The sequence below is a fragment of the Suncus etruscus genome, chromosome 3 (genome assembly GCF_024139225.1).
Source record: "Suncus etruscus isolate mSunEtr1 chromosome 3, mSunEtr1.pri.cur, whole genome shotgun sequence".
Lineage (NCBI taxonomy): Eukaryota > Metazoa > Chordata > Mammalia > Eulipotyphla > Soricidae > Suncus > Suncus etruscus.
The window spans coordinates 1,961,086-2,105,264 of NC_064850.1; the positions used below are offsets into that span (position 1 = coordinate 1,961,086).

The 144,179-nt window shown below is 39.8% G+C and overlaps 2 protein-coding genes across 2 annotated transcripts; one reads left to right on the forward strand and one right to left on the reverse strand.

The window, feature by feature from the left end:
* Window positions 1-19,308: 19,308 nt before the first annotated feature.
* On the reverse strand, window positions 19,309-69,175 carry EXOC5 (exocyst complex component 5). Its single transcript, XM_049770369.1, has 18 exons — window positions 69,071-69,175; window positions 49,045-49,139; window positions 47,382-47,529; window positions 46,238-46,432; window positions 43,448-43,512; window positions 41,641-41,669; window positions 38,523-38,632; window positions 36,701-36,745; window positions 36,451-36,591; window positions 33,900-33,982; window positions 32,459-32,668; window positions 30,655-30,802; window positions 28,152-28,260; window positions 26,841-26,961; window positions 24,879-24,965; window positions 21,646-21,754; window positions 21,278-21,493; window positions 19,309-19,981 (listed from the first exon to the last, which is right to left on the reverse strand). The coding sequence occupies exons 1-18, from the start codon at window positions 69,095-69,097 to the stop codon at window positions 19,793-19,795; spliced, it is 2,127 nt and encodes a 708-aa protein (XP_049626326.1). The 5' UTR covers window positions 69,098-69,175; the 3' UTR covers window positions 19,309-19,792.
* A 322-nt stretch (window positions 69,176-69,497) lies between these two features.
* On the forward strand, window positions 69,498-85,431 carry AP5M1 (adaptor related protein complex 5 subunit mu 1). The gene is made up of 8 exons (XM_049770403.1): window positions 69,498-69,583; window positions 70,368-71,013; window positions 73,303-73,530; window positions 75,431-75,570; window positions 77,319-77,404; window positions 77,488-77,606; window positions 81,426-81,522; window positions 85,240-85,431. Exons 1-8 carry the CDS (start codon window positions 69,510-69,512, stop codon window positions 85,320-85,322), a joined length of 1,473 nt encoding a protein of 490 aa, XP_049626360.1. The 5' UTR covers window positions 69,498-69,509; the 3' UTR covers window positions 85,323-85,431.
* The last annotated feature ends 58,748 nt before the right edge of the window (window positions 85,432-144,179 follow it).

A 144,179-nucleotide genomic window follows, 5' to 3' on the forward strand; every position in this document is an offset into this window, starting at 1 on the left:
TTTTTACTATAGATATGTGCCTTAAGACAGAGAGGTGGTATGTGTGGTCAATTCCTATTTGACACCTCATGTTTTCCTGAGCACTGCCTAGAGTCACCCCCAGGAGAAGGTTCCCAAAGTGTGCTTAAGGCCCTCCCCTCAGCCAGCCTTACCCCCTCCTCCATAAAAAATAAAATAAGTGCATTGCTTTCAAATTTAAAACTGCTATCCCCCTGAAAGGTTTTTGGAGTAAATTGAAATATCTTTCAAATTTAAATAAATTGAAGAGTAATTCTGCTGACCCTAAATAGCAAACACCTACCTAATATCACCGAAGGACACACACAAAATGAAAGATGGAGAAGCATAACTTTTCAGGAAAAAGAACTTACCATTATTATAGAAAAGAATGGCATAATTATCCCTAAAATAACTTCCCAGAGCAAAGCATCATCATTAGAATATCAATAGATAGGGCAGATAGGCAAGCATATCTTCTCTGCTAATACACACATTTAAACTTCACTTTAAAAATGTTTTCAAGGGGCCAGCATGGTGAAACTAAAGGGAAGGTGTCTGCCTTGCCAGCGCTAGCCTAGGACGGACCACGGTTCGATCCCCCAGTGTCCCATATAGTCCCCCAAGCCAGAAGCGACTTCTGAGCGCATAGCCAGGAGTAACCCCTGAGCATCACCAGGTGTGGCCCAAAAACCAAAAAAAAAATAAATAAATAAAAAATGTTTTCAAAATATCTTAAGTTCATATACAGGATTACTAAAATTTTTATGAATGGGCTGGGAAGAGCCAGAGCAATAGCACATCAATAGGGTGTTTGCCTTCCACATGGCCTACCTGGATTTAATCCCTCCATCACATATGGTCCCCTGAGCCTGACAAGAATAATAATCTATTAGTGCAGAGCCAGGAGTAATCCCTGAGCACTGCTGGTATGGCCCCTCAAGGAAAAAAAAGATTGGAGAACAATATGCAGCCATCAGAAGAAATGAAGTCGTAAAATTTTTCTATACATGGATGGACATGGAAACTATTATGCTGATGAAATGAGTCAGAGGGAAAGACAGACACAGAATAGTCTCACTCATCTGTGGAATTTAGGAAAAAAAAAAAAGACAGTATGGTAATAATACCCAGAGACAACAGAGATGAGGACCAGAAGGACCGGCCCACAAGATAAGCTTACCACAAAGAGTGGTGACTCCAGTGCAGAAATAACTACTCTGACAACTCTCATGACAATGGTAGCGAGTGAGAAAAATAGAATGCCTATCTTGAATATAGGCAGGGGATGGTAGAGGAGGGAGATGGGAGCATTGGCAGCAAGAAGGTTGCACAGGTAAAAAGGGGTGTTTTTATGTCTGAAACCCATCTACAAACATGTTTGTAATCATGGTGCTTAAATAAAGATCTTATTAATATAAAAAAAAAGATTGGGCTGGGAAATAGATCAGGTGGAAAAACAGTCTCTGAGTTCCATCCCTGGCATGGCATGGTCACCCAAATACCACTGGATCTAGCTCTGGACACCTTCCTGGACACCACTGCCCAGAACACTGAGCTGTCAGGCCTACTCTGCTATGCTGAACAATTTCCACAGATTTCCTAAGCATTGCTAGATATGATACATAACACACACACACACACACACACACACACACACACACACACACACAAGAAACAACAGAATGTCATGATAAAATCAGCAGAGCATTAAACAAAGTGTAGGCCCCTAAACAGGTTGTTCACAAAACAAGCAGACCTTGTCTTCATCATGGTTAGCACATTTTTAAGTAGAAATGCTTCCTGCCCTTTTTTCCTGCCCTCGATACTCTGATCTGTCATCTCCCCTAAAGCACTGACCACTTTCTGGTGGTTTGTAAAACTTAACATTGATTGCCTTACGTTGCTAGCTTCATAACATTTGAGTCTTTGTTCTATTTTTATGTAGTCCACATATCTTGCATGTATTCCTAAAATAATTCTGCGCCACATTGTTGGTCAGTAAATATTTATTCAATTGAGCAGATCAAAAAAAATCTTTACATGCTAATAGGGTCTCTGTCCTAGACTTATAAAACTCTAAGGGAGAGTTTTATGGTGACTCCTCACTGGAAAGGTACTTCTTTAACCTTTGAAATTCGGGTGCCCTTCCATGAGAAGCTTCTAAAGAAGACATCATGAACTCTTACACTCACACACACTTGTGATCCTTTTATTTTTTTTTAAAACTTTCTGGTTTAGTAGTGCAATCTTAAAGTAGATGCAAGCTATCTGCATTGCCCTCCCTGGACATGGGACCAGGGTTTGAGACTGGTCTAGACCAATATTTAACTAGCATTATTCTTCCCTGGCCTATGAGTTATTTATCCACTCTAACGAAAGGAAAGATTCACCTCCAAACTCCTCAGGTGTGTTCAGATATAATCTCTGCTCTTGCTATGTAGGGTGACAACAAGTCTTAATTTTCGGCATACATAAGTATAAAAATATGAATTTAATAACAGTTTGGCAAGCTAAACTTTTCAAAGTTCCTTGCATGGTCTTTACTAGAGCTGAGTTCTGAAGGGAAAGATTATTAGAACTTTTCACTTTTTAAATGTTGTAGTGTGTTTTGGGAAATAATCTGACCTTGGAGCTTGTGAGATGGTTTGACTTCTTGGTAGTAGATAAAACCATTCTATTCATCCTTGATAGTTTCCTTTGTTGTTTCAATAGTTAATCAGATGAAACATATCACAGAAATACAAATCCTGATGTCATAATCAGAGCAACTAATTTTTCAAGAAATAAAGAATGGTATTTAACCATGTATTATTGCCCACATTCAATCCTGGTTCTATCTTTCTACTCTGGGTGGGCTACATTAGATGTCTCTATAACTTTGATCCTTCTATGGATAAAACATTGATGATAATATCCTTCAAGGATATCCAGGATAATAAAATTCTTCACTGACTTGTTTGATAAATATATATATAATCATTAAAATAGCTTTATCACAAAATAATGCTCCACGACTGTTAATTACCATCATTAGAGAGTGAAGACTGTGTTGATTTCTTAAAGCCTTGGAGAAATTATTTTCTATGTAGGTAGATAGGACTCTCTTGTTCATGTTATTAAAATGAACCATATTGGGCATTGAGAAATCTGTGGCTAGCTTTCTAGTAGCTCTTCCAATCAACTTAAAGCAGAAAAAAAAGGATGGGACTTAGAATCAGGGTGTGAGAGATAGGAAAGAAAAAGTGTCTTTGAGTGGACATGAAGCATGAAAGTTTCTAGAGAGGTTTGTTGGTGAGCATTAAATTGGCCTCAACATCTGGAAGTCTGATAGAAACTCCACAGGGTCCCTGATAGTTGTATTTGAGAAAACTCACTGCTAATAGCAGAGCAAATCACTTTTGAGGCTGTTCTTTGGTTATCAGCCAACATGCCATTATTAACCACTATGACCTTAGGTTTGGGGGAAACTCAAGGGCTTGAATTGGAGTTGTTAGAATTTTAATATTTTAAGAATTTTTAAATTGTAGATTAAGCAGCAAACAGGAAGATACTTTATATTTATGGGAATACTACATTGTATATTTTTAAAATGTTTGGAGTATTTGTAGTTTGCATTCTATAAATTACTTTATAAAAAAGAGAAAAACATACAGATAAGTAGTTTAATCCATTTACACAAGAATAACTGAGCAGTTATAGTCTTAGATGAGATGACGCTACTCAACAAACATGTCTGGATTGTAGACTTAGAAAATTCTAGGAAATATGAGTCTGATTTCTTTATTATTATTTTCTTTGTTTTTAGGCCACACTTGGCAGTGGTCAGGGGTTACTCTTGGCTCGGCACTGAGGAATTATTCCTCGTAGGCTTAGGGGTTATGGGATGCCAGAGATCAAACCCAGGTTGATGATGCACAAGGCAAGAATCCTACCTACTGTGTCATCACTCCAGCCACCTGGAGTGATTATATTATTTTTAAATAGGCCATTAAAGACTATGAATACAAACTTTTAATTGTTTTCAAAATAAACTATTAGAATATAACTAAATTCATAATAATGCACATGATTAAAGAACTTTCTATGAATTATTACCTTTATAGAAAAATAATTTATATACAATTATGTAAACTGTGTTCATACTAAGAAATAAAACTCCCAGAAGTTACTCTCTTATCACATAACCCTCTTTAGAGACTGCCTTTCTTTTTTTACTTTTCAAAGGGAAATTGAAAATTGCTGTGCATGTTGACACAAGAGCGATAGCGCAGTAGGTAGGGCATTTGCCTTACCTGTGGTTAATTTGGGTTCAATCCCTTTCATCCTAAATGGTCCTCTGACCCTTCAGGAGTAATTTCTGAGTGCAGAATCAGGAGCAATCCCTGAGCACCACCAGGTGTGACCTAAAAACAATCAAAAATGCTGGGAGTGCAAATGCAGTAAAAAATAACAAAGAGTTATCAAAATAATTTTAAATATCTTCTTTTGTGGATTTTTCAAATAATTTGCCCATTTTTCTATTGGAATACAAAACAAAGATATTTTTGTCTATCCCATCTTGAAGAGAAATGCCATGATCTAGAGCCTCATCTTTCGCATTAAAGTGTATAAATTCATTTTTGTGTATGAAACCAAATAGAGGAGCAACAATACAAGTATATATGATATAATATGAATACTATATATTTAAATATTTTTCTTGACACCATTTCTATCTTAACTAAAAAATTCACTACCAGTCAATTTCAAATCTTCTATTCTGGACCTGGAGCAATAGCACAGTGAGTAGGGCATTTGCTTTGCACAGGTTCGACACCCAGCATCCCAAATGGTCCCCCAAGACTGACAGTAATGATTCCTGAGTGCAGAGCCTTGTGTCACCCCTGAGCACCACAAGGTGTGGCCCCAAATCCTCACCTCCCCCAAAACTATTCTGCTCCATTGGTATATTTTCTATCCTTTCAATACTTTCAATAAATTGTAACTAAAATAAATATTCATATCTAGGGTTAGAGATAGCACAATGAGTTGAGCACAAGAATTGAATTTGATTTCTGACATTGCCTGGTTCCTTAAATCCTGACAATATCAACTCTATAATCACCAACCAGCATGGACCAAAAGCCATAAATAAATATTGGTATCTATTTTGTGAAGATTCATCAACTTCTTCACTAAGAATATCCTGGGACCCAAAAAGATAGTGTCAGCGCTAAGCTTTTGCCTTGCATCAATCCTAGGCATCACATATAAACTACTGAGCTCTGTCAAGTGTTCTCTGCCTCTTATGCCAACATAATATTTTGTCCATTACTGGATGTTTATGTTTCCTCATGACTATCATAAATTCTAAACATCTAAATTCTAAATTCCCAACTAACTACTAGAGATTTTGAATACAATTTCATCTGACCTGTACATCATTTTGCAAAGAATAGATATCTAACACCAAGTCTTCTGGGTCACAAATATAGCCATTGACTTTCCTTAATTCAACATTTAATTTTTGTTTTTGTTTTGGCCACACATGTCAATGCTTAGAGTTACTCCTCATCCGTCTGTTGGACAGAGTTGGGTGTGACATTGGGTTGTTGTAGGGGAATCTGTTGCTGAAAGGGGAATCTGCCCAGTCCCACCCTCCCTCCCAAGACCCCTTTTCTGAGAATACTAGAGAGGTATCAGCCTAGACTGGGCTCCTAATTTGCTTCATACAATAGGTTATTCCCAATCTCTGAGGCATTTAGTCAGATATTCTAGGTTTCTTGAAAAAGCTATATTTTCAGACTTTACAGTAGCTTGGGTAGTTTGGTAGACTAAAATAAAAAGGTTGTGAAAGAACTACCTATTTTCTACAAGTATTTGAAAAGAAAAAATATATATAGCTAAACCTCTTAGCATTGTTTTTGATCAGTGTAGAATAATACATAATTTAGACACATACTCATAGTAGTCTCAAAAGACTGTCATGTATATAAGAATATTACATAATATACTGGTTTTTGTTTTTTGTTTTTTTTTGGTGCCAGGGCTGGGACCCATGTTTTATGCACGCAGAACCAGGAGCAACCCTGCTTTAACTAAGAACTTCCCTGACCGTTCATATACTTTCTTAAGAAGAAATTTGGTGTTATCTGCCTTTATTCTAGTAAAGAGTTCTGAGTTGTTTGTCTTTCTCTCTTCAGGCTTACGAATTTTAAGATTGTTTTCTCCCTCAAGTAGGAGCTTTTTAAAGTAACAATGGCAATGGCTGACACCCTCTGGAATCCCAACTATTTCACCAAGTCGGAAAATTTTTGTATCTTGAAAATAAAAATTTATAAGCAACAGTATCATATAGAAGCTAGATCTACGTTCTGTAACCTCACAATCTTACTTTCGAAAGCAGATAGATGAGCCGGAGCAATAGCACAGCGATAAGGCAGTCGCCTTGCACATGGCCAAGCCCAAATGGGCTTTGCTTTAATTCCTGGCATCCTATATGGTCCCCTGAGCCTGCCAGGAGTGATTTCTGAGCACAGAGCCAGGAACAATTTGAGAGCTGCTGGGTGTGACCCCAAAAAATCCCTCCCCAAAAGCAGGTAGAAAGTATATTATTGGGGCCGGGAAGGTGGCGCTAGAGTTAAGGTGTCTGCCTTGCAAGCGCTAGCGTAGGACGGACCGCAGTTCGATCCCCCGGTGTCCCATATGGTCCCCCCAAGCCAGGAGCGATTTCTGAGCGCATAGCCAGGAGTAACCCCTGAGCGTCAAACGGGTGTGGCCCAAAAATCAAAAAAAAAAAAAAAAAAAAAGAAAGTATATTATTAATGACTTACTCATTATATTGGTAAGTAACTCATACACTAATAACTTAGATATTTTGGCTCTTTCTGACTCTATTGTTTTTAGGTAAATACCATGATTTAGAATGCCAATTGATTCAAGAATTTACTAGTGCTCAAAGAAGTGAAATCTCCAGAATGAGAGAAGTAGTAGCAGTTTTATTTCACTTTAAGATCAATAGTATAGTGTAAAATTAAAGATTGACTAGTCTTGGCATATGTGTTAACTGGTATCAGGGTACCATTTGGGACACCAGGATTGAATTTAGGTCAATTGAGTGCAAGGCAAGCACCCAACCCACCAAGCAGTTAATTTTTTGTTTTGTTTTTCTTTTTTGGGGGGCCACACCCGGCGGTGCTCAGGGGTTACTCCTGGCTATGAACTCAGAAATCGCTCCCGGTGGTGCAAGTGGTAAGGCATCTGCCTTGCACGTGCTGACCTAGGACAGACTGCAGTCCATCCCCAGGCATCCCATATGGTCTCTCAAGCCAGGAGCAATTTCTGAGTGCATAGCCAGGAATAACCCCTGAGCATCATCAGGTGTGGCCTCTAACAAACAAACAAACAAACAAACAAAAGAAATTGCTCCTGGGAAACCATCTGGAAATACGGGATGCTGGGGAACGAACCGTGGCCCGTTCTAGATCAGCCACATGCAAGGCAAACATCCTACCATTGCACCAACGCTCCGGCCCTGAGTAGTTAATTTTTAATAGAAGAGCACAGAATATGAAATGGAATAAAGACAGAATCTTCAACAAGTGGTGTCAGGAAAACTGGGTAACTACATGTAAGAAATTAAAGCTGGATTCATATCTCACAGCTTGCACAAAAGTCAATTGGAAGTAGGTCAAAGATCTTGAGTTCCCACACGAAACTACAAGGTACACTGAGAAAAAAGATAGTCAAAATGCTCCAAAACTTCAATGATCTGATATTGCTGGCAAAGACAACTAAGTAAAAAAACAAGTGGGACTACATCAAATTAGTTTCTGTGTGGCAAAAGAAACACAAGCTAAAAATAAACAACAGCTAACAACGGGGAAAATGTTCACATTCACATCAGATAAAGGTTTGATATACAAGCTATTTAAAGTATTCATGAAGATCAATAACAAAAAATATTCACAAACCCTATCAAAAAATGGGGATAGAAAATGGACAGAACTTTTCCAGAAGGCGACAAGCAAATAGTCAATAGGCACATGAAAAAAAATGTCACTTATCATTAGAAAAATCAAAGTGAGATGACAATGAGATTTATCACACCAGTGAGAATGGTACACATCAAATATATAAGAATAATCTGTTCTGGACCTGGAGAGATAGCACAGCGGCGTTTGCCTTGCAAACAGTCGATCCAGGACCAAAGGTGGTTGGTTCGAATCCCGGTATCCCATATGGTCCCCTGTGCCTGCCAGGAGCTATTTCTGAGCAGACAGCCAGGAGTAACCCCTGAGCACTGCCAGATGTGGCCCAAAAACAAAAAACAAAAAAACAAAAACAAAAACAAACAAACAAAAAAGAATAATCTGTTCTGGGGCCGGAGAGGTGGCACTAGAGGTAAGGTGTCTGCCTTGCAAGCACTAGCCAAGGAAGGACTGCAGTTCGATCCCCCAGCGTCCCATATGGTCCCCCCAAGCCAGGGGCAATTTCTGAGTGTTTAGCCAGGAGTAACCCCTGAGCATCAAACGGGTGTGGCCCAAAAAAACAAACAAAAAAAGAATAATCTATTCTTATATGTTCTTGCTGGCAGGTTATATAGTAAAAAAGGAACTCTTTTTTTTTTTTTTTTTTTTTTTTTTTTTGTTTTTGGGCCACACCCGGTGACGCTCAGGGGTTACTCCTGGCTATGCGCTCAGAAGTCGCTCCTGGCTTGGGGGACCATATGGGACGCCGGGGGATCGAACCGCGGTCCGTCTCCTAGGCTAGCGCAGGTAAGGCAGGCACCTTACCTCCAGCGCCACCGCCCGGCCCCAAAAAAAAAAAAGGAACTCTTAATCCACTTCTAGTGAGAATGTTATTTGGTTCAACCCCTGTAGAAAACAATAGGCAAGGGACCAGAGAGATATCATGGAGGTAAGGCATTTGCCTTGTGTGCAGAAGGACGTTGGTTCAAATCGCGGCATCCCATATGGTCCCCCGAGCCTGCCAGGAAGATTTCTGAGCATAGAGCCAGAATGAATGCTGCTGGGTGTGACGAGAGAGAGAGAAAAAGGAAGGAAGGAAGGAAGGAAGGAAGGAAGGAAGGAAGGAAGGAAGGAAGGAAGGAAGGAAGGAAGGAAGGAAGGAAGGAAGGAAGGAAGGAAGGAAGGAAGGAAGGAAGGAAGGAGGGAGGGAGGGAGGGAGGGAGGGAGGGAGGGAGGGAGGGAGGGAGGGAGGGGAGGGAGGGAGGGAGGGAGGGAGGGAAGGGAGGGAGGGAGGGAGGGAGGGAGGAAGAGAGGAAGGAAGGAAGGAAGGAAGGAAGGAAGGAAGGAAGGAAGGAAGGAAGGAAGGAAGGAAGGAAGGAGACAGTAAGTAGAGTCCTGGGTAAACTGAGAATTAAATTGCCATAGGATCCAGCAATTTCACTCACTCTAGGGTGGGGGTGGGGGGAGACTCTACACCCAAGTACTTAAAAACATCCATTTAAATGGATGGATGCATACCATTACTCATTGCTGCAATTAGTACAATAGCCAAGATACGGAATCAACCTAGGTGTCCAAGAACAGAGTAGTAGATTATAAAAATGTGGTGTATATATATATACACACATATAATGGAATACTATGCAGCTGCAAGAAGTGATAAATGATGCAATTTGCTGCAACCTGGTTGGAACTGGAAGATATGCTGAGTGAAGCAAGCCAAAAGTAGACAAATACAAGATCTCGCTCTGTGCTATATAAAAATAACAGGACGAGGAAATGCAATGTAATAAAGGTGGGGGTTGCCTAGGTCAGCCTTGACCTCAAAGCTTACGGAGGACAGAGAAGGAAAGAAATCAAGAGACCAAGGAAGATGAGAAAGGGAGGTGAGGTTGACAGTGGTGGATTTGCTGTCACCTTTGTTTTTGTTTTTGTTTGTTTTGGGGACACAGCTGGCAATGCTCTGGTTCTGCACTCAGAAATTTCTCCTTGCAGTGCTCAGTGGGCTATGTGGGTGCTGGTGATTGAACCTGGGCTGGCTGTTTGCAAGGAAATGCTATCCTCACTGTACTATCTCTCTGTCCCCTGGCGGTGGGATTGATGGTAAATGATTCCTGAGTGCAGAGCCAGGAATAAGCCCTGAGCACCACTGAATGTGGCTCAAAAACCAAAAGAAAAATAAAAAGCAGATTGAAATGAGGAAGAAAAACAATGACAAGTATCCTCTCTCCTTACATTGTAAAACTTGGTAGATACAGGTCACAAAATTTGTGACAAAGTCACACTTGCCATTTGATTTAAGAGTCCTGACTATTAAATAAAATAGCATAGTTTATGGATTCTGTTAGAGAAGTGCTTGGTTTTTGGTTTTTGTTTTTGTGCCACACCCGACACTCAGGGGTTACTCCTGGCTCTACGCTCAGAAATCGCCCCTGGCTCGGAGGACCATATGGGATTCAGGGGATCGAACCTAGGTCTGTCTTGGGTTAGCCACGTGCAAGGCAAACGCCCTAACACTTTACTATCACTCCAGCCTCAGAAGTGCATGCTTTTAGGTATTTTTTTCTTAGTATAGAATTTTATTTATTGTTACACAATGAAAGATAGAGATCTGTCAGGCTCTAACCTTTTCTTTTTTTTTTAATCTTTATTTAAACACTGTGACTACAAAGATGATTGTAGTTGTATGATTACAGTCATGTAAAGAACACCCCCCTTAAAAAAAAAAAGAACAGCCCCCTTCACCAATGCAAGATTCCCATCACCAATTTCCCAGATCTCCCTCCTCCCCATCCTGCCCACACCTGTACTTGAGACAGGTTTTCTACTTCCCTCATTCATTCACATTGTTAGGATAGTTCTCAGTGTAGTTATTTCTCTAACTACACTCATCACTCTATGTGGTGAGCTTCATGTCATGAGCTGCACCTTCCAGCCCTCATCTCTCTAGTCTCTGAGAATTATTGCAAAAATGTCTTTCATTTTTCTTAAAACCCATAGATGAGTGAAACTATTCTGTCTATCTCTCTCCCTCTGACTTATTTCACTCAGCATAATAGATTCCATGTATAGGAAAATTTCATGACTTCATCTCTCCTGATGGCATAATATTCCATTGTGTATATGTAACACAGTTTCTTTAGCCATTCGTCTGTTGAAGGGCATCTTGGTTGTTTCCAGAGTCTGGCTATTATAAACAGTGCTGCAATGAATATAGGTGAGAGGAAGGAATTTTTGTATTGTATTTTTGTGTTTCTCAGGTATATCCCTAGGAGTGGTATAGCTGGGTCGTATGGGAGCTCAATTTCCAGTTTGTGGAGGAATCTTCATATAGCTTTCCATAAAGGTTGGACTAGATGGCATTCCCACCAGCAGTGAAAAAGAAAACAACCCATTCACATTAGTGCCATACAAAATCAAATATCTTGGAGTCAACCTGACTAAAGATGTGAAGGATCTATACAAAGAAAACTATAAAACACTGCTCAAAGAAATAAGAGAGAACACGCGGAAATGGAAACACATGATTCTGCTCATTGATTGGCAGGATCAACATGATTAAAATGGCAATACTTCCAAAAGCATTGTACAGATTTAACGCAATTCCTCTAAAGATACCCATGACATTCTTCAAAGAAGTGGATCAAACACTTATAAAATTCATTTGGGGGGCCGGTGAGGTGGTGCTAGAGGTAAGGTGCCTGCCTTGCAAGCGCTAGCCAAGGATCAGGACCACAGTTCGATCCCCCGGCGTACCATATAGTCCCCCCAAGCCAGGGGCAATTTCTGAGCGCTTAGCCAGGAGTAACCCCTGAGCATCAAACGGGTGTGGCCCGAAAAACCAAAAAAAAAAAATTCATTTGGAACAATAAACACCCTCCAATAGCTAAAGCACTCTTTGAGAAAAGGAATATGGGAGGCATTACTTTTCCCAATTTTAAGCTGTATTACAAAGCAATGCTTATCAAAACAGCATGGTATTGGAATAAAGACAGACCCTCAGATCAGTGGAATAGGCTTGAGTACTCAGAGAATGTTCCCCAGACATATACCACCTAGTTTTTGATAAAGGAACAAGAAATCCAAAATGGAGCAAAGAAAGCCTCTTCAACCAAGTGGTGTTGGCACAACTGATTTGCCACTTGCAAAACAGTGAACTTTGACCCCTAGCTAACACCATGTATGAAGGTAAAATCCAAATGGATTAAAGACCTTGATATCAGATCTGAAACTATAAGGTATACAGAACAACATGTAGGTAAAACACTCCATGACACTGAAACTAAAGGCATCTTTAAAGAGGAAACACCACTCTCCAAACAAGTGGAAGCAGAGATAAACAGTTGAAACTATATTAAGCTGAGAAGCTTCTGCACCTCCAAGGAGATAGTGCCCAGAATACAAAAGCCACCCACTGAGTGGGAGAAATTATTCACCCAATACCCATCAGATAAAGGACTAATATCCAAATTTTACAAGGTACTGACAGAACTATACAAGAAAAAATCATCTAACCCCATCAAAAAAATGGGGAGAAGCAATGAACACTTTGTAAAAGAAGAAATGCAAATGGCCAAAAGGCACATGAAAAGATGCTCAACATCACTAAGTCAGGGAAATGCAAATCAAAACAACTATGAGGTACCACCTCACGCCACTGAGATTGGCACACATCACAAAGAAGGAAAACAAGCAGTGCTGGCGGGGATGTGGAGAGAAAGGAACTCTTTTTCACTGCTGGTGAGAATACCGTCTAGTTTGTAGGTATTTTCAATTGGGTTCAGACTTGATCTTGACTTTTTTGAGCAAATCTATTTCTGAAAATAAATAAGCATTAGTCCTAATAGTGGTTTTGGACATCCAAGGATGAGTTCAGTATTTGTCCACATAGAGTCTTATTCAAAGTTCATTGTGTATTAAGTTCAATTCAGATAAACTCCATTTTCACATAAAATTGACCTTAAATATATGTTTTCTGCCCTACGAAAACAGGAATTTTGTGACTATTTTTCATTTCAACTTTATCAGGAAAAGCACCCAGTTATATTGTCTATTATACTAGATTTCCATTCATACAATGTTTCTCTGCTGTACACATTAGCTATTTAAAAGAGGAAGATGTATCATAGAAAAATATATGGTATGTAGCTCAAGATTAATTCCTTTAAAATATAGTTCTGTATTTTGGACAAATGCGTGACTCAATTCAGTCCTGAATTTGCTCACTACAGTAAAAGAAAACACACCAAAATAGAAAATAGAATTGCTCCTGTGTACTAAAATTATTTAATTTAAATTAAAAATTATTTACATGTTACATGTAATGACCATTTTCATTCCTAACATTTTTATCCTAATGACAAGTATTTGGTGACTAACGAAGTCCTCCTGAATAAGGGGGCAGCATCGAACAGGGGGTGTCAGGTAAAAATAATTTTAAAATAATGTTTAATAATTGTGTGCCCATTTTGACATAGCTTAGTGGGCTGTGCTCATTGTTGGTTTGTGGGAGATCCAGGTTTAATTCTCAGCACCACATGGTCTCCAGAGCAATGTAGGAACAGTACCTGAGCACTGGCCAGCTGTGAACCCAAAGGCAATAGATAGACACCTCCCCCACCAGCTGTGTTCCCTGATGAGAATGAGGGCGTGGTCCTTTTGGACAAGAACTGGGTGCTAAAAGGCAGCCAAGTGATATGTAGGATACCCTCTCGGCAAAAGCGAATTACTGCATTATTCGTTAGCATTATTGCAAACCACAGTGCCTACAAGAAAAACGTCCCTGCCGGAGGGATAGGCTGGAGGGCAGGAGGGAATTGGGGCAATGGTGGCAGGGAGGGGACACTTCTGAAGGGATTGGCGCTTGAACACAGAATGCCCGAATCTCGATCATGAATAACTGTAATTCTGGCGAGTCCATTAAAAGAAAAGAAGGATGAATATAGAAAACCATTTAAGATTCTTATTAAATATTCGATAAAGAAGTTCAATAAGAATAGTTCTCTAAAAACTTGGTTTTCTAAAAACTTTTTACGTTGAATATTGTGTCCATATGTTAAAGCTGGTTTAATTTTGTTATTAATTACCCCCATGAATTTACTCACACAACTTTCAGAGCCTTTAAGCACTTCTATGAGTCAGGGGAGCAACGTGCTCATAGGCATTGTTCTCTTGTAGAGTTAATTGTTTTCAAAATAAAAATGTAGATATTGCTCTAAAAATAACTTCTCCCTCTTGTGGCAAGAAATTGAAAATACACTCCAGTGGAGAGGCACTTGGTAGAATTTATTTTTGGTTTTTGGGCCACACCTGGCAAAGTTCAGGGGTCACTTACTCTTGGCTCTGCACTCAGGAATAACTCCTGGTGTTGTTCAAGGGACTGTATGACATGTTGGGGACTGAACCTGGGTCAGCCACAAGCAAGTCAGATTTAACAGAATAGCCAAACACCAGAGTACATATTAATCAAGAAAACAGATTCCCAGAGTATAGAGTAAAATTATATGCAAGCAAAGGACAGCCGCATTCAAGGAACCTGCCTACTTAGGTTTCAGCCAGGCTTCCTCTCAAAGGTTCATCTGAAAAGTTCTGGTTCTGTTCAAACCAAGACTTAGTTTTATTAATAGGGAGGAAAGGGGAAAAATTAATCGAGATTGCTCTTGGTGAAAAGATCCCATACTGACCTGAAGACAAATAAAACATTAACTTGTTTCCTATTCTTTATTTTTTTTTTTAATTTGGTGCCACACTCAGCGGTGCTCAGAAATTACTCCTGGCAGTATAGCGGACCATATGGGATGCGGGGATGGAAGGAACCCTGGTCATCTAGGTGCAAGGCGAACATCCTACCGGCTGTGCTATTGCTCTAGCCCATTTCCCATTCTTAGACCTGACATATTCTGTCAAATTAGTAACTGGTCAGTGATGATTCTATATTTTGCTGACCTTCCATTGACCATAAAGCAATTAAGTTTTGAAAGTGAACTTAACTCCTGTCTGAGACTTTGAAAGTGGCCCAGTTGGATACTGTCTCTTAAACACAGTAATATAAATATTAGCATCTGGGTTCAAATGAATTATTGACAATACAAATGCGTGCTGCACAGTACATATTAATACAGAAAATACATGTTATCAGCAGTATAATGTTGACAGTGCTCTAATCCATTCCACCTGCTCAAATATTGGTGCAAATAATTATATATTTGTAATGCACCACTGCTGTCTCGCACAAATCTATGTCGTCTGAATAAATGACTTTTCTCTGAGGCTGTCTGCTATTTGGGGTATGATGTGATACATTCATATTTAAATTGGCTTTGGATGGTGAGGTAGACTGCAACCTTCTAAACCACTTAGAAAATGATCAAGGGGGCCCAGAGAGATAGCACAGCGGTGTTTGCCTTGCAAGCAGCCGATCCAGGACCTAAGGTGGTTGGTTCGAATCCCGGTGTCCCATAAGGTCCCCCTTGCCTGCCACGATCTATTTCTGAGCAGATAGCCAGGAGTCACCCTTGAGCACCGCCAGGTGTGGCCCAAAAACCAAAAAAAAATAAAAAAATAAAAAAATAAAAGATCAAGGGTACTTCCCCATTTTTCTCTCCAAGAGTCGGTATTAATCACAAGATCTAAATTTTACAAGTCTTCCTAAACAACAGTAGTAAGTATAAAGTGTAACTAAAAATAAGGATTGTTAAGCCCAGCGTTATTCTAGTTGCTCCATTGGACCAACTGAAAATGCTTTTCTCTGATGTACCAGGCATTTCTTCTGCAAAAATGAGTACCTGTTCCACTAAATTTAAAAAGATGAAGGAAATATCAGGGGTGAGAATAGAAAGCCGAAGCATTTTTGAAAAACATGTGTCTGATTACATGTAAATGACCTGAGTTACGGGGTCAATCTGTCTTCTCTACATTTTCAATCTAGCAATAGTCATTCAAAACCATTAAAGGATTAAGAATAAAAGTGACAAAGTGTGGCATTTATAATAAAGTTTTTGAAGGCAGGAATACTGATTTCTGATCTGCCAATGGACAGAAGTCCTTTACTTCCATGTTACAAAAAGGGGCAAAAGAGATGAAATATCGCTAATGTAAGAACTAAAAAAGTAGAATATTATATGAAATAAAACTTTCCTGATAGAAAGATTAGGCGCAAACTTAACACTCAATAAAACTTCAGGATCACTCATAAACTTTTAAAAACCAAATTGAAAACGTACCACTACAGATGGCACGCACACAACTAGATACTAACTCTGGAATCTAACCATTAGAATGAGAATCAAACACTTGGGAAATTAGCTTTCCAAACGAAAGAATCATTTAATATTCTATAAAGACACAGAACATTAAAGTGAGCAAGAAAATATGGGTTTTAACCTAAGCTTTTAACCTAAGCCTTTAACTGTTAATCATGAGTAAGTCTATGCAACTATTTGTATCTTCAGGTTTTTCATTTGTTAAATGAAGATACTACAAGCAATTAGGGTTGCTTTGGAATCAAATAATATATGCAACAGGCTTACAACAGTACGTGGGGCTTACGTAAATATATTGGGGCAATTATCTTTATTTTACATATAGCAAATTTGTGCTTGTTCTTGGGCCACACCTCGCTGTGCTCTGGGGTTACTTCTGGTTTTATCCTCAGGAATTACTCCTGGTAAATTTGAGGGACCATCTGGGATGCCAGGGACTGAATCTGGGTCAACTGCATCAAGAAGTAAAGCATTGGACACTGCTGGGTGTGACAGCCAAACAACAACAAAAATATAAATTAGTCTTTTCTTCCAAAGTACATGTTTCAAGACCAAGTTACTCAAATAAGTAATACAAAAATAACGACATTAAATGGATGAGAGCAAAGCGTTGTTAAATCTCCATTAAAAATCAGGAACAAGATCCAGAGTGATAGATAGCACAGTGGAGGGACTCAGGTTTGATCCCCAGCATCCATATGGTCCTGAGCTTGCCAGGCACGATTCCTGAGTGCAGAGCCAGGAGTAATCTGAGCTCTACCAGGTGTGGCCCAAAAACCAAAATAAAATAAAATAGTTTTAGGGCCAAAGTGGTTGCACAGTGGTAGGGCGTTGCCTTGCAAGCAGCTGACCTAGGGCAGATCTCAGTTCGATCCCTGATGTTCCATAAGGTCCCCCAAGCCAGGAGCAATTTCTGAGCGCATAGCCAGAAGTAATCCCTGAATGTCACAGGGTGTGGCCCCAAAACCAAAAAAAGAAAAAAAATTAGCTACAGTTAATTCTTCATAGTGTTTCATTATCAGTACCAAAGATTTTACCACGTGTATGAAATTTTTGCTTACACACACACATATTTCTTTTTTGAGCCACACCCAGGGACACTCGGGGGTTGGTTGCTCCTGGCTCTGCGCTCAGAAATCACTCCTGGCAGACTCGGGGGACATTGAATGCTGGGATTTGCACCACCATCCGTCCTGGGTTGGCTGCATGCAAGCAAATGCCCTACCGCTGTGCTATCTCCAGCCCCCACTTATAAAATTTTGAGCCTTAAATTTTGAGCAAAAGTCTGTGGTCAGAAACATGAAAAGTACTTAAAAAAAAAAGAATACAAAGAATACAGTTGTTTTATAAATAAGATTTTATTATATTCTTTATTGTCATGTAGCCAGTGCCGTCGCGCATGGCCCAGCAAGACCAGGTGCTCGAAGACCACCAGGAGCGTCTACCAGGGGAGCAGGCGTTCCAGAGTTTGAGCGCTACCACTTGAGCCACACGCCCCCAGGCCTCAGGACACCAGCATGGAAGACAGAGACACTGATTTGAGCTACGTTCTTCATCTTGGTTATATAGTCAAGTACTTTTCTGCAAAAATTGGAACTGAGAATAGTTCTAACTCTGCAAAAGGAACGTCTTAAAATTTTAAATAAGATATAGTTTATAAAAATTAACACAAATGTTCTTAAAATGAACTGAAATAAAAAACAATCGCAGGGAATTTATTTATAGAGCAGTGTTTCAACACTTCTAAGTTTTTACTCATGAATTTTGTTGCTGCTCCGTCAAGGAACATAATAGAGACTATTGCACAGGTTCAAGCATGGAAAAATTAACAGTATCTAAGCAACAAGTAAGTACTTTGCATGTGAAAGATTAATCAAACAAAATAATTTGAATCGCTTCTGATTTTGAGGTTGAAAGTGTCCTCTCATATTTTATTTGAGTTTTTTTCTTTTTCTTTTATTTTTTTTATACAAATTGACACTGTGTACAAAGAATTCAAATGGCCAGTAAAACTACTGCCTAAAAACTGTTGGCTTTAAGTAACAGAGGTATACTTTGAATTCACATCAGAGCTTTCTAGAATAACGAAAGTACAAGCATATACTTTTTCTTAGTATCCAAAACTTGTCCGGCTTTCCCTTTGCTAAGGAACAGAAAAGGAGACAAGCTCTACAGCTGCCACAATCTCCACAAATGCTTTGATAAAAGTTGGCATACTTTATTTCTCTTGCTGACCTTGATAACACTGGCCTAGACAGAAAAATGAAGAATATTCAGTCAATAATAAGTTCAAGAGTAGCTAGCTCTGGGTTGGAACTTTTAGAAAAGTTGATGTCCATTCAATAACATACCCCAGCCTACTTTAAGGGAAAAAAATAACTGATTTCACGTGTTTAGTTGTAGAAGACTTTGAACACCACCAAGGAATTTGCAATATAGCGTATTAAGAATGCATTCTTGCCGAGCCAAATTTATAGTGTGGTAGACTTTCTGAATCTCCACAATGCTTAACTTTGATGTGATTTATATTATAAACACGCTATGTTAAATAGACTCAGTAGGAATAACTTCAGAAGTGTCTTAGAAAAATGACAGATCATAGTTTTGAAAAGTAATTAGTCTTAGCAAAGCTCATTTCATATTTTGAATATATAATGTGCCTCTCGAAATAGAAGACTACCTGCATGTGGAGCAATTCCATCAGATTCAAGTTTAGCGATGAGAAAAATGTTTAAAGAATTGTATTGTGGCTAATCATTATCAATATTTTCATAGGCACCATTTAGATTATACTTCAACTTTCCACTTCCTTTACAGTATTAAAAACAGTGAATAAGTACGGTCCTTTAGTTAAGGTTTTCCACCTACTCTTAAATGAAAAATAAGGTAGTTTCATTAATTTCTTGCTAGCACTGGTTTAAAATCTGTTTACTAAATAATAAACTTTCTCATTTTTTCCCCAGAAATCAGGTCTATTCTGATCTCCTAATAGCTACGTAAAAGTTTTTAAATTAATTTTAGTTTAGTTGACAACATTTTTCTTGGAATATCATTATTATAATTCAGAAATATCCAACCAACCAATTACAGAAATGATGAACTGTTAAAACAATCTTCTGAAAAAAAGGCAACTGTCCTCCAGGAAAATCTAAAATAACTTGACTAGCAATGGCCAGTGCTGAAAAGGATATTTAAATTGATAAATAATGAAAACAATTTTGCTGTACCTTAGCATTAACGCATAAAACAGGGTAGTGAAATTTCCCAATGGAACATGTTGGAGGAAGAACTTGAAACACTGGCAACTTCCCCATTTTCCCGAAGGATGCAGTCAAATGGACTTTCACAGAACGTGGAGTTTTTAAGTTCAGAGTGGAATTAAAATTTAACGTAAGCGCAAAAAAAGCAAAAATATGGCTAGTAGTGTCCAAATGTCAAATAAATACTCGACGTCAAGTATGGCTGCTGTTTTTCAAAACAGTCCTCCCACCCCCATACACGCTGGCCGTGTCCTAAGGAATCTCCTGTGCTTTCCGCCATCCAAGGCCTGTAATACGGCTCGTGATCCCGGTAAATTCACCCTCAGCTGAAATGTCGAGCGAGGCGGGCGGACCTATAGTCAGCACGAAGTTGTACAAAGGAGTGAAGAATGTTCTTGTCCAGGTTGGCAAGTTGTTCTCCTGAACAGACTTGCTTCAAATTATCTGGGGCAACTACCAGAAGATTGCAAAGTGCATGCAGAGTATCAAAAAGTTGTAATACCAGTGGAATCTGAATTGACAAAAGAGAAAGAAAAAAAGGACATTGAAACAAAGTCATTTCTAGTCTTATAATCAGTCTACAAAATTATCCTGCTATGTCAGGACTAATTTACAGGAGTTCAACATATTTGATATATATATATATTTTTAGGAGTCAGCCAGTTTTATTTCACGGTCCTATCCGCCATGTGCATTTCCTCACATGCTTCTATGTTAACTTTTCAAACAGCATCTCTCTGCTGCTTCTCCTCTATCTGCCTGTTATTTTCTCTACTTATTTGATATTTTTAAAGTTCCTTAGTATTAATTCAAATATTCCAGATGTTATATACGCTTGCCACAAACTTGAAGATTCATGCCTGTAAATAACTTTACTTTTATAGTCTAGAACTAGTTAACACCATTTTAGCACATTAATTTAGTATTTAAGAATAAACAATTTAAACCTTAAGGAAAACTTAGAGTGTACATTAGGAAGAACATACCTATTGTGACAAATAATTTAAAGAATCGGCAAGGTTAAAGTTTTATTTGAGAATTCTGAGGAAGAGAATGGGGAGAGGGGGAGAGAGGGAGAGGGGAAGAGAGGGGGGAGGGAGGGGAAGAGAGAGAGAGAGAGAGAGAGAGAGAGAGAGAGAGAGAGAGAGAGAGAGAGAGAGAGAGAGAGAGAGAGACCGCACGCGAGAGAGAAGGAGAGATAGGAGAGGGAGAGAGGGGAGGAGAGAGAAGTGGAAGAGGGAGAGGGAAAGAAGGGTGTGTGCGTGTGTGTGTCTTTTTCCAAAGCAAAGAGCCAAGGTACACAACCCAGCATGAAAATAGTAAACTATGGGGCTGGAGTCATACAGCACAGTGGTAGAGCGTTTGCCTTGCACACAGCTGACCGAGGACCAACACAGGTTTGATCCTGGGCAGCCCATATGATCCCCGGAGCCTGCCAGGCCCGGTTTTTGAGCACAGAGCCAGGAGTAACTCCGAAGCACCACAGGGTGTGAAACCCACCCCCCCCCCCAAAAAAAAAGGAAAGAAAATAGTAAAGCATGAAAGTCCTTCTCTGAAGAGGGGAAATACAGGTGACGTGTGTTCAGCACCAGGTGTGGACACATGGACCAATGAAGAACATGCGTGCTTCCCCTTAGTCACGCAGTTTCTGAAGGAAGAAATGTTAGCTCCATCTCACTACACTATCAACCAAAATACAACGACTAGGCTATATTTCCAGTAAGGATTAGGTTACCACAAGTTTTTCAGTGGTCTAACATTCTCTTTGGATTATTCATGATACGAATGCCCAAACACACACTCGTACCTTGAAGTCTTTGGCACACCTCCTATATTCAGCGACATCGCAAATGGCCAACATGCCACCCATACAGCTGTAGGAATATTGTTGAAGATGCTCAAAAATAAGTCGATGAAAACGAACTCCAAGTTCCATCAGAACGGTGTCCACATTCTTTCCATCCATGGAATTTTTAATCTTTTCCACTTGCTTTCTTACACAAGAACAGACTTTAACACAGGCCTGCAAAAGTATTTCTTCACTTATTACACAGAAATGTGCGTGAGCTTAAATTACACAATTATTCAGCAGCCAGCAAGATGCATTCGTGAAAACATTAAATGTAGTAGAAACACATCAGATATTCTTCTGACACGCTGAATCGTTTTACTTACATTAGTGCATTGAATGAGAACACTGTTTTCATCTTCTGGCTTAAAGTCCGTTTTCTTTTGTTCTGCAGCTAAGATATGCTTCATCTGTCCAATCATACAATTTAAAGTTCTAGAGAATGGAGAATACAATATTCTTGATCCACTCAGTCTGTTGACTTTTATTTATACTACTTGTATTATATATTAGGTTTAAGCTATTTTGTTATTTGTAGGCCTTAGATTTTAGAAAAAGGTACATTCTAAGGTCCTGCTGTCAAACTATTCTTGGTTTTATTAGGTTTCCATTCAAAATCACAAGGCAAAGGTTAATTTGTTTAATGACTGATTTAAGTTGTTAAATAAGGCAATCTTATTAATACAAATAAGCAATAATTCCCAAGCTAACCAATACTATTAACAATTGAATTATGGAAATTTATTAGTGACAATAAAATCTTCCAGTAATTTGTTTCTTAAAATCCAAGAACGCACTTCATTCAAGAGTCACCAGGATCAAAAAATAAATAAATAAAAGTTACCAGAATCAGAGGTGAGGGTATGTAATTTTTCTTCTTTTATATTTGGGACCCTCTCTCTTTCTTGCTCCTCACTCAGGTTTCCAAAATAAAACAATTCACTTCACACAAACACAAAAAAACTTTAAGAAATGCAAACAGTAGAGGAGGGGCTGGCTTGAAGTGTGAAAAGGAAAGGAAAGGGAGATTAGAGAGGTGACACAGAACTGGGGTAAAGGGTCCTGGCAAATTTGGTGGTGTTGAGATGTGGTGATTTTTACACCAAAACCATTAACAACACTGTTGCCATTTATCTAAACTATGATAAAAATTTCCTTAACAAAAACAGAAAACTACACAGAATACTTAAAAAGGACTTAAGAAAAAATGCCAGGGCCGGAGAGATAGCATGGAGGTAAGGTGTTTGCCTTTCATGCAGGAGGTCATCGGTTTGAATCCTGGCGTCCCATATGGTCCCCCATGCCTGCCAGGAGCAATTTCTGAGCCTGGAGCCAGGAATAACCCTGAGCACTGCCGGGTGTGACCCAAAAACCAAAAAAAAAAAAAAGCCAAGATTTGGAGTAGCAAAGGGGTTTCCTAAGTTTAAGTCTCATGACTATGCAAATCACACGGATTTCATGCAAGCCAGCCAGCTGCACCCATTACCCACAATCTCTGTTAACCATCGCCCGGCTTCACCCCTCATGTTTGGCTCTCTGCAGATACCAATCTGACCAAAATCCCAGGTATGCATTTGGGCTGACAATACCAGGATTTTTTTTTTTTTTTTTGAGTGTGTCCAGGCACTCTCTCCCACTCTACCCTCCCCACCTCTTGTCCTTCTAGAAGGCCTAGCAACCAAAACCACAAACACGCCCCAAAAAGCTGTGGCATCAGCAACAGTACTTGAAATATCTAGACTGCAAAGCTTGGCCGCACCTCTAATTTTTTAAAATACTGTCAACCCCTTAGGAACATAACATTTAGATACCAATGTATCTGAAGCAGCTAATATTAGAAATCAAATAACAGAATGATCAATTAGCAACAAGATCTTAATAAACGTTCTGACAATGACTTAATAACCTCACTGCGAGATATAATAATCTTCACAGATTTTCTTGTTACTGTACTTTTCTTCCCTTTCTTTTTTTTTGAAATTTTAATAATTTGCTCTTAACTAGAAAAAAAGATGTATTATAAACTAGGTGATACACGGTCTTTAAATAAACAAGTTTATATATTTTAAAAATTTATTGGATTCCCAAAATATTCTTACAGTGGTACTTTAAACAATATACAGCTTAATGTATTTTTTTGAATAGAATCATATTAAAGACAAAGCCAAACCAAGTAGCACGAATTTTAGAATTAGACTCCGGCCTACCACATTCAAATATTGATGCTGAACAAACTATCTTCTGTTCTCCATCTGTAAAAGAGAAATAACTGCTTCCTTCCTATCTAAAATGTAAAACAATACTGCTAAAGGTCCTTGCACTGTACCTGGCAACTAGGTTATTTGATAAATAGTAGCTGTTATAATCATCAATAAATATGTTCCTACCACTGGTTCAAAAAAAATGAATGCTGGTACTGGAGCAGATAGGCACTTGCCTTTCAGGCGGCCAGCTGGGTTCTATCTATGGCATCCCAGGTGGTCCCGAGTCTGCCAGGAGCAATTCCTGAGCACAGAGCCAGGAGTTAACTCCAGAGCACTATCAAGTGTGGTCAAAAAATAAAAACAAAAACAAAGTAACCCTGCATTCTGTAATAACACAAAATTAATAGAAAACTTAAAATTTTTCACTGTAGAATTTACAAATTCACTCATTACAGTTACTTTAAAAAGATTTGGTAGGGGCTGGAGAGACAGCCTGGAGGTAAGGCGTTTGCCTTGCACACAGAAGGACAGTAGTTCGAGTCCAGGCAACCCACATGGTCCCCTGAGGCTGCCAGGAGCAATTTCTGAGTGTAGAGCCAGGAGTAACCACCCCTGAGCGCTGCCGGGTGTGACCCAAAACCTAAAAAGACTTGGTATATTTAGGGGCCAGAGCGATAGCACAGCGGTAGGTTATTTGCCTTGCACATGGCTGCCTGTGGCAGACAGGGACTCAACTTCCGGCATCCCATAGGGTCCCGAGCCCACCAGGAGCAATTTTTGAGCATAGAACCTGGAGTAATCCCTGAGCACCACCAGGTGTGACCCGAAAGAAGAAAAAGACTTTGCATATTTATTTACAAAATTTTATACACAAATCTGAAAATTATAAATAAAAGTACAGATCTTTATGTTACATCATATTTATTATTTTTGGGTCACATGTGGCAGTGCTCAGGAAATAAAAGGGGTGCCACGACTGAAGCCAGGTCAGCTACATGCAAGGCAAGCACCCAGCTCACTGTGTTATCTCTCTGGCCCCTATATTAGCGTTAAGAGTTGTGTGTATGCAAGCATATGTAAAGAAAACTAACGAAGGCATGGTTATAAATTAAATCAGTGTTTTACAGTAAATCTAAGTATAATGACTTCCAAAAATAACAAATTAAGAAATCCAATAAAACAATGTTCAAATATGGATGAAAACAATATATATTTATATATAATATATAAAAATAAAATCTAATGTTATATACAGGATGGCAGAATTAGGTATTTTGTTCTCTGAGAGTAATTTCTATGCTTTTATTGGTGTTTCCATAGTTAAAAAAATATGTAAGGATATATATAAAACTTGCCTATCAATGCCAGTATCCAGTTTCATCTCCATTTGTTCAATTATTTCTTTTTTCTTCTGAAGGCATTCAGATAATTTTGGAGAAGAGCTATCAAATGTTTAAAGTGGAAAAATCATATTAATAACCAAACAATTCTGTTTTCCCAATACACAGGCTCATTTATATTTACTTACAATTTATCAATTTTCTCATAAACCCAAGCAGCACATAATTGGTAATTCGTTAGTATTCACTGTCCAAATCATTAAAACTACAGTATTGCTAAGAAAAATTTAGTAGTTAAAAGATTTCGATTTGTTTGCATTTCTCAGGAGACACCCGTAAGACTATAAACATGATTTAAGATTTTTGGAATTTGAGAATTTGAAATTTTGAAGTTATTATTAGTTTGTACTGTTTGTTTTGGGGCCACATCTAGCTGCGCACAGAGGTTACTCCTGGCTCAGGAATCATTTCCAGAGGGAAACTGTATAGTCGCATGCAAGACAAATGCCCTATTGATTGTGCTACACTTTAGCCCTTGAAATTAAGTATGTGATATAAAGAAAAGGGACAATGCAAAGCCAGATTATTAAGAATATAGTTCTTCTTATAACATTTTTTAAATTTCAAGACTAAGAGTAATGCAATTATACTTAGTTTACCTATTAAATTATATTTAGTTTACCTCTTAAAGTAACAAATTTGTCAATACATTTATCTCCTAAATATTATCTGCTAAAACAGTAAAATATTAAGGAATGTGCAATGCAAATAAATGCAAACTCTTTATTTTCTCATTACTGCTCTTAAAATCCCCAGGGCTCAGGTCAACTCCATTGTAAAAGCAGAGGTGAACAAGCATGTGTGAGCTCCATCCAAAGTGCTGTCCTATCCCCTCACCCCCCAAAGCACTGAGGATTGTCCTGGTAGCCCAGTTATTTGGGATTCCTGACACTCCAGTAGTGGATGGCATCTAGCGCACCGATGTATATGAAACAAACAAAAAAAAAAAATAATTCCAGAAAGCTCGACAACTAAAGACAGGCAAGCATGGCAACACGTGCTATTGCTAGAGACTACTAGACTATGACAACCAGATGTGCGGAGCAGCAGTGCAATTAGGAGGTACGCTGCCCTTGCAGCACTTGGGGTTGAGTGTGTCAGCAACTGAGTGTATGCGCAGCCAGCAGAGGGAAGCATTGAAAAAAGACAGAAGGTTTCTCTTTCAATTCAAGGACCACAAGCAATTACCCTTGAGAATGTTTCCGGACTCACTTATTTTTAATTTTTGTTTAGTTTTGAGATTGCACCAGCAATGCTGAAGGTTTACGTCTGGCTCTCCTTTGGTATGAATCACTCCTGGCAAGGCTGGGAGGACCATAGACAATGAATGCAGAAAACTGATCTTTGGTTAACTGCATGTGGGGCAAGGATGCTACCCATTTCACTATAGTTCTCTAGTCCTTTGGACAAATTTCTTAACACACCAGTGTTTATTTAAAAAGTCTCCACTTTCATTTTTTATAGAAAAAATTTTCCTTTCAGTAATATTACATACAAAACTTTATAAAATGTTCATGGTACAATATTTTATTTAATCTTTACATGCTTTAAAGTCACCACCATAAATTGGCATGAGACAATCGGGTAAACCTTAATGTCTCATCCAAATCTGTTCCATGTAACTTTTATCATCTTTATACTGTAACAGTGGGTAAAAGTAAGAATGCCTACTTTTGAAAGAGATCAAATCTTCTGACTGTCCTAAGTGTCCCTCTTTGACAGATTTCGGCTCAAAAAAGATTTAGCCTTTACAAATCAAATTAATACTACAGTAGAAAGAGAAAGATGAAGATGTAAAATTACTTCTACTGCTATTTCATACCGTCCTGCTTTTTTATACATATTTACTTTTAAAATAAGATATGTAGGTTATTATAATATTAATGAAAGTACCAATGGAAACCACGTGTGACTGACCTTATTAGTGGCATGAGGTGATCATTAAACTGCTTGTCAAAAAGATGAAAAATTGTATTGGCCTGTTGCACAACATCCAAAAAATATAGATTTGCATTCTTAGAATCTGAAGAAGGAATTCCTAAAATATAAATAAGAATTATACTTTAAATAATCAATACTTTTTGTGGACAAGAGATCATACTTATGCTTTTTAAAGATAGTAAAAATATACCCAAAATTATTTGGGGGGCTGAGGAGATATTACAAACAATAAGGTCCTTATGTGCATGTCACTGATGCAGGTTTGGTCCCCAGCACCCCACATGGTCCCTCAAGCCCCACTAGGAGTGGTCCTTGAGTGCAGAGCCATGAGTAAAACCCTGAGCATGGTCAGCCGTGGTTTAAGCTATGGCACTACTGGATGTGTGGCCCATAAACAAACCAAAAAATTTTGCTGCCCAATTTTCACTATGTCTTCATTATTTGAGATAAATTGGAAAAAAAAGCAATAAAAGAATCATTTTAGACTATATCTTTTCCATCTCTTTCCTACTCTCATTCCCCAAAATCCAAACCAAAACCAAATTATGTTTCTAGATAGTCTGTTGTTTTCCTTAAGAATAGGAAGCCACTGAAGGGTTTTCATGAACTGTGACCAATCTATTTTGTGCAGGAAGTTATAGAAAAAGAAATGCACAAAGGAAAATAAGATATAGATGGATAGATAATTGTGTTTAATTAGGATGGCATCGGTAGATTAAAAAGAAGATGAATGAGTTTTATTTGGAAATACACTAACAGGATTTGCTGAAATCAGGTTTAGGTGAAAGATGCAAGTTTTATTTTGAATGTCAACTTTAAAAATGTATACTGATGGATAGATAAGTCATGAGGACAATTTCATTACTAAGAATAGAACTTAGGGAATAAATCATTAATTACTGTCCTTCATGTAAACACAAAAGACCAAAGGAAGAAACACTAAACCATTTACAATTTATTCCTTATAGACTTAATTTGGAATACTCTTCTATACTTACATTACTCAGCCCTTTATTAACTATCACTCTGTTTAATATTTTATAGCTGATAGCACTGGAGTACACTCTGCAACACAACTGAAATGACTTATAGTTTACCCCTGCCCTGCTCAATTTAAGTAACACGAAGAGATCCTTTTATAGCCTTAGTATATAACAAATCCTGTTATTATAGAACCTCCAAAAGGATTATTCATTGTACTATTTAATTTAAGAAAATAAATATAACTTTAAAATTGTGCATATAATTTAAATAGAATACAAGAAATTTTAACACAAATATGCTTACCAGCAAGACCTGTTTCCAAAGCATAATCAATATGTTCAATACATAAAAATTCCACAAGAATGGTAAAAATTCTAAAGGCATTCCTTGGTAAATCGGAAGGATCAGAGAGCTTTAAAAAACAAACAGAAATTATCATTACTCAAGTCTACCTTTTAGAAAACAACTTTTAAAAAGTAACCAAGTTTGTATAAGCAGTCAGAATTTCTGATACCAATCAAAATAGTCATTAATATCTCTTCTTCTCCACTTCTAACAGCTCTCCTCACACACAAATATATACTTAATGATGTTCTTCTATAATGTCTATATAGCTCTTCAGTCTTTGCTAGACTAATACTTTTCAAATCTCTATTGTTCCTAGTAGTGGATTACAAGAAAATTAAATATAATAAAATATAATAAAAACAAGTATAAGTTCCATAAGATGCAATTCACCTAAACATAAGACACACTAATATAGAAGCTGCTGTGTAAAATGTATTTCTCAAAGACTCAAGAGTCACTGACTAACAAGAATTATTCAGTAACTTTGAACAAAGGTCTGGGGATAAGGCTGAGCAGCACAGCTCATGCCTTGCACATGTGAAGTCATGCACCTAGCACCTAGCAAAAAAAAAACAAGGAAAAGAAAACCCAACAGAAAGCTCTTCAAGTCTGCGTTCCACATCCCTAACATCTTATTTTGAGAATAAAATATTAAAATACATGTTAACAAAGCTGGAGCAATACTACAACTTGCCTTGCCCATGGCCAAACTGGGTTTAATCTCTGGCAACCCCGATGGACTCCCGAGCCTACAGGGAGTGATGCCCAAGTGCAGGGTCAGAGTAAGCCCTGGGCACCTCTTGGTGTGGTCCAAAGCTAAACAAAAGCCATGCAAACATTCTTAGCAGTTCACCATATAGTAAGCTTAGACTACGAAAAGTCATTTTCATGTTGATGTTGAGGATTAAAATAGGCTGAAAATATGTATATTGAAAAAAATCAGAAACTCTCAATTCCTGTAACTGCTTCCTAAATTATTAACTGATTTTTGTCCATTCAAATCTCCATTCAAGCACATTCTCATAAGAATGTTCAATTATTTGATGTATAGAGTGAGGAGTTGAAGTCCACATCCCTTTATAAATCTTCTAAGTCTCAATTATTAAGTACTGATACAGTATTAATCAGTTCCCTTCTGGGTCTTAAAAAGTATGCCAGTATTATCCCTTATCAGTCTCTCCATTAGAACCATCACATCCTTTATTCGTTCACTTATGTTCAACAGAGGTCCCTAAAATTGTGCAAACAATAAAAATTTCACTCTCCTGTTTACAAATATCTGCATAATTCATAGGAGGACAATGAATTTCTTAGTTTATACAAGCCTTAAATAATACCACCAAGCCACTAAGCCTGAATGACATAGAATACTCAGGCTAACAACTGCAGAATATACATTCTTTTCCAGCATAAAGCATGTATCAAGATTGATCACTAATCTAACCCAGAGTTTCTCGATCTTTTTCTGGCTCGTAGTTCATTCCTGTGGTTCGCCTATCATACTGGCTGGACCCTTAATTATCCTATTTAAATGACTTTCACCTGTAGTTCCTTTGTAGTATCCTGGAGGTTCATCTGTATATACACACACACACATGTACACACACACACGGATTGATATCATAGAGCAGACCTTCTGACAACAAAAGAATCAGGGGCCGGAGAGGTGGCGCTAGAGGTAAGGTGTCTGCCTTGCAAGCGCTAGTCAAGGAAGAACCGCGGTTCGATCCCCCGGCAATCCATATGGTCCCCCCAAGCCAGGGGCAATATCTGAACACTTAGCCAGGAGTAACCCCTGAGCATCAAATGGGTGTGGCCCAAAAAAAACAAAAAAAAAAATAAAACGAAACACACACACACACACACACACACACACACACACACACACACACACACACACACACACACACAGAAAGACAGCTCCAATATCCCCCAAAAGTGGAAACTGATAACACTTCTAAAAACAACTCAAGCGGGGCTGGAAATAGTCAAATGGTTAGGATACTTGCCTTCCTGATTCAGATTCAATTACCGGCATCCCATCTGAGCACTCTGCCTTCCACAAGTAGACGTCTGACCCTGACTGATTCCCAGCCACCTCCCACGGCTGGTTCCCTGAGCCATTGAGAAGTAAGTCCTGAGTGCAGAGCCAAGAGTGACTGCTGACACTGCGGTTGTGGTCCAAAAAAACAAAAACAAAATAAAAATAATCTTGCTTCTAAAATAAATACCCCATTCTTTTTGGAGGGAGGAAAAGGTATTCCCTGTAGTTAGCTATTACTATGTGATGCCAGGGCCTAACACATGCAAGACATGTGACATGCTTCAGTCATATCCCTGTCTCAAAATCTGACCCAAATTACCAAAGAAAAACAATAAAAGCTATTCTTAACCAGATAGCAGATTTATATCTTAGTACAAACGAGATAAAATGTAAATACACTTTATGATCACTTACCCTATGACATCTTTCAAAAGCTTGTTTGGTTTCTTGTAAAAGATTAACCACCACTTCTTGGGATAGGAAGGTTTCCCCGTGAGTATCGATACTTGGCCCCAGTGGTAAGTTGGTCCGCTGTCTGATTCGCTCTTTCAAATCTTGAATACTAGTGTGTCAAAGGGGAGGAAAGCATCTTTAGGTTTCAGTCAAATACTCTTAGATTTAGTACAGTACAGATGAAAAATGAATCATTTTTAAAATCAGTTTAAGAAAATTTATGAAATCTTAACTTGCTAAGTCTAATGTATCAGTTCTGTGAAATAAGCAAACATTTCTAAACAGAAAGTAAGTCTATTTGTAATCTTCTCTAAGCTCTACAATTCTGAATTAGAAAAGCATGGCTGCTTGAAAACTGGCACTTTAGTTAAGCTAGTCTTTATAAAAATGAAAGGATTCTGCCTAAAATTGATACTTTGGAGTTTTAATGTCTATAATCATACTGAATCAGTTAAAATATTTACACACCTCTCCACTATTAAGATTAATTAAAACATGGGGCCAGAAAGAGAGGACGAGAGATAAGACACTTATTTGCCTTGCATGTATCCAACCTGGGTCCTCCTCAGAACTGTCCTGGAGCCCTGCCAGGAATGACCCTTGAGCAGAGCCAGGAATAAGCCCTAAGTGCCAAGGAGTGTGGGAGAGAGGGAGGGTAGAAGAGAGGGAATGGAGAGAAAGATATTAAACTAATAATTCCATGGTAACTGAATATTTCATGGTGATATTCTAGGAAAGACAGACTGAGATCAACAGATTCTAAGGTGTCAGAATATATCACTCTAGATCACTGTTAACTAATTTTTAAACTATTTCCGTTTACCTTTTAAGTCAGTAGTTATTTATGATTCTTAATTATAATCTCCCCTTGACCACTAATAAATAAGAAGATAGAGTATTCTAGGGGTTCAAGTTCTTGTTTTGGAAGCAGTAGAACTGAGTTTAGTCTCTGGCCTCACGTATGATCCCCAAAGCACCATCAACAGTGATTCCGAACATAGAGCTAGCAGTACGCCCTGAGCCCTGCTGGGTATGACCCCAAAACAAATAAAATGTAAAAAAAAAAAAAAAAAAAAAAAAGACAAATTGAGCAACTGATTTGAGCGGACATATTATGTGGTCCTTGCATTCTGAATGTAGAGCACAGGTTATCAATTCTAGACTCAAGTGGGTTCCGAATAGTTGGGATTTTTAAAACAAGGTGTCAGCAGCTTTTAGAGTAAGAAACTGTCTTCCAATATGTAAATTAATGCAGGCTTTAAAGTATTAGTCAAAAAAAACTTATGCCCAGAGAGAGTACAGTGGACTGATTACTGCCCTGTATGCAGCTGACCTGAGTTCTCTCCCTGGCACCACAGATGGTCCCTTCAGACCTGCCAGGAGTAATTCCTGAGTACAGAGCTAGGAGCAAGCCCTGAGGACAGCCCGACGTGGCTACCACCCAAACCAAAATGTTTTATGCCCCCCAAATCTAAGCAAACCTCAACTGTCAACTATTTGCTCAATTTCTTCTATCAACAAAAAGATGATGTGCCTTTCTACTTCCCATTTAATAAAGCGGATCAATTTACTGTTTAACTTCAGAACTCTTTATAGTACTGATCTATTTTGCATTTTAATCGTGTTAGGTCATTTTATTTCAACATGTTTACTTAAACAGAATCTGATCAACAGTAGGAATAAGTTCTTCACATTAAGTCATTTTAGTGACTGTCATATTTTATAAATCAGTTCTGATTTTTATAATATAAAATAAAAAACTCACCCTCCTGTGCCAATCGATCTCTTTTGATGGTTTTTTGATTCGTAATAGCGCTGCAGAATCAAAGCACTTCTGCTTTTCAAATATCCAGTCTCCACTTCAATATAGTTCTCCAAATAGGAAATGAAAATGGATTTGATAAGCTTGGACAAGAAGGTCTGTTTATCAGTACCTAAGTTAAACTCCATCAACTTGCTGGAAAGACTGGTGGTTCTTTTTATAGAAAAGAGGGGGGAAAAGATTAATATATATATATTTTTTATGTACATGAAAAATACTAAAAAATACATATTTTTATAGTCTAACTATCTTAAAGTCTCATTCCTTAAACCTCAGGAAGAACTTAAGAAAGGCAATATAAAGTTATAATAGGAATTTATATTTTTGTAGCAGCAATATGTTTAACTAAAGGAGAACAGCTAATACAACACTGTGAACCAGTCACAGAAGTGAGAGGCTTACTCTCTGGTCATTTTCTTTTGTCTTCATTTGAACTTTCCTTGAACTTCTGTATCAAGTCATTGAAGAAAGTCACTAGCAATGCTTCTGAGATGAACTTCCTGATCATGGCTACTTTTCAAAACCCTCCTCCCCAAATGATAGCATAAAACAGGGGTGGCGAACAAGTTCGACACAAAGAGCCAAAATTTTAAACTGTGAGAGTCAGAGAGCCACACCACGCAGTGACCAGCCAAAACAGACAAACACTCACACAAAAGCATCTAATTTTAACAATAATCTATGAAACACATATTGCATTTTGCCATTTTGAGTGAGGGTCAAAATCCTGCAGTGATGGTGAGGGTGTGCTGCGTTAGGCAAGATGTGACCCAACATGTGACACACGGGTTCCCCCCCACCCTCTGCTCGCTGGCCCGTGCAGTTGTTTCCGAGGGCGGGACTCTGCGCTCGGAGATCTCTCCTCAGAGGTCCCTCCCCAGAAGCAGCAGAACAAAATCCAAGCTTGGCAAAGAACCACAGCATACAAAATAATGGTAAGAGGCAAAGAGGCGCATTCATTTTGGCCGGGAGTCGCATGGGGCTCGAGAGCCGCGTGTTCGCCACCCCTGGCATAAAAGAACAGCAATAAGGTTGAAAAAGCACTCTAGTATGAAGTATCTGATAGTGTATTTCCTAGTGTACCGTTGCCATTTACAAAAATATTAAGACAGATGATCACATAAAAGTTCAAGAATAAAACTCATTCATTAGGATTTTTGTTAAGTTCCTTTTTCAATAAATGGCAACTGCAGATAGATGTAATTATACTAGCTCTTAAAAAAGAGAACCAATTCAAAATTAAATTCAGAAAAAAATTCTGCAAGATATTTTTCTTAACATATGTAATATTAAGCATTACTCCAAACCTGTAAAGGAAACCTAATACTACTCTTACTCTAATATAAATTACATATAACATATTTGCTAACAATTAAAGATATACCTTGTATATAGATCATAAAGATTTTTGAGATACTGTTCTGCATCAGATTTCCTAGATTCTTCTAATTGTTCTTTCACAAAACTCTAAGAAAAAAAAGTCATGTCAGTTAAGTCAATATTGAACTATACAGTCCTAGGACAAGACATACATACATACTCAGAAGTGTTGGTAGGATACATATTACTCTTCAGAAATTGCTAAACATAGATATCTAGCAAAGGTATAATTCCTAAGTACAAGTATGTATGTATCCCCACTGTTCAAAGTTAAACATTCTCATTTGGCACAATTTGGTAGATTATTTTCTAAGTCTAGAAATGCTTAAAATTCTTCCACATAATAGTATTAGCATTTCTGGGCCAAAAGGATGAGCTACTTAGTAATTACAAATGGAAATATTTTACATTTGAAAAGTGGAAGAAACCAGTATATCCTTACAAGAAATGAATCCGTAGGTTCAATGAGACATGTACGACAATGTTCACACACTATTTCTGGAATGGCCTTAAATTAAAAACTATAAAAAAATAACAGTAGTGTAAGGGATCAACAGACCGTGATAATATAGTGAAGTTTTAAACATAATTAAAATATATGACCTATAACTATAAGCAAAAAACATTGACAAATTTCAATCAATAGTTCCCAAAAATACTGATTAGAGAAATTTTCTATTTACTTCTAAAATGGAATAAATACACAATTCATTCTATACGCAAAATTCAAAAAAAGGTAAGTGAAACCATGTTATTTGAGGTCAAATAACCCACTCAAGTGGCTTCCAAGTAGTTGGGATTTTTAAAACTAGCTGTCAACAGTTTTTATAGTAAGTAACAGTCTTCTAATATGTGAATGATTAAAGGCTTTAAAGTACTAGCCAAAAAACATTTATGCCCTCCTCCATTCATTCCCTCCACAACACCACATTACACTTACTAGACTAGACTTGAAGCCACATCATCCTCCAGTAAGTACATTTATTCAATAAGTAGTCATTGACCGTGTTAAAAAAAAAAACCAAACCCAGGTTTGCAACCAATTAATCTTTGATAAAGAGACAAGAAATACAAAGTGGAACAAGGAAAGCTTCTTCAACAATTGCTGTTGGGAAAACTGGTCGATTACAAGCAAAAAAGTGAACTCAGACCTCTGCTTAACACCAGGCAAAGATAAATCAAAATGAATTAAAAACCTTGCTATCTGACCTGAAACTATAAGATACACAGGAAGAAAAAAAAAAAAAAAAAGACTAAACACTCCATGACAATGACTTTAAAAGATCGTCAAGGAGGAAGCACCACCACTGTCCAAGCTATTCACTATTGGGAGAAACTATTCACTCAATACCCAACTAATAAAGGGCTAATATTAAAGATATATAAGGTATTGACAGAACTTAAAAAATCTAACCCGGGGAGGGGGGTTAAAAAAATCTAACCCCATCAAAAAATGGGGAGAAGAAATGAAGGAAAAAGGAGCAACAATATCATGCTTTAAAGTTGTTGGCTTTATCCACATCACAAGAAAAACAAAAAAACAAAAACAAAAACAAAAAAACAAGAACAAACAGCGCTGGCGTGGACATGGGGAGAAGGAAGCTCTCATTCACTGCTTGTGGGAATGCAGACTGGTCCAGTCTTTTTGGAAAACAATACAGACATTCCTAAAAATTGATTCCTAGAAATTGATGTCCCATATAATCCAGCAATATCACTCCTAGGGATATACCCTAGAAACACAAAACACAATACAGACATTCCCTCTGCACTCCTATGTTCTGTGCAGCTCTGTTTAGAATAGCCAGAATATGGAGACAACCCAGGTGGTGACAACAGATGAGTGGCTAAATGACTGTGGCATATCTACAGGATGGGATGTAGCTATTAAGAAAACTGAAGTCATGAAATTTGCTTACATGTGGATGGATATGAATTATTATTCTGAATGAAATGATTCAGAGGGAAAGGGCTAGACATTGAATAATCTCATTCAATTGTGGGATATAAGAAAAACAGGACATAGTATGGTAATGATACCATAGACAATAGATAAGGGTCAGGATGTCCAGCCAGATGTGGTCCAGCTTACCACAAAGAGCAGTGAGAGTGGTTAAGAGTAGATAAAGGTCAACTAGCACAATGAAGGGATCACTCTGGACAAGAATTTGGTGCTGAAAGGGAAGAAAGTGACATGCAAGGTATCTCTTCATTAACAATAGTGCAAACAACAGTGTCAAAAAGGAGAGAGAGAGAAAAAGTAAAGGAGATAGACATAGACAGAGAGAGAGACAGAGAAGAGAGAGAGAATGGCATATTGCTTGCCCCAGAGACAGGTGGGGGGGGGTGGGTGGGAGGGAAATGGGAGACATTGGTGGCCGCAGAAAGGGTGCGCAGGTGAAGGATGGTGCATGTTCTATGACTGATACCCAACAATGAATTACTTTGTAACCATGGTGCTTAAATAAAAGCAATTAATAATAAAAAGGTAATCTGTCTTAAAATCTAAGCAAATTATTTACAGATGTTCATCACTGGCTATTATCCAAAATTACCTGTAGCTTGAATTCAAATACATTTTGAATCAGTTTCGCCAGCACTGTTTCTGGATTGCTAAAGATGTCTCCAACTTGTTTGTTCACCCGTTGACAGAGTATTGCAGCATCTTCAAATATATCATTTCTCAAGTAAGCACCCTAGAAAGTAGATGCATTTTACAGAGTAAACATATAATTAGGAATAACGTTAAATGGCTTTTAAATGATAAATTAGAAAAATTCCAAAAAGTGTAGTTATGTTACTTACCTCCTGGCACTGCTTTATATAAACATCTACACAATGGGAATAACCCTGTGAAGAGATAAATACATGATTACTCTTCTTGTTCAACAAAACTAATGAACAAAAGAAATGTATTTGCCAATAAATGGTAATAACAGTTGAACTTAAATTTGTGATTAAAGAGCTTATATACATTTCTTTGCTCCTAGAAGTCAAGTTGCTTCTAATGAAGCCTATCACCTTCTCTGATGAAATATTTAACATTTCATGATACAAACTATTTTTGTAGAATTTTATGAAAGAAAACTGAGTTTAAGTTCATTTTTGCCTAACAAAGCCTTTCAACTCCAAATCATATACATACACGTACAAATTCAAAGTCTTAAGAAAAGGTTTTATGAACATATATCTCTTCTTCACTTGGATTCAAAGCCTTTATCTTTTTTTACAAGATTCTATCAAAATTGTAGTAATAGCCTTATAGAAATTCAATTTTATTTGTTTATTTATTTATTTATTTGATTTTTGGGTTATACCCAGCAGCGCTCAGGGGTTACTCCTGGCTCTATATGCTCAGAAATCGCTCCTGACAGGCTCGGGGGACCATATGGGATGTCGGGATTCGAACCACCATCCTTCTGCATTAAGGCAAATGCCCTACCTTCATGTTATCCCTCCAGCCCCAGAAATTCAATTTTAAAACTGAATCTGAGGGCCAGAGCAATAGCCCAGTGGGTAAGACTTTTGCCTTGCACGCGGCCGACGCGGGTTCAATCCAAGCCTGCCAAGAGTGAACTGAGTGGAGAGCCTGAACACTACTGGGTATGGCCCAAAAACCTACATAGATGATAGATAGATGGGTAAGTAGATATAAGACAGACAGATTGATATGCTGGATGGAGGGAGTGAGTGATGGAGGGAGGGACAGAGGGTTTGAGATACAAACCTGAATCCATTTTAATAAATTTGTTTAAAAATGAAACAACTTGTCATATTATGTTCAATACAATATTTGCACACAGTAATGAATCAAATACAAGAGCAAGGCTAGCAACATAAGGACAAAAGTCATTCTCAATATTCAGATGCTGCTTAAAGTCCAACAAATGATTTCCATTTCCCTAGTCTGATACGAATACAAAAGAAACAGATTGTAGAAAGAGCTACTTTTCTTTGTTGTGAGGACATAGCAGGTATTGAGAGTTTACTTCTAGCCCCCCACTTAGGAATTATTCCTAGTGGTACTTGAGGGACCATATGGGATATCGAAAATTGAACCTAGGTTGATCACTTGAAAGACAAACACACTAACTACTATACTATCACTCTTGTCTCTAAGCACTACTTCTTAAGCATAAATTTTACAGAAATTTATTCCATAAAGAAATTCCCTAACTCAAAATTTAATAAGACGGTCCATAATATAATATCCCTTGTACAGAATACAAATTAGAGATCCCTGGATTTAAATCTTTCAATAGAAATTACATCTACTATCTTTATCTACATTCAAAGATAAAGTCTTCTTGCTTTGGCCTACTGCATAATATATTTGTCTTCATTACAGGCTGATATAGACTAGTCTATCTTTTTTTGATAGAAAACAGGTTTTATTTGGAAATACTGAGGAAGGGGAGGGAGAGGATAAGAGAGAGAAAAAGAGTAATGAGTCACATGATCAAGAGAAAGTACAAGGTTCTCCAAAGGAGAGAGAATCCTGGCCACACCCCAGCGCGAAAATAGAAAGGACACATCCAAGAGGAGAAATGTGGATGACATGTGCTCGGGCACCATGATACTCAGGTAACACCATGTGGCAATCTTTAAGTCATATTCTACTATTTACCTTAAAGTGAAGTAAAACGGCGGCTACTTCTCTCATTCTGGAGATTTCACCTCTTCTTTGAGCATTAGTAAATTCCAGAATCAATTGGCATTCTAAATCATGGTATTTACCTAAAAACAATAAAGTCATTCAGAGAGAGCCAAAGTATCTAAGTTATTAGTAGTATATAAGTCATTTATCAATATAATGACTAAGGATCTACCTGCCTTTGAAAGTATAAACAGGTTATCGGGTCACAGTCTGTGGATCTAGCCTCTATCCGGTATGGTGGCATATACATTTCTATATACAAATTATATATATATAAATGGCATATAAATGTCTATATACAAAAAAACTTCCGAACTGGTGAAAGAACTGATATCCCCAAAGATTGTCTGCCAGATGCCACTATTACTTAAAAAAAAAGTGCCTGCTTGTTGGGAAAAAAAAAATCTGGATGTATTTTCTGACAGTAATAGGAAAAAAATCTTAAACCTGAAGCTATGAAAGGAGAAGACAACCATAGAAAATAGAACTTTGTGGGGCCGGAGAGGTAACATGGAGTTAAGGCATTTGCCTTTCATGCAGGAGGTCATCAGTTTGAATCCCAGCATCCCATATGGTCCCCTGTGCCTACCAGGAGCAATTTCTGAGCATGGAGTCAGGAATAACCCCTGAGCACTGCTGGGTGTGACCCAAAAACCACAAAAAAAAAAAAAAAGAAAGAAAAGAAAAGAAAACTTTGTACTTGAATAAAGGCAGATAACACCAAATTTCATCTTAAGAGAGTATGTGAGGGGGCTGGAGAGATAGCATGGAGATAAGGCATTTGCCTTGCATGCAGAAGATCGGTGGTTAGAATCCCAGCATCCCATATGGTTCCCTCAGCCTGCCAGGAGCGACTTACGAGCATAGAGCCAGGAGGAACCCCTGAGCGCTGCAGGGTGGGACCCAAAAACCAAAAACCAAAATAAAAAAAAGAGAGAGAGAGAAAATGTGAAGGGCCAGGAAAAAAATATGCCTGGCATGCAGGAGAGACATGGATCACAGCCCTGGCACCAAAACAGAAAAAAAAAGAAAGGAAGGAAGGAAGGAAACCAAGAAAAAGATACAATGTGACACTGTAATCTTTAATTCACCAGTCTTAAAACTATTATGGTTCTGAGTCTAAACTGTTGATTATTCTATAGTAACCAAAAGCAATGCCAAGAGGTTCAACTATATATACATTTTCCTTTTTCAGATACTTGTGGAAAATAGGTGGTTCTTTCACAACCTTTTATTACGGCCTATCAAATTAGCCAACTTTCCAGAAAGTCCGAAAATACAGCTTTTTCAAGAAATCTAGAACTATCTGCCTTATACAATGCCTCGAGAGATAGGGAAGAAAAAAACAAAAAGAGATAGGAAAGACCTATCGTAAGAAGCAAATTAGGAGCCTGGTCCAGCTGAGACCCCTCAAGCATTCTCAGAAAAGGGGTCTTGGGAGGGAGGGTAGGACTGGGCAGATTCCCCTTTCAGCATGAACTACAACAGCCCGATGTCACACCCTACTCCCTCCAACAGAAATGGCCCAGATCCGCGACTTAACCTTTTTTAAAACTGCCAAACCACCAAACTTCTCTCTCACCAATATATAGATTCTGCATCAAGTGGATGCAAGTGTCCATGTGACACCTCAAAATTTCATAGTGGTATCAGCCGCATAGTAGTATCACAGGAAATCTGACAGGAAAGTACACAGCAATTGACCGAGCTAAGTAAGCCTAAAGAGTAACAGAAGGAACAACCAGCACCAACTGTAGCCCAGTAAATCCTTAGACAAAGACTTTGGTAACATCACTAATAAAACAATTACTTCAGGGGCCAAAGAGATAGCACAAAGGTAGGGTGTTTGCCTGGCATGCAGCCAACCCAGGACAGAGGCTAGTTTGATTCCTGGCATCCCATATGGTACCCGGAGCTTACCAGGGGCAATTTCTGAGCAAAGAGCCAGGAATGAACTGAGTGCCAACAAGTATGACCCCAAAACCAAAAACCAAAACAAACAAACAAACAATTACTTCAAATTGACCCTTGTTGATCTAAGTTTCAATACCTGCATTTGTCTTTCTGTTGTAACAAATAATAAGACGTAAATTTATTTGTGGCTACATGGAGGCAGGCTAAGGTGGCAGGTGGGGAACTGGAGACACTAGTGAAAGGAAGGTCACAATGGTGATAAAGTTGGTGTTTGAATATTTAATGTCTAAAATGATGATTATGAACAACTTGGCAAATCAATGTTATAATTAACATTAAAGAAAAAAGGTGGGCTGGAGAGATAGCTCCGCGGTAGCGTGTTTGCCTTGCAAGCGCTGACCCGCGACCAATGGTGGTTTGAATCCCGGGATTCCATATGGTCCCCGTGCCAGCCAGGAGTGATTTCTGAGCAGAGAGCTAGGAGTAAACCCTGAGCATTGCCGGGTGTGGCCCAAAAACCAAAAAGAAAAAAAAAAAAAAAAAAAAAACAGAGTTAACTTTAGGGGCCAGCGAGATAGCATGGAGGTGAGGCATTTGCCTTCCATGCAGAAGGACGGTGGTTCGAATCCCGGCATCCCATATGTTCCCCCATGCCTACCAGGGGCAATTTCTGAGCGTAGAGCCAGGAGTAACCCCTGAGTGCTGCCGAGTGTGACCCCCCCCCCCAAAAAGGGAAAAAGGCAAATTAGAAAATAAAAAATAAAAATTCATTATCTTTAAAAGACTTAAAAAAAAAACTAAGTTTGTAGTAGAAAAATATTTATGGATACAAAACAATGTATAAGGTATACTAACAGAAAAACATAAAGTATAAAATTTTATCATATACTGTGCTATCAATTATTTTTAAATAATGGTGATAATAGAAATTATATTATATATACACATATGCATGTAGAGGCAACTAATATCCTCTGCTTATATAAAGAGAATACCCAAGAAAACTGGTAATGATTATATCAAGGAAGAGGAATCAAATCCAGGAAAGAGTAAGAGAACTTTGTTTACACTATCTCTTCTTTAAATGTTCATTTGCTTTTCCTTTAAAACAAGTAAATACATATACATACATAGTACACATTCCAAACAGTTAAATAAAGAGAACCCCACTTACTTGCGATTTTGGATTTTACTTCTGAAAATCTGAAACATAAAAGGCCAAAGATGAGTTTCCGTGGCTATGTCAAAAATAGCACAGAAACCAAAGATGCTACTAAAAGGGAAAACAGGCTTTGGGGCTATCTGGGACCTCTCTAAGATAGAGGGAAGGAAGGAGGGGGCAGGGGAAGAGAGGAGATATAGGGCTTGCTTGAGTTTGAACATTTGGCTCTTTATCCTCACTCTCCCCCAAAAGAAAGAAGTCGAGGAAAGAGGACTAGCGAGGAGAAAATCCACTGAGAACAAATGTGGGCAGTTGAGCTGGTTCTCTTTAGAAAATTCAGACTAACCAATCTTAGATGAGGCCTATGGTACTGCTCATGACAAGTTATCATCATACAATATCTAGCACCACATAGGGCATCCGTTGTGCTTCACTGCGTTATCCTAGGGTCCCCCTCACGGAGCCTGACCCCTGGAAAACTCAGTTCAGAAAAACAGTTCTGTGGCCTTTGGCCATTGTTGTTCTCTATGATTCTTTATATTCTACATATGAGAGATACAAAATCATTATTATTGTGACATGTTAGCTATAATAGTTAAAAGTGGAAATAAAAAAGCTTTGAAATGCTATTACAGTAATTTAAAACAGTCTCAATTTTCATAATGTTGCCTACAGTATGTTCTTGTATTTTATTTTCTCTTTTACTTTCCTCCAGTATTTATATAGATATGTACATTTTTCTCTTCCCACACAAACTCAAAAATCTAATTTGTGTATATTTTTTCCTAACTCCTGTCCCAGCAGTACAGCCAATGCTTTTCTTCGAGACAAATGAGTAGATCAAGCAGAACTCACAAATTACTTTAAATATACACTATAAATTTTAAATTAATAAAAAATAATACATTTTTTAAATTAAATTTCTCTATATGGCAGTCCCAAGACTGTTATTCCATAACTCCTAGCTAGAATTTCAGTGTCATTTTAAATGCACTTGATGGTATCTCTATTTCCCCTTTTTGGAATCCTCTCATATGAAGTTTCATTACTGTTAAACAATGATAAACCCAATACACAAAAGCAGTCTTAAAACTAGAAAAATGATGTAGTCATTAAGAAGAACCCAGTCATGTTCCTCCTATCAGCAACTCAATCTTGGTAAAATGAAAACTAAAATATCACAATTTTCATATAACAAAGTACAAAAAATAAAAATTTCTCAGGTCCGGAAAGACAGCATTAGGAGGTAGAACATTTATTTGCCCTGCATGCAGCCAACTCAGATTTAATCCCCAGCACTCCGTACAGTCCCTCAAGCCTTCCAGGAGTAATTTTTGAGTGCAAAGCCAATAGCAACCTGAGTACTGCCGAAGATGGCCCAAAAACCAAAAATCATAAAACAAGAAATATAAAATTTCTCACTTTATAATTTCCATCAATTTTTTCCAGAAGAAAGCATATCATTAAATTTAGAGTAGACCATCTTTTTTAAATTAATGTAATATTGGGGCCGGGCGGTGGCGCTGAAGGTAAGGTGCCTGCCTTGCCTGCACTAGCCTTGGACGGACCGCGGTTCGATCCCCCGGTGTCCCATATGGTCCCCCAAGCCAGGAGCAACTTCTGAGCACATAGCCAGGAGTAACCCCTGAGCATTACCGGGTGTGGCCCAAAAACCCCCCCCAAAAAAAATTAATGTAATATTGTATCTTGTACATGAATGACTCAAAATCTTGATAAAGTCATATTAAAATTCTACAAAGAATGATAAAATTTGATTCCATAAATTATGTCATATACAAATATTGGGAAATAAATTTACCTATCAAATGGCAACTCCTGCGCAATTAGGTGCAACTTCTGAATAATGTCTGCAGCCTCCTTTATCTATTAATAAATAAAAGCAGTTAATTTTTATCAAATACATAACAAATCCTGTATCTGATATGCTAATAATCCCATATGTATGCCCAAAGATCTTCACACAAACAGTTGACTTTAGAATCTGTAACAAACAAAATCTTGTGAATAGAAATACATCAATAATGAGCCAACAACAACAAAAAATTGAAATCCTGTTGTATGCATCTTTAAATGCAGGTAACTGATATTCTACCAATTTAAAAAGTGATTTAATGTTTCTTATTGTTAAATTTATAAATTTATAAAATTTATATTTATCCTTTAAATTTCAAAATAGTACTTTACTACCTGATGATATGTATGATCATTCTGACATTAAGAGACAAGAAGAGCTATCATAGATTTTCCTAATCTCCCGTAAGGTATTCTGAGAATACTGATTTAGGGTGTCACTCACGTCTTACACACACTGTGGGACTGTACACCATCCCAATGTCTCAACAGTGAGGCTCGCCTTTCTTGTCTCTCCTAATCAGTTCGTCATTATCACTTGCAATAACCACACATGAACTCTATCGTGTTTTATATCATAATACTGGGGAATGAAGTCAGCTGCCTGTAAGGCATGCACCTTACCCACTATTATCTCTCTGGCCCCTGGAGTGTCATAATTTCTCCATGTCCTCTAGTTGTATAGTTATGTCTCTCTTTTTCTCCTCAACAATATCCCTAACAGAAAGAAATTGCCTGATGCAAACTTGACTCTATGTCTGCATCTGGAGTTTGTTCTTTGTTCCAAATATGTGCTTTTTACAATCTGGTTAAGGTAGCAAGGATTGCGGCAATAAATTATCATTATTTTTATGGTTAATTCTTTTATAGAATTATTTAAAGCTCTAAAAACCATCCATTTATTAAAATATATAACTGGGATGTAGGGTTGGTTGTACAATGGTTAGAACAACACGTAGTATATACACCTGGCCCAGTTTCACTCCCACTCATAGTTCCCTAGCACTGTTGAATACAGTCCCAGAGGAGATATGGAGCAACAACACAACCACTGGCCTTTACAGGGAACCAATGGCCTGAAGTCCCAGATAGCATGGGAGTGCCCCGTTACAAAAGACAGAAATGGTGGGGCCGGGCGGTGGCGCTAGAGGTAAGGTGCCTGCCTTGCCAGCGCTAGCCTTGGACGGACCGCGGTTCGATCCCCCGGTGTCCCATATGGTCCCCCAAGCCAGGAGCGACTTCTGAGCGCATAGCCAGGAGTAACCCCTGAGCATCACTGGGTGTGGCCCAAAAACCAAAAAAAAAAAAGACAGAAATGGCTCCTGTTGGCCATATGCCCTCCACGGGGTCCTTCAAAAGGCTCAAGTTATGGTCTGCAAAGTTGCCCTCTACAGCTCCAGTAGTTCTTCTGGGACAGTGCCAGGGAAAGGCCGTGGGGGGTAGGGGGGGAAGAACCCTACTAGGACAGTACCAGGAAAAAGTGGTGGTGGGGGAGGAATCTGGATTCTCTTCAGGAAGGATCTATGCCTCACACTAAGTTGAGAAGCTTTTTGTGTGCAAATGAGCAGCACCATACCTTGAGCACCACTTGCCATGGTCCCTGAGAGCCACTGGATGATATCTCCGCAAAAAAAACACCAATTGGTCAGAGCAAGAGCACATGGTAGGTCGCTTGCCTTGTATATGGCCATCCTGGGCCCCGGCATTCCGTATGGTCTCCTGAGCCTGCCAGGGGCAACCTCTGAGCACCACAGGGTGTGGCCCAACCTTTCCCCCACAAAAACCAAACAACCAAAAAGGCCAATTCAGATTTTTTAATTCTTCTTGGTGAAAACTATGGTTATCTTTTTATAAAAACAGCACTGTCAGAGATTACTGGTCCAAAAATCAAATCAAATCAAATAAATAAAAAAAATAGTCAATTATTAAAGACAAGCAATTATGAAGAGAATTCTCAGAGTATGTTTTTTTTTTTTGGGGGGGGGAGGCTAGGAATCATACCTGACTATGCTCAGGAGTTACTCCTGGCTTTGCACTTAGGACTCACTCCTAGCAGTGCTCGAGAGATTATATGAGAGGCCAGGGATCCAGACTAACCATATGTATGGCAAGTGCCTTACCTGCTAAGCTATCACTCTGGCCCCTATCTTAGTATTTCTAAACTACTGAAACTTCATATACAAATATGCTAAACAATAGTTTATGAAAAAAAAAGGGGGGGGGGATAAAAGAAAAAAGAGCAATCTGAGGTTAGGGAGAATGCTCAAGGGGCAGAAATGCATTCCTTGCATGTGCTTTGCCCCAAATTCTATACCTGTTGTTAAAAGACACCTAAACATGAGGGTCTAGCAGTCCCTGAGATCCATCAGTATAGCCCTGATGACCGCAAGCACAGCCAGGGTAACCCTCATAATGCCTAGCATCTTCAGGCCTGAACATACTATTACCAGTTCTTTTTTTTTTTTCTATGACCAGTTCTTAATAAATCATCCAAACTATACAACGAGGCTGAGTATGGCCAGAAGTGATCCCTTGATGCCCTCCGAAAAGAAAAAAAAATCTGCAATCTGTAGGCAAGTATACTAACCTCAGAACAATGTACTTCACAACAATAAAAACTTGTAAGGTATTTTTTAGTGGTTTAAATTCAGTCTGATGAAAAGTCATAGCGGGAGATAACATTAGGGTGATGGGACTAACGTTCTAATCTACTTTTAATCCTTTTGACAATGCTTACCTTTTCAGAATTCGTAAAAACATCAGATTTTAATTCTCCATCTAGAAACTCATTAAAGTATTTCATCAATTTCTGAGCCTCTACTGCCCGTTGTCTGGGTGTGTTTACCCCCTCCAACTGGTCTCCAAGGTGACAGACCTTGGTTGCCACGTAGCTGATGTGCTCGTCAAGTTCTTGGAAATGTTGGAAGGCAACCTGGGGAAAAATGTACATGACCATAAGATGCCAGAGAATCCAGCCAGGTTAAAAGTTGGTAAATCAAAACTATAGCTACTTCTACTCTGCAATCTATGTGTCTAAAAATAACAGGGAACTGATACAAGAATACAGAGGGGTTAAGGTGCTTGCCTTGCAGAAAGCTGAGGGCCCATCCTTGGCTCTACACAATCCCCCTTCACTGTCAGGAGTAATCCCTGAGCAAAAAGCCAGGGGTAAAACCTGAACACCATTATGTGTGGCCCTCAAAGAAAACAATCAAATATTCTATTCTATTCTATTATATATGGGTTTAAAAAAAAGAGAGAGAGATGCAGAGTTTAGATTGCTGAATAATCAACAACTAAAAAGTAGCAGAGTACAACACTATTGCTTATTTGTGAACTATCAACCTCACTATTATTATCAAAGGATAAGTTCATTATGAGCACTTGAACTCTACCTTACAGTGATCATTTTAAAAAACTGTCTTATGTGGGGCTGGAGAGATAGCATGGAGGTAAGGTGTTTGCCTTGCATGCAGAAGCATGGTGATTCGAATCCCGGCATCCCATATGGTCCCCTGAGCCTGCCAGGAGAGATTTCTGAGTACAGAGCCAGGAGTAGGCCCTGAGCACTTCCGGGTATCCCCCCACAACCCCCCCCCAAAAAAAAAGAATTATTTTAAGGGCCGGAGCAATAGTACAGCAGGTAGTGCATTCTGCTTGGGTGCAGCTGACCTAAGTTTGATCCTTGGTCTCCTGAGTCCGTCAGGAGTGATTCCTGAGTGCAGAGCCCAGAGTAACCTCTGAGCAGCACTGGGTATGGCCCAAAAACAAAAACAAAATGAAACAAAAAATTATTTTAAGACTTTTCAAGAACGTAGAACTGGAAGGAAATAAAAATAGCCCAAATAAACTAGACATCCATCACTTAGCTGTAAGTTTACCTGATTGCTTTTCTGGAGTTCTTGAACCTTCTTTGCAAATTCCTTCGATTCTTTCTGACACTGTTGCTCTAGTTTTTCTACTTTCCTTTGAATTTTTTCATCCATCAGCTGAAGTTCTTGAATATGATTTACAAATTCTTCTAACAATCTAATAAGAAATTAGAATATGCATTAACCCATCAATGATTAATCATTAGAAACTGACCAGTTCAATAACAACTGCAAGTACAGTATTTCTGGGTGGGGAGTTTGGGTACAACACTTGGAGGGCCTTACAAGCTACTCCTGGCTCTGTGCTCAAGGGATAACTCAGGGGTTCACATGTGGTGCAAGGGTCAGCCACATGCAAGGCAAGTGTCTTAATCCATGCATTGTCTCTCTTGTCCTATTAATACAATTTTAATACACATTGCTGATTCAGTGACGATAGTTTTCTCTAATATCTTAACTAAGAATGTCTTTGGGTCAGGCCAGGGTTGTGGCTTAAATGGCAGAGGCTGAATAAGGCTCTGGGTTTGATTCCTCACAGAGCAAGACCTTTCTGCACCACTAGGTGTGTGGCATTGGTAGACTACAAGACCACTCAACAACACCCCCCCCACCACAAAAGATTTTTTTTCGGGGGGCCCACACCCGGCAGTGCTCAGGGGTAACTCCTGGCTGTCTGCTCAGAAATAGCTCCTGGCAGGCACGGGGGACCCTATGGGACACCGAGACTCGAATCAACCACCTTTGGTCCTGGATCGGCTGCTTGCAAGGCAAATGCCACTGTGCTATCTCTCTGGGCCCTCCCAAAAGATTTCTAACGTTAATAAGATCAAGTCTCTGTGACTTCATAAATTCTTCATAGCTTTGTAGAGACAATAAAGCTTTACATTACAAAATATAGTCAATTTTTTAACTGCTAAGTTTTCAGTGGTTTTTGATGTGAATTTAAATCTCACCTAGAATCACTAGTAATCCCCAGAATAGAAATAAATTATAGTTTAAAAAATTGGGAAAGAGAAAATATTATCTTAAAAAATGTATTGTGTTCCACAGAGCACAGTGCTTTTTGTTGCCCCAGTTTACAACTACACTTAAAACTACCTATTTGATGTCTTTATTTTAAAGGTAGTCCCCACCTTTTCTCATCTACTGCTAATTGAAGAAAAACGCCAATGGTCTAGATAAGATCCCAGAACCACATAGTCCCTAAACACTGAGCCAGGAGCTCCTGAACATCAATGTGTATCCAAAGAACACAACCAAAAAATGCACTCTTACAGCTTAATAAACCATTCAGAACAGTTAAATAATCTTCAAAATAATGCACAAACGGGGAAGGGGGGTCAATTCCAAATTTCTAATGCTTATTTCCCTTATTGGCCAAGTGCTAGTGAAAATTCTTTTAACTAATTTTTTTTTTTTTTTTTTTTTGGTTTTTGGGCCACACCGGTGACACTCAGGGGTTACTCCTGGCTATGCGCTCAGAAAATGCTCCCAGCTTGGGAGACCATATGGGATGCCAGGGGATCTAACGGCAGTCCGTGCTAGGCCTTACCGCATGCACCACTGCTCTGGCCCCTCTCTTACCTAAATATTAAAGACACATTTCTAGTCCATACACAAATTTGGACTAGAGGTTGGGTCTCTGGGGGTGGGGAGTATTTTTTTACTTCACCTTTTAGGATCAAATGCTTCAGGGCCCCCTCTCGAGCCTCCTCCTGGAGTTCGCCATACAAGACGTTCGATATATTCATCGGCCACAAAAGGCTCCTGTTTATAAAATAAATATTACTTTGAAATTTTACAGAAGATCAAGAGTGAAAAAGTTCTAATATGCGAGAACATAAAATTGAATTAAGTTATTAGTTATTTAAATACATAAATGATCAAAACTGCAAAAACTCTTCAACTCAAAATCTTAATGAAACTTAAAATTCACTAGTATCAGGGCTGAAGAGATAGCACAGCAGTAGGGCATCTGCCTTGCACACAGCCAATCCAGTTCGACAGTGGTTCGAACCCAGGCATCCCAGATGGTCCTCCCAGCAGGTCCTCCCTCAGATTTCTGAGCACAGAGCCCTGAGCACCACCGGATGTGACCCAAAAATGAAAACAAAAACAAAGAAGATTCACTAGTAACGAATTAAGATAAAATCGTCATGTTTTTAACCTCACAATCTTTAAAATAATATGCCATATCTGAAACGGCAAAGAAAATTCACACGATTTTAAAAATCTTAACGTATGATATTGGAAGTCAAGTAACAATTTGACATCAATAGTTACAAATATTCATAACCATACCCTACAATTCTTTTATAATTCTAAACAAGTATTTTTTTTCTGAATGCAACATGTATATAACACTGAAAAAATATATGTGTAATGAAGTATATAAAGCATATGTCGTAAAAAAATTATTTAACATATTCAGGGCTAGGATGATATTACAGGGCACTGGTCTTGCTTGAGACTGACTCGGATTCAATGCCAAGTACCCAAGATAGTCCCTGAGCCCTTCTGGACTGATCCCTAAGCTTAGAGCCAGGAGTAAACTCTACATACACAACTGGATGACCCCTCAAATTATTTGATATAGTCAATAAAATTACTATTAAAAATTTATAACACATCTAAGTTCATGTTTGAAACTATATTCATATTAAAATCACGTTATTAAGAAATTAATTAAGAAAATGAGAAAACTGCTCACATGTAACAAATACCTGATGAAAAAGGAAGAGTATAAAATTTAATCAAATTTTCTCCAGAAAAATTAATAACTTATTTTAAGAAAGAAATGAACCCTTGGGGCCAGAGGGACAGGACAGTGGGCAGGGCACTTGCTTTACCAACCAGGATTCAATCAGTGGCTGTGCTCAAAACTTACTAAGATCTGGGAATGGAGCGGTGGCACAGGCGGTAAAGCATTTATCTTATACACGCTAACTAGAACACACCGAGGTTCGATCCCTGGCGTCCCATATGGTCCCCCAAGCCAGGAGCGATTTCTGAGCACATAGCCAAGAGTAAGCTGAACATCACTGGGTGTGCCCCCCCCCAAAAAAAAACAATAACAACAACAACAAAAACTAAGATCTGGCTCTGTGTTCGGGGCTTATTCCTGATTAGCTCAAAAGACTGTATAGACTGCAGGGAATCCAATCAGCATTAGCTACATACAAGGCAAGCACACATTTGCTATACTATTGCTCCAGCTCCACAAAATATTTGAAGATTCCACACATTTTAGTATAAAATGCATTAATAGCCTTCAAATAATTGAAAAGAAAGTTACAATAACATATCCCCTTGGTAAGCTTTCCATTTTGGGAAACTATTATAAGCAAGGCATTAAAAGTAAAGATTGGAGACACTTGGGGGCCTCCCCAGGCATCCCCTGACGGCTTGCCTCGGCTGAGGCGTGTCTCGCTGAGGCTGTGTTTTCTGTTGGAGTTGTGGATTGTGCTGGTTTCCTTTGCTTGGCAGACACTTGGGGGCCTCCCCAGGCATCCCCTGACGGCTTGCCTCGGCTGAGGTGAGTGTTTGGGGGCCGGAGCGCGGCCGCTCCGCTGCGCTTCGCGGCCGCGCACTCCACCTCGCCAATGAGTACCACCACAACACGTAGAAAAACCCACAGTGTAAGCGAGACAATGGGGAGACTACGCAGACCAACTTCAACCATAGAGAATGAAGATGGAAACTCTGATGACCCAACAACGACCAACTACCTAAGCAGTCTTTCAGAAATGGAGTTTAGAGACGAAATATGGAGGTTGCTAACAGATATCAAAGAAAGTATAAATCAGAGCACTAATAAAAATCAAGAGAATATGAAGATAGAAATCAGAAAACTCCAAACTGAAATATCAGATCAGATAACAGGTCTGAAAAACTCAATAGACGAATTGAAGAACATAATGGATGAGTTTTCCAACAGGTTAACAGCAGCTGAGGATAGAATTAGTGCTTTAGAAGACGAGATGCATAACAACTTTACACAGCAGAAGAGATTAGAAAAAAGCCTCAAATCAAATGATCAGACAATGGAAAATTTACTCAAAGAATATGAGAAGATGAAAATAGAAGTCTTTGATAAGCTCAACAGAAACAACTTCAGAATCATTGGAGTTCCAGAGACCCAAGAAGAAAATCTTCAGGAAGAATCAATGGTTAAGAACATCATCACAGAGAAACTACCAGAGCTAAAGAAAACATGTGACCAAATCCTGCATGCCCGAAGAGTACCAGCTAAAAAAGACCCCAGTAGAAACACCCCAAGACACATCCTAGTCACCATGATGAAACCCACCGATAAAGATAGAATACTGCAAGCAGCAAGATCGAAAAGGGAAATTACATTCCACGGAGCATCCTTGAAATTTACAGCAGACCTGTCACCAGAAACACTCAAGGCCAGAAGGCAGTGGTGGGACGTAGTGGCAAAACTCAATGAAATAAATGCTTCGCCAAGAATATTGCACCCAGCAAAACTAAGTTTCAGGTTTGACGGATGTATACACGGCTTCACAGATAAACAACAGCTCAAAATCTTTGCAGACTCAAAACCAGCCTTAAAAGAAAAACTGAAAGATCTACTCTAAAAACAAGACAGAACAAAAAACACACCAAACTTCTACACAAAGATGGCAATAAATCCCATGACAATTATTTCTCTCAATGTCAATGGACTAAATGCACCAGTTAAGAGGCACAGAGTGGCGAAATGGATCAAAAAACTGAAGCCAACCTTCTGCTGTCTACAAGAAACTCACCTGAATAGTCAGAATAAACATAGACTCAAAATCAAAGGCTGGAGGAAAATCATTCAAGCAAACAACACCCTTAAAAAAGCGGGGGTGGCCATACTAATATCAGATGACACAAACTTTATACTCAGAAAAGTTGTAAGGGACAAAGATGGATATTATGTACTAATCAAGGGATTTGTACAGCAAGAAGAAATCACTCTCCTAAACATATACGCACCGAATGAGGGTCCAGCAAAGTATTTAATACAATTGTTGACAAATCTGAAGAAGGATATCAATAATAACACAATAATTGTGGGAGACCTCAACACAGGCTTGTCAACACTTGATAGGTCAACCAAATGGAAACCCAACAAAAATATACTAGACCTGCAAAGAGAAATGGATGAAAGAGGCCTAGTAGATATATATAGGGCACTCTATCCTCAGAAACCTGGATACACATTCTTTTCCAATGTACATGGATCATTCTCCAGGATAGATCATGTGCTGGCACATAAAACATACCTCCATAAAATAAAAAAGATAGACATTTTGCAGGCTGCCTTTGCTGACCACAAGGCTCTGAAGTTAGATGTGAACTGCAAAGGGACACAGAAGAAAAAATTTAACACCTGGAAGTTAAACAGCCTCATACTCAATAACCAGTGGGTCCGAGATGAAATCAAGGAGGAAATCAAAAGGTTCCTGGAAACAAATGACAATAAAGACACAAACTATCAGAACTTATGGGACACAGCAAAAGCAGTACTGAGAGGAAAATTTATAGCTTTGCAAGCACACATCAGGAAGGAAGAAGGAGCTTACCTGAGTAGCTTAATGACACAGCTAATAGAACTAGAAAGTGCTCAACAAAAGGACCCAAAAATAGGGAGACAGAAGGAAATAACAAAGCTGAGAGCAGAAATCAACGAAGTGGAAACCCAAAAAACAATCCGAAAGATCAACGAAAGCAGAAGTTGGTTCTTTGAAAAAATAAACAAGATTGATAGACCATTGGCAAAACTCACAAAGCAAAAGAAAGAGAGAAACTTGATAACGCGTATTAGAAATGAAAAGGGGGAGATCACTACAGATACTGCAGAGATTCAAAGGGTATTCAGAGAATACTTTGAGAAACTCTATGCCACTAAATATGAGAACCTGGAAGAAATGGATAAATTTCTGAACTCATATAACCTTCCACGGTTGAATAAAGAAGAGGTAGCATATCTAAACACCCCCATCACTATTGAGGAAATTAAAACTGTAATCAAAAATTTACCCAAAAACAAAAGCCCAGGCCCTGATGGATTCACGAATGAATTCTTTCAAACCTTTCAAGAGGAACTACTACCAATTCTGGCCAGGCTCTTTTATGAAATCGAAAAAACAGGAATACTTCCAAATAGCTTTTATGAAGCCAACATCACCTTAATACCAAAACCTGATAGAGATGCTGCCAAAAAAGAAAATTACAGACCAATATCCCTGATGAACACAGATGCAAAGATCCTCAACAAAATCCTGGAGAACAGGATCCAGTGCCTCATCAAGAAGATCATTCACTTTGATCAAGTAGGTTTCATCCCAGGAATGCAAGGATGGTTTAACATCCGTAAATCTATCAATATAATACACAACATAAACAACAACAAAAATAAAAATCACATGGTCATATCAATAGATGCAGAAAAAGCATTTGATAAGGTTCAACACCCATTCTTGATGAAAACTCTCAGCAAGATAGGAATAAAAGGAACCTTTCTCAACATAGTCAAAGCCATCTACCAGAAGCCAGTGGCAAATATTATCCTCAATGGAGAAAAACTAAAATCCTTTCCTCTAAATTCTGGTACAAGACAAGGCTGTCCTCTCTCACCACTCCTATTCAACATAGCACTGGAAGCACTTGCTATAGCGATTAGGCAAGAAAAAGATATCAAGGGAATCCAGATAGGAAAGGAAGAAGTCAAGCTCTCACTGTTTGCAGATGACATGATACTCTACTTAGAAAACCCTAAAGACTCTACCAAAAAGCTTCTAGAAATAATAGATTTGTATAGCAAAGTGGCAGGATACAAAATTAACACACAAAAATCAATGGCCTTTTTATACACTAATAATGATAGGGAAGAAATGGACATTAAGAGAACAATCCCATTCACATTAGTTCCACACAAACTCAAATATCTTGGAGTCAACCTGACTAAAGATGTGAAGGATCTATACAAAGAAAACTACAAAACACTGCTCCAAGAAATAAGAGAGGACACGCGGAAATGGAAACACATACCATGCTCATGGATTGGCAGGATCAACATCATTAAAATGGCAATACTTCCAAAAGCATTGTACAGATTTAACGCGATTCCTCTGAAGATACCCATGACATTTTTCAAAGAAGTGGATCAAATACTTCTGAAATTCATCTGGAACAACAAACAACCTCGAATAGCTAGAGCACTCCTTGGGAAAAGGAATATGGGAGGCATTACTTTCCCCAATTTTAAGTTGTATTACAAAGCAACAGTTATAAAAACAGCATGGTATTGGAATAAAAACAGACCCTCAGATCAGTGGAATAGGCTTGAGTACTCAGAGAAGGTTCCTCAGACATATAACCACCTTGTTTTTGATAAAGGAGCAAAAAATCCTAAATGGAGCAGGGAAAGCCTATTCAACAAGTGGTGTTGGCACAACTGGTTAACCACTTGCAAAAAAGCGAACTCAGACCCCCAGCTAACACCATATACAAAGGTAAAATCCAAATGGATTAAAGACCTTGATATCAGAACTGAAACTATAAGGTATATAGAACAACATGTAGGTGAAACACTCCAGGACATTGAGACTAAAGGCATCTTTAAGGAGGAGACAGCACTTTCCAAGCAAGTGGAAGCAGAGATAAACAGATGGGACTATATTAAGCTGAAAAGCTTCTGCATCTCAAAGGAAATAGTGCCCAGAATACAAAGGCCACCCACTGAGTGGGAGAAATTATTCACCCAATACACATCAGATAAAGGGCTAATATCCAAAATTTACAAGGTACTGACAGAACTATACAAGAAAAAAACAACTAACCCCATCAAAAAATGGGGAGAAGAAATGAACAGACACTTTGAAAAAGAAGAAAGGCAAATGGCCAAAAGGCACATGAAAAGATGTTCAACATCACTAATCGTCAGGGAGATGCAAATCAAAACTACTATGAGGTACCACCTCACGCCACTGAGATTGGCACACATCACAAGAAAGGAAAACAAGCAGTGCTGGCGGGGATGTGGAGAGAAAGGAACTCTTTTTCACTGCTGGTGGGAATGCCGTCTAGTACAACCTTTATGGAAAGCGATATGGAGATTCCTTCACAAACTGGAAATTGAGCTTCCATACGATCCAGCTATACCACTCCTAGGAATATACCCAAGAAACACAAATATACAATACAAAAAACCCTTCCTTACTCCTATATTCATTGCAGCGCTATTTACAATAGCCAGACTCTGGAAACAACCAAGATGCCCTTCAACAGATGAGTGGCTGAAGAAACTGTGGTACATATACACAATGGAATACTATGCAGCCATCAGGAGAGATGAAGTCATGAAATTTTCCAATACATGGATGTACATGGAATCTATTATGCTGAGTGAAGTAAGTCAGAGGGAGAGAGAAAGACGCAGAATGGTTTCACTCATCTATGGGCTTTAAGAAAAATGAAGGACATTTTTAACAATATCTCAGAGACAAGAGAGATGAGGGCTGGTAGGTGCAGCTCAGGACATGCAGCTCATCACATAGAGTGATGAGTGCAGTTGCAGAGATGACTACACTAAAAACTATCATAAAATGTGAATGAATGAGGGAAGTAGAAAGCCTGTCTCGAGTACAGGTGTAGGGGGGTGGGGAGGAGGGAGATCTGGGAAATTGGTGGTGGGAATGTTGCACCGGTGAAGGGGGGTGCTCTTTACATGACTGTAATCATACAACTATAATCATGTTTGTAATCACGGTGTTTAAATAAAGATAAAAAAAAAAAGTTAAAAAAATAAAATAAAATAAAAGTAAAGATTGCAAGCTACTTTTTAAATATATATATATATATATATTAGTTTAGGGGTTAGAGAGAGAGAACAGAAAGTAGGGCACTTGCTTTACATGCAACTGACACAGGTTTGATCCTCAGCATCACCAGGAGTAATTTCCTTAGTGCAAAGAAAGCTAGGAATAAACCCTGAGCATTGCAGAATGTTGTCCCCAAATAGCACAACAAACATCTATGTTCATGAGCAAAAACATGAGAATTAAGTCCTATGGATAAATTACATACACTACAAAAAAATGTTTTTTAAGTGTAGCCTTTCGGAGTCCAAGCAACAGTATAATGGATAGTGCATTTGCCCTGCACACAGCTGACTCTGATTCCCAGCATCCCAAGTTGTCCCGAGTCAATCAGGACTGATCTGTGAGTAGAGAGCCAAGAGTCAAATGTGATCCAAAAATCAAACAGAATTAAAATGTGGCCTCTTAAAATACTATCGTTAAGTAATTAATTCAGTTAATAAGAATATTCATTATCATTTAGATAGTCATGTCCATCTGACTTCTGTAGAGATAAAATATCTGATGTCAGTCCAATGACTTTTAATTAATAGAGAAACAATGACTCCAGATAAGGAGATTTATTTTTAGAGGTAATTCAAACTTCGGAGCAACTTGAACTTTAAGAAAAACATGAGAAGCACATGGAATTCTTCTAACTAGGTATGGACTATATGCTGATAATTTTTTAAAAGGGCTTACTATATTTTAAGTCTGTGCTTTGCTTTTTAAGTCTATTAGCACTGATTCGATCTTTATCTGTGAAACTGTGATTAAAAAGATGATACGATCCATATTCACAAAACTTACCTAATTTCAAATGCCTAAGTCTTCACCTCAAGAAAAGAAAATCAAGTTATTTTTTTGAAAGAGGTTAAATTAATTTAGGGACTGGCACTTTAAAAGTCGACAATACTTCCCTTAAATAATAAATATATTATTTATAAATAAGTGTCTATAAATATTGCAATCATGCTCGTACCTGTCATTTTGGGGGAAGAGGAGTCAACATAGTTGATAAAGATTTAGTAATTGAGAAAAATCCCACAGCGACTGCCAATGTCAACTCACTAGCCAGCTCCATAACTCGTTTTATTTTCCAAGAAGATGCAAACCAAGCCAGGAAAATTCACAGGTCACTAGTCTCACAGCTGCAAACTCCGGGAGGACTCTGAGGGCGTGGGTGGTTTGGGGGCTAAGAATTCTGGGTCTCCTCAGAGTGGGAGGGCTGTCCCCATCTTCTCAGAGTGAGTGAGAGTAAACAGCCTCCCTCCCTCCCGAACACACCTTTCTGTATTTCCTGAAGCGGGGCAACCACAGCTGCAGCCAAATTAACTCATCAGGCTATCTCCACAGACCCTGGAATTTCTGGAGTGCTTAGCCGCACATGCTGATACATGACACCTCGAAATCTCCCATACCAACACTCCAATAGGAACACACCAAATGAGAAGCATTTCAAATTCAACAAACAAATCCAATAGGCTGACTACTCAACAACAAAATAACTGACTTAATGATCCTATTGTGAGAGGTAACAATCTTCAGGAACTTTCTTTTACTGAAGGTTTTTCCCAACAATTCATCAACAATGGTGGAGGGAAGTTACATTGGTGATGAGATTAATGTTGGACCATGGAATGCCAGAAACAACTCTATTATGAGTAGCTCTGTAAACCACTGAGTTAAAATAAAAAAGGAAGTTTTAAAAAATGTTTAATCGTAATGTGCCAGTTTTATTAAGTGATATATATGTTCAAAAACATATAATCAAGATAAATGTTATTCATACAATTTAGAAAGCAAGCATTTTTTCATGACTCTTCAATTCTTGAAAATTACAGTATTTCGGGGCGGGCAGATCCTGGCTTCCGGCTCTCTATCCATCCTCTCTTTAGCTGGAGGCTAGCTCTAGCTGGCATGGGGTCTGAGGAGACCCCATGTGGAAGGCCTTCTCCCTAACATGGGTGCGCTGGGGGCCTTGATAGGCCCCCAGCCTTTCCCTCTTCTGCCCCCGGGCTCCAGGCCTTCTGGGGTGGCAGCCCAGGCGGCCAGACAAGGTGGGTGTCGGGGGTCCCTCCTGGATGGGGTCCCAAGCTTTCCCCGCTCTTCCCCCAGCTCTAGGGTGGGAAGGGCACAGGGTGTAAGGCGAGGGCAGATCCTGGCTTCCAGCTCTCTATCCATCCTCTCTTGAGCTGGAGGCTAGCTCTAGCTGGCATGGGGTTTGGGGAGACCCCATGTGGAAGGCCTTCCCCCTAACTTAGGTGCGCTGGGAGACTTGATAGGCCCACAGCCTTCCCCTCTTCTGCCCCCGGCCTTAGGCCTTCTGGGGTTCCAGCCGAGGAGGCCAGAAATGGTGGGTCTTAACTTGGGGTGTGCTGAGATTTGCTCAGTTGCGCTTGGTTTGTCACTGGCAATTTCTGACCACACTGCATGTATTAAGAGTATTCCTTATCTTTGTTATGTTTTGCGTATCCAGAATATCCATTTTGTATTCTTCCCTTTCCCACACCCCTACAAAGCTCATTTTTACTCCTTAACTCTCTCACCACCCCAAACATCACTAACCCACATTACTCTTTTTAACTTTAGTACTGCACAATCCTAATCACAGACCAAAGCCGTGCATTGTATGTGAAAACCCCAAACTGTTTCAAAAGACATAAAATGGACACGTATTTCTTTCGAATATTTTGTGTTTTTTCTCTGACAGCTATAAGTCTTACTAAATATTCTCTTATACAGTGACGATTCTTCTCTTTATGAGCTGTTCAACAAGGAATTTTGTTGAAAGAGTCCCCCCCATTTAATGCTTATGATTGAACCATGTCATGGGGATTGTTGGACTTGTTCTTATGGCCCCCATATGCGCCAATAACACCATGTGGCATTGCTCCTTTTTTGCATAGGCGCATTAAAGTGGGAAAATACTATACATACAAATAAGATCCTATCTAATAGAGATTGGAACACACACATCTTGTACTGCAAAGGGACCTTACACCCTGAACATTGACATAACAACCTGGCACAGGCCTCAGAAGAAAGGGCATTTTTCCATTCACCCCTGAACCAGGGAAGCCATCCACGAAGCATCCAGGTTTGTCTATAACATCACCTGGAAGCAATCCTCTACCACGGAAGACCCTACCACTGCTCAGACATCAACCTGCTCAAAAGAGACTTCCCTTAACATTGAGAAGACTTAACAACAACAACGACCTGCTTACAGGACAGGGCTCTCTGCATTGCCCTTTAATGGTGAGGTGAAACAAGAGGATGCGCCACATCCTGACTTCAATTAGGATATGCAGATTCCAGGATATTTAATACAGAAACATGATACCAACAACAAACTATGTGAAAAATAAAAGTGTGCTAGCACTAGAGACAATGTCTTGGATTGGACGATCTAGCTTGCCTGGAGCCTCGAGTTTGTCTTATGCCAGAAAATTTCAGGGGTCGGTTCTCTTTGTATTTAGGCCAAGGTTATTCCTTTCCATTCCCCTCATATTTTGGTGGGCCTATGCAAACAACAATTGCCACTCTAACACCATTTTTACTGTGCTCCTTTGACTCTAATCCTTAAAAAAAACCTTAAAATTTGAGGTTAACTTAAGCTAATATGCATGTACATGGAAATGTAAAAAATACTATGCCTCTAATGTTTAAGGAGTTACGTAAGTTTTATGGCTTTAGATTGCCTTGTGTGCTGTTAAGAAATATTATAATTGATTACAATCTGGGGACTTGAGGGACAAAGTAATTGTACATGGATTCTGTTTTATTTATCTTAATGTTCTTTGGCTGAAAGTTTAAAGTTAAGATTCAGCAAGGGGACTTCTTCTGAGAATTATGTTATGGGTGATTGTCCTTTCACTGTAACTTTACCTTGTCCTCTTTCTTTGCATCTTTGTTCTCATAATTAAAAATTAAAAAAAATTAAAAAAAAAAAAAGAAAATTACAGTGTTTCTTCACTCAACAAATGTTCAAACTCTAGCAAATACTAGAAACTATTGAAAAAAAAAAGGGCTGGGGAGGTGATGCAGTGATAGATGACTTGTCTTGAGGTCCTGGGTTAGATCTCCAGCAACACATCAGGCCTCAAGCACTGCTAGGTGTGACCTAACAAGGAATAAAGGCAAAAGAAGCTACTTACAGTAGCTTATAGAATTACAATTAAAACTTATAAAACTACAATTCACACTGTAATTCCTAAAACTTTGATCTACAGGATCAGCAGCCTTAACAATTCAAAGCAGAAGCTCATTTGCCTAGGAATATGTAGCCGCAAAACTGTAACTACAGATTAAGCTTGAGAATGTACATTGCTTGAATCCAGGGGGGAAAAAAGGTGACCTTCTGGTCAACCTAATTGAACCACCCACCCCCGAAACAACACTGATGTAACCCTATTACCTAATAAAATCACAGTAATAAAACCATTTTTGGAACGGAGGGAAACAAAATCACCACTTTTGCAAAGAGGAAGTGCCCTGATCATTAGAAGGCTGGGTGGGGGGAGAACATGCAAATCTTCTCTTCATTATCATTTGACACTCTCTTGGGGCTCAGGGGTAGGGCATTTGCTTTGCAAGCAGCTGATCCAGTATGGACAGTGGTGGTTCAAACCCCAGCATCCCATAAGATCCCCCATGCCTGCCAGGAGCGATTTCTGAGCAGAGCCAGCCAGGAGTAATCCCCGAGCACCACCGGGTGTGACTCAAAAACCAAGCCCCCCCCCCCAAAAAAAAGTCTACAGAATCATTTGACACTCTTAACCAATTCTGTAATCAGTCTCGCAAGGAAGTCCTGGTCTAAGAAGGGTAATAACTGCTTAATCAAGCAAGAATATCAGAGGTTCTAGCTCAAAGTGGTGGAGTCAGCGTATTGAAATAGAAGTAGAGAGCAGAACAGTGAATTCGACTGCAAACCAAAGCCAGTAGGAGCAGAAGGGGCCATAATTCGATCCAAAAGTCTTTTCATTTTCCTCCAGGATAAGAACAAATGCTAAGAAAAGCAAGGTCTCAAATCAAGTAGAGCAGCAAGGCAGTCTGTGGTGAACATAATCTCTCACAATGAGGGGCTGGACGTCAGTAACGTGGAGAAGGGGCTTGCTTTTGCTCATGGTCCACCTGGATTTAATCGCCAGGGTCACATATGACCCCCAACACCCCGCCAAGAGCGATTCTTGAGTTCTGCCTGGCATGCCTCTCACAAGACCTCTCTGAGAACTGCCATAGGTGCCAGCAGCACCCTCAACTGAGGAACTTCACCCCGCAGTATTGCAGTTTAGTTCTGGTGTCACCGGTCTGTGCTCCGACACTACTCCTGGCAGTACCCAGGGACCTTGTGTGCCAGAAGCTAAAAGGCCTCCTCCAAAGCATGCAGCTCAAGCCCACTAAGCTGGCACGCACATTCCGTCCTGACAGTACTGAGGATGCCCTCAGCTACACAGAACTTCACTCAATAATAATAATGATTCTTTATAAAGTTGCTATAACAGAAGACTAAGATTGACTACACTTTGGTCAAAAGGACAACATTTTGTTACAGGGGAAATGAAGGAAGCAAGCCCCTCATCTACTATCAAGATGGCGGACGTAAGAGGCACTCTGGTGGATCTTTATCTAGGTGATCTGGTTTGCTGTTTTGTATAACAAACAAGACCTATCCATTTTCAAGCCTTTGATAGTCCTGGGCAAGAACACATTACAGGGGTGGGGGATACTCAAGCATAGGTCACAGCTGCTGGAATGGCACAATGTTGGAACAGAAGGAAGCTTCTGTTACTGCAGGAAGCTACTGCTGGAAAGACTCACGAGGGTCCCTTTTCCAAACAGTGGCTGTTGTTACCTCTTACATGCTGTTAAAGAACTGTAACACTAAGCCCAATCGGTGTCTGGTGTGCTCTCACCACTGATCCCCAGAAGCCAGAAGCTAACCAATCTAACCATTTGTACTGTAACAATTTTAGTTTCACAACCCCAAAGAAGCAATCTATACTGTCATGGAACCAGCACTTTCATACTTCTCTAGAAGGCTAACCTTGCTTCCTTATCTTGTCCTTTCACAGATGTTCATCCCAAGCATACATGCATATAAATAATCTGCACAGTGGACTGTATCAAAGGCCACTTTCCAGAACCCAACCTTGCCCTAGAGTAGTCTAGACCAGTGTTTTCCAAATGTTTACCAACCATGGGCTGTAGCCTACAACAGTCTTCCCTCAGTTTCCACTCCTCTAGGAAGAGCTGCCCAACCAATGATACTCCCTGGCACACCCTCTTTGGGCTAAAAACTGAGGCCGTGTAGGGTGGAGGTAGGGGGCCTATTCCCAGTCTTGAGTCCCCAGAAGTCCCCACAGCCTCCAGGAATAGTTCTTTTTCTCCAAGATATCAAGTCGATGTTAACCACAGAATGGAATTCAGCCAGAGCCAAGAGCCTTAGATTTCTCAACGGGCTCCTTGGCACAGCTGTCAGGGTCCAAGAGAGTAAAAGCATCAAAACAGATTCATTTGCATCATCTTTACTGACCTAACCTTCCAAACCAAATGTCATCGATTATAATGTAGTTAGAGGTCCGCCCAGATTCAAGAAAGGGAGCACAGATCCAATCTGTCCCTGGGAGGAGTGTCCACATCACATTGTAAGATGGCAAGTCTCATGGCCATCCTGAAAGACACAACCTATCACAGCCCCTTTTTAATTATCTCCCACTATAATTTTAAATTACATTTAAGATTATTTTGTTTCTGCTTTCTCTCCCTAGAAGTAAGCCTCAATCAAGCTAGTCCTTTTCTCACTCCACTATTAGTAATAATTTTAAAAGGCTATGATTTTTCTAATGGAAAAGTTCTAAGCACTTACAGTTATCAAACAGTTCAATCTTCCATGTAGCCTGAATTTCCTATCTGAAATTCCTCCATTTGGGGGGGAGAAGGGGTTGGGCCACACACAGTGATGCTCAAGTGTTACTCCTGGCTCTGCACTCAGAAATCATTCCTCAGGGTTATTACTCCTGGCTCTGCTCTCAGAAATCACTCCTGGCTCAGGGGACCATATGGAACGCTGGGGACTGAACCCAGGTCCGTCCCAGGTCAGCCACATGCAAGGCAAATGCCTTACCACTGTGCTATCACTCCAGCCCCAAGAAATTCCTCCATGTTAGAGGAGGAAATAACACCCAAAAGTCAAGTAATTTGGGCCAGAGCAATACAGTTGATAGGGCACTTGCCTTGCACAGATTCAATTCCTGGCATTCAATATGGTCCCAAACCTACCAGGAGTGATCCTAAAGTGCAAAGTCAGGAAGTAATAAGCCCCAAGTTCAAGCAGTTTCCCGCCTTCCCCAGAAAATGTCAAGGAACTTATTCAAGCCCATAGAACTAGCAAGGGCAAAGGACTGTCCATATTAAGATAACATAACTCTTGAAATACCATCTCCAGGTATGACCTGTTTAAGAATTACTAATTCTTAGTTCTCACTGCCCTTGGTTCTTCACCAGAATGTCATGCTGAAAACGCAAAATTAAAAAAATCTATTTTTGAAACACATTATTACTTCATCCCCCTGAAAGGGTCTTTCCTATTTTTGCTGACAGTTAATGAATCACCAAGCACCCAATTTCAGCATACAAATTTTGATTCTTAAAAAATAAAATAAAATACCCAGAATCAATCTCCATGCCATGTATGGTCCCACCAGGAATGATCCCTGACAAGAAACCAGGGGCAGCACTGAGCACAACTGGCTGTGGCCCAAAAACCAGATAAACAAATACAATCAAAAACAATCTTCCCAAATGTTCTCTCTTCTCCTTCTCCAGCAAATTAGATTCAGTTAGGGGATCAAAGGCCTAATCATCTGACAGATCATTCCAGAACACCTATTATGCCAAGTTGTCTTTGAGCCATTTTACCAACTAATAAACTCTGTTTGAAAGTTTTCTTCACACTAATATTTCTTTTTCCTCACCCGTAAAAAAGCTATCACACCAGGCTTTAGTATAAAGCTTTCTCAGTTCCCCCAAACTGCCTCTAGTCTCAACAGCTTATTATGAGTTACCATGAGTTATACATGTCTATAAAACAGCATGGAGATCCTAACATTTCACTGCACATCCCTCATCTAATAATATCTTACTTGTCTCTACCTTGAATGCACACCTACACTGGAAAAATGTCCAATCATCTTTAAACACTCAACTTATGTCATACTACGTGAAATCTCTGTTCCAGGGAAAGATTCCTCTACACTGAATTGTACTGTGAAATTAAAACAGGATTTGTCTTTTGTATTTTAAGTTCCTGGTCTTATCTCCTAAGACAAAATCTTTGTCATTTCTAGTGATAAAGGTATTAAGACACTCTTTTGTTCTAATATTAGTCTCTGATCCTGAGTTCCTAAATTCCTAAATTTTTCTGGGATATAGGATCAACTTTTGCTCTACTGAAAAATTACTACTGGGGACTCCTAGACTCGGCTGATGATCAGAAAGATGAAGCATTAAGAACTTTTACCTCGGGCTGGAGAGAGAGCAGAGGCATTTGCCTTGCAAGCAGCCGATCCAGGAGCAAAGGTGGTTGGTTCGAATCCCGTCCCATATGGTCCCCCGTGCCTGTCAGGAGCTATTTCTGAGCAGACAGCCAGAAGTAGCCCCTGAGCACTGCCGGGTGTGGCCCAAAAACCAAAAAAAAAAAAAAGAACTTTTACCTCATTCCCTACTCTAGGGAGGGGACTAGAACTAGAGATTGAATTAATAATTGATTACCCTTATGTGATCAAAGCCTACACACACACACACACACACACACACACACACACACACACACACACACACACACACAATATGGAGTTCAAGAATATGGCATACCTAGAAAGGATATGGCAAGTACCCTCTTTCACTGCTTCCCTGAACTACGCATCACTTCCATCTGATTATTTCTGATTGTATCTTTCAAAATAATTCAATAAACTAAATGTTATAATCTAAAATATAAAATAAGCCAATAATTAGTAAACTGTTTATCCTGTATTTCCGAAGCTGTCTTAACAAATAACTGAACCTGAGAAAGAAATTATAAGAAACTCTGGTCCACAGATGACCAGTAAGAAAAGGTGACAACCTGAACCTGCAGTTGGTATCTAAAAGGGGATTCTTGTCAGCCTAAATCTAATCTAAATATATAGTGAAGGAACTAATTGAATGAAACACAATGTCTGCTGAAAAAGTGGAACTGTATTGTGGGGGAAATCCATATATAACTGGCATTAAAAAGTGAAGTATTGAGTTATCTATATTACTGTATAGAGAGAAGGAAGTGCTTTTCCTTTATTTTCATTCTAGCTTGTTATGGTAGCCAGGTTTGGAAAAAAAAAAAAAAAAACACTTACTTTACAGTTAATTTGGCTACAAAAGCCTTTCAGTTTCTGGAAGATAAAGGAGTGATACTCATGTTCATTAACATAAATTTGGATAGTTAACTGAATCATTTCAACAGGTCTTCATGGCTTCTCTAGATTAAGTTTGAAAATCTAAGACAAATGGGTGGCTTTTCAAATCCTAGCTTGCTTGTAAGTCTAGAAGTCAGGCTTGCCAAACCTTCAAGGTATTACATTTACAGAAAGGAAAAGAAAATTAAATTCTGAATTTTAGCTGTGAAGCCCTTCATAATTAATTGCCAATTTACTTTAGATGCCACTCCCCTTCTTCACCAACTCTTCCTGCCCCCCACCCCAACTGAACTTTTACCTTGTCTTCCAGTCTTTACATTTAAATCATCTTTTATGTCTTGGCTTTTGTTTTCCATTTTACGGGGAAGTCCCAATCCCTAATCCAACAAATTAAGCTCTAACTTATCTTTTGTAGAATATTCACATATTACCTGAATCTTTTTTCTTCAGGTAATATTTCATTCCTCTCCACTCTTTAAGAACTTTATCTAGATCTCTTTTACGACTATACTTTTATTTGAAAATTTGTAGTCTTGAACACTTATCTCACTTTCTTCCCCCATCCTATTTAACAATAAAGACAAGCTCTATATATAATTCAACATTTTCAAACTATGTTCCTTAGAATTCACAAAATAAATAGAGACTGTAAACAATCTCATGGATCAAAAATGTTTTCAAAATAAACTTCTCAGAATCTTTTATGTGCGAAAGTTTATAAATCTCTAATTGAACAAAGTGTTCCCATGTCTAAAACTTAATTTGCCTCTGGACCATTTTAATTATAGCATCTTTCAGTAAGATTAGTGTTCCTATGGCACAAGGTATCTGTACTAATCATAGAATCTTAACTTTAACCATTACTAAGTACAGTATGTTTGATTGAATACATGGAAATTTCACCCTCGTTGACAACGACGTCTCTCTTTAAAGTAGCTTATCTAGAGGAAAAGGAGGAATGCAGAAGAATCATAGAAAGGAGAGAGAAAGGGAGTACAACTTCCTTGGTGGCAGAGTAGGCACTGTGTGCAATCTACGGTGCACCAATTCCTGCTCAGATTATCCATCCTGAGGTGATCATTTAGAAACACTACAGAAATAATCTTTGGAAATCTGTCAACAACGGTTTGAAACTAAGAAGGCATTCTTCTGGTCAAGTGCAGGAGACACACTATTAAATCACTGCATCATCTATCATTAAATCTTTGCCAGCTGAGGAAATCTATTGTGGTTTGCTTCTACTATATGAAGGTATTTACATTAAGAAAATGAAGTCTCAGGACCTATAAAACTTTTTATAAAAGCAGAGTTAGACTTGAGACTTCATAGTATCTGTGCTTAGTAACCTCATTAATTTGACTTCTTTTTCAGTGTGGACAATGAAAAGTCAACCTAACTTATAGCACCTTAAAACTTGTACACATAAAAAAATAACCACAACTGCATCTTAACTGTTTTCCAGGTCTCCAGTTGTGACTAAGAAAGGGAAATGGAAGAAAAAGCTTCCTTTCCTGACTTGTCCCACAACCTCCATCTCATGGAAACAAGAGGAAATGGGAGGAACAGACTGAAGGAGAGATTGCCCTGCTTTGGTTTTCCATCTAACTCTAAACAGAGATAAGCTTTTCACTTGAAAAGTATAGTTTACTGTACGGCTAAAAAAAATGAACACATTTCTTAGGCATTTTAAGTAGAACCTTTAGTTCAATATGCTTCCAATTCTGACTATGTGAGCCAGAGAAATAGTGGGCAAGTAAGGAGTTTGTCTTGCACAAGGCTGACTGACCCTGGGTTCAATGTTCTGCAACAAGTTCCACCAGGTTATCCCTGAGCACAGAACCAGGAGAAAGGTCTGAGACAGAGGCAAGGTAAACCCTGAGTATAGCTGAGTATATGGCTCAATAACAATCAATCAATCAATTGATCAGATTTGGAGTAAGGTCTGAGACAGAGCCAGAGTAGGCCCTGACTATAGCTGGGTTTGGCTCAGTAACAATAAATAGATCAGAGTTGTAATCTGTAATCAATTTCCATGTTAAGCAGAAAAGTTAGTAAGGAAAGAGAAAGCCCGATTCATCTTCTTGGAGTTGCTTTCCGAGCCCCAGGCCAGCAAGTAGTAAATGCACATTGCCTAACTGGATCCAGGAAGTTGCATGGAAGCCCTATTTCAGTAGACCCACTTTATTAACTGGCAAGACCACTGAAAGTAAACGTGTTTCTCTTCTTCCCTCCCCAGCAGGTAGCAGTAGTAGGTAAGGCCAAAGTCAAACTAACTTGAAATCTACTTTTAAATCAGTTTTGTGGACTAATGTGATCAAACAAAAGGCACACTGAGCTTCCAAGACACGATGGAAAATGTCAAGCAGTAGCTATGGCAAATCAGTAACAGTTTTATTAATAATGGCGGGACATCTAATTCATGAAGGTTCAAAAACCTGTTCGAAAGTTCGATTAGGAATGAAAAAACTGAAAGAAAAAACCCACATACAGGAGGACTACATGGGTCACAAATAATAGGCTGGGAAAAAGAAACATTACTAATGAACAGAAGAAGAAACGATCCTGAAATGAGGGCAGCTCATGTATGCCCTATTCTGCCCAACACGCAGATCGGCGGAAATCCATCAAGGATTTCTAGTCGCCAACGCCTCTAATCCACAATTTTAACACTCAATGTCCCTTTTTCCAAACAGCAACACTCGGCGAGCCTTCTGAATCCCCAGACACAGCCTGATAACCAACCAAAGCAGCTGCAAAGAGAACAGGCCCAGAGAGGGGATCCAGTTTCCACTTGGGGAGAAGAAGAAATCCAATCATCATCTGGGCACCCCAAGCGCTTGCACAGGGGAGCCTCCCCAGCCCGGATCCGAACTGTCATTGCACTGAAGAGTCTCTCCCAAATCCCGGGGCTCTTCATCAGCTTCTCCCCCACGGGGCGTGCATTCATTCATTCATTCATTCAACTCAGCAACGGCGTCGACGTTTGCAAAAAGGCCTGGGGATTACAAAATGCAAAACTCCAAAAAAAAAAAAAGCTCCAAGACACTTAGAGAATGAAGGCCCGGATGATTTCAGGGGGCGGGAGGGCGTCTTCCAAGACCCTGGAGCCCCCAGTGGTCTTGCCGAAGGTGATCTGGACACCCCACAGTCGTCGTTAAGGCCCTGGGGGCCTCGATGGCCCTCCAACAGCCCCCAAGAATATGCCCAGGCCCTCCGTGGGACTCACGCCCAGCCCTGGGGCGCGGACTGTCCCCGGCCGGCTTCCGTCCGTCCGTCCGCGCTCGCGCGTGCGCAGCGGCGCCCTGAGGCCGCCCAGCCCCGCCGGGACCCGGACCGGGCGCCTCCGCCCGTCCCCCACCGTCCCCTTCCCCGCGCGCCGCGCTCGCACCTCGAACAGCTCGGCCGTCGTCGCCATGCCGGGAGCAGAGCTCTCTCCCGCTAGCCTCCAGAGCCCGAGCGTTGGGGAGCGGAGCGGCGCGGCCGAGCGGCCATGAAGCGGAGCGAAGCGGGAGACGCCCGTCAGCTGCCAGCCGGCGCCGCCCGCGCCGCTCCCATGGCCGCCGCCGCGCGCGCCGGAAGTGGCCACCGCGCCTGCGCGCCCCGCCCCGGGGGCCGTCGGGAAGGGCGGGGGAGGGAGGGCGCGCGCGCGCTTCGGCCAATCACGGGCCGGCTCGCGGCTTGGCGGCGCCACGAAGGCTGGGCCTCGCGGGCCACCGTCCCGGAAGCGGGGCGGTCGGGGCGGAAGTGGGGTGGTCGGGGCGGAAGGAGCGGCTTCATTCTGCCTAGCAGAGGCTCTGCTGGCGGCGTCTGGGCCGGCCGGCGCGCTCATGGCGCAGCGCGCGCTGTGGCTCCTCGGCCGCGACCCGGGGGCTCCGCTCGGGGGCTCCGTCCGCTTCTCCAGGTGAACCGACCGACGCTGCTCTGGAAGGCCGGAGGGGTGGATGGAGCTCCTCTGCGCCCCAGGGCTGGCTCCTGGGCCTGTGGCTTCATTGCAACTCATTGATCTCACTCATCTTAATTTTAACTAATAAGATTAAATTTTATTTCATTTTGATCTTAATGATCTTTGATCATTTGATCTTAATGAATAAGATTCTGTTTAGTTATTTTTATTTTAATTAATAAAATTAAATTTTATTTAATTAATTAAAGTTGATTAATGAAAATCCAATTTAATTCGATTTCTTGCTTACCAAGTTTTAAGACTTGGACTTAAGAAATAAAACCATGTCCTTGACCTGTGTTTACAAAGTTAGTGGAATTGGGCCATTGGGCCAGAGCAATAGCACAGCAGGTGGGGCATTTACTTCGCATACAGCCAATCTGGGTTCAATCCCTGGAGTCCCATATCATCCCCTGAGCAACACTAGGAGTGATTCCTAAGTGCACAGCCAGGAGTAATCCCTGAGTACTGCTGAGTGTGACCCCCCCCCAAAAAAAATTGAAAAGAAATAATAAAAAATTAGTGGTGTTAAATCACTTTCAGAAGTAATGATATTTAACCATAGCAGCTAGCAAACCACGTATGGAATAGTGACTATATTAAGCTTTAGTGTAAAATATTTGTGTTTATGTGAGTTTTTGCGAGTCCCTGGTGTTTGTTGCCTTGCATTGGGCCTTTTCAGTTTTTTATTCTTCCATTTTTGTTTTACTTGAAAGAATCATGACTTTTCTTCTTAATGCAGACGGTATCCAACTGTAGAAAAAAGAGCCAAAGTCTTCAATGGAGCAAACTATGTGCCTATTCCTGAAGATGGTCTCTTTCTTAAGGCGTTATTCTTCAAACTTCGACTACTGGATGATGACAAGAACTTTGTGGAGAGTCGAGATAGCTGTACTCGCCTCAATAAAACATCTGTCTACGGACTCCCAGTAGGTGGCGAAGAACTCTGGCCAGTGGTTGCTTTCGTGAAGAATGGCATGGTGTTTGCTTGTGTCCCACTAGTCGAACAGACATTATCCCCTCGCCCACCATTAATTAGCCTTAGTGGAATTTCACAAGGCTTTGAATTGCTTTTTGGGATGCAGGATTTTCTTTACTCTGGTCAGAAAAACGACATGGAACTCAATTCAAAATTGAACCAGTTGCCTGACCTGCTTCTACAGGCTTGCCCATTTGGTACTTTGTTAGACGCCAACTTGCAAAATTCATCGGATAGTACTAATTTTGCTTCTGTAACTCAGCCGCCAAAACAGCCAGCCTGGAAAGCTGGAACATACAAAGGAAAGCCACAAGTCTCCATTTCTATCACGGAAAAGGTGACATCCATGCAGTATGACAAACAGGACATAGCCGATACATGGCAAGTCGTCGGAGCTGTCACTTGCAAGGTAAGTTTTTTTCTGATACTTTATCATATTATTTTATTTAACATCTATGACAAAAGAAAAAATTGTGGTTTTTATTAATTTTACTTAAAAGGTTTTACATTGTTTGGGGCCAGAGCGGTGGCACAAGCCGTAGGGTGTCAGCCTAGCACGTGCTAACCTAGGATGGACTGCAGTTGGATCCCCTGGCACCTCATCTGGTCCCCCAAGCCAGAAGCAATTTCTGAGCACAGAACCAGGAATAACCCCTGAGTGTCACTGGGTGTGCCCCCCCCCCCAAAAAAAAAGTTTTACATTGTTTTTTTTTTTGTTTGTTTGTTTTGTTTTTGGTTTTCCGGCCACACCCGGCGATGCTCAGGGGTTACTCCTGGCTGTCTGCTCAGAAATAGCTCCTGGCAGGCACGGGGGACCATATGGGACACCAGGATTCGAACCAACCACCTTTGGAAGTTTTACATTGTTGAATTACATTCACGGTTATTATTATTATAAGCAGGTATTAAATATGAGACTAGAGACTCTTCGTTACATTTTTTGCATTCTTTACCAAATGTGTTCTGTATTGCTGTGTAATAGAAAAAGTTTAATTGGTAGCTTCTATAATGAAGTCTCTTATGAAGTGGTTGTCAGAATTTCAGCTGGACTACAGTCACCAGAAAAAATTTTAATGACACTATAGCTAGATGGTCTGTTTGCAAGTTAAGTCACTCATACAACCAGCAAGTTGGTTACATTTATTGATGGAAACCTCCATTTCACATAGATTGCTTGGCAGTCAGTAAGAATGTCCCCTTGGTTTCTTAAAAGGATAAGCAAGAGGGAGAAAATGAGGTGCGAAGAGGTACAGGTCAAAGCTATTTTTTATTGCCACTGGTGCGCGTTCAGAATATTTGTTTGCTTTCTTAAGTGTTGATGGCAGATACATTCACATATAAGTCAAGGAGTAGATAAAACATTTCGTTTTAGGATAGGTAATGCAGGAAGGCTCCATAATCTGAAAGACACCATTAAGAAAGCATTCTTTTTCAGAGTCTCTTGCACATAGCAGCACACTCTTGGGTATTAGATATATAAAGAAAAGAAAAGAATTCCTAACACTAAAAAATAAATTAATAAAAGAAAGAAAAAACAATTCCTGCTTTCAAAGAACTTAAAGCCTGAGGATGGAAACAAACAGAAAGATCTTTAGTAGGTGGACAATTGTTGTATGATGCAGACTATACATGACAATGAAACTAGCTGTTAGCTAGTTTAACTAGCTTTAGGAGCACAGCATGATATTTTTAGTGACTCTTAAATATTGTGCAGGTCTAAGGAAATTAAACTTTTTGGGGTCCACACCTGGCAGTGTAGGGGATAGAGATAGGGAATATAGGAGGGGCGTGCATTATTGGAAATCATACGTAGGGCCTCAGACATGCAAAGGCACAGCCTCTACCACTTGACACACATTTCCAACCCAAATAACAAGCCTTATATGACTCACTTAACTGGTTTTCTATCTTTGTGTTATGTGTTTGATGCAGGGGATTGAGCCCAGAGTATCAGCATGCAAATCAAGAGTTTAACTGGTGATCTATATTTCCAAACCTTAATTGGGTACTCTAACAGACATAAATTTTATATATATATATATATATATATATATATATATATATATACATATATATATCACAGAAAGCAGCAAATGACCTGCATTTATAAGGGAAAAGATTATAGCTAGAAGGAATATCATATAAAAGCATAAAGATATAAAAATCATGATTTATTTAGAATTAGGAAATTCGCTCATTTTATCTATAACAGATTTCAGTTTAGAAGATTACTAGATTAGAGAGCTTCTTTAGAAACCAAACAATGAGTTGTTTTAACAGAGTAATAAAAAACACAGTTGAAACTATTGAAGATTTTGAGCATAGATACAATCTGATTAAAGATAGAGGTAGATTGATTTAAAGAAAAGCAAACCTAGATATATTTGGGAGATTGACAGATTTTATGTTCCTCTACCAATGTGCTTGCAACCACAACAGAGATATGGATTAAGATAACTTAATCAGTGAATTAAGGTAACTTTTAGTGGTTTTTTGCCATAAGTAGATGGCTCTAGGGAGACTCTCTCAATCTCTGGCATGATAGAATATTAACCAGAACACAGAAAGTAAGAAAAAATGATGCCTTGAGAGAATAGTGGGCCATGTTGTGGAAAATATTTTGGATGTGCTCAGAAAAATCTCACCTAGACAATGTATACTCTTACGATAATACTGTGTCTTTCTGTTTGTATTGCAGTGTGATTTGGAAGGAGTCATGCCAAATGTCACCGTCAGCTTGAATCTCCCCACCAACGGATCTCCACTTCAAGATATCCTCGTGCATCCTTGTGTGACTTCTCTTGATTCTGCCTTTCTGACTTCCAGTAGCATTGATGCAATGGATGATTCTGCTTTTAGTGGACCTTACAAGTTTCCATTTACTCCACCTCTAGAGTCATTCAACTTATGCTTCTACACATCTCAGGTAAACGACTACAGAAAATTTGATAGTTGAATCTAAAAACTCTTCAAAGCCAGTCATTCATATATTTAGTTCAGATGAGAACTTATCACTTGTTGCCATACAATAATACTAATCAATAAACATAAAGGTTCTATTCTTTGAACACAGTGCCTCTTGTATTTCTATTGTGTGTAATAGTATCGAAAGCTTTTCAAACCATGGAGGTCCAGAGAAAGATAGTTGAGGAGTTAAGGCAGTTTCCTTGCACACTGGCTATTCTGCTTCTGTCCCCAGCCCCACACATCGTCTCCTGAGCACCACCAGGGGTCACTCCTGAACAATGCTAGGAGTAAGCTCTGATCATGAAGTAGGGTCCCAAACAAATCAAAGTCATAGTAACTTTTAATATTCCCTAATGAGGAATCCATGGTCATGGAATAATCTTGGCATGATTTCGTCATGCCCTGGACATAAAATATTTTTAATCCCAGTTAACTATACTATTATATTAGTAGTTATTGATTGCTTATTACATAGTCAGATCTTGCCATAGACACTTTATATTTTAAATACTTAATAATAGGTATAATTAGTCCCTTCTTTTACAGACTCAGAAAACTGTTACTTATATATCATGTAACTGAGAAGAAGGCCTGGACTTCAAATCTTCGAAACTCCAAAACCTAACCTCTTTTCTATCGTTTTTCTCTTGTCCTAATTGTGAATCAATAGGAATCAAATCTACTCAGGCTAGGGGCCGGACTGGTGGTGCTGGAGGTAAGGCACCTGCTTTGCGCACACTAGCCTAGGACGGACCGAGGTTCAAAACCCCCACCCCCATCCCATACGGTCCCCCCAGTTCAAAACCCCCACCCCCATCCCATACGGTCCCCCCAAGCCGGGGCGAATTCTGAGCCTCACCGGGTGTGGCCCAAAAGTCAATAAATAAATAAACAAATCTACTCAGGCTAGCTTATTGTGAGAATGTAAAAGGCATTTTCATTGATATACAGTGATAAGTAGATGTGTCCATACTAAGACAAGATGAAAATAAGAATGGGTTTTTTCAAGATTAACACTATCTATCTCACCTTTTTATCTCCTCTTCATTTAACTGACATTCTCTGCACATGACTTGAATAGCTCTAGGGCTTGTACTGTGTATGTTGAGTCTCACCAGAATGAAGGATTGGCCCATCCCAGCCTAAGATTATTTTTCCTCCAGTCACCTATTGAGGATGAATTGAGTGTGAATAAGTTACACCTGACCTAGAGGTTAGGGTCACAAGGAAGACAGCAGAAACTTGACACAGTTCAGTGATTAAGATGTCCGTACCACTCGTGCAGTGCAGTGAGCGTATTGAGAATCCGGAGGAGAGAAAACTTACTGAACAAAAGTTGGAAAAATAAGGCACTGTAGGTGCACCTTTCTTCCGATGGAAACATAATCTTACCTTTAAATTCAGTCTTTTCTTGCATGGATATTGAACACAGTGCCTCTTGTACATTTATGTAGAATATAAATCATCTTATCAAAGCAACGTGGAATAACACAGGTTTTGATGTATATATAACAGTGTCCTCCTGAAACTTTTATAATATTACAAACCAAAGTTACTTCAGTTAAACTTAAAAAAACATGGAATAGGGGCTGGAGAGATAGCATGGAGGTAAGGTGTTTGTCTTACATGCAGAGGGACAGTGGTTCGAATCCCGGTGGCATCCCATATAGTCCCTTGAGACTGCCAGAAGCAATTTCTGAGCATAGAGCCAGGAGTAACCCCTGAGTGCTGCCAGGTATGACCACCCTCCCCCCCCAAAAAAAAACCATGAAATAATCCATTAGTCATTAAAAGCATATATCTAACATTTATATCACCCCCATTTGAGAATTATATTAAAAATGTTTGTTTGTTTCTAGGTCCCTGTCCCACCAATTTTGGGTTTTTATCAAATGAAAGAGGAAGAATTACAACTGAAAATAACAGTTAATTTAAAACTTCATGAAAGTGTGAAAAATAATTTTGAATTCTGTGAAGCTCATATCCCTTTTTATAATAGGTACGAATGATACCTTGATTTCTACCTTATTATTAATATACTCTCACTGCCCTAAATTGAATTTATTTTTATAATTTTGTTTATTTGGGGGCCACACCTGGCTCCCACCTGGCTCGTGGGTTACTCATGTTCTGTGCTCAGGAATCACTCCTGACAGGCTCGGAAGTCTTATGAGATTTTGTGGCTCGAACCTCGGTCGGCCAGCCTCTTACACTCAAATGCCCTCCCAAGTAAATATACTGTCACTCTGGCCCCAATTTTTATAATTTATATTTTTAAGATGTAAAAGTTTTGTATTCAAATAAAAGCTGATGCTGAACTAAAACGTAAGAATAATTTTATGGGGCCGGAATGGTGGCGCAAGCAATAGGGCATCTGCCTTGAGCGCAAAAACCAAAAAAAAAAACACTTTTTCTTTTCTTTTTTTTTTTTTTTTTTTTTTTTTTTTTTTTTTTTTGGTTTTTGGGCCACACCCGGCGGTGCTCAGGGGTTACTCCTGGCTGTCTGCTCAGAAATAGCTCCCGGCAGGCACCGGGATTCGAACCAACCACTTTTGGTCCTGGATCGGCTGCTTGCAAGGCAAACGCTGCTGTGCTATCTCTCCAGACCCACTTTTTCTTTTCTTAATCACATTTTTATTGTTTTTGTTTGGAGACCACATCTGACTGTGCTTAGGGCTTACTTCTGGCTCTGCTCTGGGAACCATATTCTGTAGCAAGGATCAAACTTGCTTCAGATGTGTGCAAGGCAATTCTCTCCTTATAAGCCCATTATTAACTATTGTGTGCACTAAGTCAATTTACATCATGAGCTTATTTCCATATCTGTTTCTTTGTTTGGTTTTTTTTTGTTGTTTTTTTTGGTTGTTTTTTTTTTTTTTTGGTTTTTGGGCCACACCTGGCTGTGCTCAGGGGTTACTCCTGGCTATCTGCTCAGGAATAGCTCCTGGGAGGTACAGAGGCCCATATGGGACACCGGGATTCGAACCAACCACCTTAGGTCCTACACCAGCTGCTTGCAAGGCAAACACCACTGTGCTATCTCTCCGGCCCCCACATCTGTTTCTTTTTATGTATACTATAGCATAGCTCTTTTCAAAGTATACCTCAGTATATGGCAAACTCATTTTTACTTTAAATGTTTTGTAAGTCCATCTAAATATTTTATGTGATATGAAATATACTATATATTGGGGCCAGAGCAATAGCACAGCAAGCAGTAAGGCATTTGCCTTACATGTGGCCAACCCCAGACAGACTCCAGGGTTGCTCGATTCCCAGCATCTCATATGGTCCCCCAAGCCTGCCAACAGCGACTTCTTAGCGCAGAACCAGGAGTAACCCCTAAGCTCTGCTGCCAGGTATGACCCCAAAAATAAAAAATAAATACTTGGGGCCGGAGAGATAGCATGGAGGTAAAACGTTTGCCTTTCATGAAGAAGGTCATCAGTTTGAATCCCGGCGTCCCATATGGTCCCCCGTGCCTGCCAGGAGCAATTTCTGAGCATGGAGCCAGGAGTAACCCCTGAGCACTGCCGGGTGTGACCCAAAAACCACAAAAAAAAAAAAAAATAAATACTATATAATCAAAATGGTTAATATCTAATGTAATTTTGAGGCAATATTTATTTGTTCTACTCACCTGTAAATGTAATGCTATTTTTATATTAACAGTAGCTAAATTAGATTTAGATGTCCTAATGCTGTTAAGTCTATAATCTATTTTTTTTCTTATCCTTTTTTTTTAAGAGGTCCAATCACCCATGTGGAATATAAAGTTAGCTTTGGCCAGATAGAAGTACTTCGGGAGAAAAGCTTATTGATTTGGGTTATTGGTGAGTTGTTTTGTTTTTTACCATTTATTGTAAAATCTATTTCGTTTAAAATTATTGATTTTAGTGTGTGTGTTTGCCTTTAGGACAAAAGTTTCCAAAGTCTTTGGAAATTAGTCTTTCTGGAACAGTAACTTTTGGAGCCAAGAGTCAGGAGAAACAACCTTTTGACCAAATTTGCATTGGAGGTACAGCGTATTTAAAGGTAAATCAATGTATAAATAGGCCTCACTAGGGGTGGAAAAAATATATATGTCTTACTACATCAAAAATCTTTTGTTTCTAAATTGCATGTAAGTTAATTGATCTGTAAAGTTTCTTCTCACTTCATGAATTTTGCTTATTTTGTCAGGTTCTGTATTTTTCTTTTTTTCTTTTTTTTGGGGGGCCACACCCGGTGTTGCTCAGGGGTTACTCCTGGCTGTGTGCTCAGAAATAGCTCCTGGCAGGCACAGGGGACCATATGGGACACCGGGATTCGAACCAACCACCTTTTGTATTTTTCAATTTTTGTGAGATTCTTTTAAATATTAGATATACTCTTTTTACTTACTACTTAAAATATTTTAAGGTGAATAGTTCAGAATAATGAATATATCCAGAAAAGTAACCTGGTTCTACCCAGCTTTTTATTACATTCGAGAGTTGTATTTATTAATACTACTTTCAATTAATATTTCTGTGCTAGAAAATGACGTAATACTACAACATTTAGATACTGAGTTGTCCTGCACGAAGTGATACTTTGGGGATCTCTGGAATGATGTGAAAGAAATTGTAGGGAACTGGGGAGAGAGTGCCATAGAGCAGGCACTTGCGTTGCACTAACCTATCTGGATTCGATCCCTGCCCCATTGGGTCCCCAGAGGCCTACCAGGAGCAATTCTAAGGTATGGCCAACACCCCCTCGAAATAATTAAAACCTTTAAAGTTTTTGAATTTGAAAGGTTTTTTGGGGGGTTGTTTTTTTTTTTTTTTTTGGTTTTGGACCACACCCGGTGACACTCAGGGGTTACTCCTGGCTAAGTGCTCAGAACTTGCCCCTGGCTTGGGGGGACCATATGGGACACTGGGGATCAAACCGCGGTCCTTCCTTGGCTAGCGCTTGCAAGGCAGACACCTTACCTCTAGCGCCATCTCACCAGCCCCTGAAGTTTTTTAATTTTTTTTTTTAAGAAACTTAGCTTCTGGGCCCGGAGAGATAGCACAGCAGCGTTTGCCTTGCAAGCAGCCGATCCAGGACCAAAGGTGGTTGGTTCGAATCCCGGTGTTCCATATGGTCCCCCGTGCCTGCCAGGAGCTATTTCTGAGCAGACAGCCAGGAGTAACCCCTGAGCATTGCCGGGTGTGGCCCAAAAACCAAAAAAAAAAAAAGAAAAAAAAAAGAAACTTAGCTTCTTAATGTTTTAGATGAAAGTAATGAATGATCCTTGAACTAGTTATAGTGTCAAAGGAAAGAGGAGAAGGAAGCTTCTTCTATAAGCTAGGTCAAAGGTAAAACCTTGATATCCTAATTAAATACAGAGACAAAATATTGGTTTTGCAGAGCGGGAGCAGTGGCACAGCTGTAAGGCGTTTGCCCTGCATGCATCTGACCTAGGACAGACCGTGGTTCCATCCCCTGGTGTCCCATATGGTCTCCCAAGCCAGGGGCATTTTCTGAGCACAGAGCCAGGAGTAACCCCTGAGCTTTACCGGATGTAGCCCAAAAATTAAAAAAAAATAAAAATAAAAATTGGTTTTGTAGGGGAGAGGAGACATTACATTATCAGCATGTGCTTCTTTCACCATTTGAGATGTCTATCCAGAATAAGAAAAAAATAGTCTTAAGTCAAAGGTTATAGTTTTGTTTTCTCCGACGTGACTTCAGACTTAAAGCTCTTTTCTTTTTTTTTTTTTTTTTTTATGGTTTTTGGGCCACACCCAGTGTTGCTCAGGGGTTACTCCTGGCTGTCTGCTCAGAAATAGCTCCTGGCAGGCACGGGGGACCATATGAGACACCGGGATTCGAACCAACCACCTTTGGTCCTGGATCGGCTGCTTGCAAGGCAAACGCCGCTGTGCTATCTCTCCGTGCCCTAGACTTAAAGTTCTTAAGTCAGCAGGAGATCGTGAACATCATTCATGTATGGTTTTGTCACACATACTACGAGCATACTAGAAGCAATTATTGATACAGAAAATGTTGAAAAGAAGGGGGCTTTATGTTATGCCTGTTGCTAATAAAACTGACTTGATAGCTAAAAACCTAAAGCTTTATTGTTAGACCTCAGTGATATGTATGTAGAGAGTTATTCCCTGAAAAGAAATAGTGGAGGCAAGGTCAGAGAAATAGAATTGCAAGGAGGGCATTTGCTTTGCACACAGCTGACCTGGATTCCTTCCCTAGCGTCCCATATGGTTCCCCAAGGAATGACCGCTGAGCGCAGAGCCAGAAGTAACCCTTGAGCATGCTCCTCTAGGTGTGCCCCCCCCAAAAAAAATTTAAAAAAAATGAAAAGAAATGGTTGAAGTAGTGGAAATAAATATTAGCAGAAAAAGATACCTTTTTTTTTTTAGTATAAATACAAAGAACAGTGCAAGGCAAATGCAATGATGAGTTCCATTTTTGTGTTGGCATCAGCTATGTTCATAAACTATTTGGAAGCTGACTATTGATTCTACTTTTAGAATTTTTTTTTAATGTTAAATTTCTGACACACTTTTTTCTGAAATTCAAGTAGAAGAATATAACTTTATTTCTGTCACCTAAGCAGTTACATTATCACTGAAAACGAATTATACAGATTTGGATTTCCTTAATAGGATGACTTTTATGTTCCTTAGTTAGTTGGAAACCTACCATGTCATAATTTTCAACATGCACAATTATATCAAATAAGCAAGCCGAAGTCCTTTTAGAGATAACTTGAGTTGCAACAAGAAAAATAATGCTGATACCTGGAAATTATATTCAATGCATATAGTCAGTCTAACATTAAAAAAGGAAAAGAAAATGGGAAAAGTAGAGAAAATGGCATCAGGATTTGGCAAAATCAAGCTTTCAGCCAGAGATGAAACCATGGCAGAGATCTAGAGATCCTAAAGATAGAATTCGTATGAATTTTTTCTTAGTTCATATCATTGTGACTCAGAGTTCTCAGCATTCTGCCTTGAGACAAAGTACTAATGTTCTTCTCTTTTACAACACGATTGAAATTAACATTCATACGTGATGCCACCACATTATCAATTAAATCTAGGTATGATGGGTTATATTTTAGAAAGGTCATTTCTGAGCTTCAGTAAGTTTAGCTGCCTGTTTTCTGGGAAATTAAGTAGAACATCTCATTGCCTCCAACATCAGATTAGCTGGTGTTTCTATATTAGTCATTGATGATTGTGTTTGGCTAAAAGATCTGTGTGTTTCTACTTGTAAAATGATTATGAAATGTAACTATTCAGCTTTATAAGGCTAAATCACAGAAAACTAACACCCTGGGTGAAACACCAGCGTTTGTAGTCAATCAGATGTCATTTAAAGCCTGGTATTTAGACACAGTAGCTAAATGCTTGCTTATTGCTTTCATCTTCTGCGCTTCACTTCCTGGCTTATAAAATACGGTCCCGTCCCGAAAGGCCCTGCTTCCCTGAGAGTCTTGGAGTTGTCCCTCCTAAGTTCCTCTCCTTACTCCACCACAATCAATCCTTCTGTTTACTCAACGAATAAAGAGAGGGGATTAAGTGATGCTTACTCAACAAAATAAAGTAAAATGAAATTAAGATACCTCCTGTGAATTCGAGGTTGTGTTGGTGAAATACCTGGTGTTAGTTAAGTGTCTGTTGTCTATTGAACATTTCATTATAGCATCCTTGTAAACAATCTTAATGCAAAAGTGAGAAATACAGCATCTATGCAAATATGTATGAGATTTATGGTTTTTATTTTGTGAACTCTGGGCAAGTTCCTCAAATTGTGTTAAGGGGAAAATGTGACTACCCTTTTTATCAAATAATTCATCTCACCTTGTTTTTCTCTTTCTAGCTTCATTTTAAGATATTAGATTACACACTTACTGGGTGTTATGCTGATCAGCATTCGGTTCAAGTTTATGCACCAGGAAAACCAAAAATAAGTACATGTAAGTCTTACGGATTCACACTAGCTTGATGACATTCAAGTACTGATTTATTACCTAAGATCATGTTCAAGTGTAATACAAAGGGACCAGAGAATCTTGTAAAAAGGAGAATATGAAAAGATTCTTACCTGAGGTCATCCTATATCACATTTTGGTTGTGTTATTATTGCTGTCTTCCTTCTATTTATAATGATTTAGACCAGCAGAGGAAAGCCAGTCAACTTGACTATGAAGTTGCATTTGTTTAGTTGTGATTATACTTTTATTCAGAGATTGTCATTCTTAGAGTCTTTGTTGCTACACAAATAAGGACTTTTTCGGTATGGCTTTACTTATTAGCTATGAACTTTGGTCAAATGTACTTTTCAAAATTTTCCTTTTCTCGTGTATTAAATGGGAGTATGATAATACTGCTTACCTTGGGCTTTTTTAAGAGGGTTTAAATAAAATTCTCTTCACAGTGAGGGTTATTAAAGCCATTCAGGATTTACTGAGCTGTCAGTTGCTAGTCGAGACTTGTTACTGTTTTGGTTTGAGCTTAGTTGCTGCTACGCTGTTTTCCAGACTCATTTGCTATGTTCCTACCAGGCTGTCCGTTTTTGTTGTGGGTTTTGGAGGTGTCACACGCCACGGAATTGGCCACGCACTCCAAGAGCCCCAGAACTGTGGTGATTCCTGGCCCATCTGCCTCCCAAGGACGCCCCAGAGTTTTCAGACCAAAGACCAGTATTCCCATGAGTTCCATCAGCTTCGTTTGGCCTGTCTTGAAGAACAGTTGGGAAACTGAGTTATTGTTTCATGGCAGCAGCTGTGGCATGTGGGGATGGCTGCTGGGGCTCTGGCAGTTTCTGTGGGAAGGGATTAAGGAAGGCTGTTGTGGCCTACTCCAAGAAGACCTCAGAGTTTTCTGCCGTAAAGTGGTGTACCTGAGAATTTTGTTTGGTGTTTCTACGGAGTTGTTAGTCAAGAAGCAGTGAAGCTGCATGTAGCTGTGGGGTGTTGATGTAGCTGCTGACACTTCTATAGGGCAGGGATTTGGGTGCCCCCTCTGGAAGGCACCCAAAGAGGCCGGTTTTTAAAAGTATTTATCTATAGGAAAGATTCCCCTAGATGATATCTGAAATATTTAAAGCAGCTTAATAACATTGTACATTCTACAATAATTTTCACAGAGTAAAATACAGACTGTAACTTTTGTTTTCATTTTTGGGCCACACCCGTGGCACTTGGCACTAACTCTGCCCTCAGAAATTACTCTTGGCGGGCTTAGGGGACCGTGTGAGATGCTGGGACTCAAACCCAGGTTGGCATGTGCAAGGCAAAGACGCAACCCATTGTGCTATCATTCCAGCCCCCCGAGTGAAACATTCTATAACGTAATTGTTTTTTGTTTTCTTGTTGGTTTGGGGGCCACATCCAGCTGTGCTCAGGGTCTTGTTCCTGACCTGCTCTGAGAGATCACACCTGTTGGGATTGAGGGGACAACTTGGGGAGCCGGGAAGTAAGCCTGGGTTGACCACGTGCAAAGCAAGCACTCACCCAGCCCTGCTGAAACTGCTTCTTGAGACAAACTATAGTGAATAAAAGAAGTAGTCATTGGGGGAGGGGGTTGTTGCTTTTTTTTTGTTTGGGGGCGGGGGTGTTTCTTGGAGGCTGTTTTGTTTCGGTTTAATTTGGGGGCCACACCAGGTGATGCTCGGGCATTAATGACTGGCTCAGCTCCCAGAAGTCGCTCCCGGCAGGCTCAGGAGACCATATAGGATTGCTCAAGGGGATGGAATCCAGGAAGGTCAGCAGTGTGCAAAGCAAGCGCCTTACCCATGGTGCTATGACTTCTGCCCTTTACAGAAGTTGTTTTAAATGGATAATTAATACAAGCCTTTTCGTTCCTTCTTCTCTTAGTTCCAAAATGTAACTTTTTTACAACAAATTGTCAATGGAATTCACATTATAGAACTAGTTCTCTATTTAGTCATTCTAAAAAGAACAAATTTAAATGTTAATCACTAGCATTTCTTGCTTATCATGTGCAGGCATACCTCATTAATCCTCCCAGAACTCTTTGGGGGTTGCAACGTCTCCTGAGTTGACAATGACACTGTCAGAACAGGAACTAGGGTCAAACACTTAGTACGTGGCAGAACTTGGAATCGAATCCAAGCAGGATTCAGAGACCTGCCCACATTCATAGTATGCGATGTTGGGACTCAGTGTAATGGGTTCTCAAACAGAAAAAACGAAGCAAAAGGAAATAATTTAGTCTATAATTAAAGAAAAACCCATGCGCCAGAAAGAGCTCAGTGGGCCAGAGCACATGCTTTGCATGGCGGATTCCCATTTTCTATTCCCAGCACCATGTGGACACCCACTGAATGACCCTGAAGAACTTAGGAGTAGCCCCTGGATATCACTATGCGTAGCACAAAACTCATCAAGTAGTATGAAGTAGAGGCCAGAGCGACAGCACATTGGTAGGGCGTTTGTCTTGATTGCGGCTGACCCAGGACAGATCCGGGATCTATTCCCAGCATCTCATATGGTCCCGAGCCTGCCAGGGGCAATTTTTGAGTGTGGAGCCAGGACTATCCCCTGAGCGCAGCCGGGTGTGGCCCAAAAACAACAACAAAAAAGTAGTAGAAAGAAGAACAGCAGAGTTGATACTGAATAATGCAAGATGATTGAGCCCAAGCGCTCATATAGGAGTTAAGGCCGTTTACTTGCTTGTGGCTGAAGTGGCCATATCCCTGGGCTGGTTCCTGTATCATCACATGCCACCCTGATCAGCGCTGAGCCTTGTCCCAAAATCCAGCAAACACAGCAAACAACAAAATAGGAAGATCAAAATCTTTATGGTGAAGTGTTGACCAGGAAAAATGTTGAAGTCATGGTCTATAAGAAATAGAATTTAGGGGAAATAGAAGATTTGGCATAAATATAAGAAATGACAGATTTGGTGTAGATTCAAAATGGATTATTAAATTATTTGATGAGCCTTTGGAGAAGGCTTGAGCTAACCCAGCAGTGTGCAGGCCTTATTCCTGGGTTTGTGCTCAGGGATCACTCCTAACAGTCCTAAGGGCACCACATACCATTGCCCAAAGCGAGGCAAACTGACGCCCTTTACTCTCCAATGGCCTCTGGCCCTTATTGCAAAGGTGGAAAAGTTACAGTGATCCCTTGATACAGCAACTAAATGACTATTTCCAGGCCGGGGATAGAGTTCAGCTGGACCAGCATTTTCTTGCATGTCAAGACCCTGAGTTTGATTCCTGGTACTTCAAAAAAATTGCAGAGCCAGAGAGATGGTATACTAGTGGGTAGGTCATTTGCCTTGTACACAGCTGGCCCCAGGGGAGGGGAGGGGGAGAGAGAGTGAGACAAGAGAGAGATAAAAGGGGGGGAGAGAAGAGGAGAGGGGGGAGGGAGACCCGCCCGAAATACAAAACAAAGCAAAAGGAAGGAAGGAGAAAAGAGTCTTTTTCAATGTTTTGCTTTTGTTGAGTGATTTCTATTCACAATTTTTTTTGAATCATTACTTCGGCGGGAGGAGTAAGGGATATAAGTAAGTAGCTCAGTAGAAGAGGCATATTTATCCTATCTGAGTCCCTGGGTTCAGTCCCCATCACACTACACACAACACACTCACACACTCTTAGGACTTTGTTTTCCTTCACTGAATTTTGGTTAATGATACATTGTCGTTTTCTTTCTTTTTAGACCGGAAATTAATTTCTTCTGACTACTACATCTGGAATTCTAAAGCATCTGCTCCTATAACATACGGATCATTATTACTGTAATTGTCTTGTGTGCACGTGGCATTTATGCAACAGTCATGTAAAGTAAATCTGTCTTTTTCCATGTGTGTGCTTACTTTGAATTAAAAATCAAGGAAAATTATTTTCAAAAGCTCTTGTTTAGCATTTTAGTCTGATGCTTTAAAAGTGCATTCTAAGTATACTAACGTTTCCAATGTTATTCCCCTGTGATTTTATTCAAATTTGTTTTAGGGCATGAAATAATAGTGTCTTATTTAAGCCTGATAAGCATTGATCACTGCACTAGTTCTTGTTGCAGACAGACTTAACCACGACACTCCCCTGCACCTTCTTGGCCAGAAGGGCTCAGGCTGCCTTTCAGCACAGAGCTGTCACCAGTCAGTATGTGTGACGCGCAAGATCAAAAACCAACTTAAAACTATTTGCTCTTCCAGCCTAAGAACTAGCTCCTTGTACGTTGTGTTTTGTATATCTGGCACCACATTAAAAACAGCCTTGTCAGGAGTTTGGAGCTCAGTGGTAGAGAGCCTGCTTACCTTATGAGACCCCAGCACAAGATTTTAAGAAAAAATATGAGTAACTCTGAGGGCTGGAGCAGGTGCTTTACATTAGTAGGTCTGGGATTGGATTCCCCGCATAACATGTTATCCTGAGCACCGCGCTGGAGTAGCACCTTAACACTGTCAGTATACCAGAATCCCAAACCTACACATAATACAGTAAGTCTGAAAAATCAACTGGGTCACAAAAGAAAATTTATCACTTCCTTTTAATCAGAATTAATTTGTCTATTCTAAAGTTAATTTCTGCATTATAGTATTGCTTTACTTTTCAGTAGCAAATTTAAGAAGCTGGACATAGTTTTTTGATTACTGAATTGTCAGCCACCAAGTTTTTAAAGATGACTGTAATACTTATTCCTGATTTCTGTATGGAAATTCACAAATAAATAAATTCAGGTAAAAATAAAAATCCATTCTATGAATGGAGAACATTATTTACATCTTATTCTAGTCTCATGTAATATCTTTTCAATTTCTTTGCTTTGCTTTCCTGTGAACATTCTCTTGATTTCTTAGGGAAACATTGTCATATTCTTTTTTTTTATTATCTTTATTTAAACACCGTGATTACAAACATGATTATAGTTGTATGATTACAGTCATGTAAAGAGCACCCCCCTTCACCAGTGCAACATTCCCACCACCAATCTCCCAGATCTCCCTCCTCCCCACCCCCCTACACCTGTACTTGAGACAGGCTTTCTACTTCCCTCATTCATTCACATTGTTATGATAGTTTTCAGTGTAGTCATCTCTCCAACTGCACTCATCACTCTGTGTGATGAGCTTCATGTCTTGAGCTGCACCTACCAGCCCTCATCTCTCTTGTCTCTGAGATACTGTTAAAAATGTCTTTCATTTTTCTTAAAGCCCATAGATGAGTGAAACCATTCTGCGTCTTTCTCTCTCCCTCTGACTTACTTCACTCAGCATAATAGATTCCATGTACATCCATGTATAGGAAAATTTCATGACTTCATCTCTCCTGATGGCTGCATAGTATTCCATTGTGTATATGTAGCACAGTTTCTTTAGCCATTCGTCTGTTGAACATTGTCATATTCTTTATTCACTGCTTGCTTTTACAACTGCACATCACATTCTGTTTCAAAATAGCTCATTGACCATTTAAGAAAGAATGAAATCTTGGAGCTGGAGAGATAGCATGGAGGTAAGGCGTTTACCTTGAATGCAGAAGGACAGTGGTTCGAATCCTGGCATTCCATAGAGTTCTCCGAACCTGGCGGGGGCGATTTCTGAGCTTAGAGCCAGGAGTAACCTCTGAGCGCTGCCGGCTGTGAAGGAAGAAAGGAAGGGAGGGAGGGAGGGAGGAAGGAGGAAGGAAGGATCTCAAGATCGCTAAACCTTAAATCCATGTCAAGTTTCTCTTAACAGTACAGAATTCAAAATATTTTAAAGTATGCATTATATTCTATATGCAATTAAGTTATGTGTACTTTAAAGAGTTTAGAGAATATTTTTAAGAGGCCGGAGCTATAGCACAGAGGGGAGGGCATTTCCTTGCTTGTGGCTGACCTGGGTTCGATCCCTGGGATCCCATGTACCCCCCCCCCCCCGAGCATATGCCAGGAGTAATTTCTGAGTTATTGGACCTTTCTTAAGCTCAAGGCAAGCTTAACATTAAAATCATATTGCTATTAATGGAACCATGTTGCCATCTTGATCATAGGAATGTTCAGCAGAGTGCAGCAAGTAGGCCAGTCATATGTCTGGTGAGTAGTCAGAATAATCCCCTCGGCATAGCTTACTTTATAGGCAATCAGGAAACTTGTGATTTTTTTTTTGTTGAGTTGACATTTCTAGAAACCTCTGGAAAATCTAGAGTATTGGAAAACCAGGGGGCGGGGTCAGTGAGGAACCCGATACCATCTGTTGCCATCGCATCTGACCAGCTCTTGCATCTGACCAGCTCTTGCGTTCATCCCAGCAAGATCAGCTGGGCACGCCGATGCCTTTGGTCGGTCTAGAAACCTGTCACTTCAGGATAATTTCTGAAGACAAAACCTGTTTCCCGTTTGGTAGGTGACCTGCTTAATGTTTTGCCTGTGTCTGGGAACTCCTTAGTGTAATTAGCGACCTTTGAACTCCACCACTAATCCCCAGCTATTTTGTATTCCCGACTCATCTTTAAGGCTGGACCTTTCTTTTCTTCCTAGTCTGCTGCCACAATTAAAGAAGAAACAGCTGCATTTCAAAGGGATTCCGATTCCAGAAGCTCAATCGTGATTGACACGTTCTTATTCTAAGCTATAAGACACTCTAAGAGTCCTTTCTTGGGTTAAAACTTCAATCCTTTTCTAAAGAATTATCTCACTGTGGACTTGATTCATTTCCTTTGAATTTTTCGACTTGAAAGATGCTTCGCGTTTGCAGAGAATCACAGCCACCTACTTTCAGTTTTAAGATTTGAATAGTTTCAGACCCACTCTAGATACAGAATTGCTGAATTCCTTTTAGTGCCAAAATATGATTATGAAATCTTATCTAGCTGATAGGTAACTATTCTTTGGTAGACCCAAAAGATACAAGCAGTTTTAAATATCTGCCGATGTACTCCAGAATAAATGGCTCATGATTTTGATTAAAAAAAAAAACTTAATTTTTCTCTAATTAGTAGTTTTTAAACTTTTGAAAGCCAGCAGTACTCTCGCTATGAAAGACAGTACCACTATCATGGCACGCTTTATTTTTTTTGATTTTTAAATAATTGATTCAAACATCAAGTTTGAAATAAACTTTTCAGATTCTTTTCAAAACATTTTTATTAAATATTAGCTTTCCTTAAAATTTAGTGTTTTCACAACTCACTCTTTCTAAATTAAGATTATTCTGACTTTTATTAGGTATTCAGTCCTTCCAAAGCACAATTTTGTACAGAGTAGCCACTGCTAGTGTTTTTCTTCTAGCTTTCGTTGCAGTTTTACACTTTATAGACTCACTCATGGACTCTGACACCACCCCGGTGGTAGGTGTGTCAAGTTATCGTCCAGACTCTGAAGGGCCCCCAGCCACAGCAGAAGCAACCATTGTTTCTAAGACAAAGGTCAGCAAAGGGATGTTAATAAACAGTGCTCAGGTTTAAGGGACTTTTTAGGATTACATCTTAAATTCCAACAAATCAGATTTAAGAGTTACTGAAAGTGAAATTGATCCATCCCTCTCCCAAACTTTGCAATACTTTCCTGTCCTGACATCATTTAGAAAGTTAGCTGTATTATGAGATTAGAAGCCATTGTACCAGGCTGCTGAAAGGAGAGGAGGCAAAAAGCTAAACATGGGATGAATTCTGAACCTTTTAACCTGGCTGAAGTACGTGGGTCCCTGTTATGCAAATACTTGCAATCCTCTGCTAAGTTCAGTGGAAATCATTTTCTTGAATGACAGGTTTATTCAGCCAGGATTCAGTTGGTGATTAATCCCCCTTTGATCTAGGGTATTTCACTTAACTACCAGTTACCTCGTTCTGACAAAGTGCAACTGAGATCAGGGAGATCCCTAGAACACGACCAGGGTGTGCATTTATTCTCTGTAACCTTTTAAAGCAAGGGCCAAGAATGCAATTTATTTTCAGTATTTGAAGATGTAAAGTCCTGTCTGCTAAGTTAGAAAGTCAATTGAATACCAAATGAAGTTGATTTCTTACGTAATAGAGCAAACATTTCTTTTTGCTGTGCCTAACAGTGATTTTAAGAAAGGACGGCTTTGAAGAAAGAAGAAACAAAGACGACATACATTCTAAGTATATCTTCTAGTTTTGTTTCATGTACTGGAGGATATATACACTTACTGGCCCTGAGATAACCCCAAAATCAGAGCTTTGGCGACAACCTATGCTGGGAAATACACGTACCCTATTAAATTGCAGTTTCTGCCTTTCTTCACTCCATAAAAATGTGCTGTTAAAGAACTCCACTTGGGGAGAACTTATTGCACGTAATGCATACACAGTTACTCATCTTAAAACTGATTTCAAAGCTTTTTTTGTAACTTGGTCCTTTCTTGAGGTAAAGGATTGTATGCTCCCATCGTAAGAATATACATATTTTTTTTCAGAATGTGTAGTTTTTCATAAAAGTAAATAAAATGCCATTTTAAAATTGCTATCAAGTAACTGCTTTAAATTATCAAAATAAAATAAGAATTCTATCTTCTCTGCCTTATTCTCATATAATGGGGATTTCTATGCCTGTTAATTTGTGAACTTGGAAATTCTCTATGGAATTGTGTTTAATATTTTAGGAGGAAGATTTTAAGATGTGTTTTGTGCAAGGTTTCTTGAAGAATTTTCTTTTTAAAAGGGAATCGGGGACATTTTCATTTTTCAGGATGCCAAGTTAGGGGATTTACTCCTCAATATGTATCATGACCCTTAAAAAGAAACAATGATTTATAACATTTGTTTTATAAAATAGTACGTACATTTATAATTAGCACTATTATAAACAAAACATTTTTAATGTTGTTAACCATTTTTGTTTGAATTTTAATACATTGTAACACTCTTACGTATTCCGTCACTTTCACACGTAATGTTATTAGTGCTTTCTAATGCCAGGGCCAGAGCCTCACACGTGCAAGTTGGGTGTTCTCAATAGTGAACTGAAAGAAATACGCAGACGCACACTCTCTCAAAAGCAAGTCAGTCTGGTTTGCACTGGGGTGATTTCGCTGAGGCCCTGACCAATCTGTTTGACTAGTGCCAGGTTGTTAGTCCATGGTGGTGTCCTTTAGAAGTGGCATGCACCTGGAATAGAACCCACCTGATGAAGTTCTTTTTCCAGTAGAACATGTGGAAACTTTTATAGATACTCTATGAACCTTCTAAAGTAAAAGTATGCTCTCCCTTTAAGTGCATTAAATAATAATTTAACTTTTAAAAGCCAACATGACTGATAATAAAAATGAAATTTTTTATTTTTAATTATTTCTCTTAAAATTGTCGCTTTTTCTCTTAAAGGACTTGAGTGCCCTCTGCAGGTTATAAAGAGATTATTAATGACTGTTCAGCCCGAGTTTATTTGGGAGGGGGGGGGTTAACCAATTTGAAGCACGTAGCCTGCATATGTGTTAAGTATTTTATTTTATTCTTATTTATTTTTGGTTTTTGATTTTTTGGGTCACACCTTGCAGCGCTCAGGGGTTACTCTTGGTTCAATGCTCAGGAATCGCCCCCAGCAGGCTCAGGGACCATATGGGATGCTGGGATTCGAACCACCATCCTGCATGCAAGGCAAAAAAAATTTTTAAACGAGCTCTATTTCTTTGACCTTAATGATGAGTGTTTATTGCGTTCAAGGTTTGCGCAAGGCTTATTAAAAGCTAAATATATATATATATATATATATATATATATATATATATATATATATATATATATATTAGGGGCCAGAGAGATAGCATAGAGGTAGGGTGTTTGCCTTGCATGCAGAAGGTCGGTGGTTCAAATCCTGGCATCCCATATGGTCCCCTGAGCCTGCCAGGAGCGATTTCTGAGCATAGAGCCAGGAGTAACCCTGAGCACTGCTGGGTATGACCCAAAAACCAAAAAAAAAAAAAAAAAAAAGCTACGCAAGGCAGGATTAAACTTTGATATTATTGTTGTGTAGGTTGACTAATTAGAAAGACTATTTCTAAAATAGAAAGACCAAAAGGCACAGGTTTCATATGTGAGTTTCATATTTCAGTGTGCCCACATGTTCTCAGCAGGTTGACAGGTTTTTATGCAGGACATGAATTTTTATTTTATACATGAAAGTATAGAACTGGACCACCAGTGGCACTTGTGATTCACTTAAAGTTGCCGGGGAACTTTGATTAGAACAAGAGGAATGACTAGATCAAATTAATAAAAGTAGATTTTTTTGCAAGCGGCATAATGAGCCTGGTCATCAGCCTTGAAAAGTAAATTAGAACAAGCAAATAAATGCCTGTTGAAAAATTCTTTCATCGCTCTGCTGTTGCTACTCAGCTAGTCAGGGCTCCGCCAGAAGCAAGGGAAAAATACACTGAGTTTTGCCTCAACAAAGGAAAGGTTATTAAAGTGAATGTTTACATTGTGTTTATTGAAGTGGTCAAAGAATATTTGTTGCATCTCAAGCAACCTGCCTTTTTTTAATTGTGCATGAATAATAACCGAATTTAACCATTTCTATTTAGACTGGATATTTAAGAGTTTCTGCACTATCTTCAAAATACTGAAGTATTAGATGTGGTACTTCTTTTTAATGATTTGATCTTTCAGAAATAAATCACATTTTTAATAACCTACTTGACATTCCTGTTACCTCCAAATGTTTATTGTTAATTTTCCACACAGAAACTATAATGCATACAAACTAAAAATCATAAAAATGAAAATGATTGTGAATTTACAGAAGTTGGTGAATACATAAATATATCTGTATGTTGGAGAAATAGCCTAACTTCTTTTTTTTTATATATATAATTTTTTATTTTGATCATAGTGGTTTACATGTTGACAATAATATTTTAGTTAAATATTTACATAACATCAGGGGGGATTCCCATCACCATATTGTCTTCCCTTCACCTCTGTTTTTGTCGTATCTCCCATATCCACTTCCTTCACCCCCAGGGCTGCTAGAATATGTGGTCCCCTGTGTACCTATCCTACCACCTAGTAGTCTTGCATCTGATTGGTCTAGGTGTCTCCCTAATTTCCCCCTCTAACTGGGAGGTAGGCCTAGCTAGTTAAGTTTGCGTGGTTTGGTCTGAAGAAGAGAAAAGTAGTAAACTGGGGTAAAAGTCTAATACTCCAAGAGTGGGCAGAGTCCTTCTAGAGGTTCTCATCATCGATTTGGGGGGCGATGGAGAAAAAAAAAATGAAACATTCCATCAGTACAAAACAAAAAACAAAACAAAAAAAGTGTCCATTATCCAGTGAGGACTCCAACAATAATGGTAAGCACCACACATGCACAAAACAAAAACAAAAACAAAAAACAAACAAATAAAACAAAGCAAAACAACACAAACAAACACAAAAAAAAAAGAAAAAAAGAAAAAAAAAACCGCCATGGTCCTGATATAAGAAACATGACGTAGCCCATAAAGAAAGAAAAGAAAAGAGGAGAAAAAACTAGGAATATCTGGGGACAACAGCTTCAATAACCACACCTACACAGAGAAATCGATCAAGAAAATCGTTATGTAAGTAAAAATAATAGTAATAATAATAAATGAAGGTACAAAATAATATATAATAGGTAAACAATGCTTTGTGCTTTTTTTTTTTTTCCTCCTGCCCTGGCACAGTAAATGTTGGGGTCATTCGAAAAGGAATTCACTTGGCCTAAGAGTTATGGGTTTCTCCGCCCTTGGAATATATTGTCATGGGATCAACTATAGACTCTGTTCAGGATCATTTACTCTCCCGGTGGTCTTTTGTCGTGTTTGGGAGACTTCCGTTCTGTTCTGAGTGGTACAAACAGATCTCTGTGTCTTGAGATCTCAGTATCTGCACAAGTTCAGGATTGGGATTTACGATGACGTCAGTCTTTGTGGTTCAGGAGTAGTTCTGTTCCCTCATTGTCATTTTAATCCATCTTCTGTGGTTGGTGGTCTTGGTCTTTGCACTGTATCTAGGATGGCACTTAGGATAGCATCTTTCTTTGTGCTTCCAGAAGCCAGATTCCTTTACGATTGTCTCTGCTAGACCTTTGGAAGTGGGGTTCATGGTTGTTGTGCAGGTCGTAGTTCAAACCTTAGACTAGGGCTTTTTTATTGGTCCCACGGTGTATACCGTCTGGTTATGGTTCTAGCAGCCAGTCATCTGTAAATAGCGATCTTGGCTTTTGGATCTACCAAAGGGTGACAGGTCTTCTGATTTTGTCTTATTGTTAGCTGGTAAGGTAGGGTAACCTGCTCTTAGATCAAGTTGTTCCCATTTTCCTCGTTGTCAGCATGTCGTACTGGAGCTGGGACTTGATGGTGACCCTGTCGTATTAAGATAGCCTAACTTCTTAAACACAACTGAGTTGTGAACTATACTTAACTGGAATTCACAGAAATTAAATTTAAAACTGACAAGACCAATTGAGAACAGGAGTGCCGACCTGACCTTTAAAATGAAGTAGCGTCATATAGTGAGTAAAATATGGAGAAAAGCAATAGTTCAAAATTCAGAAAGAATTTTAACCTCCTGTCTAAAATGAGCAATTTAAATCAGATGATTTAGACATAAGAGATGTGATATATTTCTAGGGATTAGAGTAGCAAGACATACAGCAGATATTCAATATAATATGCTGTTCTATAATCTGTAGATTGGCTAATTGTATGTGTGTGTGTAGCAAGCTAGTTCTTATTGAAAGAAGTTTGAGAAGTGAGATGGGAGAGAGACGTACTTGCTTAAGAGTGAGCACAGACTACTCCGGAATGAAAAAAGCCTGAATTTTATCAAAGAAATTTTATGAAAAACTTTTTATCAAAGATTTTTTACAACAGGTGACAACAGGAAATTGGACCGTCTTACACATTTAGCCTAAAACCCTTAACCAGTTTAGTTCCAAGATTATTAGTCTGCTATACACTCTGAAACCTCTTAATCACTTTGTGTTTTTGTTTTTAGACCACACCCAACTGTTAGGGGCTTATGCGTGCCAGGGATCACTCCTGATGGGGCTCAGGGGACCATATGGGGTGATGGGATTAAGCCTGGTCCTCCACGTAAAAGGCAAATAAATGCCTTACTGGCTGTACTGTCACTCTGGCCCCAGGGCTTTTGTATAACCAAACATTTTTATGTCACCTTTTTATAACGTTTATATAACATTTAGCACTTAAAAGTCCTGAAAGAATGATAAAATGTTTTAAGTGTATGACTTGTATATTGTGTGCGTGTTATCAGGAATCACAGAATTTCCTGTCTTGAACCATAGTTCCAAGGATCACAGTGAGCAGGGGTCTCACTCTTCTACCTCCCACAACAGTATTTCCAAGTTCTGGGTGACAGCGACATTCATCTGCACGTAGCTCGTCTTCCCAATGCCATCAGAAACATGAATTCCGTGAAGGAACAAGATACTAAATTTGAAATCAAACCAGTTCTAACACCTAAAAGAGCAGAGCTGTTTGCTTCTGTCTTTGGGGCGCTTGGAGGGAATGTGAGTAAGTTGTTTCAGTCCACATTCAGCCCAGGAGGATTCTGTAACTGACATCTCAGACACTATTCAAAGAATTTGTCACCATTGATGGTTTCTTCAGCCCCAAGGTACAGGTTGGCTCATCCAGCCAGACTAGCAAGTGCTGGTGCCGAGACCTGTAGTGCTGCCCATCATAGGGCCTTCCTTGCAGTTCCATCCCAGTGACCCTTAAAGCATTTGGCTTTCCTATCTTCCTCCTGGAACTACAACTACTTTGCAACTTTACAACTACTATCTTTTTTCTTTTTTTTTTCTTTTTTGGTTTTTGGGTCTCACCTGGCAGCGCTCAGGGGTTCCTCCTGGCTCTACGCTCAGAAACCGCTCCTGGCAGGCTCGGGGGACCATGTGGGATGCCGGGATTCGAACCACCGTCCTTCTGCATGCAAGGTAAATGCCCTACCTCCATGCCATCTCTCCGGCCCCATACAACTACTTTCTAAGACCCCCACCCACCCACTATTCACCAGAAGCAGTTTAGGTTGTATTCAATATGACCTAAAATACTCTGAATCCTTTTGCCCCCCAAAGCCACAGGCTTCAGTGTTTCTGAAACACAGAACTGCCAGTAGCCCAAGAATTCCAAGTGTTTAATTATTTTAGACATTTCCATTCTTCATAAAGGCAGAGAAAATGTTGCCATTTTGCAGACCTTCAGTTCTGAACCTAAGAACAGCCCTGTGATTGACAAACGAAGGGTCCTGCATAAAATGTTTGATTTCTGTGGTTTTTACTTTACCTAGGTTCATCAGTTGTTACGAGCATTGAATGATACCAAAGTCTAAGTACATGATATGCAAGGTTCATATGTATCAGAAAGTAGAAGAGCTTTTTCATGCTTTAGCTCACCTATAATTATATCATTATGCCATCATTATACAAGTATATAAATTGTCCATTTGACCCAACAATTCTCGGGTATCTTTCAAAAAACACAAAACATGAATTTGAAAATACATGTGTCTATTCATCGTAATGTTACATTAGCCAAAATGTGGAAACAGCCTAAGTCCAGCACAGATGAGTGAATAAAGATGTGGTACAGAGGGTGAAGCACAGGTTTTGGATACAGGAGCCCCTTACTCAGTTTCTGGGGTACTAGAGCAACCCCCAATAGATTTGGAGCAGCACTGGATGTGACTCAAACCAAAATTGTAAAGATATGTGTCTATGGGGTCGGAGAGATAGCATGGAGACAGGGCATTTGCCTTGCATGCAGAAGGATCGTGGTTCGAATCCTGGTATCCCATATGGTCCCCCGCACCTGCCAGGAGTGATTTCTGAGCACAGAGCCAGGAGTAACAGCTGAGTGTTGCCAGGTGTGACCCAAAAACAAACAAACAAAAAAAGATGTGTCCATATGTACATACATGCAGACACAGGACTATTACTATAATATGAAATATTCCCTTTGCTATAACATGAAACTAGGGGCATCATGCTAAGCAAAATAAGGAAGAGGATGACAAATACTGGATGATATCACTTGGGATACATGAACAAAGGAACAAGCATGCTAGGAAAAGAAATCTTTAAACTGACTACAGAGTTGAAGTTACCAAGGACCAGGGGTAGGGTTTACTAAGAACAATAAGTAAACTGTAGGATATTTGCACTTGGGTTGTAGGTTTGATGTAACATTGGAATCCCAAAAACGGAACGTTACATGTTTTTAAAAAAAATTACATCATTTAAAGGGGTCAGGGAGATGGTACAGAGATTAAGGCACTTGAATCCTTGGCACCACATATGGTACCCCAAGCACTAGCAGAAATAAGCCCTAAGAGCCCCTTACAAACAAACAAACAAAAAAAAAAGAGCTGTAGTGAGTATAAAATTTCAAAAGAACCTAACTGTCCAACAACAAATCAGTGGATAATATAGGTGTGTTATATATACCCAATGGAATACTATGCAACTGCAAGAAATCACATTTGTTACAACTTGGAACAGGAGTAGTGAAGCATGTCAGAAGAAGGGAAAATACTAGATGATCTCACTTATCTGTGGCATATAAATTAACAGGTTCTTGGGGTTATAGAGATAGCATAGCTCTGTGTGCCTTGCATGCAACTCAACCAGACTTGATCATTGGCTCCACGTGATTTCCCAAACACCATCATCGGAGTGATTCCTGAGCAAAGAGAGTAAGTTCTAAGCACTATCTTTGGAGTGTTGGAGATGCTTTTTGTTGGTTCAGAAAGCAAACAATGAGGGAATGCAAGAAACAATGAGGAAATGCAAGAAATCGGGGAGAGAGGAGATACCCAAATTAACTGGGTTATAAAAATGAGAAGGGTATGGAAAGGGGGGCAGGAATGGAGTGAGAAGAGGCAGATTGTGGAAATGGGAGACTGTAGATAATGTAGATAAGATTGTGGATTTTAGGCACATCGATGGTATAGATGCATGTTTGTATTATCTAAAGAACCAAAACCACCGATATCATAAAATCCAAACTGCAACAACCAAACAAAAGTGTGCTTCTCAAGGAGGCTGATTGTGGGGTAAAAGGGAACTTGGAAACATAGGTGGAAGGAAGTCAACATGTGGTGGGATTGGTTGGATTGAAGATATATATCAGAATCTCAACTATGAATAATGTTGCATATTATGGTGCATTTAAAAATTTAATAAAATGTTCGATTTTAATGGAAACACATTTACTAATATTTTGCAAAGTTTAAAAATTTACATTGTGCTGAGACTATATACAGAATCGGTAGGAATATTGAGCAAATGTAGTAATAGCCTAAAATCTATTCTGAAATGCTATCCATATAGAGTCATGCTATTCATAACTATGAGTGTGAAAGTAATTTCTCCATCAAACGAATGACTGGGTTGGGCATCTGGTCACAAAATAAATACATTCAGAGTATACTGTTTATTAATAATATACTACGCTAGACTAGTCTAGGGCAAAAAATATAAGGATTCAACAAGCTATCATTTCAAAGTGACAGAAAAGCTCTAGCAGCTAATATCTTTCAGATGGTCTTGAAGTATTTTTCCTAAACTTCTTAGAGATATATCTATTTAACTGGCATAACCTTTGTTTTGGGGTCACACCCAGCGGTGTGGGGGATCAAACTGGGCCTCCTCATTACAAAGCATGCGCCCCCGCCTGTTGATCTATTCCCCCCAGCCCAACAGTAAACTATGTTGTTTTTTTTTTTGTTTTTGTTTTTGTTTTTTGGTTTTTGGGCCACACCCGGCGTTGCTCAGGGGTTACTCATGGCTGTCTGCTCAGAAATTGCTCCTGGCAAGCTCAGGGGACCATATGGGACACCGGGATTCAAACCAACCACCTTTGGTCCTGGTTCGGCTGCTTGCAAGGCAAACACCGCTGTGCTATCTCTCCGGGCTCCTATGTTTTTCTTTAATGTCAAATTACTTGACATTGATTCAGTGAAAACTGTGAGTTTTGTTCCCTAGAAATCTTATGTTTTAGAACAAAGGAACTTAAATTTTGGTAACACTGAGAATGTATGAGATAATTTGTTCTTTTGTAGAATAGGGGCAGTTTGTTTTGTTTTCTGCTTCTAGGGTTGAATAAAATCCCCTCAGCTATATTTTTTATTGCAAATGTCAGCAGAGTTCTTCCCTGGGCTGTCTGTCCCATGATACCAAGCTTCCCTGATGTAGAAAAGTGAAGGAAATGACAGCAAGGCCTGGGAATGACCCTTAGGAACTGCAGCAAACGATCACATCCAGGCAACTCGGGAGGAACCTCCTAGCTAGGATCTCTGGGTCCTTCAAGGCAGGTTTCTTCAGGATGCACAGTTGAAGCCCTCTAGGCCTTAGGAACTCAGAGCTTGTTTGTTTTGTTTTTTCTTTTTTTTTGCGGGGGGGGAGGGGTTGGGGCCACACCCAGTGGTGCTCAGGGGTTACTCCTGGCTCTGTGCTCAGAAAACACTCCTGGCTCGGGGGACCATATGGGATGCCAGGGATCAAACCGGGGTCCATCCTTGCTCGACACGTGCAAGGCAAACATCCCACTGCTGTGCTACCACTCAGGTCTCTTGATATTTTTCTTTATGTCTCTATTTCTAGCAAATGCAATGGTGCTTCATATTTAAGGATTTAAGGTTGTCTCAAATTTAAAGTAGAAATATATATATTAAAGAAAATTACTTAGTAAATGTTGAAATTCAAGTGAGCATACAAAGATGTTTTGTACCAAAGACCTTCATGAAAATACACTGAGAGTCTAAAGTAGGAACAACTTCATTCTGCTGCACAAGAGATTTTCAGCAAAAGTCTTACCAGGCATAAGTAAGCAATATAGTCAGAGAATTTATTTTGGCTTTGTGGTAGACAGTTAAAATGTTGTCACTGGGGCCGGCGAGGTAGTGCTAGAGGTAAGGTGTCTGCCTTGCAAGTGCTAACCAAGGAAGATAAAGGTTCAATCCCCGGCATCCCATATGGTCCCCCCAAGCCAGGGGCAATTTCTGAGCACTTAGCCAGGAGTAACCCCTGAGCATCAAACAGGTGTAGCCCAAAAAAAAACAAAAAATAAATAAAAATAAAAATGTTGTCACTGTTTAAAAAATTTTAAAAATAGCTTGGACCCAGGGACTTTATTTATAAAATATGGATATTACTTAAGAATGTCATGAATTAAATGACATAGAAAATGCAGAGTGAACAGTACAAAGATGAGACCTTTTTATTCCTTTGGATGAGCACTTAAATAATATGAGTTGTTAATGAAGTTTCTTAATCTGAAATCTTGAAATGGGTCACAATTATTTGCATGCCCACCATGCTTTCAATATGCTAGCAAAATCAGAGAAATATTATTTTGGGGACCAGAGTCATAGCATATTGGATAGGGTGTTTGCCTTCCATGCAGCCAACACGGGTTCCATCTCTGGCATCCCACATGGTCACCTGCGAGGAGTGATTTCTGAGTGCAAAGCCAGGAGTAATCCCTGAGGGATGCTGGGTGTGACCCAAAAACAGAAAGAAAGAAAGAAAGAAAGAAAGAAAGAAAGAAAGAAAGAAAGAAAGAAAGAAAGAAAGAAAGAAAGAAAGAAAGAAAGAAAGAAAGAAAGAAAGAAAGAAAGAAAGAAAGAAAGAAAGAAAGAAAGAAAGAAAGAAAGAAAGAAAGAAAGAAAGAAGGAAAGAAGGAAAGAAGGAAGGAAGGAAGGAAGGAAGGAAGGAAGGAAGGAAGGAAGGAAGGAAGGAAGGAAGGAAGGAAGGAAGGAAGGAAGAAGAAGAAAGAAAGAAAGAAAGAAAGAAAGAAAAAGAAAGAAAGAAAGAAAGAAAGAAAGAAAGAAAGAAAGAAAGAAAGAAAGAAAGAAAGAAAGAAAGAAAGAAAGAAAAGAGGGGCCAGGCGGTGGCGCTACAGGTAAGGTGCCTGCCTTGCCTGCGCTAGCCTAGGGCGGACCGCGGTTCGATCCCCCGGCGTCCCATATGGTCCCCCAAGCCAGGAGCGACTTCTGAGCGCATAGCCAGGAGTAACCCCTGAGCGTCACCGGGTGTGGCCCAAAAACCAAAAAAAAAAAAAAAAAAAAAAAAAAAAAGAAAGAGAGAGAGAGAGAGAGAGAGAGAGAGAGAGAGAGAGAAAAGAAAATTGTATTAATAAAATCTAAAATCAGATTTGGATTAAGCAGCCCTATTTATGAATTGGAAAAGAATTATAGAGGGGAAGAGAATAAGTCAGAGAGAAAGAAAATACACACATAGATATTTTTGTAAAAGATTATTTTGCTAGCTAAGAAACAGATGAATTTTAGACTTTATTAAAGATATGAAGAGCTGTTCTGTTCAACATATTCTTTTGTATATTTGTATTATACTCATTTTACTATTCTAGAGTTTCCCTTTGTCTCCATTTATCTATTTTTCCTATTGTATTCTGTTGTACTACCCTATCCTATTTTGACTGATTCTTATAAATGTTACATTATTTCCTCAAATAACTTTTGACATAAGGTTGATAATAATTATACATACAAAAATGTCTTGAATGCACAACTTGAAAATGTTCTAGACAAAAATCTAAGATAAAAAGATTAGAGAAAATTAATATAATCCTGAAACTATGCTGTCAGTTCCCTGATAGCTCCTAACTTGTAAATGTTTCATTTCTGCTCAAATATAGCTGTCTCAGCTATGCCAATAATCATTGATTTACATCAAAACCCAATAGACTATTAAAATACCAAACAGGCATTTATGTGATCCTCACACTATTCATAACTCTATCAGCTAATATATGTTGTCTATAGAATTGATATCTTGAAATGATTCTAGCGAAGCTGTCCTAGCTAGAAATATATTTAGGGAGCTTCTGTTTGCCAAAGTCTAATCCCAGTTTATAAACTGTCAAAGAAAAGGTAAGCATGGGCCCGGAGAGATAGCACAGCGGCGTTTGCCTTGCAAGCAGCCTATCCAGGACCAAAGGTGGTTGGTTCGAATCCCGGTGTCCCATAGGGTCCCCCGTGCCTGCAGGAGCTATTTCTGAGCAGACAGCCAGGAGTAACACCTGAGCATCGCTGGGTGTGGCCCAAAAACCAAAAAAAAAAAAAAAAAAAAAAAAAAAAAAAAAAGGTAAGCATATCTTTCAAAGTAATGATTTAATTATATGTCTCCTATTCATGGGACTTTTTTTTTTAATAAATCAAGTATTCGTAAGAAGATGCTATCTGGTATAGAGATCATTCCCACACTCAAAAAAGAATTCCCAGGATGATGTGGCACACTGAATCATTGAAATAAATGCAGAGACGACTTTGAGGCTCAGTTGCAAGTTCTGGTGTGTTTGTTTTTTAAATAAATCTTAATAATAAGCACACTCTGTACAGCATGATCCTACACATTTCAAGAAAGCCAAAATATTTTCAATATCAAGATTTATTTAGGTCCTATTTGTGTAAAGCATAAAGATAAATTTTTAAATAAAAATAATAATTTGAGAGTCTTTTATAGCCAAGATCTATTTTGACAGGAAAATTGCAGCAATTGTACCTGGAGTGCATTTGAGACTGCTTAAAATGATGGAAAATAAGTGAATTTGGGCCTGTGTTTTCATATTCTAATGTTGATATTCTTTAAAAGAAACTAAAAATCATGTCCTGCAGGTCATTCTTGTCACAATCGTGTGATTATTTGTATTTATAATGTTGAATATTTTATTATATTTTTATTTCCATTATTTTTAGCTTTTCACCCACAAATACAGCAAGACTGGCATAATTACCCCCTTTTAATTCACAAAAGACATGTATTTACCTATTTGTTACCAGGCTTTTTGTGCTAGCATGCTGTGACTATGACAAGACTACATGGAACACACAGTAGGTAAAATAATATCGTCTATGGCACAGCGACCCCAAAAGCAGAATGTTAATTTAACCAGTAAAGACATAAAGACAAGGTAATAGCAATACAAGAATAGTTTTTTTATCTTTTGAGGCTTAAAAATGGAACTCAAATTGCTCTCTTATAGTCTATAAGCATAATACTAAATAATCAAACTGCAAGTATCTTTGCAAAGCTGCAACTAGTTATTAAATATTAGTAGAAAATCAGGGGCCAGCGAAGTGGCGCTAGAGGTAAGGTGTCTGCTTTGCAAGCGCTAGCCAAGGAAGGACTGCGGTTCGATCTCCCATATGGTCCCCCCAAGCCAGGGGCGATTTCTGAGCACTTAGCCAGGAGTAACCCCTGAGCGTCAAACGGGTGTGGCCCGAAAAACCAATATATATATATAGCACAGCAGTAGGGCATTTGCCTTGCATGCAGCCAATCCAGGTTCACTCCCGGGCATCCCATATTGTCCCCTGAGCCTGCCAGAAGCAATTTCTAAGTGCAGAGCCAGTAGTAACCCCTGAGCACTGTCAGGTATGCCCCCCCCCCCCAAAAAAAAAGAATGCCAGAATCTGGGCACAGTGAAGTCTTTTTTTTTTTTTTTTGGCAGTTAGGGGGGATTGGGAGTCACTGACAATACTCAGGGGTCACTCCTGCTGTGCATTCAGGAATCAGTCCTGGTGGTGCTCAGGGAAACATATGGGATGCTGGGGATCAAACTTGGTCAGCCATATGTAAAGCAAATGCCTTGTGGTCTTCATGCTCTCATACAGAGCCTGTCAGGACAAAATTCTGATACTTTGGCTGTTACAGCAAAAGGCCGCAAGTCTATCTATCTATCTATCTATCTATCTATCTATCTATCTACCTGTCTGTCTGTCTGTCTGTCTGTCTGTCTGTCTATTTCTCCTTCTCTCTTCTCTCTTCCTTCTCTCCCTCCCTGGCTTTTTTCTCTCCTTCCCTCTCTCCCTCTCCCTTTGTCTCTCTCCCTCTCACTTCTCTCTTCCTCTCCCTCTCTCTTCTCTCTTCCTTCTCTCCTCCCTCTCTTTTTCTCTCTCCCTCTCTCCCTCTCCCTTTCTCTCTCCCGCTCTCACCTCTCTCTTCCTCTCTCTCCCTCTCTTCTTTCTTCCTTCTCTCCCTCTCTCTTTTTGCTCTCCCTCTTCTCTCTCCCTCCCTTTTTTCTCTCCCTCCTTCCCTCTCCCTTTCTCTCTCTCCCTCTCTCCCTCTCTCTTCTCTCTTCCTTCTCTCCTTCCCTCTTTTTTCTCTTCCTCTCCCTTTCTCTCTTTCTCTTTTACTCTCTCCCTTTCTCCCTTTTACTCTCTTCCTTTCTCCCTTTCTCTTTTACTCTCTCTCCGTTTCTCCCTTTCTCTTTTACTCTCTCTCCTCTCTCTTTCTTCTCTTCCCTCCCTCTTTTTTCTCTCCCTCCCTCTCTCTCCCTCTCCTTTTCTCTCTCCTCTCTCTCTTCTCTCTCTCCTCTCTCTGTCTCTCTGTCTCTCTCATACACAGACACACGGACAGAGACACACACAGACACACACACACAGACACACACACACACAGAGAGAGACACACACACACAGACACACACACACAGACACACACACACACACAGAGACACACACACACAGACACACACACAGAGACACACACACACACACACACACACACACACACACACACACACACACCCCTGCTCCGTCGCCTTTCTTTCCACAGGTAACTCTGAAGCTAAATGCCTGGCACTTCCCAGTCCGTCTATTCCTGAGGAGGTTGGCATGAACGTTTCTGTTTTTCCTCAATTCTTAAATCTCCTTCTCTCTCACATATGGTGCCAGTTGAGGTCTCGCTGGCAAAGCTGCCCACTGTGCTCTGCAGTCCTCTCAGAAATAAAGTTTTCCTCAAGCCCCTCCATTCCACAAGGAACACTTCACTCGTGGCCATAGGCAAGAGGTGAAGAAAATGGACATGTGCCCCCTTGAAATGTCTCCTTCGGGCTCAGGGAACAGAGCGGGTTGCCGGGCTAATTGTCAGAAAGTTTAATTGTTATTCTGGGACTGGCGCTTCCCTTGTGGGCAGGAGCACACTGTGGGTGCTAATAGTGAGAAAATTTGACTCTCGCTCTCTTCATTAAGCTAATGGAACATTTTCCTCCCATTTTCGCCCTAGGGTGGCTGCAGGAGCACAACCTTATAATTGTTGCTCTTACTGTAAGTGGAAGTAGTAGGACGCATAATCTTATTGTCTTTCCTACGTGGTGCTGGTTTATTTATGACCTATTGATAATTCCTAGCCAGCGGCAGAAAACTCAGTGAGGATTGCATTAGCGTCCCCTCCTAGGAGAAAGACTGCTAAACAAAGACTATTATTAACCAGAAAAAAACAAACAAAAAAAAAACAATGGGGATGGCCCATAATACCGAATTTAAACTTTATTATTGCAAAGATTGGCCCCTCTAAGTAGATGTGACTTTGGGTTTGTTTTTCTTCTTTCTTGCACTAAAATGAGGAGTCTCAATCTTTGCCTGTATTTAGAACTTTGATTTTAATTTTTTGCATCTTTTGGGGCGGGACTCTCAAAAGCCATCAGACAACTTCTTCAAAGTGATAACGTATGTTATTTGTGCCCGAAAGTCCTAGAAATGTAGTGAACTGGAAGAAAAATATTGAACTTCTGCATTCACCAGCATATTCAAGTGCCTTCGGGTCATTGAGGATAGTTTGGGATTAGCAGGATGACCCGCCCCCGACAAAATAAAGTGGGAGACCTTGGAACTTAATAGCCCACTTAAAAATTAGGAACTTTGGGGCCGGGCGGTGGCGCTGGAGGTAAGGTGCCTGCGCTAGCCTAGGACGGACCACGGTTCGATCCCCCGGCGTCCCATATGGTCCCCCAAGAATCCAGGAGCAACTTCTGAGCGCATAGCCAGGAGTAACCCCTGAGCGTCACAGGGTGTGGCCCAAAAAAAAAAACCAAAAAAAAAAAAATTAGGAACTTTTTAGAGACATAAATATCTGTTTTGCCAGACTGACCCCCTATAATATAACTTGGTATTACTATTATATCTTTTACTATGTTTTCCATGGTCTGATAGTCTTTACGGCCTATGTATACACTCTCAAATTCTTTAAGTCAGAGGAAATAAATGGCAAAAGAAAGTGCTCCACCTGTTTCCGTTGTGACAGTTACTGTAACTATATAGGGTTTGAGAAAATGTTGTCCACGTTTAGACTCATGACCCACACATGTAGAGAGTCTCATATAGTTCATGGCCATTTTTTATGCCCCCAATAAACTGAGGTTTAAAGTAAATATTTTTTAAATAATATCTTTATTTAAGCACCATGATTGCAAACATGTTTGTAGTTGGGTTTCAGTCATAAAAAGAACAGCTGCCTTCACCGGTACAACCTTCCACCACCAATGCGCCACATCTTCTTTTTTGTGGTTTTTGGGCCACACCCGCCAGTGCTCAGGGGTTATTCCTGGCTCCACGCTCAGAAATTGCTCCTGGCAGGCACGGGGGACCATATGGGACCCCGGGATTCGAACCGATGACCTTCTGCATGAAAGGCAAACGCCTTACCTCCGTGCTATCTCTCCAGCCCCACGCCTCATCTTCTACCCCACTGCCTGTATTCGAGACAGGCATTCTACTTCTCTCACTCATTGACATTGTCACCATAGTTGTCAGTGTAGTTATTTCCCTAACTGCATTCATATAGTGAGCATTCATATGGTGAGCTTCATAGAGTGAGCCAGTCCTTTCAGCCCTCATCTCTGTTGTCTCTGGGCATTACTACCAAACCATCTTTTATTTTCCTTAAATCCCACAGATGAGTGAGACTATTCTGTGTCTGTCTCTTTCCCTCTGACTTATTTCACTGAGCTTAATAGTTTCTATGTCCATCCATGTATAGGAACATTTCATGACTTCATCTCATGACGGCTGCATAGTATTTATTCCATTGTGTATATGTACCACAGTTTCTTTAGCCACTCCTCTGTTGCCGGGCATCCGGGTTGTTTCCAGAGTCTGGCCACTGTAAATAGCACTGCAATGAATATTGGTGCTATATTTTTTGTATTGAGTCTTTGTGTTCCTGGGGAATGTCCCTAGGAATGGTATAGCTGAAACGTATGAGAGCTCAATTTCCAGTGTTTTGAGGATGAAGTAAATCAAATGCCAAGTCTGGGGGTTCAGATTTGTCTCCTTATAAACACACTTGGCTCTGTGGCAGGTCTGTGTTTACTGCCCATCCCTCATAGCTGGGGTGGGGCGCACTCTTCTGTGTGGTGAGAATAAGGGCACCTTCCCATCTCCATGGAATGTGGGCCTCCCAGTTGGAGGATTTTACTTCTGACAGCAGTGAGAAGTTCAGGGTCAGGGAAAGCTGCGTAACCCAAAATGATCCAGAATTCTTAGGACTTCACTGCCAGGGAAGGAAAGATGTTTCTCTTCCTCCTTGGCAAGCCATCAGAATAATACAAACCCATGACTCATGCATTTTATGGTCATTTCCTGAACCTGGGGGGCAGGGGGGGGGGAGAAAAGCCATCTGCTGCAACTAGAATGCAGCCAACACTTAAGAGCTGAGACTTGTCAAGACAGAGAACAAAAGCAAGAAAGTTCTGATTTATCCAGTTGTCTTATTAGGTTATCCTGCCCTTCTATTCTTTTTGTTTGTTTGTTTTTGTTTTTGGTCCACACCCGGTGCAGGGTTTACTCCTGGCTCTGTGCTCAGAAATCGCTCCTGGCAGGCACGGGGGGCCTTATGGGATGCCGGGATTCAAACCACCTCCATCCTTCATCAGCTGCGTGCAAGGCAAATGCCCTGCCTCTGTGCTATGGCTCTGGCCCCCTTTCTACTCTTTAACACACAAGCTAGAAAATACTCCCCTTCCATTCTTTTTTTTTTTCTTTCTTTTTTGGCTTTTGGGTCACAGCCGGCAGCACTCAGGAGTTACTTCTGGCTCTCTATGCTCAGAAATCGCCCCTGGCAGGCACAGGGGACCATATGGGATGCCAGGATTCGAACCACCGTCTTTCTGCATGAAAGGCAAACGCCTTACCTCCATGATATCTCCGGCCCCCTCTCCTTCCATTCTTAATGGAATATGGATTAAAATATAATAATACTTTTTTTACATCTAATTTTTCAAAAGAATGATATCATATCTCAAGGTACAAGTATATAGTGACAGACATTCTGTTCCATTTTTCCAGCTGTCATCGTAGCTTTTTAATGTAACCTGAATATTCTATTTATGCATAGGAAAATAATATGCATGATACACATTTTCCTTTGTTACCAAAAGTATCATATTAGACATATTATTCTTTATTTATTTTTTATTTTTTAAATTATTTCTGTTTTCATTTATTTTTTTAATTTTTTAAATTTTTAATTATGAGAACAAAGATGCAAAGAAAGAGGACAAGGTAAAGTCACAGTGGAAGGACAATCACCCATAAACAGAATTCTCAGAACTGTCCTTGCTGACACCTTAATTTTGAACTTTCAGCCAAAGAACATTAAGAAAAAGAAAACAGAACCCATGTTCAATACTTTGTCCCTCAAGTCCCCAGATGCAACTTTCGTGGGAGTCCCCCGACCCGCGGGGGTGTGGAGATGAAAGTTGCTAGTTATTAGTGGGTTCACTCGAGCAGAACCGACCTGTAAAGAAGAACTAGAGAGATTAGTAAAAGAAGCCTTCAAGACAACACATGCTGTTCAAAAAGGGGAAGTTTATTGTTGGGGGATCAGCTTTTAAGGGCTGAAACACGTCAGGGGTGTTACAAATTTTACACCAATCACAGTTACAAGCATTCATTAGCATAAATTGGGGCAGGTAGTAGGGAGGGGCAGAGGTAGACCTGAGCACGTTTTACTAAAAGGCATAAGATTCAAACAAAGTTCTTAATAATGTTTGCTAACACAAAGGCAAACTCTATATTTTTCTTTCTGGCTGGATATATTGGGCTGCTCTGAATTACTTTATTTTTGTCTATTTCCTTTATTCTCAAGGCATGGGCCTTTTGGTCACGTGGGTGGCCAGATTAGGAATTACTGAGGTGTCCTATGTTCCAGGTTTCATCAGCTAGGCTCCCCACAGTTCCCCCTTTACTGTAATAATAAAAGAAGAAGAGCAAAGTGGGTGGAGTCACCTGTCTTAGGTTATTTGGTGGGCTTCCAGTTCTGGACATGGCAACAAGAGACCAAATTAAAAGTTTTTGCGCGCAAAATATTAGGAATGCCATGTTTGCACCCAGACACTGGCACCAAACTATTCCCCGTCATGGGCATCTCCACAGCCAGGAGCAGAGCAAGCAGGGGCGTTTAGCCAGATACTCAAAACTCCTTAAAGCTCAGAGGTATATCCAAGGCTTCAAGTTCTTCGGGGTGCATTTAGGAGAGCCACTGATATTGGACCTATACTGAACATTAGGGCAATCTCAGTAACCGGATTTTTAACAAACTTGTGAGGCGACAGAATGCCTTGGGGCCAAAGGAAAAATTAGCAAAAAGCCAATGAAAGAACCGAATTAGGTAGCAGCTTAGACAGCCAGGATGAGGTAGAGGACCAATTTTTATATCAGGACTCATCTTAATCCCTGTTTATTTCTATCCTCTAGACTTTCTACCATAAGTCTAATGCTATCTCTAGCTAAGTCAAGTTTATTTTAAAAAGCAACATTTTATTCTAAGGATGACACAAATTTCCCCCTCCCTCAAAAAAGGTTAATTTTAAACCACGGCAGTTTTTCTGCTCTAATACTGCTAGGGATTGAACAGTTAAGTAGTGTAAACTTTTTCTAAGTTTGTAAACATTTTTAACAACAGTTATGAGGCATTAACAGATTTTAGAGTATGAACCAATGAATAAATTTTTGTGCTTACACCAGTAACACCCAGGCCTTTCAATAAGGCTGGGGTGGAGGCAATGTTTGTTTTTATACTGCAGCGGGAGAGAGACAAAGTTATATTTAAGAGATAATAAGGCAATTTTTGATTTAACAGTTAATTTTGGCATTAAAACAACCAAAACACAGTAGTTCTAGGACTAAAGAAACAAATGTAAAACAATGGGGGAGATAAACCAGTGAAAACAGGCAAGAAACGTTGAATTGGGGGCAATTATGAACTGAAAGGAGAAATTAACGACAAGAATTTGATTACAATTTTAAATAGGGGAAATCATATTGGGTACCAAGGGGCAAAGTTCAAGTTCCACCACTAGTTTTAAAGTTAAGCCACGTTTTTGAAGCTTCATACCGCATTGCAGAAGGTTGGTGTAGTAGGTGAAGTAAGGCAGGTTAAGGCAGCAATTTAGGCCGGTGAGGTGGGTGAATAGCAGGTACCGAAGGCGTTTGGGCGGAGGCGTTGATTATGACAAGGATGAGCTGAGAAGAGGAGGGGGGTCCGGAGGACAGCATGGGCTGGAAGGGTGGGGAAGCAGGCAGAGTTCTGAAGAGCTTCGGCGCCATAAAAGGGGAAGGGAAGGAACCAGAGGTGTTGTCAACGTCTTGCAAGGGAGAGTCAAGTGTAGCAAACAAATTAATGAAGCCTTGGTGCAAAGGGGGTGGTTGGCGGCAGTGGGCATTAAGGACAGCCAGGCAGAGTACCAAATTCAGCATTGTTAAAGGTGGAGTCAGTCAGAAACAGGTTCGCAGGAATGGCAGCTAGCAGGTGGGGTGGCAGGCTTTTTTGAAGTGAATGAGGACAGGACTGCAGGAAGCTGTAGGAGGTCTATAAGAAAACAACTTGGCAGGAGGTAAAATGATTATTTTTGAATGCCACAGGAATGCCTTCTGACTTTTGCCAGACTTTAGCCTTAAAAAAATTTTATAATTAATGATAGCCAATTGTTCAAAAACTTTTAACCTGAACTTAAATGATTTTTTTTTAAACTTATTAGTTATATTTTAAAGCTAGATGCTATTTTTTTTTTTTTGCTACAAATTTATATTTATTAGGCCTTAAATTACACATAGCAGGAAAGTTGGGGATTGTAAAGTTCAGAAATTTTTCAGGGAAAAGTTATCCCGGATGGCCATTGAAAAATTTTGGATTTTACCATCCCCCACACTTTCTGCCATGCTGTTAGGACAAAGCTAGCTTAGCACAGGATTTTTTAGCAGGATTTTACAGTTAGTTAGATGACCAGACTAAGCCAGATAAAAAAAATTAATTGAAATTTCAAAAATGGATAAGACTTTAAAAATTGTATTATTATGAAATGCAAAAATAACAAATAGACAAAACAAACAACACGAAACACAACATTGTGGCCACTTTCACGCATAACACACACACATGAACAGACAAGAGGATTTATTGAAAACTTGCATTAGAAAAATTGACAAGCGCTTTTAAATATTTAGCCGGCATGTTTGTAAAAAAATTTTTTAATGTAGCTGGAGTGGAACTTTGCTGAAAATAAATTTTAAGGTTTAGCTTTAACACAAAACATTTTTAAAACAATTCTAATTTGAAATTTAAAACATGAAGTAAAATGTTAGCAGTTAAAAAAAATTTTGTTAAGTGAAATGGTTAGGGGAGCACTGAAGAAGGAGTTTCCACTGTGAAGTATGATATTATTTGCTGAAAATGAACAGGTTTGTTATAAATTGGTTTCACAGTAGAATAGTAAGACAGCTGTAATAAAGTGTTAAAATTTTTATGATTAAACACGAGAGCATGAACTATGATTATTAAAGGTATAAAAAACTGACCTTAAAAAATAACTGTTTTTACTTTGAAGACGTTAAGTGAATAATTTGTAAAAAATATTAGATACCAAATTAACAAAATGTTTAGACATTATAAAATATAAAGACATTTGATGCATTTTTACACCTAGAACTTAAGACCAAAATTATATTTGATACTAGTTAATTTGCTTTTATAATATTACTTATAAAATTAAATATATATATATATTTTTATTAATACTAGATTTTTTTTACTTTGACACAAATGTACAGATTTGTATAATGTGCTGACCTTTTGAATACACTTAAAAGGATAGTTGTTGTAATGCAAAGGTAAAGAACAATTTCTTTAGCACAAAATTAAAACTAAGGGTATTATGAAGCACACCTGGGTGTTAACTGCAATAAAATTAACTATATTATTTAAAAAGGTTAACCACATTATTTTTAACATTTTTTTTAAATACCTTAAGAATTAAAATAAATTTTCTAATAGAAATATAAAAAGACTCAGATTTTAATACCTGTGTGTACATTTAAATTTTTAAAACACCAAAAGGTTTTATGAATGGGGCGCTCTGGGGAGCTTTGGATTTGGGGCTGCTGCCTCGACATCCTCAGCTGGAGGGGCTGTGGGAGCTCCAGCAGCGAGCTAGAGCTAGCGGGGGGGAGGGGTGTCCGCCCTGCTAGCTGATTGCTAAAACGGCAGCTGGCCAGGAAGGCAGGGGGGGAGAGCAAGGTTGTTGCCGAGTCTGCCTCCGGGGAGCTGAGGCGACAGCTCGAAGGGAGGGGTAAACGCTGGTAGAGAGAGAGCACATTTCTTTGAGTTTCCTTTGGAGAGATTGGGAGCCGGCACTGGAGGCCATTATTAAGTTTTCCCGAGCATTTTTCACAATCTGCAAGCTCTTAGGGTTAAGATTTGAGTTAACAATAATGCTTTTGAGCAGATCCAAAAATTTTAACAAGTTTCTTTAACTTTTAACCTTCCTACTTCTTAGTTCCTCTTGTATATAATAATTTTCGCCCCTTTACTCGGGCTGGTCCCCATCTTTACTCTGGGACTGTAATGGGGTGGCGGTTTTTACCTAGGCATTAGACTAACTAAATTACGTTGCTTTAATTTATTTTACCTGACGTAATTCAGCTCCGGACTCGTCGCACTCTGCCACCCGATCAGATTCTGTAACTCGAGCCCCACGTTGGGCGCCACTCTGCAACTTTCGTGGGAGTCCCCCGACCCGCGGGGGTGTGGAGATGAAAGTTGCTAGTTATTAGTGGGTTCACTCGAGCAGAACCGACCTGTAAAGAAGAACTAGAGAGATTAGTAAAAGAAGCCTTCAAGACAACACATGCTGTTCAAAAAGGGGAAGTTTATTGTTGGGGGATCAGCTTTTAAGGGCTGAAACACGTCAGGGGTGTTACAAATTTTACACCAATCACAGTTACAAGCATTCATTAGCATAAATTGGGGCAGGTAGTAGGGAGGGGCAGAGGTAGACCTGAGCACGTTTTACTAAAAGGCATAAGATTCAAACAAAGTTCTTAATAATGTTTGCTAACACAAAGGCAAACTCTATATTTTTCTTTCTGGCTGGATATATTGGGCTGCTCTGAATTACTTTATTTTTGTCTATTTCCTTTATTCTCAAGGCATGGGCCTTTTGGTCACGTGGGTGGCCAGATTAGGAATTACTGAGGTGTCCTATGTTCCAGGTTTCATCAGCTAGGCTCCCCACACCCAGATTGTAGTATATTATAACATTTCTTAGCAGTACACAAAGCAATTTAAAGCCATAAAATTTATGTAACTACTTAAACATTGAAGGCATAGTATTTTCTTACATTTCCTTGCACATGCATATTATTTTACGTTAACCTCAAAAGTTTAAGTGTTTTTTTTTTAAAGGATTAGAGTCAAAGGATCACAGTAAAAATGGTGTTAGAGTGGCAATTGTTGTTTGCATAGGCCCATCAAAATATGGGGGACATGGAAAGGAAAAGCCTTGGCTTAAATACAAGGAGACCCTACCCCTGAAGTTTCCTGGCATAAGACCAACTCTAGGCTCCAGGCAAACTAGTTTAGACATATTATTCTTATATATTATTTCCACCAATGTAACTTATGTCTTGTTAAGGAAAGTCCAAGAATTGAGCTTACAGCCTAGGTGGGTGAAAGAGAAAGGGGTTGATTCACATGGATCAAGAGTTCAGGTAGCCCCAAAAGCAAACAAGCAGGCAAGCAATCGGGTTTACACAAGCAAAATTGCAGTTAGGGCTGATGTGGCTTGAAAGGACAAAGGTGGTTTTTTTTGCACTAAACAGAAAGGTGTTTTTGCTTCAGTTTCTATGTTCTAGTGATCTGTTTAGTGATGCACTGACTAAACAAAAAGGTATTTTTGCTTTCTATGTTCTAGTGATTCGGGTGCCTCCATACCCATACATCTTCTCTACCTTGTTTCACCTCTTCTTGTGACCATATTTCTTCACCACATTGTTTTCTCTTTCTTTGGAGGTTTAAGTCCTTGGCTGCTGTTTTTCACACCCTCATTTTTCTCAGTTTCCTTCACAGTTTTCTTTTTATTATACAGAGAATTTCTTCACTCAATCATGTAGTTAGCGTCACGGCGTTATTTTTTTTATTTGGGAAGGTTTGGGGGCCACACCCTGCAATACTTAGGGGTTACTCCTGGATGTGCACTCAGGAATTGGGCTTAGTGGTGCTCAGGGGACCATATGGGATGCCAGGGATCAAAACAGGGTTGACTACATGCAAGGTAGATGCCCTACCCATGTAGTGTCACTCCAGTCACCCAGGTTCCAATTTTAACCAGAAAAATTGTGAGAAAGCATGTTAATTTTGAGGAGTTGGGTCAAATCTCTGAGAAAAGTGCATAGAAAATGTGTATTGGTGAAGAGAAATGTGTTGAACTTTGTATAACTGAAACTCAACCATGAATAGCTTTGTATCTGTATCTCACAGTGATTCAAAATAAAGTTAAAAAAACAAAACAAAACTCCATGCTTCACAATGATTCAAACACAAGACCAATTTCCTTATTATTCCCAGCACTGTCCAGGATAGGTGCTTAACAAATGTACATTGCCTTCTACTTAAATATGACAGGATAGGGCCCGGAGAGATAGCACAGCGGTGTTTGCCTTGCAAGCAGTCGATCCAGGACCTCAGGTGGTTGGTTCAAATCCCGGTGTCCCATATGGTCCCCCGTGCCTGCCAGGAGCTATTGCTGAGCAGACAGCCAGGAGTAACCCCTGAGCACCGCCGGGTGTGCCCCCCCCCCAAAAAAAATGACAGGATAAACACATACATTTCCTGAGGCTGGACAGACAATATAGGAGCTACAGTGTTTGCCTTATAAGTGGTTGATCCTTGTCACTACATATGGTCTTTATTGCACCACCAGGAGGAATCCCTGACATCACCAGGTTTGGCCCAAACCCCTCTTCATTAAGAAAAAATCACACACACACACTCTTTCTCTGACATCCCAATTTAGATATACACAAAAAAATCTCAGGAGAGTTTAGTGTTTTTAAAAGATACATAAAGGACAATAGATCAGGCGCTTGCTTTGTTTGCAGATGACTCAGGTTTGGTTCCTGGTACCACAAATGGCCTCTGAGCACCACCAACAGGAGTAATTTGAGCACAGAGCCAGAAGTAACCTCTGAGCTATTGGATATGTCCCCTACAAATATAAAAATAAAAGATGTAGAGACCAGAGTGATTGCACAGCGGTAGGGCGTTGCCTTGTATGCAGCCACTCCAGGACGATGGTGGTTCAAATCCAGGCATCCCATATGGTCTCCATGCCTGCCAGGAATGATTCGTGAAAACAGAGTCAAGAGTAACTGCTAATCGTCATTGGATGTGGCCCAACTTGATAAACAGATGAAAATTAAAAAGGGAAGATCGGGCCAGAGAGATAGCACGAAGTTAAGGTGTTTGCCTTGCATGCAGAAGGACGGTGGTTCGAATCTCGGCACCCATATGGTCCCCCCGAGCTTGCCAGGATCGATTTCTGAGCGTAGAGCCAGGAGTAACCACTGAGCGCTGCCGGGGGTGACCCAAAAACAGAAAAAAGAAGAAAGAAACAGTCCAACCATCTTTGGGGATTCCATACTTTCAAGAGGTAAAGTGTGTCAAGATAAAACAAAGCCAGAATGTCAGAATCACTGACTTAAGTTCACGCATCCATAATATAATGTAAATCCATCTTTTAACTGTCATGTACTTACATTCAGCATGTTAATACATCATGCTATATTAGCTTAATACAAAGCAAAGAATTCTTCAAACTCAACTTACACACTGATCCCTAATATTCAGAAGGATGAGAGGGTAGAGATGTGGGTGTGGAAGGGGAGCATTTTCATGGATAATGTTGCTTCTTGGAAGGAGTCCTAGTGTCACCCTTTCCTATTTCCCACCCCCCAATTTTCCTAAACAGTTGGGTCTTTTTCTCCAAGCCTATCAAGACCTCTGTAATGAAAAACCTTGCATATATTTTTTTAATTAACTTAATTTTTGAATAATTTTGTTTTGTCTTTGTTTTTTTTTTTCTTTTGAGGGATCACACCCGGCGATGCTCAGGGGTTCCTCCTGGCTCTGAGCTCAGAAATAGCTCCTGGCAGGCTCGGGGAACCATATGGGATGCCAGGATTTGAACCACCATCGTGGTCCCCTCCTCTTTCAAATTCTTTAGAAGCAAGTTTCTTTTCTTTTCTTTTTTCTTTATTTTGAGGGGGGCAGTGCTCAGGGGTTACTCCTGGCTCTGCGCTCAGAAATCGCTCCAGGGACCATATAGGATGCTGAGGATTGAACCGGAGTCCATCTAGTGTTGGCTGCATGCAAGGCAAACTCCCTACAGCTATGTTATCGCTCTGGCCCCTAGAAGCATGTTTCTAAATTTCTGGCTCATACACAAGGATTGAAGAGTTAGGATCACAAAATGGTGAGTGAGGTTTGGCTATGATGGTGATATGCCTATCAAGACAAGTTATTTGTTATTCTTCCCTCTAATAGATTATCTCGGCAGGTCACTTCAGGCATACCCAAGGAGGCTAATATTACCACTAACTCCTAATAGCTGCTGCCTCCAGAGCTTATGCATGAAACATATATGATGAAGAAATAGTCTAGTAGGAACGGTGCTTTCCCTGCAGGTTGCTAATCCAGGTTCAGACCCCGGTACCATCTATGGTCCTCTGAGACAGTGAGGAATGATTCCTGAGCTCAGAACCAGGAGTAAGCCTTTAGAGCAGTGGGGTGTGCAACCCCCCCAACCCACACCCTGCAAAAAGAAATTTCACTGAGATAAAGAGTCATAAGGAAATTGAGTGCATGATTCTAAGACTTGATGGCTTTTTCAATACGGCACTGGAAGATGCCAATGAATTTGAAATTAAGCCAATGAAAATAATGACTAAATTAGATCAGATTTTTTTTAATGATAGTAATATAACCATGCTGATTACTGGAGAAGGACCCGAAGTATGGAGGAATGTCCCTACCATCTATTTTGTCTATAATTACTATAAAATATGCTTTTCTTTTTATAAAACCACTTTTACTTGTTGGATTAATTGACGTTGAATTTTCCATTAAAGGGAAATGTTTTGAAAATACATTGTAAATGTTCATTTTTTTTGTAAGACATTCATCAATGTATTGAAAAAGAGATAGCTTGTTTCTGTAGAGTAAATGAAGATATCTGGGGCTAAAACATAAGGAAATAAATAAGGGTTTAAATTATATTTTCTCCACTATTTGTTAAATTATGAAATTCATGATGATATATTTTGTACCTTGAATTATAACAATACTATCTTATTTATTTTGCCACCCAAATTGTTCCAAATATCACTGTATTTATTGGTAGTTCTTCTTTGTTTGTTTGTTTTGGGTTGGGTTTTGATGGGATTTTGTTTTGGTTTGGATTTGGGTTTGGGGACCATACCTGGCAATGCTCAAGGGTTACTTCTGGCTCTGCACTCAGGACTCATTTTTTTAAACCCAGCAATTGCATTTCAAATTTGCCAATGTCGATTTTTTAAGGGAGAAAATTTAATTCCGTTACAGTGGCATCTAGAGGTTGTTTTTTTTTTTTGTTTTTTTTTTTTTAACAAAGGCCAATGTAGCTTTGCTGTTTCTGAAATCCTGAAACCTCTTGAGAAAAGCTTCCCTCATATTTAAAAGTGCTGTTTTAAAATAGGTAATGTCAATATCAGAATTATTTTCTTGGAGATGTTTCAACAGGCTTGGAAAGTGAATCAAAGTTTCTCTGTCAAAATCTTGAGCAAAAACAGATCATTTGTTTTCAAATGAAATAGCTTCTTCTAACATTGAAAAAATTGTGTTTCCTTTCCCTTGTAGTTTATGATTAAGCTGATTTAGATGTGAAGTAACATCCACCATGAAATACAGTTTTTGAATCCGCTGATCGTCTGTTAATTCTGGATAGTGCACACCCTTCTCCAAAAAAATGCTTTCATTTCTGATAATAAGGAAGCAAACATTTAAAAATATTTCCTCTTGATAACCAAAATGTGCTTAAAATTCGAAACTCTACAATCTGAAGATGAAACAGGTAAAAGAGAAAAACATTTTAACAATCTTTAAAAGCAAGAACAGTGTTCCAGAGAAAAGTAGTCATTTCACTGAAAGGAAAAAAAATCTATTGACACTTTAGTGTGTGCTGCAAGAAACCAAACTAAAATACACACGAAAATGGCACTTTGTTAAAGGCATATGATATTATATCATAAAGGAATTATAATAGAGTTCCCTGAAACATTTTAAAATTAAATTTTTATTTAAAGCATATTTGTTACAAAATTATTCATAACTTGCGGTTTTAATCATAGAATGTACACCACCCTTCACCAGTGCATATTTCCCCCCACCACCATGTCCCTTGTTTCCTTCCTCTTCACCTCCCTCTGCCTATGTCAGGGGCTAGGCATTTTGCCTTTTTCTCTCTATCTCCTCTTTTCCTTTATGACACTGAGATTTGCAAAATTTCCTTTATGACATCGTGGTTTGCAATATTGTTAATTAAAGGGCACCATGCATGTCACTTATCCATTTCAGCATCCAGTTCTTGTCCAGAGTGATAAGTTCCAACTATCAATGTCATAATGTACCTTTCTCTATTCTAACTGAACTCACCACTTTTTATGGCAAGCTTCCTATTATGGACTAGTCCTCCTGTCCCTCATCCCTATTTTCTCTAGGCATTATTACCATTTATTATTCTTATATGCCACAAATGATTATTCTGTTGTCTATACCTCTCCTTCTGACTCATTTCACTCAGAATAATTATCTAATGTGTTGATGTATGTACAGATGATGCACTGTGCATGGCTCAGTGTTTTTGTGTAGTCACAAGAAACAGAAGTTGCACACCCGTACATTTATCCACTCATTGTATGATAGACTGGATTCCGAAAAACTCCCTGATGAACTAAACTCTGTGACAGATGACACAATAAAGATAATTTGTGAAATTCACAATTGTGATCAAATCCAGGCTATTCACCACCCTGGGTGAGAGTATGGATGCCCATTACTAGCACCTTCTCCATGAAGAAGTGAAGTGGCTGTTCAGGGGAAGGGTGCTCTCTCGTCTTGTTGGCAAGAGGGAAGTAGTGCAGTTCCTGTGAGAGCAGAACTCTGACTCTGTACAGCCCCAGTTGGACAAGGAATGGGTAGCTAAGCTTGTGTGTATTTGGCCAGACATTTGTTCATTTTCTCCATGAACTTAATATTTCTCTACAGAGGAATTTCACAAATAGTTTTTACAGCGAGACATAAGATGATGTGTTCAAAAAAGGATCTGATTCTGGGATAGCTGTGTCTGAGAAGGAGATATTGAAATGTTTCCACTCTTGCAAAAAATTTCTGATTGGCACTTATATTATGTAGAAAGTCATAATCAGTATGAAAAACAGCATTTAAGGGCATTAGCTCACAACTTTAATCATGAGTACTCTGAACATGAGAATCCACGGAAAAGAAAACTCTGGGTTGAGAATCCCTTCATGGAAGATGCCCACTCTTGTGCAAAATAAAATATGAGTTTTATGATCACTCCAGGCACTGTATTTCTAAACCCCACCCAACCTGGTCTGAAGAAGCAGGGTAGCAGGAAAGAAATAATAAACCAAGCTAGCCAGGAAAGGATGATCATGGAGTCCATGGCCTTTTACCTTGTACTCTCTGCCTCAAGCCCAAAAAGCTAGAACACCTCTTTCTTTATTAAAACCAATTCCCAACACCAGAAGGCTTCAGGTCAAGAGAGAGAAAAGTACATAGTCAGTGGCTTTTACATATCAAAGGAAGAGGTTTAAGAAAGGATGACGTTGGGGGGACACCTTCGTTCAGGGTTGACACTGGGTATCATCTTACACTCTTGCACACAGGGCGCGCACTGACAGAGGCTAGGAGCAGATTTCTTAGTCCTGACTTCTGGAGCGGCCTCCAGTCACACGGAAGAGCCACATTAAAAGTGTAAAGAGCCACATGTGGCTCGAGAGCCATGCCTTGCCGACCACTGCCCTAGAACATTTCTTCTATCAAACTTATGATCTATTGGAAATATACTGATGACTTCTAAAGACAAACTTATTGGTAACTTTCTTTATGATTAAGGTATGTCTTAATACCTTACTCTTGCTCCTACAAAAAGTGACCACATTAGTTGTCCCTTATACTTAAAAAATGATTCTAGAAATTGGAATTTATTCTTATTTTACTTTAAGCAATATTTAACTAATACTTGACAATCTATCTGAAGATGAGTAAATATGTATTATATTAGATTTAGTGATTATTTTAAGAACAAGAATAAATAAGGGACAACTAATGTGGTCACTTTTCGTAGGAGCGATTTCTGAGCACAGAGTCAGGAATAACCAAAGAGCGCTGCTGGGTGTGGGCCCCTCTGATCAATAAAAATTTTTAAAAAACTAAAAAACTAAAAAAAAAAAAAAAAAAAAGAAGGAAACTTCACTCCACACATAAAATAAACACACGCTGGAACCTAAACTTTTTTCAGAAAGAAGTTATGTTAAATTAGTCTCAAATCTGTCCTTCATGAAAATAATTCAAATGTCATTGTATTCTTTTCCCAAAGAGCTACATTTGTACTTACAGATATGAGGCTCAGCTCAACTGTCTGTGTCAAATGAATAATCAGCCTGTTGGATAGTTAAAACATTTAAACATTGAAACATTTTAATGTGAGGAAAAAAAATAACAAAAAATTCTTGTTTTAGCTAAATTTCATGATTTAGAGAATTGGATCATTTGAATCTCTAGATTCCCCCTTTCAATGGGAAAGTGTCTTGAGTGTAGTATCTTTTGCTTGCAAGTCTAATTTTTATTTTGAAATTGAAAAGAAACTATGTGTTTCAAAATCATCCCTAATCCTTCAGGAGTCAGCATGGCATCAGGTTTATGAAAATTAAGCTTTTTATTTCTACTTCCTAGTCAGGCATCCGGTAATAAGAAGCAAGTAGGCTGCGGGAGGATAAAACTGGCTATGTTTTTCCTTCACTCGTTCATTTGGAAAAGTTGTTTTGCTAATTGAGAAAATGTTAATGAATTTTACTCGTATTCAAATAAAGGTGATTGCTTTATGGCCACAATGTACTCATTTGTGAAAGTCATTACGTTTTTGTATTGTGTTTTCATGTAAATACTTTTGCCGCACTGTATTAGCAAGGAATATAATATTATGGTTCATGGTTCGTGTAGTATCTAAAAGGAATAATTGTATAACTAATCAGTGAAAACAAAGTAAATGTTCCTCTTGGGTTTGTACAATAAAAAATGAAATTAAAAATTATTCAGGCTCAAATATGCAAATATATTGCGTTTCTACCGGCAGAAAAATAAAATTTTCAAAGCAATTACTTGTATGTTAAGGCCTGTTTCAATTCCTCTGAAAATCCTACTTTGATTCCCAGAGCTGACTCATCAAAATTCACTTCATGCATTTTTGTAAGGTAATCAGATATTTTATTGTTTATAAAACAGTAAAATTATCATTTATTTTCCTTGAGCAAACTCACTGATATTCAGAACACATTCTGGGGGAAATTAATGCTAATCAGTGCAGCAGCAGCAACCAAAATAGCCTTTTTATGTATTAAACAGTAACATAAGATTAAATTCACAGTAAACTCAAGTGCAAATAACCAATATCAATTTAAACAGATTAAATCCTGGGAAAGGGCAAAGGTTGAGAATGAGCTGAAGGAGCAACCAAATTCTGCAGACAACAATAGGCTTTGTCTTGGACAACAGCAACCCCTGCCGGAAATTTGCAGCTTCTGGCTGAATGAAGGCTGCAGGGAAGAGGAGGCAGGAGGTTGCTGAGCTCAGCTGGCCTGGCAGCTGGAGTGGCCAAGGGATTCAAATCCACCATCAGTTCCAGGATGTGTGCGTTTGTTTGTTTGTTTTGGTATTTGGGCCACACCTGGCATCGCTCAGGGGTTACTCCTGGCTTTGCACTGAGAAATTGCTCCTGGCAAGTTCAGGGACCGTATGGGATGCCAGAGATAGAACCCAGGTTGGCCACATAGAAGGCAAATGTCCCACCCTCTGTGCTATCACTCTGGGCCTCTGGGATTATTTATTTTCTAATATGTAAAAAAAAAAAAAAAAAAACACCTCAGGTTTACCATCAATAATTTTTTAAATTTTTCCTCAACTATTAGTAAGCAAGAAATTGATTGAGAAGGTTTTATTAGTAGGCTCAGAGAAACAGTATAGGAGGTAAAGTGCATGTCCTACTGTGGGGACTCACCTCGATTCAATCCCTGGAATCACATGGAAGTCCCCCAAAAGCAACAAGAGTGCCCCCTGAGCACAAAGTCAGGAGTCAACACTGAGCAATGCTGAATAGAGTCAAATGACATCACCCTATAAAAGAAAAGGTCAGGTTCTATTAGTAAACATTTGTGAGGCTGGGGTCAGAGCAATGACTGACTACCCAGCATCATAAAATCAAATAAAACTAACTGCTTCAGGTCATGATAATGTAGTAATCTTAGTTAGATTTCCTTGAAACTTCCTTCAGAGTAATTTCCATTTTTACAAGAAAATGCTCCAGAAGGTACTTTATAGAATTCTTAAATAAGTATGCACTGAGGCTGTACTTACACATTTTCATAATGCAAAAAAATATTGTGTACATACAGAGAGAACATATGCACATACTGTATATGCAACCTACAGTCCCAAGTCAACCCAGGAGAAGTTTCTGGGCATCACTTTGCTTGCCGTAGCTGTAAAAATCATAGTTACTTTATTCTCAGGAGAAACATCCTTACCCAGCATCTACATTAAGAAAGTTGAACATTTATGAGCAGTGATAAAAAGCAACCATTTGGCAAACAGGTTTTAGTCCTCTATAAAATATCATCTCTTAATCTCTTAAAAAAAATACCCAGTGGTATTTTTGTCCCAGCAATTCAAATAAATCAAATATTTTAACTGGGTTGTGGTACATGATGAAAAAGAAATCTGTCAAGCTGATTTGCTAAAATGGTGCGTTAGTGTTATAAACTATAAGTCTAGTGATCATAAAAATGGGAAAGTCAAGAGAGGTCATTTTAACAGATGTGGACAAATGCTTAGAGAAAAACAAAGAGAGAATGGAGGAAAGAAGGAAATAGAAACAAATGGAGGAAAGAAGGAAATAGAAACAAAACCAGACTTGACTTGAAAGAAGCTTACATTACTGGGGAAAGGAGTTTATTAAAATATCTTTCAGCCTTGTGTTTTCCTTCTGAACACTCTTCCCATCTCCTCTAAGCCTACAGGCCTTTGTGCAGTGACTTTCTTGATAAAGGTTTTTGGAAAAACCTACCAGGGGGACATATCACCCTCCCAAGATAATCCTGTCCCAGAGACCACTTTTACTTCCAACCATATTATAAGAGAAGTTGGCTCTCCTTCCTTGTGAAATTTTGGAATGCATGCAGGATGCCAGGATAGCCCAACAGGAAGAGGCAATGTGTGAGAACTGCAGGTGTGACCACAATAAGCACTATCACCAGAGCATCTCAAGTAAGAAGTGTGACACACCCAACCTCCCACCATAAGCACTACAATGAAGTGTCTGAGCACCACAACCAAGTATGTGTGTGGACCCCAGCCACTGCAACAGAAGCATCAACGGAGGTTTGATCTCTGGCATCCCTATGGTCCTTTGAGCCCTCCAGGAGTAATTTCTGAGTGCTAAGCCAGGAGCGCCATCTGGCAGTTCCCCTCCCCACCCAAAAATACTGAGCAGCAGGATGATCACCTCAAAATAGTAAGGTATGAAAGCTACATAGAAGATAATGATTGAGGGCCTGGAGAGATAGCACAGCGGCGTTTGCCTTGCAAGCAGCAGATCCAGGACCAAAGGTGGTTGGTTCGAATCCCGGTGTCCCATGTGGTCCCCCATGCCTGCCAGGAGCTATTTCTGAGCAGACAGCCAGGAGGAACCCCTGAGCACCACCGGGTGTGGCCCAAAAACCAAAAAAAAAAAAAAAAAAAGAAGATAATGATTGAAAAATAAATAAATAGAAGAAGATAATGATTGAGCATACACTGTCTAAAACCAACCTTATTCAGCCTTACGTTTTTGCATAAAGAATCTCTATATTTTTCATTTGACTTTTTTTTTGGTTTTTGGTTTTTGGTTTTTGGTTTTTGGGTCACCCCAGCAGCGCTCAGGCATTACTCCTGGCTCTATGCTCAAAAATCGCTCCTGGCAGGCACGGGGGACCATGTGGGATGCCAGATTCGAACCGTCATCCTCCTGCATGGAAGGCAAACGCTCTACCTCCATGCTATCTCTTCAGCCCCTCGTTTGACTTCTATAATGTTTGCCGTTCAGAAAATATGTAACTTGATTATGATGTTTCTGTTTTGAGAACATTTTGATACTGCCGCTTTTTTCTTAAATTAAAAAGAATTTTCTTTAGTGTGTGCTTCTCTGGTTTACCTTTTAATCTACTTCACTGCAAACATTAGTGGCTTCATTAAGCCTCTTAAAACTGCTTCTCAAAATCAGAGATTTCCTTTGCTATTTAAAAAAAGACCAATATTAATATCCTAACTCTCAGAACTACCCTTTGATTTGCCTAGCTGAAACTCTAAATTTGACTCTAAGTCTAAATGACTCTAAGTCAGTTTTCTGGCAACCAGTAATCCATGACCAGTCATTTTCAATAGCAACCATGCAAAGATTTCCTTATCAGTTTTTCTCTACAACCAGACAACTTGGACTTGCAACCAGAAAGAAAACAGATCGGTCTCTGACCAGCAGAGAACAAAAATATTTGCTGTTGATCACAGGAGAAGGAAACTAGACCCAGAGCAGGATGGTGTCCAGTTATCAGTAGGCTGTTTTTTCCATCTCCCGAACTAAAGTTGAGGATCAGAAGCCAGGCCATCACGTATCGTCTACTTACACTGCTGGTGTGCAAATAACAGGAAGAAAAGTTGAGATAGGAGGAGAGAGAATGCGGGTGACTTGATTGCATTCAGATACTCAGAGATCCTGGAGAGGTGTTAGAAGGAAATGAAATAAGTCATTCCCACCAGACTTCTCTCCTTCCTAAGGGAATGGATTCCTAAAATAACTCAAAGAGCCATTTCTTCTCAAGTGTTAAAATATGTTAACTATGTTAAAATATACATATGACTGCTTTTAGTATGTTGGATGCTTAATAGTAACTTATGGGAGCGGGAGAGATAGAAGAGTGGGTCGGGCATGTCTTGCATGCAGTTGACCCAGGCTTGATTACCACTAGTCCTACCAGGAAGGTTCCCTAAGCTCAAAGCCAGATAGGAAGTTCTAAGCAGTGCCAGATGTTGTTCTGAAACAACAAACAAACAAATAAAGCAATTTATGGGGTGAGAGAGAGAGTACAGCAAGTAAGGTGTTTGTCTTGTTTGCAGCCATCTGCAGCACCAAAATGATCCCCTGGATTCTGTAAGGATTATTCCTGACAAAACAAAAATTAGTGATTTTCCCATAATAAGGTTTGACCCTTTGGTTCCCCATGATTCCCCTGTAACACTATCATGAGTGATCCCTGAGCACAGAGCCAGGAATGAGCCCTGAGAATTGCCGGAAGAGGCCTCATCTATAAGCTAAAAACAAAATCTTAATGTTTCTTCATGTTTCATATTTCTAAGCCTATCAAAGACGCACAATTTTGTTGATAAGAAATACGATCTTGGTGGCTGGAGATAGTACAGCGGTGATAGGACATTTGCTTTGCATGCAGCCTACCCCGGACGGACCTGAGTTCGATTCCCAGCATCCTGTATGGTTCCCTCAGACTGCCAGGAGCGATTTCTGAGCACAGAGTCAGGAGGAACACCTGAGCTCCGCTGGATGTGGCCCAAAAAACAAACTAAGCAAAAACATTTTAAAATAGTGATTTCAAAAGATATCTATCCAAACAATTCTTAAAATGGGACACATAGACCCGCAATATAGATAGGTATCTCAACTATGTGTAAACTTCAAACATGCCAAACTGAAGATGAAGAAACTTAAAAAAGAAATACATCTTTATCCTGACACAGTTTGCAAGGAAATAGCTTTGTGTCTAGTACAAAAGTCCCTGCGATTTTTCTGGAACAGAGAGGCTAGCTAGAAAACATCCACAAAGGTCTGAACATCAAGCAGCATTTTACATGTGAATAAGATTGGAAAAGAAGGTAAGTTGTTCAAAACCTCAATCGATGAATTCATGCAGCCTACGCGACAACAGAGTGATATAACTGTCGGAATCCAGAAATTGCAAATCACAAAAATAAAGAAACTTGCAAATCCGTGAAAAGCCAGACAGGTGTACAAAGAGCACTTTAACAGCCACATTCTGAAAGCAGAGCCAGCCATGACCCCAAGGAGGGAGACAGAGAGCAGGCCGAAGGGCAAGCAGACATAGGGGCCTTCCGTGCTCAGGAAAGCTGCCTTGTTCCTTCGAGAAACGTCCATTGTCTCTTATCACCCCACTGTGCTTCCCTGCCACACATCAAACGCCAGATGGATCGCCAGCTGTCAGAAAACACTGCCTTGTGCCTGCTCTGCGCCAGCGGAGTGCATGGAAGGTGCCATTTTAGACTCATGTTCTTTCATGGGAAGAGAGCTTGTCAGGCAGCAGGAGCTCTGGGCAGGGGCGATGTGTTGCAGAAATGCCCAGAAACATCAAACATCCCCTCTCTGCAGAAATGTAGGATCCAGTTTTAACCGCAATGTTTTTCTTGGCTCAAGCTGAGCCTTGCAGAATGCAAGGAAGACACAAAAGCGTGCAGATAACTGGGCGTCACTGTGGGGTACACCAAACTAGTGCCAGCTGACTTGGGACATTATTCCTTCTCTGTGGAGGCATATCTTTCCCTGCATCTTGTGGCAGGTAGTTGACGTCTCCTCTGGAAAGTCTTTCACAGAGAAAACAGAGCACCCTGGGCACTTGTGCTTCGACTTCTGAACGCGTCTGAATGCTTTGTCAGAGAAAAGTTTTTGTTCCTCAGGCTTCACCAATTTGAAGCTTTAGCTGTTTCTTTAAAAATGGACTATGAAATGAGGCATGTCATAATTGTTAAAAATAATTCCTTGTGCAATAAGCCCAAGTGCTGCTTTGTTTTTCTGGAGGCGCTTTCCTCTTACCCACCCAACCCTCAGACAACCCAAGCTAATCCCACTTTCAATGACCCATTTACTCTTTACAGTGCTTCTCAGGCTCAGTGTCTTCTACCAATTGGCATGATAGACCAACAGTATATAAACTCATAAAAATGATCATTGAGGGCCCAGAGCAGTGGTGCAAGTGGTAGGGCGTCTGCCTTGTACAAGCTAACCTAGGATGGACCACAGTTCAATCTCCTGACATCCCATATGGTCCCCCAAGCCAGGGACAGTTTCTGAGTGCATAGCCAGGAGTAATCCCTGAGTGTCACCTGGTGTGGCCCAAAAACAAAACAAAACAAAAAAATAATTATTGATGTAACAAGCTAAACACAAAATGGACCTATTACACTGGTAGACCAGGAGGCTAAGGGCTGAGGTATGGAATGCATGCTGGGAACTATGGTGGAAGGAGGTCAATACTGGTGGTGAGAATAGGCCTAATTCTCTGTCACTAGATGCCTGAAATACAACTGTGAAAGACTTGTAATTCACAATGGTCTCAATAAAAAAAAATTAAAGAAAGAAAGAAAAAAAAAAAAAAAGATCACTGAGGCCCACAACACTATTAAAATGGATAGGGAACAGTCACTGCTTTGCCAATGGCCCAGCTTCACCACTCAAAGACAGCTCTCTGCAGAAACACCAAATTGACCAAAACGCCAGGTTTGCTGGTATTTGGACTGACATCACCAGGACATTTTTGTAATGACTACAAGCACCCTCCCGCACCTTCTTCCACCCCCAGAAGGCCTGTCAGCTAAAAACACATCCCACAAAAGCTGTGACTTAAGACACAGCGCTTGAAATTTCTGGGCCACGTGGCTGCATGTGCAACCATGCAACAATTCTACATAGTTTAATGCGTCTCCCCAGTAGAACACATCAATTTAGATTTCAACATGTATTTGATGCCACCTAATGTTCAAAATCAAAAGTAATAAAAATATCAACTAGAAACAAGACATAATAAACCTTCAGACAATGACTTAATGATCTCATTGCAAAGTACAGTAATTTCCACAAATTATCTTCTTTCTTCTTTCTTTCTTTCTTTCTTTCTTTCTTTCTTTTCTTTCTTTCTTTCTTTCTTTCTTTCTTTCTTCTTTCTTTCTTTCTTTCTTTCTTTCTTTCTTTTTTCTTTTTTCTTTCTTTCTCTTTCTTTCTCTTATCTTTCTTTCTTTCTTTCTCTTTCTTCTTCTCTATCTCTTTCTTTCTTTCTCTCTTTCTTTCTCTCTATCTCTTTCTTTCTATCTCTTTCTTTCTTTCTTCTTTTCTTTCTTTTTTTTTTTTTTTTTTTTTTTTTTTTTTGGTTTTTTGGACCACACCCCTTTGATGCTCAGGAGTTACTCCTGGCTAAGCGCTCAGAAATTGTCCCCGGCTTGGGGGGGAACCATACGGGACGCCGGGGGATCGAACCGTGGTCCTTCCTTGGCTAGCGCTTGCAAGGCAGACACCTTACCTCTAGCGCCACCTCACCGGCCCCTCTTTCTTTCTTCTTTCTTTTTCTTTGTTTTTATGTTTTTGTGGCACAATTGGTGCACTCCTGGCTCTGTGCTCAGAAGTCACTCTTGGCAGACTCAAGGGACTATATGAGATGCCTGGGCTCAAATCTAGGCTGGTCCAAGGTTGGCCAGTCCCTGGTTGACCAGGTACAACTTTGCCCACTGTGCTATTGCTCTGGCTCCTTTTCTTTGTTTTCCTCTTTTGTTTTGTTTTGTAAATTTTTTTCTCCCACTTAACTAGAAACAACTATGTAATAATGGTGTTTAAACAAAGTTTTATATCTATATGTATATATAAGAAATATCTTTCCATAGGGCTCATTTCCTAAATGCACATTTCTAAAATACCTAGAAAATAATATACAAAAGATGAGATGCTCATTTCTCTATTTCCTAGAACAGGACCATTTCTGCAGAATTCTACAATGTAATGGGAACATGGGAAGTTCTAAGAAAACCATTTAGTAAATGCGATTTCATCATTCTAGGATGTCATTTATCAGTGCAAAAATAGCAAGAAATGTGCAATTTCATTTTTTTGTTTTCCTTCTTTGGAGAAATTGCTTCTTTATTTCAAAAAGATGCATGTTACCTTTAAAGTCAAATTCAATTCTTTGTGTAATGCAAATATTTGAAATGAAAACTGAATTCTTTTCACTCCCTTTTTACATTTTCTCCTGTACCAACCATAGGATAGGATCGATGATGAGTGCTCAAAGCTCTGCTCTGATCTTGAAATATCTTTAAGACCCTGCTCCATATGTGGGCGGTTTTTTGTTTTGTTTTGTTTTGGGGTCACACCGAGGGATGCTCATGGGTTATTCCTGGCTCTGTGCTCAGAAATCTCTTCTGGCTTGGGGGACCATATGAGATGCTGGGGGTTTGAACCGTGGTCCATCCTGGGTCAGTTGTGTGCCAGGTAAACACCCTACCACTGTGCTATCACTCTGGCCCCAACGTGGGAAATTTCTAACGGGTTTCAACTTTCAGCACACTGGAAAAGCAGAGGCAGAAAGGACAGCTTGTACCTGATTCGGCTTTTTCCTCCTACTTGTAGTTCTGTCAGAGGAAGCACCTCTTTCCAAGCAAGTTATCTACTTCTACACAAGTGTGTGATTATGGGGCTGGAGAGATAGCATGGAGTTTAAGCATTTGCCTTGCATGCAGAAAGTCGGTGGTTCTAATCCCGGCATCCCATATGGTCCCCAAGCCTGCCAGGAGAGATTTCTGAGTGTAGAGCCAGGAGGAACCCCTGAGCACTGCCAGGTGTGACCCCAAAACAAACAAACAAGCAAACAAAAAACAAAAAACCCAACAACTATGTGATGGTTATGTTCACAAAGCATGCTCTTCAAAAGTTGACCTTCAAAAATCCTTGAAGGAAAATAGGCAAACAAATCGCTATTTTTCACTTAGATATAATATGTGCCTCTTCCAGTATTGGCTCTAATCTGCTAATAAGTTGTTTCAGGCGGAAACAGTCAAAAAGGATTCCTCCAGGAACCATTTTATCATTTGAACAAGATGGAACTAGGTCAGATATCATCTGTGATGGTGGCATGTAAAGACTTTAAAGAAGTTTATAATTCTGTGATAATCATCCTCACAACCATTCATCTCTTAAATTTCACCCATTAAATATACCCACATCTTGCTCAGTAAACAGAATGCATGCTTTATATGCAAGAGGTCTGAATTCCATCCGTAGCACAGAATAAAACCCCAAGCATAGAATCAAGAGTATATGGCCCCCACAGAAAAACAACGAAGTTGTAGCGATTCATTTAGAATCCAATTTAAAAATATAAAACAGATTTCAATTGTGCTGTACTTCATTGATTGCCAGTTACATTATTCCTCACACAGAACTTGATGGTTCTCATGAGACATGCAGAGTGCTACAGGAGAGACAAAAGTCAAAGAATTAAAAGATTTAAGTCTATCACTTGTCAGAAATGATTTCTATGAAAAGGCACAGCTGCATGATTTCCACACAAGATGACTGAAAAACTGAACATATAAGAAAAGAATGTATGAATCTTGAATGGGTTTTTTAATACTAATGATATAATAAGTTATAACTTGAACTGTCACACAATTCACTACATTCAACATAGTTTCTATTATAAAACTAATTATTTTGAAGAAGTAACTCAACTTTTCAGAAAAGGAAAATCACAAAAATGAGTAAGACTGTTTTGGTAGCAGGAGAGTTAAATAAAGACATAACAATGAGACAAGTTTCATTTTAGCAAATTCCTCAGAGCCTCTGTCACAGCCAGTAGGTCCCTTCTACTTCAGAGGTGGATGGGATGTAAATGATTGTCTGCAGACACATGGAAACACACATGTACTAATGTTAAAGGAAGGAGAAAGTGGGCTGTCATCCAATTGGGAGCCCATGTCTGAGGAACAGATGTCAGGTGGCAGGAAGTTTCTGTGGGACAATAGAGAGGAGTAGCACCTCTCTGGGGTAAGATGGCTCAAATGACCAGAGTTGGTAAGAAACCACATTTCCAGCACCTGCCTCAGGTCCAGCCTATGGCAATGAATTCCTCCACCCTTTCACACAAAACATGTACCACTACCACCACCCTGGAGATGGGTCCCCAAGGGGAGAAGGGACTCTGGGTGAGTTTGTCCTTCATTCAAATCATTTGAAGACTGGAATGATAGAAAAGCAGGTAGAGCTTCTTCTGCCTTTTATATGGATGACTTGGGTTTGATCCCCAGCATCCCATATCATCCTCCAAGCCCATCAGGAGTAATTCCTGAATAAAGAGTCAGAAGTAACCCTTGAGCACCGCTGGTTGTGGTCCCAAAACATTAAAAAAATGGTTTTCTGAAAAGTCAACTGTAGGCTCACCACCCAGTCAAGACCACTTAAGTCCTTTGTTTGCTTTGATTTAAGCAGGGAACACAGCATCTTCCAAGGGCATCCAGCCACCTACTCACCCTCCTGAGGTTCCCCATGATGTGAATAATAGTGAAGCCATTGTCTTCAGACCTAAGAGGATACAGGAGAGGATACTTGAACTGCACACAACCGAACCAGTTCCTTCCCTGACATCACACCCAGTCTCCGTGCCACAACAACTGTGATTCCTGAGCACAGAACCAGGAGTGAACACCGAATACTTGTGAGTGTGTTTCCACTAACGCCAAAAAGTAAAACTCTTGGGGCTGGAGAGATAGCAAAATGGTTGGGCATTTGCCTTGCATATGGCCATCCCATGATGGATGGTGGTTCGAATCCTGACATCCCATAGAGTCCCCCGAGCCTGCCAGGAGCGACTTCTGAAAGCAGTACCAGGAGTAAACCCTGATCGCCGCTGGGTGTGACCCAGAAACAAAACAAAACAAAACAGTTGAATTCTTAATTATTACAGAGTTTAGCACAAGATGTTGTCTCATGAACTGTCTGATGACAGTTAATGTGTTATAACACATCAAGATGGTCTTTGTTTTCACTAAATAATTCTGCAATGAATATCTTTATAAATATTTGAACTTTGAGTCTCTTCTCCACGTCCACCCTTCACATTTCCCAGAGTGGGTTAGAGTGCCCATCTAAAAGACGACAAGTATCCTTCCCTCTCCAGCTCTCCTGCTTAGCTCTTCTGGCTTGTGGGACAATCTCCATTAGGTCCCACAGGCTCTGAACACATCTCACTGTCTTGTGTCAGCAGGGTGCTGCTCCAAAGTCACTCTTACTAGCAATGCCATAATAATGTCCTTGCTTTTTTATTTTTTTTAGAAAAAAATGGATCTTTATTTTTCTGGAAAGACTCTTATCATTCTTGTTTATTACCTAGTTACCTTCCCATCTTGGCTATGAAGGCTTTTGAGTGTCTAGTGGTTTTCCCAGAATTCTGCATTGTGTGTGTGTATGATGGTGATGATTTTTTTTTTATTTTTTGGCCATAACTAGCGGTGCTCAGGGGTTATTTCTGGCTCTCCACTCAAAAGTTTCTTCAGGTAGGCATGGGGGACCATATGGGATGCCAGGAATCAAATCTGGGTCTGTCCAGGATTGACTGCATGCAAGAAAAATGCCCTACAGCTATGCTATCACTCAGGCCCTGGCGGTGTATTTGCTTCTGCACATCAGCAGAGGGAAAGTGTCCAACTGACCTTCCTAGGACCATAGCAGGTATTTTGTAACTAAGCATGGCCTCAGAATGGGCATCAGGCATTTGGAATCTGAGAGCAAAGGCTCGGCTTGAAAAACGAACCAGATGACAATATTGGTACTTCAGAAACCATTTGCCCACCTGCGTGCCTCGTGTCCTTCTGATGCTGGGCTGAGGTCATGTCTCCTGTGAAAAGACTTGCCATGCAACAGGATTAAACTGCCTGAAATCAGTCTAAGGAACCTTCCATCATTTCTAGTCCACCCACCTCAGAGGTGGACTCATTTCTTCACTGGAATCTGCTCCTCTACAGAGAAACTCACAGAAGAGGTTTCTCTGATATTGAGTGCCCCTGGACTGTTGCTGAGCTGTGCAGAACTAGGTCTTCTGCTCTATGCTGCCCTGCAGCCAACCCCTCTGCCATGGCTGGCCAGACCTGAAGGATCCCTGGGACAGCAGGGAGCAAGGACAGTTTGGGGAGATGCTGCCATAGACTTTTCCCATGCTGGCTCTGCTCTCTTCACACCTGACACACTGTCGCTGGCCCAGTGGATGTGGAAGCTGCCTCTTGGGGCTCTTTGGCTAATGCTCTGCCCTGATAGGCCCTTCCTGGCAGGGTGTGAGTCAGGAGGGCAGTTGCAGTCATGGCTTTGCTGCAGCAGAGTGAAGATAAAGCAAATTTTGTAAACAGAGTTTTTACAAAGAGCCTTTTTCTTTTCTCTGTGATCCACTTGATCTAACCCATCTGGCATAGTAACTATGCGTAGGGTTCACTCGGCTGCTGGATACCCACTCTCATGATAATACGGGTTTCACTGGATGTTGGCCAAAGAAATAAAGACAAGTTATCTTAGTAAGTCTCTAATTTCATGTAGATTCATAACTTTTTTTGTTTTGTCTTTTGGGCCACACTTGGTGGCACTCAGGAATTACTCCTGGCTGTGTGTTTGGAAAATACTCCTTGTAGGCTTTGGGGATCCAACCTGGATCAACTGTGTGCAAGACAAACACCCTATCCTTTGTGCTATCACTCCAACTGGCCTATATTTTAAAAATATTTTTAGTCTTTTATTTTGGGACCATACCTTGTAGTGCTTGGGGTTGCTCTTGGTTCTATTCTCAAGGATCAGTGCTGGTAGAGTTTGGGGGGACTAGTACTACCCCACATGCAGGCCGAAACACTTGGAATTACCACAACAGAAAGAACTACATAGCCACAAAATGTATTCCCATGGTATTTTGCATTTACTAAGATAAGTGTGTACTATCTATAACTGTCAATAATAATACGACGTAGGTGGTTGTCAGTAGAAAAGTATTTGCATATTTAAATAGGAATGTGTAATCGTTTTTGCACTGGCAAATTCAGTTTAATCCCCAACATCCCATAGGATTCCCCCTGAGAATCACTGGAGTAATTTCATGGTGTAAAGCCAGGATTAACCCCTAAGCATTGCCCAGTAGAGACCAATAGACCAGACACCCCTCCAAATATATACATAGACTTAATATGCACTTAATTTCCCATCTTTCATCAAAAGGGCTATTTAGATTTTTGTTTTTGTTTTTGAGCTACACCCAGTGTTGCTCTGGGGTTACTCCTGATGTGCACTCAGAAATTACTCCTGGCAGGCATGGAGAACCTAGGATATGGGATGCCAGGAATCAAACCCAGGTTGGCTGCAGGCAAATCAAATGCTCTACCCACTGTGCAATCACTCTGGCCCCAGGTGTGTGTGTGTGTGTGTGTGTGTGTGTGTGTGTGTGTGTGTGTGTGTGTGTGTGTGTGTGTGTGTGAATCAGGGTGGTGTTGGGCAATACCTGGCAGAGGATGATATATGGTGGTGAGAATTGAACCAAGTTAAGCCACATGCAAATAAATTGTCCCTTGTCCTACTCTCTGTCTGGCTCCTAAATTTCTCATCTTAAAAAATTTGTTTTATCTATCCATAAAAATAAAACTATAACCATAATTTTGTTCATTCTTATGTATTTTAGGGATGTTACTTAACACGCTTTACTTTCACAATAGATGAGCAAATACGGCATAATATCATATCATAGGCTATAATAGATTTATAATAACTAGCAGTGCTTTTGTAGCTTCTGAATCACTGAAGCTCAGGACCTGTTGGTAGAAATGGTAATTTTGAAAATCAGAATTAAAAATTCAGCTAACAAATAAATAACTCACTGTCGGAGTTACTTGATAGAGATGCAGACATTGTTTGACTTTCAAGGTTACTCAAGTATAATAATCTTACCTGTTTCAGACTCTTATTTCTTTCCTTTTCTATTTCTCTAAGAAATAAAAAGGCACAAGAAATATCTCACTTGGGGCCGGGAAGGTGGCGCTAGAGGTAAGGTGTCTGCGGTTCGATCCCCCGGCGTCCCATATGGTCTCCCCAAGCCAGGGGCGATTTCTGAGCTCATAGCCAGGAGTAACCCCTGAGCGTCAAACGGGTGTGGCCCAAAAATCAAAAAAAAAAAAAAAAAGAAATATCTCACTTACCTATTTTATATTTCTCACATACTTATATCTTACATTTCTTATTTTGACTCCTGACTAAAGTGACTATCAGGTTTTTTTTTAATTTATGAAAACGTATATTACCAAATATACAATTTCAATACATTTACACATGCTCTTGCTTCCAGGTGAGAAATGAAACTGTATTGCTGTGAAAATTATTAGAAATATGAACTACATCTCAGTTGTGATTGCCTTAAAATCAATATCCTTTTATTTGAACGAACAGTAGCAAAAGTCATTAAGACGGAACCCTAGCAATTCAGATTAAATTACAGTTCAATCATGGTTTGTTAGATCATTTGGACAAATTGTTTCAACAATTTCTATTTCTGCCTCTTGTAAGTATAATAAAACTAATCCTTCTTGCTGAGATGCAATGACTTTGAAGAACATGTTTCTGGAAAGAAAAAACTTCTCGGATTCTCCATATCTAATACAAGGGGAAGATATTATTTAAGAAAGTAATTTCTGGGGCTGAAGCAAAAACACAGTGGGTAGAGCATTTGCCTTGCACACGGCAGACCCAGATTCGATTCCTGGCATCCATTATGTTCCCTGAGCCTGCCAGGGATAACTTCTGAGCAAAGAGCCAGGAGTAACCTTTGAGTACCACCAGGTGTGGCCCAAAAACCAACCCCCCCCCAAAAAAAAAGAAAGACAAGTAAGTAATGCCTGTCAAAAGGTAAGAATTTGTCATATTTGAACCCATGCCTTTATCCCTGCATAATGTAACATTCACATACAACTTAGGAGGATCTAGCACTTTGTTTAATAAAATCCAGAACAGATTTAAAAAATAATTTTTTAAACCTAAGAAATAATATGGATGAATCCACTGAAATACTGGAATCCTGAGGACGCGTTCATTCTACCTCATATCCCAAAGGTGCCAATTCCACAGATTCTTTGATTTCTCTGGCTTGAGAAATCAAAGTGAGGAACACACCCAAGAAGCAGAATCCAATTTGAAAGCAGCAACAGCGAGAGCCACAGACATGCCTGGTCATGTTAGAACTCAGACCTGCTCCCACCTGCGGCACTGAGCCCAGTGGTCCCTGGGAGGTGTTTCCACGGCTATCACCCCCGGCCCTGCTCGTGCAGCTGATTACATAGAACCCTCTGCTGTTTTCAAATTACAATGAGCTTATCAAAGTCGCACAAATCTCTGGGAGCTTCCACTGCCAAGGATTTGACTACGAGCTAAAGCAGCAAATTTCGTTTTCTGAAATATGTTTAAAAATCGTATCTTTAACGTTTATTCATTTAATCAATCTGCTCCCCCTTCCTTCACAAAACACATCCTAATTCCGTTAGCTTTCTTCAGTTTGCCTGAGTCTCAATGAATAAGATTTATTTATTTATTTATTTATTTATTTATTTATTTATTTATTTATTTATTTATTTATGGTTTTTGGGCCACACCGGGTAACGCTCAGGGGTTATTCCTGGCTATGCGCTCAGAAGTTGCTCCTGGCTTGGGGGACCATATGGGACGCCGGGGGATCAAACCGTGGTCCGTCCAAGGCTAGCGCAGGCAAGGCAGGCACCTTACCTCTAGCGCCACCACCCGGCCCCAGATTTATTTTTTTTAAACTTCATTTATTTATAGATTGGTTGGGTTTTGGGCCATATTCAGGGGTGCTCTGAGGTTATTCCTGGCTCTGCACTCAGAAATCACCCCTGGCAGGCTCGGGGGACCATATGGGATGCCTGGAATCGAACCAAGTCCCTCCCAGGTCAGCCACATGCAAGGCAAAATGCCCTCCCTACCTCTGCGCTATCTCTCTGGTGCCAACAAATAAGATTTATATATAACCTTAGGGGCCGGGCGGTGGCGCTAAAGGTAAGGTGCCTGCCTTGCCTGCGCTAGCCTTGGACGGACCGCGGTTCGATCCCCCGGTGTCCCATATGGTCCCCCAAGCCAGGAGCGACTTCTGAGCACATAGACAGGAGTAACCCCTGAGCGTTACCGGGTGTGGCCCAAAAACCAAAAAAAAAAAAAAAAAAATATAACCAGCCTTCCTTTTTCTTTTTTGCAGGGTCTACAAATGAAACAACATAAAACACAACAGCCCTCCTAGGTTCTGAGGGGCAAGTTCCCCACACCATTTCCCAAACTCATGAAGCACAGAGCTTGAACAATAAGAATTTTTTTTGTGTGGTTTTTGGGTCAGTGAATATAGGGATATACTTTAGGAACACAAAAAGACAATACAAAAATGCCTTCCTCTCACCTATATTCACTGCAGCACTGTTTACAATAGCCAGACTCTAGACACAATCAAGATGCCCTTTAACAGATGAATGCCTAAAGAAATTGTGGTACATATACACAATGGAACATTATGCAGCCGTCGGGAGAGATGAAGTCATGAAATTACTATACATAGATGTACATAATAATCTATTATGCTGAGTGAAATAAGTCAGAGGGAGAGAGATAGACACAGAATAGTCTCACTCATGTATGGGTTTTAAGAAAATAAAAGGCATTATTGTAATAATGCCCAGAGACAATAGAGATGAGGGCCGGAAGGAATGGCTCAGGATATGGAGCTCACCACAAAGTGTGGTGAGTGCAGTTAGATAACTACACTAACAACTATCATGATAATGTCAATGAGTGAGAGAAGTAGAATACCTGTCTCGAATACAGGCAGGGGGTGTGCAAGGTGGGAAATGAGGGGCATTGGCGGTGGGAAGATTGCACTGGTGAAGGAGGGTGTTCTTTGTATGACTGGAACCCAACTATAAATAGATTTGTAAGCAAGGGCTTAAATAAAGATATTATTTTAAAAAAATACACCAAGCAGTCAGTAAACGTTTCATTGGAGTTAGTCTGCTTTTTGCCTCATGGTCTTTTTTGCTGCCATGGGCAGCCTCTGCCTTGTGCTGCCTATGCCATGTGCTCATTCTCCCTGGAGCCCAAAGCCAGGCCCTTTCTTGACTCTCCAGAACCCCATCCACCAAGGTGGGGGAACCCCATGCCATCCAGGTGGGCTTTTACATACCAAAGGAAGAGGGTAGGGAAACAGGAAGTTGGGGGAAGGGTTCCCCTTACAGGTCAGCTGGTAATTCCACCAGTGGCCCAGGCCAGCCACCTCTTGTCTGCGCATACGCCCACACCCAGCCCACACTGCAGGACCATCCACTCACAGCTGCGAGTTCCAGGTCAGCGGAGGTTATGTAGGGTTGTAGCCCCAGCTTAGTGGGCCCCAGCTGAGCCTGGAGCTTGGGGTTTTCTTGTTGAGGGAGAGGAAGCTTACGCCTGCTGCCCACCAGGTGCATACTTCATAGAGGGTCACAGGGGAATCCACTTGGATGCGGGGTGCCTCCAACTCCACGTTGTCCTGAGGAATCACCTTCCTGTGCACCCGCCTCAGCTTGGCCTGCTTCTGTCCTTTCTTGGTGACGATTGTCTCCTCATGGAGGTCATGAGTCATACCCTCATCCTCCTCAAAAATCATGGAGCCACCAGCGCACAGCTGGCCCAGGGCCCTGGGCACAGTCAGGCACAGCCGAAGACCTCTGCCACCTCCTGCTGGCTCCTCTCCCAACCATTCCTTTGATTTGGATGTTCCTTAAGTTGGTAAATTCCCCAAATGCCACCTTCAGGTGCTCAGACCATCTCAGGACAGTCAGGAGGAGCACAGGTTAAAAGAAATTTGACTTTCAGACTCAAGCATGGGAGTATCTTTCAGCAGATGCAAAGCCTTGAGTCGCTGCTAGAAGTTATTATTCAACATCATTGGGGTTGGGCAACTTATCGAATTTGCCAGAACATCGTGATCTTTCAGTTCTTCATAGTGTCTTCTCTTGTTTCAACCAAGAAAAACATGTTAAGTGCATTTTTAGTTTGGGAACTAAAAGAGGATTTGCAGATTCGCGATGCTTTCCCTACATCTGATAGCTTTAAGAGGTAAATTTCCTTTTCAAGGATTATTATTGATCATTCAGTCATCTTAAATGTTGTTGTTGTTTTAAAAAATAAAAGCCTCCATAATATAGTAAACTGATGTCAATAAAAATGAAAACTTAAGGGGCCAGAGCAATAGTACAGTGGTTAGGGCATTTTCTTTGCACGAGGCAGACCCGGGTTCCATTCTCACATTCCTGTGACCCGACAGGAATGATTTCTGAGCGCAGAACCAGGAGTGAACCTTGGGCACTGAGGGATGTGGCCCGCAAAACATATGAAAATAAAACAAAAAGTTAAAAAATTACAGAAAGGCAAAAAAAAAATTAAGTAATCTAAAAGTTAAAAATGGGTCTGAAGGGGAGCTAAAGCGATACACAAGCAGGTGGGGTGTTTGCTCCCTGGCTTGATCCCCAGGGATCACACAAAAAAAATTCTTATTGTTCAAGCTCTGTGCTTCATGAGTTTGGGAAATGGTGTGGGGAACTTGCCCCTCAGAACCTAGGAGGGCTGTTGTGTTTTATGTTGTTTCATTTGTAGACCCTGCAAAAAAGAAAAAGGAAGGCTGGTCATATATAAATCTTATTTGTTGGCACCAGAGAGATAGCACAGAGGTAGGGAGGGCATTTTGCCTTGCATGTGGCTGACCTGGGAGGGACTTGGTTCGATTCCAGGCATCCCATATGGTCCCCCGAGCCTGCCAGGGGTGATTTCTGAGTGCAGAGCCAGGAATAACCTCAGAGCACCCCTGAATATGGCCCAAAACCCAACTCTGTCACATTAACAGATTAAATATCTGGATTTTTGAAAGTGAAAAATATAGTAAAATAAAGTATACACTACAGCCCTTTTCAGTCCTCTAATCAGAACTATTTTTTTTAAAATTTGATTGATTGATTGGTTGGTTGTTGGGCCACACCCAGTGGTGCTCAGGGGTTACTCCTGGCTTTGCACTCAGATATCACCCCTGGTAGACTGGAGGATCATATGGGATGCTGGGAATCAAATCGGGTCCCTTCCTGTAGGCAGCATGCAAGGCAAAAGCCCTACCGCTGTGCTATCTCTCTGGCCCCCTAAGCAGAACATTTTAAAGTCATATTGAATCATGATATAAATGATATTAGACGCTGAATAATGACTCTGATTTGTGCAATTAGTGCTTAGCAAAGAATAAAATTCATTATACACATGAAGGGAGGAGATGGTAAGAGTGAACCTGAAATTTAAATTATCTATTGAATAATCAGTTGTGAAAGATCATGACTGATATTTTGATAGTGCTTCCCTTGCATATGGGAGGACCTGGGTTCAATCTCCAGCACCAGAGGAAGAAAAAAAAATTATGACAAGCATTAGCCTTGCAAGTATTTCCAAAAAACAAATAACAGCCTGTCTTCAAGCTGAATCAACATCCCAAGCTCCAGGCTTGCTAGCTGGCTTTCTCATGATTCACTGGAGGAGAGTGACGCATGCCTCCCCTCCTCACTAGGGTGCTCAGTCGCTGTTTCTGAGAACATTCAGCCAGGAAAGTCCTTGCTAAGGAACTCAGTGCCACTCAGTTAGGCACACTGTGGCTGAAAAGGATCTCCTTATCTTTCTCTGTGTTGTTATTTATTATTTCCTGTTAGTGGGAAACACAATTGACAATGCTTGAGGCTTACCCTAGGTAGGTTCTATGCTCAGGAATCATTGCTGGCAGGACCCAGGGAACCACATACAGTTCTGGGGCTGAACACAGCACAGCCTACATGAAAAGCAATATTAGCCTATGGTATCTCTCCAGCCCCTTTCTAAATCAAAATATCAACATATTAGTTCTCATCTTTCACTGAAAATAGGTGGAATTCCATGACTTATATTCATACATCAGGTGGTTCTATATATATATATATATATATATAATATCTAGGTGACAAATGATACAACTCACAAAATGCCTGACTCCTCATAGTTTAAAGAGATTTTCTAGTGTGCTTATTCTTCCCTCCTTCAAGTTTTCTAAATAAGCAAAGGAAGCAAGCTCATTGTTGTATTTGCGAGACCCCATTGCATCCTTGATAAACTCATTCAGCTTGTATTTAGTGATTGTCTTTAATATACCAGGCAGTATATTAAGCTCTAGGGCGATAGTAGTGAACCAAATATTTATTATTTACTATAATCCTTTAATATCAATATTATTCATCATACAGTATAAATAAAATTGTACAATCAAAATATTTTTAATCCACACAAATATTGGTTTATATTCACTGGGTTTTAAAAAGGAAGCTTAAAAGTATTCCTTTTTCTATGGTGGAAGAAAAGAAAATTTAGATATTTATCCCTATTGAAAATCTGTTAGATATTTTTCCTTATTCTTAAAATATTAATGGAGTGATAGCACAGCAGTAAGGTGTTTGCCTTGTACATGGCCAGCCTAGGATAGACCCAGGTTCAATCCCCAGCATCCCATATGCTCCCCAGAGACTACCAGGAGGGATATCTGAGCTCAGAGCCAAGAGTAACCCCTGAGCATCGCCAGGTGTGCCCCCCCCCCAAAATATAGAATCACATAGTGCAAACCTTAGGCAACAACATAATGTAGTTCACAGTCTGACATGTGTGGAATGGACCTTGATCATGGCTGGCATCTCAAGTTGAGTTTCACGACATCCTAGATTTTGTCCTCAGAATTCTTTCCAACACAGCACTACAGGGAAGCACTGATTTCCCAAGAAATTGGCTTTGATTTGAGCTGGAGGGAGCCTCAACTGTGCTCAGCGTTGACTTATTCCTAGTTATGTGCTCAGAGATCACTTCCGGTGAGGATCATGGGAGCCACAGTGTCTAAAAGAAGAAAAGAAGACCGGAAAAGACAAAGAGGGGAAGAGAGAGAGAAGAGAGACAGAAGAAAGAGACAGAGAGAAACTGAAGACATCAGTGGTAGGAAATGTGTACTGGTGAAGGGGATTGTACAATGTTTGATGAAAAATCATACATGAACAACTTCATTACTGCATCTCATGCTGGTTTAATTAAAAGAGTTTATTTTAAAAAGGAAAAAAAAAAGATGGAGAAAGGAGCAATACTGCAGCTGCTCTTTGTCAGGGCAAGAACAGCACCCAGTGTTCCTTTTTGGAACATTTCGGTGTTTTCTGAGAGTCTTTGGTATTATTAGAAATAGAAAATAGGGGGGCCGGGCGGTGGCGCTAAAGGTAAGGTGCCTGCTTTGCCTGCACTAGCCTAGGCGGTTCGATCCCCCGGCGTCCCATATGGTCCCCCAAGCCAGGAGCGACTTCTGAGTGCATAGCCAGGAGTAACCCCTGAGCGTCATCGGGTGTGACCCAAAAACCAAAAAAAAAAAAAAAAAAAAGTAAAAAAAAAATAAATAGAAAATAGGGGGCCCGGAGAGATAGCACAGCGGCGTTTGCCTTGCAAGCAGCCGATCCAGGACCAAAGGTGGTTGGTTCGAATCCCGGTGTCCCATATGGTCTCCCGTGCCTGCCAGGAGCTATTTCTGAGCAGACACACCCTGAGCACCGCCGGGTGTGGCCCAAAAACCAAAAAAAAAAAAAAAAAAAAAAAAAAAAAAAAAAAAAAAAAAAATAGAAAATAGGACAACATGGGGCCGGCGAGGTGGCACTAGAGTAAGGTGTCTGCCTTGCAAGTGCTAGCCAAGGAAGGACCGCAGTTCAATCCCCTGGCGTCCCATATGGTCCCCCCAAGCCAGGGGCAATTTCTGAGCGCTAAGCCAGGAGTAACCCCTGAGCATCAAATGGGTGTGGCCCCCCTAAAAAACAAAACAAAACAAAACAAAAAAGAAAATAGGACAACATGTGTATGGCTTCACATTAAAAGACTAAGATCAAACAAGAAAGTAAAAATTTACTGTTATTTTTGGAAAGGTCATCTCCAGTTCCAGCACTTTGCCTCAAGATCAAGATAGCATGTTATTAAAAATGATGTAATAAATGGGGCCACGGTGAGGACCCAGAGGGCAAGAGAACGTGCTCTGCATGCAGAAGCTCTGAGGTGGTACCACACAGTATTGCCCTTCACCCCAATAAAAGTGTAATACAAGGAGCTGGAGAGATAGTACAGTGGTAAGATATTTGCCTTGCATGTGACCAATGCAGGATGAACTCAGGTTTGATTCCCATTATCCCATATGGTCCCCTGAGCCTGTGAGGAGTAATTTCTGAGCCAGGAGCCAAGAGTAACTCCTGAGCACCTCATATTATATATATATATATATATATATATATATAAATATATATATACGAGGCCATATATATGTATATATGTATGTATGATGCTCTGGGATTGATCTTTGCATCACAAAGATTAAGTAAATTAAATTAATATGCCACCAAATAAATAACTAAAAATTTAGGTAGAGAAATATATGCTTTAAAAAAAAATCACTTTCGGGGCCAGAGAGATAGCATGGAGGTAAGGCATTTACCTTGCATGCAAAAGGTCGATGGTTTGAATCCCGGCTTCCCATGTGGTTCCCTGAGCCTTCCAGGAGCGATTTCTGAGCACAGAGCCAGGAGTAACCCCTGAGTGATGCAGGTGTGACCCAAAAACCAAAAACTAAAAAAAAAAAAATCACTCTCATATGCCAGAGAAAGATTTCCCTCCATGCAGTCGACCCAGTGTTGATCCCTGGCATTCCTTCCATATGGTTCTCTGAGCACAGAGCCTGGAGTAATACTTGATCACCACTGGATGAGGACCAAAGTCATTCCTAAATGCAGAGCCAGGAAGTGCCTGAGTTCCTTTGGATGTGATCTCCATCACCCTCCCCTGCCTCCTTTTGTTTCTCTCTTTCTCTCTCTCCTATTTTTAAAATTTATTCATTTACTTTTAATAATATCTTTATTTAAGCACCATGATTACAAGCATGTATATAGTTGGGTTCTAGTTATAAAAAAAAAGAACACCCCCCTTCAACCTTCCCACCACCAATGCCCCCATCTCCCTTCTCCCGCCACTCCTTGCCTGTATTCGAGACAGGCATTCTACTTCTCTCACTCATTGACCTTGTCACCATAGTTGTCACTGTAATTCTTTCTCTAACTGCACTCACCACTCTGTGGTGAGCTTCATATCATGAGCTGTTCCTTCCAGCCCTCATCTCTGTTGTCTCTGGGTATTATTACAATAATGGTTTTTGTTTTTCTTAAATCCCATAGATGAGTGAGACTGTTCTGCGTCTTCTCTCTCCCTCTGACTTATTTCATTCAGCATAATGGTTTCCATGTCCATCCATGTCTAGGAAAATTTCATGACTTCATCTCTCCTT

Excerpts from the sequence above, each read along its gene's own strand:
- AP5M1 (XM_049770403.1), top strand. The coding sequence starts at position 69,510 with ATGGCGCAGCGCGCGCTGTGGCTCCTCGGCCGCGACCCGGGGGCTCCG. Across the intron at positions 69,584-70,367 it reads GGCTCCGTCCGCTTCTCCAG|ACGGTATCCAACTGTAGAAA; the intron begins GTGAACCGACCG and ends TTCTTAATGCAG. Across the intron at positions 71,014-73,302 it reads TCGGAGCTGTCACTTGCAAG|TGTGATTTGGAAGGAGTCAT; the intron begins GTAAGTTTTTTT and ends TTTGTATTGCAG.
- EXOC5 (XM_049770369.1), bottom strand. The coding sequence starts at position 69,097 with ATGGCGACGACGGCCGAGCTGTTCGAG. Across the intron at positions 47,530-49,044 it reads GAAGCATTTGATCCTAAAAG|ATTGTTAGAAGAATTTGTAA; the intron begins GTGAAGTAAAAA and ends ATTTCTTATTAG. Across the intron at positions 21,494-21,645 it reads TTCTCATTCAATGCACTAAT|GCCTGTGTTAAAGTCTGTTC; the intron begins GTAAGTAAAACG and ends ATACTTTTGCAG.